The sequence below is a fragment of the Bufo bufo genome, chromosome 1, assembly GCF_905171765.1.
Source record: "Bufo bufo chromosome 1, aBufBuf1.1, whole genome shotgun sequence".
NCBI classification, from domain to species: Eukaryota; Metazoa; Chordata; class Amphibia; order Anura; family Bufonidae; genus Bufo; species Bufo bufo.
The window spans coordinates 197,654,867-197,799,045 of record NC_053389.1 but is presented as its reverse complement, the minus strand read 5'-3'; positions in this window follow the sequence as shown (position 1 = coordinate 197,799,045).

Below are 144,179 nucleotides of genomic sequence, written 5' to 3'. Positions count from 1 at the left end.
CTGCCAATCTTCAGCCCTCCTGCCTGGGCGATGGGAGCTTTAAAAGTTACTCGTGGTGTTAGTTTCCTCGTTTACTCAATAGAGGAATATGAAGGGAAATAGTGGGCAATGGAGGGCAATGATCCCATAGAACCCCACAGAGATAGGGGCACCACTAATCCTCCATCAAGTGGTCAATAAGTACGCCATTGCCATACATCACTACAAGGGGTATCGGTAGAGATGATAAGGGAGGGGGGGCATAACACCCAGTTCACTCATACCACCTGGCTAGGTAGACAAACCCTCACTTTACAACGGGAAAATCCACCAGGAGTGTCAGATGTCAATCCCACAGGGCAATCTCCGCGGGACAAACCCAGGGCGCAACCCCAGCTTGTATAGCACCCTGTGCCCACGGCCGGTCAGCCGGTCAGCAACCCTCCTTCAGGCCAGGTTAAATAAGATAAGCGGAATCCATTAATAGGAGGGAGTGGAAACGGAAAAAACCCAAAAGGGAACGATCTCACCAGCTTTCAGCCAGCCGGCCAGGAGGGGGGGGGTATACAGCCACTAGTATGTGGTCTCAGCGTTCGGCATTCAACGGTCACTGCGGTCCCATATCACATGCTGCGCGGTCTCCACACTCCATGGTCTCGTGTATCCCCTAGTGCTGCCAGGACATCGACCCCCTTCAGAGGACCCGATTTGGTGCGCTGTGCAGCCTACAGGTACGGACGTTTATTATCCGGGCCGATGCAGAGTAGGTTAGTACAGGGGTCGGTTGTCAATCCATACCAGGACCAGGACCTCCATCCGACGGCACAGGGACTCGACTCGGTGGCCTCGCTCTATATACTGCCCGATATCATGGCAGATGCCGTCCGCTCCAGCCAAGCTCCAAAGTATGCCACGCTAGAGCAGGCGGGGAGGAGAGGACGCCGAGACGCCAGGCTGAGGCAGGTGGATGAGGGGGGCGGTCTCCATGCGGACGCGCGGTACGCCCACGTAGCTACACCGCTACGTCATACCGCTACAGTTAAAAAGTCTGCTAAGAGGTTGAATCCCCGTCAAGCCAGATGGGCTCTGTTTTTTACTCGTTTTGATTTTTCCATCACGTTCAGGCCTGGAAGTAAAAATGTGAAGGCGGACGCATTATCTCGGAGCTTCCAGGCTTTTCAACCTACTGAGGTACCACCTGAATCCATCCTACCAGCAAAAATCTTCTTAGCAGCTCTTACCCAGGATATCTCGGCTCGCATTAGGTCTGAACAACATCTAGCACCGGTATCCACCCCAACAGATAAGTTGTTTGTTCCCGTACAATTTCGTCTCCAGCTGTTGGGTGAGTGTCACGATTCTGCCTTTTGTGGACATCCGGGTGTTGAGGGCACTAAGGATCTGGTTTCTAGATCTTATTGGTGGCCCACTCTAACTAGGGATGTCAAGTCCTACGTGTCAGCCTGTGAGGTTTGTGCCAGGTCCAAGACACCTAGGACTCGCCCTGCTGGTAACCTACCCATTCCCAGTAGACCCTGGTCCCATATCTCGATGGACTTTATAACTGACCTACCGCTGGCGGAGGGTAAGACTGTGGTTTGGGTAGTGGTCGATAGGTTTAGCAAGATGGTTCATTTCATTCCCCTGTCTAAACTTCCGAATGCTAAAACCCTGGCGTCTATTTTTGTGAGAGAGATTGTTCGTTAACATGGCATCCCGGAAAATATTGTTTCTGACAGGGGTGTGCAGTTTGTGTCCAAATTCTGGAGGGCCTTCTGTCAAAGATGTAAAATTTCATTGTCTTTTTCTTCCGCCTACCATCCTGAGAGTAATGGGCAGACTGAACGCCTTAATCAGTCTGTGGAACAATTCTTGAGGTTGTATGTTGCCGATGACCAGCAATTATGGGTCAAATTCCTTCCGTTGGCTGAATTTGCTTTGCATAACCGTGTCAATTCTTATGCTGGGGTCTCCCCTTTCTTTTGTAACCATGGTTTTCATCCCCGTTTTCATTCTGGGTCGTCCGTCTCCTCCTCTAACCCTGAAGCGGATAAACTCTCCTCCGAACTGTGCACAGTTTGGGCCCGGGTTCAATCGAACCTAGAAAAGGCTCAATGTTCTCAAAAACTCAAGGCCGATAGGAGACGTTCAAGGGGGGTAAACTTTCAGGTTGGGGATAAAGTATGGTTGTCCTCCAAGAATCTATCTCTCAAGGTAACTTCTAAAAAGTTTGCTCCTCGTTTTATTGGACCATATAAGATCACGGAAGTTATTAACCCGGTATCTTTTAGGTTGGAGCTGCCTGAGTCATTCCACATTCATAATGTGTTCCATAAATCTGTGCTTAAAAAATATTTTGAACCGGTAGTACCATCAAAAGCCTCGCCTCCGCCGGTTCTTGTTAATGATGCTGTCGAGTATGTGGTGTCTAAAATAGTGGATGTCAGGAAGGTGCGTAATTCCTTACAGTACCTGATTTACTGGAAGGGGTATGGACCTGAAGAGAGATCTTGGGTACCTGCCAGGGAAGTTCATGCTCCTAGACTTGTTCGTAAATTTCATTTAGAACACCCTGAAAAGCCATCGCCTGAAGTCTTGGGTCCGGTGGCCCCTCGTAAAAGGGGGGGTACTGTCACGGGGTTCCGAAGGTGCACTCGGTCCCCCATTGCCCGCAGACCTGTTGCTTAGCTTTTGGAATGAGGTTCTGTGTTTGGCCTCATTCCCAGGGCGGCTTTACTAGCTGGGTGGCTCCCTGCTCCTAGTCTGCCTTGAGCGCCAAGCTGATCACTCAGTGCTCGACTGGTTGGTCTGTCGGTCATGTGACGCTGGCCACGTCACATGACCCTCACTCCCCACTATAAATACAGGCAGCCTGCTGGCTACAGGTTGCCTGTTAATTTCTAGGTTCCTGGCTATTTGTTGGACTGCTGAATGCTTACCTGATCCTGTTCCCTGACCATCCTTTTGCCTGCTCCTCCTGTACTGCGCATCCGTCCTGGTATTGTGACCTCGGATCCCACCTGACTACTCTCTTAGGACTCCTCTTGTACTTCTCTGCTCTCCTGGTATTTATGACCCCGGCTTCTCCTGACAATTCTCTGCTTGCTCCATTTGTACTTTGCAGCTTTCCTGGTATTGACTCAGTCCGTTCACGTCCTGTTGTTTGTCTGTCTGTCATCCCTGCACTTATTCCAAGTTAGGGATTGCCGTCCAGTTGTCCCCTGTCATTAGGACTCGCGAGGCAAGTAGGCAGTGCCAGGGGTAAGGGTAGAGCGCAGTGGTCACTTCCCTCCCCCCTGTGTGTGTGTGTACGCGACCATTACAAGCGTTACCATTTCCCTGCTGCTGTCTGTTATGTTACTGCTCTGTTAGACCCATTTATGTGTATGCCTTACACTACAGCTTTACCATTTACCTGCTGTTGTCTGTTCTTTTCATGCTCAGTTATGCCCATCTATTTGTATGCCTTACACTACAGCTTTACCGTTTACCTGCTGTTGTCTGTTCTTTTCATGCTCAGTTAGGCCCATCTATGTGTATGCCTTACACTACAGCGTTACCATTTACCTGCTGTTTTCTGTCCTGCTCCTACTGAGTTGGGTTGAGATAGGGGTAGGCCTTATAATATACCCATAACAATTATCTGCTGATGCAGTGTGTCCTAATACTGCAGATGACAACCAGCACGGACCACTTATTCGCCCTTGGACTTTATCAACCATCGAGTACTAGAATTCTTTTAAACTGGTTTGCATGCTTCATTTTTGCGCATGTGCTCTGTTCATTATATATTGTCAAGATTTAAATACATATATATATACAAACCGGATTCCAAAAAAGTTGGGACACTAAACAAATTGTGAATAAAAACTGAATGCAATGATGTGGAGATGGAAAATGTCAATATTTTATTTGTAATAGAACGTAGATGACAGATCAAACATTTAATCCGAGTAAATGTATCATTTTAAAGGAAAAATACGTTGATTCCAATTTTCACTGTGTCAACAAATCCCAAAAAAGTTGGGACAAGTAGCAATAAGAGGCTGGAAAAAGTAAATTTGAGCATAACGAAGAGCTGGAAGACCAATTACCACTAATTAGGTCAATTGGCAACATGATTGGGTATAAAAAGAGCTTCTCAGAGTGGCAGTGTCTCTCAGAAGCCAAGATGGGTAGAGGATCACCAATTCCCACAATGTTGCGCAGAAAGATAGTGGAGCAATATCAGAAAGGTGTTACACAGCGAAAAATTGCAAAGACTTTGCATCTATCATCATCAACTGTGCATAACATCATCCGAAGATTCAGAGAATCTGTAACAATCTCTGTGCGTAAGGGTCAAGGCCGTAAAACCATACTGGATGCCCGTGATCTCCGGGCCCTTAAACGACACTGCACCACAAACAGGAATGCTACTGTAAAGGAAATCACAGAATGGGCTCAGGAATACTTCCAGAAACCCTTGTCAGTAAACACAATCCACCGTGCCATCCGCCGTTGCCAGCTGAAACTCTACAGTGCAAAGAAGAAGCCATTTCTAAGCAAGATCCACAAGCTCAGAAATTTTCACTGGGCCAGGGATCATTTAAAATGGAGTGTGGCAAAATGGAAGACTGTTCTGTGGTCAGACGAGTCACGATTCGAAGTTCTTTTTGGAAATCTGGGACGCCATGTCATCCGGACCAAAGGGGACAAGGACAACCCAAGTTGTTATCAACGCTCAGTTCAGAAGCCTGCATCTCTGATGGTATGGGGTTGCATGAGTGCATGTGGCATGGGCAGCTTGCATGTCTGGAAAGGCACCATCAATGCAGAAAAATATATTCAGGTTCTAGAACAACATATGCTCCCATCCAGACGTCATCTCTTTCAGGGAAGACCCTGCATTTTTCAACAAGATAATGCCAGACCACATTCTGCATCAATCACAACATCATGGCTGCGTAGGAGAAGGATCCGGGTACTGAAATGGCCAGTCTGCAGTCCAGATCTTTCACCTATAGAGAACATTTGGCGCATCATAAAGAGGAAGGTGCAACAAAGAAGGCCCAAGACGATTGAACAGTTAGAGGCCTGTATTAGACAAGAATGGGAAAGCATTCCTATTTCTAAACTTGAGAAACTGGTCTCCTCGGTCCCCAGACGTCTGTTGAGTGTTGTAAGAAGAAGGGGAGATGCCACACAGTGGTGAAAATGGCCTTGTCCCAACTTTTTGGGGATTTGTTGACACCATGAAATTCTGATTCAACATATTTTTCCCTTAAAATGGTACATTTTCTCAGTTTAAACTTTTGTTCCGTGATTTATGTTCTATTCTGAATAAAATATTTGAAGTTGGCACCTCCACATCATTGCATTCAGTTTTTATTCACAATGTATAGTGTCCCAACTTTTTTGGAATCCGGTTTGTGTATATATATATATATATATATATATATATATATAAAGATTTTTTGAATAAAATACAATCATGCGGTGTTACACTTCATTCACCCAAAACCTTTTTTTTTTCCATTTATTTCATTTTATATGTTATAATTTTGCTTTACTTGGGTTTTGGGGTGGTCCTGGTGTGGTTCTTACTACAACTATGTGGGCTTCCCTTGTCTAAAGGTCTTGTGTAGTTAACATTGTACAGGACTGATTGAGAAACCTAATAACATTGTATTATTTAATTATTTTCTGTTTTGTTTTAATCAGGATATAGATTCGAACATGGTGTTGTCTGTCGTCCTAAACAGGATGCCTGACTTCCATGTTGACCTCTCCACATGGTTGGGTGTGACTGGCGTTATACTCATCTGTGTGGTAATCCTGTTTTGGGAATGGAGCGTTATTGCCACATGTATACAGGGAGTGCAGAATTATTAGGCAAATGAGTATTTTGACCACATCATCCTCTTTATGCATGTTGTCTTACTCTAAGCTGTATAGGCTCGAAAGCCTACTACCAATTAAGCATATTAGGTGATGTGCATCTCTGTAATGAGAAGGGGTGTGGTCTAATGACATCAACACCCTATATTAGGTGTGCATAATTATTAGGCAACTTCCTTTCCTTTGGCAAAATGGGTCAAAAGAAGGACTTGACAGGCTCAGAAAAGTCAAAAATAGTGAGATATCTTGCAGAGGGATGCAGCACTCTTAAAATTGCAAAGCCTCTGAAGCGTGATCATCGAACAATCAAGCATTTCATTTAAAATAGTCAACAGGGTCGCAAGAAGCGTGTGGAAAAACCAAGGCGCAAAATAACTGCCCATGAACTGAGAAAAGTCAAGCGTGCAGCTGCCAAGATGCCACTTGCCACCAGTTTGGCCATATTTCAGAGCTGCAACATCACTGGAGTGCCCAAAAGCACAAGGTGTGCAATACTCAGAGACATGGCCAAGGTAAGAAAGGCTGAAAGACGACCACCACTGAACAAGACACACAAGCTGAAACGTCAAGACTGGGCCAAGAAATATCTCAAGACTGATTTTTCTAAGGTTTTATGGACTGACGAAATGAGAGTGAGTCTTGATGGGCCAGATGGATGGGCCCGTGGCTGGATTGGTAAAGGGCAGAGAGCTCCAGTCCAGCAAGGTGGAGGTGGAGTACTGGTTTGGGCTGGTATCATCAAAGATGAGCTTGTGGGGCCTTTTCGGGTTGAGGATGGAGTCAAGCTCAACTCCCAGTCCTACTGCCAGTTTCTGGAAGACACCTTCTTCAAGCAGTGGTACAGGAAGAAGTCTGCATCCTTCAAGAAAAACATGATTTTCATGCAGGACAATGCTCCATCACACGCGTCCAAGTACTCCACAGCGTGGCTGGCAAGAAAGGGTATAAAAGAAGAAAATCTAATGACATGGCCTCCTTGTTCACCTGATCTGAACCCCATTGAGAACCTGTGGTCCATCATCAAATGTGAGATTTACAAGGAGGGAAAACAGTACACCTCTCTGAACAGTGTCTGGGAGGCTGTGGTTGCTGCTGCATGCAATGTTGATGGTGAACAGATCAAAACACTGACAGAATCCATGGATGGCAGGCTTTTGAGTGTCCTTGCAAAGAAAGGTGGCTATTTTGGTCACTGATTTGTTTTTGTTTTGTTTTTGAATGTCAGAAATGTATATTTGTGAATGTTGAGATGTTATATTGGTTTCACTGGTAAAAATAAATAATTGAAATGGGTATATATTTGTTTTTTGTTAAGTTGCCTAACAATTATGCACAGTAATAGTCGCCTGCACACACAGATATCCCCCTAAAATAGCTAAAACTAAAAACAAACTAAAAACTACTTCCAAAAATATTCAGCTTTGATATTAATGAGTTTTTTGGGTTCATTGAGAACATGGTTGTTGTTCAATAATAAAATTAATCCTCAAAAATACAACTTGCCTAATAATTCTGCACTCCCTGTATATCTAAATATATATTTTTATTTCACGTTACTTCTTGACAATAATGTAATGATAATTTGCACATGGGATTTTTATAGAATCAATGCTTTTCAATTTACAATAGAAACTGTGGTATATATAATATTATTGTAGCCGTTTTGGGAGTTAGTGTACTCATTTCCTTGTTTGCTATTATTTGACCGCATAGACATGATGCGCTTGTGGCTCAGCTTGCATTCAATTTCAGGTGCAAATACGTGATCTGTTATCATGTGAATGCCCTGTCTATTGACACTGTGTTCCTCTGTTGATGCGATCACATGATTGCATCACATTTTTCTTTATGTGCATTACATAAAGATGCACAGTTAACCAAACGGGACGCTATATTGGATCCATGCTGGTTAGTTTTCTCTTCAGAGTATGGATATTATAGCTTTTTTTTTATTATTATTTTTTATGTTTAGACACAATACGAATCAAACACATTAAATCTAATTCAATTATCTATAGTTTACATTAAATAATCACCTGAGTTTGTATTTGTGCTTGGCACCATTCACTTTTGTCACTGCTTGAGAAATGTCCCATTATGTGGACTGAAACGTCGCTTTTGGTTTAATAAACGCACATTTTCTTGAGGCTGTGGTGTGTCATGTGTTTATATAAATATATACCATATATATATATGCTTGAGAAAGACCGCATTGAGACGGTTGAAACGTTGCACAGAGGGGAATAAAGGATCCACTTTTTTCACTTTATTTGGAGTGCTGCCTCATCCTTTAGATACTATATATATATGTATATATATATATATATATATATAATTATTTTTATTTTATTTTTTATTTTCTTGTGGGCTTTACAATTTAAAAAATTCTTAAAAAAAAAAAATTGTCAAAGGAATATATTGCAATATGTATGCATGGGAACATATTCCTTCTGACAACAAAGAACATGCTGATGTCAGAGGTGTATAAGTTTATTTTTGGTGTTTACCCGGTCTGGTGTGAACACATTCCTGCTGCAAACAAAGAACCTGCTGCTGTCTGTTCCTGCTGCGTTAGGCCGATCTATGTGTAGTCCTTACACTCCACTACCTGCGTTACCATTTTCCCACATATATATATATATATATATATATATATATATACAGTACAGACCAAAAGTTTGGACACACCTTCTCATTCAAAGAGTTTTCTTTATTTTCATGACTATGAAAATTGTAGATTCACACTGAAGGCATCAAAACTATGAATTAACACATGTGGAATTATATTCATAACAAACAAGTGTGAAACAACTGAAAATATGTCATATTCTAGGTTCTTCAAAGTAGCCACCTTTTGCTTTGATTTCTGCTTTTCACACTCTTGGCATTCTCTTGATGAGCTTCAAGAGGTAGTCCCCTGAAATGGTTTTCACTTCACAGGTGTGCCCTGTCAGGTTTAATAAGTGGGATTTCTTGCCTTATAAATGGGGTTGGGACCATCAGTTGCATTGAGGAGAAGTCAGGTGGATACACAGCTGATAGTCCTACTGAATAGACTGTTAGAATTTGTATTATGGCAATAAAAAAGCAGCTAAGTAAAGAAAAATGAGTGGCCATCATTACTTTAAGAAATAAAGGTCAGTCAGTCAGCCGAAAAATTGGGAAAACTTTGAAAGTAAGGGTTATTTGACCATGAAGGAGAGTGATGGGGTGCTGCGCCAGATGACCTGGCCTCCACAGTCACCGGACCTGAACCCAATCGAGATGGTTTGGGGTGAGCTGGACCGCAGAGTGAAGGCAAAAGGGCCAACAAGTGCTAAGCATCTCTGGGAACTCCTTCAAGACTGTTGGAAGACCATTTCAGGTGACTACCTCTTGAAGCTCATCAAGAGAATGCCAAGAGTGTGCAAAGCAGTAATCAAAGCAAAAGGTGGCTACTTTGAAGAACCTAGAATATGACATATTTTCAGTTGTTGCACACTTGTTTGTTATGTATATAATTCCACATGTGTTAATTCATAGTTTTGATGCCTTCATAGTCATGAAAATAAAGAAAACTCTTTGAATGAGAAGGTGTGTCCAAACTTTTGGTCTGTACTGTATATATATATATATATATATATATTTATTTATTTTTATTTTTTCATTTCTTGTGGGCTGTATTTACAAATTAGACAAACTTAACAAACTTTACGGCATTTATTTGAGTTGGTGACCAAGGTCCACCAACTCCTGCATCCCATTTTTGTGATGCTCCTCCAGCTGCTTCATCTTGTGCGTGAAGGTTAGCTGCAGCTCTGCATCTTGCGCTGCTGATGCTCCCGGAAATCAATAATTGATTTCTGGTGTTCCTTCTGCAGCTGTGCAATTGTTTTGTTTAATTTAATTACTGTTTGCATAAAAATAAAAAGGAAATTACTTTTAATTCAGATTAAGAGGACTATAGTTTTATCTGGCTGCAAAATATATTAGCGCAACGTGCGCTAAATTGCGTGCAATTGTTTGGCTGCTGGTGACAGCAGCTACATTACCTGTGCTACATATCCTGTATAACGTTAGCCGCTAGTGAAATCACCGACATTACCTGCGCTACATCTTCTGTATAATGTTAGCCGCTGGTGACAGCAGCGACATTACCTGCGCTACATCTCCTGTATAACGTTAGACGCTGGTGACAGCAGCGACATTACCTGCGCTACATCTCCTGTATAACGTTAGCCACTGGTGACAGCAGCAACATTTCCTGTGCTACATTCCTGGCGCTAGAGTTCTACACATCGCGGATCGGGTTGACAGATTACTGGGAGGGGTTGGAGAAGATCCAGCAGTCATGTTCCATATCGGAACCAAAGACAAAGTTAGTGTCACGGATGGTGTACAGGAAACAAGATGATACAAATACAAACGATGACTCACTGGATCCACAACTAAGGAACAAAAAGGGAGACCCCTGCAATCGACCTGCCGCTCTCCCTTATTGCTCAGCCTATGCGACCACTCCAAAGGTGAATGGGCGCATATCCACGTACCTCGGCTATCTTAACCTGAAGGCCCTACAATAGTGAGGGGACACGACCACCGGCTCCCTACACAGACACGGAGGGAGTCAGGGTCACCTGGATCCAGACAACAGAAAATAATAAATACATAAACAGAACTTATCTGCAGACGACTGTGGAAAGGGAACAGGGAGCTGGGAGCTGGGAACAGCATGCACACACATTCCAGGAAGTTGTATTAGCCGCACCCTACTACCTTATGGGGAGGAATTTAAAGGAAGGTAATGTGTCTGACTGCATGACAGCTGAGATAGCCTAACGAGGTGAGGAACAGAAACCAAAACAAAGAAACTCAAGGAGGAGGAGGATCTGGACGGCTCCTGTCAGAGCTTCTCAGCTGTCTGGTTGTGACAGTACCCCTCCCTCTAGGAGTGGACTCCGGACACTCAGGGCCCACCTTCTCAGGATGGGACCTATGGAAAGCCCTGATGAGACGAGAGGCCTTAATGTCCGTCACTGGGACCCACATCCTCTCCTCAGGACCATAACCCTCCCAATGAACGAGGTACTGGATGAGGGGACATCCTCTGCGTCTGGAGGGAAGAAGGTTGAGTACACAACCTAGAAATGATTCTTTACGGTAAGAGCAGTGAGACCATGGAACTCTCTGCCTGAGGAGCTGGTGATGGTGAGTAAAATAAAGATATTCAAGAGGGTCCTGGATGTATTTCTGGAGCGTAATAATATTACAGGCTATAGCTACTAGAGAGGGGTCGTTGATCCAGGGAGTTATTCTCATTGCCTGATTGGAGTCGGGAAGGAATTTTTTATTCCCCTAAAGTGGGGAAAATTGGCTTCTACCTCACAGGTTTTTTTTTTTGCCTTCCTCTGGATCAACTTGCAGGATAGCAGGCCGAACTGGATGGACAAATGTCTTTTTTCGGCCTTATGTACTATGGTACTATGTTACATCTTCTGTATAACGTTAGCCGCTGGTGACAGCAGCCACATTACCTGCGCTACATCTCCTGTATAACGTTAGCTGCTGGTGACAGCAGCGACATTACCTGTGCTACATCTTCTGCATAACGTTAGCCACTGGTGACAGCAGCGACATTACCTGTGCTACATCTCCTGTATAACGTATGAGCATCATAAATATCAGTGACATTCAGTTAAATTTTTTCACCGCTGGTGACAGCGACATTTCCTGCGCTACATCTCCTGTATAACGTTTGCGCATCATAAATATCAGTGACATTCAGTTAAAATTTTTTGCCGCTGTTGACAGCGACATTTCCTGAGCTACATCTCATGTAGCTGACCATCTAAAACATTAGCTGAGCTGACCATCTAAAACATTAGTGGCGAGGGCCTGCTACTGATCTGACCATCTAAAAAAATTGGGGTGAGGGTCTTCTGCTGAGCTGACCATCTAAAAAATTAGGGGTAAGGGTCTGCTGCTGATCTGGTGATCTAAAACATTAGGGGTGATGGTCTGATGCTGATCTGACCATCTAAAACATTAGGGGTGAGGGCCTGATGCTGATCCGACCATCTAAAAATTAGGGGTGAGGGTCTGCTGCTGAGCTGACCCTCTAAAACATTTGGGGTGAGGACCTGCTTCTGATCTGACCATCAAAAACATTATGGGCAAGGGCCTGCTGGTGACCCTCTAAAACATTAGGGGTGAGGGTCTGATGCTGAGCTGACCCTCTAAAACAATAGGAGCAACGGCAGCCTAATAAGCATGTTGAAATGATGGAGGAGGCGGACGAGAAAAGGAAGATTGAACCATATACACTTTTTAGTAGTGGAAGGGGTGCATGGGAATACAGTGTATTCAATACACTATAAAAGCCACAGTGCCTTTATGTTCAGCTGCTTTCCTCTGGTGGAGTAGAGAAGTCAGGGGCAATACAGGCCTTGTTCATTTTGATAAGAGTCAACCGGTCAGCATTTTCAGTTGACAGGCAGATGCGCTTATCAGTTATTATGCCCCCAGCAGCACTAAATACCCGCTCTGACATAACACTGGCAGCAGGGCAGGCCAGCACCTCCAAGGCGTAGAACGCCAGTTCGTGCCACGTGTCCAGCTTGGACACCCAATAGTTGTAAGGCACAGAGGGATCACTGAGGACACTGACACAGTCTGCTATGTACTCCTTCACCATCTTCCAAAACTTTTCGCTCCTTGTGACACTAGGCCACGCATCAGGGTGAGGGTGCTGGCGGGGTGTCATGAAACTGTCCCAGGCCTTGAAGAGTGTTGCCCTGACTCTGTTGGAACTGCTGTGTGTTCCCCTCGTCTCCCCTCCTCGGTTGCCCAAGGAATTACGTACTCTGCTGCCAGTGTTGTCAGCTAGAAATATTTGGAGCAATTTTTCCAAAAGGACCTTCTGGTATTGCACTATTTTGCTAGTCCTCTCCACCACAGGAATGAGAGATGAGAAGTTCTCTTTGTAGCAGTGGTCGAGAAGGGTGAACAACCAGTAATCGGTGCTGGCCAAAATGCGTATACCATGAGGGTCATGGGAAAGGCAACATAACATAAGGTCAGCCATGTGTGCCAGACTCCCAACAGACAAGACTTTGCTGCCCTCATCAGGAGGATGACTCTAAATCTACTCATCCTCTTCCTCCTCTTTGGCCCATCCACGCTGAACAGAGGGAAAAAACCTGCTATGGGCACTACCCTCTGTAGAGGAGGCAACTGTCTTCAGCTCCTCCTCCTCATCATCATCATCCAATTTGCGCTGAGAAGACGAACTGAGGGTGGTCTAGCTATCACCCTGTGTACTGTCTTCCCCCATTTCCACCTATTCCACATGAAAAGCATCCGCCTTCATTGTGAGCAGCGAGCGTTTCAGTAGACACGGAAGTGGGATGGTAACACTGATAATAGCGGCATCGGAGCTCACCATCTGTGTTGATTACTCAAAGTTGAGTAAAACCTCACAGAGGTCAGACATCCATGCCCACTCATCGCTTGTGAAGAGCGGAAGCTGAATGGAAAGGCGACGACCATGTTGCAGCTGGTATTCCACTACTGCCCTCTGCTGCTCACAAAGCCTGGCCAACATGTGGAACGTGGAGTTCCAGCGCATGCTCACGTCGCACAACAGTCGGTGAGCTGACAATTGCAAGTGCTGCTGCAGCGTTGCCAGACCAGTGGCAGCTGTAGATGACTTTCGGAAATGGGCACACACGCGGCGCACCTTCACCAGTAGCTTAGGCAAATTGGGGTAGGTTTTGAGAAACCGCTGAACCACTAAGTTGAACACGTGGGCTAGGCATGGTATGTGTGTGAGCTTTCTGAGCTCCAAAGCCACCACCAAGTTACGGCCATTGTCAGACACAACCATGCCTGGTTGTAGGTTGAGTGGCGAGAGCCACAGCTCAGTCTGGTCCCTTATACCCTGCCACAGCTCTGCGGTGGTGTGTTGTTTGTCAACTAAGCAAATTAGTTTCAGCACGGCCTGTTGCTGCTTCCCCACTGCAGTGCTACACTGCTTCCAGCTACTGACTGATGGCTGACTGGTGCTGCAAGATGAGAATTCAGAGGTGGAGGTGGAGGAGGAGAAGGGGGTGTTGCAGCCATTAATGTAGGTGGTGGCGGAAATCCTGATGGAAGTAGGGCCCGCAATCCTTGGCGTCGGTAGCACCTGTGCCATCCAAGGGTAAGACTCGCTCCCGGCCTCCACAACATTCACCCAGTGTGCCGTCAGTGAAATGTAGCATCCCTGACCAAAAGCACTTGTCCATGTGTCAGTCGTTTAGTGGACCTTCCCAATAACTGGTTGGTCAGGGCATGGGTGATGTTATGGGACACATGCTAGTGTAATGCGGGGACGGCACACCGGGAAAAATAGTGGCGGCTGGGGACTGAGTAATTAGTGACTTCTGCTGCCATCAGGCTGCGAAAAGCCTAGGTGTCCACAAGCCTAAATGGTAACATTTCCAGGACCAGCAATTTAGAAAGGTGCACATTTAGTGTTATGGCCTTCGGGTGGGTGGCTGAGTATTTTCGCTTTCGTTCAAAGGCCTGGGGTATGGACATCTATACGCTGCGCAGGGACACAGAAGTGGATGTGCTAGCTGATGGTGCTTGCGAAGGTCCAGGTGCAGAGCGGGAGGCATCCGGGCCTCCGTCTTGGACAGGAGATTGGCCAGCACGCAACACATGGGAAGAGGAGGCAGTGGTGTGACCCGCAGACACTGATTGTGGACACAGGCGTTCGGCCCAACTATTAGGGTGCTTTGATGCCATGTGACGGATCATGCTGGTGGTGGTGAGGTTGCTAGTGTTCACGCCCCTGCTCATTTTGGTACAGTATAGGTTGCAATGACAATTCTTTTATTGTCCGCACTTTCCTCAAAAAAGCGCCAGACTGCGAAACACCTACCCCTTGGCAAGGGAGATTGCCGCAAGGGGGTGCTCCGGGGAACAGTTGTGGGCTTGTTTGGTGTGGCACACCTTCTCCCTTTTGCCACCCTACTGCGTCTTCCAGCCTCAGCCCTAATTTTTTATATGGTCAGATCACCAGCAGATCCTCACCCCTAATTTTTTAAATGGTCACATCAGCAGCAGGCCCTCGCCTCTAATGTTTTAGACGGTCAGCTCAGCAGCAGACCCTCATCCCTAATTTTTTAGATTGTCAGATCACTTGCTCCTAATATTTTTGAGGGTCACCAGCAGGCCATCAATCATAATTTTTCAAGGGTGTGTATGATGCCCTCCTTTATGTGTAATAAAGGGTATATTGGAGTGTTGGTTCCTTGTAATTTCTGGCAGCCCTTTCACTTTTAACCAGTGGCGTAGGGATCGCTATAGCAGCCATAGCAATGGCTATGGGGCCCTACGCCACTGGGGGCCCGGGCCGCCGGCTGAGGATTAAAAAAATAAAAATAAATCATCTGTGTATGATAGGGGGCGGCCTGCCCCCCCTCCCCGATCCCCCCCATCATTGATCGCAGCGGCAGTTCCAATCGGAGTCCCAGCAGTGTAACGCTGGAGCTCCGATCAGTTACCATGGCAGACAGGATGCTACTGAAGTCCTGGCTGCCATGGTCAGTTAGTCAGCACAGCATACTTACATGCGCTGTGGCCACCGGATGCTCCTCCTTCTTGTAACTAGTCACAGGTCTGTGCGGCGCATTGCTATAAGCATAAGCAATGCGCCGCACAGACCTGTGAGTTACAAGAAGAAGGAGCGTCGGGCGGCCACAGCGCATGTAAGTATGCTGTGCTGACTAACTAACCATGGCAGCCAGGACTTCAGTAGCATCCTGGCTACCATGGTAACCGATCAGAGCCCCAGCATTACACTGCTGGGACTCCGTTTGGAACTGCCACCAATGTTGGTTGGGCTTGCACTGCCCACCAATGATTATAATACTGGGGGGGGGGCTTGCACTGCCCATCAATGATTATAATACTGGGGGGGGCTTGCACTGCCCACCAATGATTATAATACTGGGGGGGGGGCTTGCACTGCCCACCAATGATTATAATACTGGGGGGGGGGGGCTTGCACTGCCCACCAATGATTATAATACTGGGGGGGGGGCTTGCACTGCCCACCAATGATTATAATACTGGGGGGGCTTGCACTGCCCACCAATGATTAATACTGGGGGAGGGGGCTTGCACTGCCCACCAATGATTTTAATACAGGGGAGGGGGGGTGCACTGAACACCAATGATTTTAATACCGGGGAGGGCGCACTGGGGGCTGATGGAGAGGCTACTGGGGGCTGATGGAGAGGCTACTGGGGGCTGATGGAGAGGATACTGGGGGCTGATGGAGAGGCTACTGGGGGCTGATGGAGAGGCATGGGGCTCTTATCTGAGGTCTGATTGGGGGTCATTCATATTGTGGTCTGAGCTGAGGTGTTATCTGAGGTCTTATTGGGGTCTTATTAACATTGGTGATCTTATTGGGGCTGTTAGCTGAGGTCTGATTAACATTGGGGATCTGATTGGGGGTCTGACCTGAGGTATAATGAATTTTTTTTTTTTCCAGAGCAGCTTGGAGAAAAAAGGCCTCACAGTCTCCCACACTCCTTCTGCCCGGCCAAGCCTGCCAGCACCCCTGAGGCCAAGCCTGCCAGCACCCCTGAGTGTTCAAAACTGTAAGTAAATTATATATAAGGGGAGCTTATAATATGAAAGACGAATTATGTCTGAACAGACATATAGCGCAAATTCCAGTTTTTGTTTATGTTTTATGTTGCACAGAATTTTCTGTGAAATATATATTTATATACTGTATTTTTATTTAATTTTTTTTTTTGGGGGGGGGGTCGGGGTGGCAGTGGATCTTGGGTGAGTTCCCACACTTTTTGTCCCAGGACTTGACCCCTGGAGTGGTCCCGCAGTCTGGGTGGCAGTTCTGACTAGTCCTACTTTAATACACAGACATTTAGATTCATACATTTCCTACACTGGCACAAATGCGTTGCCAGTGACCAACTGTCTGTGCTCAGTCCTACGCGTAACCGTCGCAAGTGCATGAGGAGCTGCGGATGTGGCGGCGAGGGCCGAGAGGTTTGTGGGGGTGGGAGATCCGATCCCAGTCATTTCTAGCTACGCCCCTGCTTTTAACATAGAATTTATGAGTGTAGGAGTCCCACTACCTGAACAATTGTAACACAATGTGAATGAGGCCCTCCTTTATGTTATATACAGGTTGTATATCTTGGTTATATACAGGTTGTGCCTCTTCCTTGTAATTTTTGGCAGCACTTGTACTTTATATACAAGTAAATATAGAGGAAGGAATGTTTCCTAACAATTTTTCCTCTAAAATCGATTTTATCTTCAGTTTGGTGCGTATTATTGTCAGTCTTTAAAAGTGGCGTACTACTCGGACAAGATCGTTCCTAGCAGCGACCTGGGAGTCCAAGATGCATCCAGACATCCTCCCCATGCTGTTCCCGAACCATTTCAATGGTGTTTCCATCAATTTCTGACCATTTACTATGAAACAGACACCCTCCCCTCTTCAGAGCAGGAGGTGCCTGGTGTAATGCTCGGGTTCTCCCATTGATTTCCATTGTTCTCGGTTGCTCGATAGAGCACCCAAGCATCCCAAAGTGTTCTACTCGCACCCAAGCACTTCGGTGCTCGATCAACAATAGAGTCCAGCCTGTTGAAAAACTAAAATTTTCAACATTCCATGGCAGATGTGGGATGCAAGGGAATGATAGGAGTTATAGTAGTGCAATAGCTGGAGAGCCATAAGTTGAGAAACACTGGACTCGATTAATTTGTATGCTATTTTTGTTATTTTCTATATTTCTAAATATCAAAAATGAAACATAAAAACTGCCTTTTTCCCAAAAAGTGACTCTGTAGTTCAATTTAACTAGAATAAAACAACGAGTCAGTTTTATATAAAACCGTACAAGAGTAAACGCAGTGTCTAAGTGCCAGAGGGTCTGAAATAATTCTAACTGCTCAACTGAGTCTAAGTGGGTCCACAGCTACAATTAACAGATTTGTTCTACTGTACAACTAGTTCTTTGTCCCCAGGCCAATCTTTACAGTATTTATTTCATTTAACATGTATTTTATTTCCTGTGGATTTAAAAAAAAAAAATCTGAAGATATACATCCACAGAATTCCATAATGACACTGATTTGCTGTGTCTAACTATCAATTGTAGCTGTGGGTGAAAACACTAAAGAAGCTGGTGTCACATCCTTTTACCAAACCCCATCTGTTAGACATTTGCCTCTAACCTAATCAATGCCAACATCTATCAGGGTTTTCTTCCTTCAGAATAATTCCGTAGCTCACACAGCAGACAAGGGTTCTTATTCTGTCTAAACGAGAATCTCTATTCCTTCAGCTACAGATATCAAACTAGAGGCAACTAGAAGGGAATATGGTGGCTCAATAATCTCAAATTCTGTAGTTGGCTGTGCAGGTTTTTATAGACAATGGCATGCTTGTCTCCTCTGCTCTAGACAGACTTAAGATGGAGTGTGTATTAGCGATGAGCGGCAGGGGCAATATTCAAATTTGCAATATTTCACGAATATTTTGTAGAATATTCATCATATATTCGCGAATTAGAGCATTAGCTATTATTTTTTATGTAATATTCGCATAAAGCGTGCACAATACAGGCGTGGGTCACTTTTGCTACATTTTCCAAGTTGCTAGAAGTTTCCTGAGACTGGAGAAAATGGTTGGCACGGCAGAACATTAAAAATAGCTTTATATGCTGATAGAGTGCTCCAATATATTTGCGATTGCGCTAATCAGCAATTAATGATGCACATATTTTGGCGCAATATGTGAAACTTCACATTTTAGCAGGTCTGACTACATATTACTGATTGGTGCACTAAGTATTGTTGTGACATCACAGCACTATGTCTGTAGCATGTATGTATGGACAGCAGAACCTATCACACTACCTAACACCCTGCACTGGAACCTATCAGCTACACTATATCAGGATACAACCTACACTGACTATCTCCCACTAACTATCTGTATTATATATATAAGCTATCTAACTATCTATCTAATGTAGTGTAGAAAGCACAGAGCACAGCAATGACACTGCTGTCTCTCTCAGAACTTTAAAAAACTGCAGAAAATGGCTGCTGGGGAGGTTCTTATATAGTAAGGGGTAGGCAACTTTCCTATTGGTTGCTGGGGATGTTGCTAAGCTCAGACAAAGACATTGCAGCCTTCTCATTGGTCCACAAGCAAGAAGCAGGGAGGGATCATGGGTTCAGATGAAAAAAAATCTAGAATATTAAAAAATACAAATATATAGCACTATATTCTAAATCTTCGCAAATTCTTGAAGTGACGATAGTCGCGATTAATATTCGCTATTCAAATATTCGCGCCCAACCCTAGTGTGTATAAGAAGAGTACCATTGAACTAGAGCAGATGGAAAGGAGGATGAATCTGATAGAGATGTACCACTATTTAAATGAAATTGCATGCATGCTATGGTATTAACACAGCTGTATACTATTTACAGGTATGTGTCTAAGTGAATGAGTGGTTTACTATGTAAATAGTGTAGGTGCACTATGTTAATGGCAATGGCTGTTACTGAGACATGATTCAATGGGAGTAATGACTCGGATATAACAGTACTAGGGTTCTCTCTATATAGGAAAGACATAGAAGGCAAGAAAGGGGGAGGGGTGGCCCTGTATGTGAAAGATAGCATAAAATCTAATTTAATACAAGTTAGCGAGACCAGTTTAGAGTCAGTTTGCGTTACCTTGCAGCTTGATAATCGTAAGGTAACTCGTGTAGGTGGGATATATAGACCACCTAGCCAAGTCAAAGAATTAGATGATCTACTATTTGAGGAAATAGCTAAAATAACATTGAAAGGGGAAGTTATCATTATGGGAGACTTTAATCTTCCTGATGTAAACTGGAAAACCAAAATAGCTAGTTCTGCCAGGAGTACAGATATTCTAAATTCCCTACTGGGATTATCTCTACAGCAAGTTGTTGAGGAGCCAACCCGGAAGGAGGCCATTTTAGATTTAGTATTCACAAATGGGAATTTGGTATCTGATATTACTGTAGGGGAAAGCTTGGGATCTAGTTATCACCAGTCAGTGTGGTTTACTATAAGTACAGTGACTGAGTCACACCACACAAAAGCAAAAGTTTTAGATTTTAGAAAAACTGACTTTTCTAAAATTAGATTAGTGGTATACGAGTCCCTATCAGATTGGAACATTTTCAATGGAGTCCAGGAGAAATGGGACTACTTAAAAGTGGCACTATTGAAGGCAACATACACTCACCTAAAGAATTATTAGGAACACCATACTAATACGGTGTTGGACCCCCTTTTGCCTTCAGAACTGCCTTAATTCTACGTGGCATTGATTCAACAAGGTGCTGATAGCATTCTTTAGAAATGTTGGCCCATATTGATAGGATAGCATCTTGCAGTTGATGAAAATTTGAGGGATGCACATCCAGGGCACGAAGCTCCCGTTCCACCACATCCCAAAGATGCTCTATTGGGTTGATATCTGGTGACTGTGGGGGCCATTTTAGTACAGTGAACTCATTGTCATGTTCAAGAAACCAATTTGAAATGATTTGAGCTTTGTGACATGGTGCATTATCCTGCTGGAAGTAGCCATCAGAGGATGGATACATGTTCTCATTCTGTTTACGCCAAATTCGGACTCTACCATTTGAATGTCTCAACAGGAATCGAGACTCATCAGACCAGGCAACATTTTTCCAGTCTTCAACAGTCCAATTTTGGTGAGCTCGTGCAAATTGTAGCCTCTTTTTCCTATTTGTAGTGGAGATGAGTGGTACCCGGTGGGGTCTTCTGCTGTTGTAGCCCATCCACCTCAAGGTTGTGCTAGTTGTGGCTTCACAAATGCTTTGCTGCATACCTCGGTTGTAACGAGTGGTTATTTCAGTCAACGTTGCTCTTCTATCAGCTTCAATCAGTCGGCCCATTCTCCTCTGACCTCTAGCATCCACAAGGCATTTTTGCCCACAGGACTGCCGCATACTGGATGTTTTTCCCTTTTCACACCATTCTTTGTAAACCCTAGAAATGGTTGTGCGTGAAAATCCCAGTAACTGAGCAGATTGTGAAATACTCAGACCGGCCCGTCTGGCACCAACAACCATGCCACGCTCAAAATTGCTTAAATCACCTTTCTTTCCCATTCTGACATTCAGTTTGGAGTTCAGGAGATTGTCTTGACCAGGACCACACCCCTAACTGCATTGAAGCAACTGCCATGTGATTGGTTGACTAGATAATTGCATTAATGAGAAATAGAACAGGTGTTCCTAATATTTCTTTAGGTGAGTGTATAATTGCTATAGGCTTGTCAGTAAAAGCAAAAAAAGGAAGAGACCACTGTGGTACTCAGCAGAAGTTGCCAAAATCATTAAAAACAAAAAGATAGCATTTAGTAATTATAAAAAAAAAAGAGGATGACAGGCAAATTTATAAGATTAGGCAGAGAGAGGCCAAACAAGTTATAAGAGCTTCTAAAGCACAGGCAGAAGAGAACTGTCACAACCAGACAGTTGAGAAGCTCTGACAGGAGCTTTCCAGATCCTCCTCCTTGAGTTTCTTTGTTTTGGTTAAGTTCCTCATCTCGTTAGTCTATCTCAGCTGTCATGCAGTTGGACTGACTGCTTCCCTTTAAGTTCCTCTCCATGATGCATTAGGTTGCGGCTTATACAACTTCCTGGAGTGTGTGTGCTTGCTGTTTCTATTTCCCAGTCCTCTGCAAGATAAGTGCTGTTCCTTTATTTGTGATTTTCTGTCTGCTGGATTTTCAGGTGACCCTGATCCGCTTCCTCTGATCCCGGACCTGTTTAACCAGGTTGTTGGGGCTAAAGTCTTTTCCAAATTAGACCTAAGAGGGGCATACAACCTGGTCAGGGTCAGAGAAGGAGACGAATGGAAGACGGCTTTCAATACCCCTGAGGGCCATTTTGAGAATTTGGTTATGCCTTTTGGTTTGATGAATGCCCCAGCCGTTTTTCAGCATTTCGTGAACAGCATTTTTTATCATTTAATGGGAAAATTTGTATTAGTGTATTTGGATGACATTTTGATTTTTTCTCCTGATTTCAAGACTCATAAGGAACATTTACGTCAGGTCTTGCTCATCCTGCGGGAGAATAAATTATACGCGAAACTGGAAAAATGTGTGTTTGCGGTTCCAGAAATTCAATTTCTGGGGTTTCTTCTCTCCGCTTCTGGTTTTCGCATGGACCCCGAGAAGGTCCGCGCTGTGCTTGAGTGGGAGCTTCCTGAGAATCAGAAGGCGCTGATGCGTTTTTTGGGCTTTGCCAATTATTACAGTAAATTTATTTTGAATTATTCCTCTGTTGTTAAAGCACTCACTGATATGACCAGAAAGGGGGTAGATTTTTCTTCCTGGTCGGTAGAGGCGCATAAGGCCTTTTCTAATATCAAGGAGAGTTTTGCTTCCGCTCCCATCCTGGTACAACCTGATATTTCGTTACCCTTCATAGTTGAGGTTGATGCTTCTGAGGTAGGGGTGGGTGCGGTCTTGTCTCAGGGTTCCTCTCCTGCCAAATGGCAACCATCTGCCTTTTTCTCGAAGAAACTCTCCTCCGCAGAGAGAAATTATGATGTGGGAGATAGGGAATTGTTGGCCATCAAGTTGGCTTTTGAGGAATGGCGCCATTGGCTAGAGGGAGCCAGACACCCTATTACCGTGTTTACTGACCATAAAAATCTGGCCTACTTGGAGTCAGCCAAGCGTCTGAACCCGAGACAGGCCAGATGGTCTTTGTTCTTTTCAAGGTTTAATTTTGTTGTCACGTTCCGCCCTGGGGTTAAGAATGTGAAGGCAGATGCCCTGTCACGTTGTTTTCCGGGAAGGTGGGAATTTTGAAGACCCGGGTCCCATTTTGGCTGAAGGTGTGGTGGTCTCTGCTCTTTTTCTTGAATTGGAGGCAGAGGTGCAGGCAGCCCAGTCAGAGGCTCCTGATCTTTGTCCTCCTGGGAGGTTGTTTGTGCCTCTCGCTTTGAGACACAAGATTTTTAAGGAACACCACGATACGGTCCTTGCTGGGCACCCGGGGGCAAGAGCCACACTGGATCTCATCGCTCTGAGATTCTGGTGGCCTGCGCTTCGTAAGTCGGTTGAGAGTTTTGTGGCAGCTTGCGAGACTTGCGCTCGTGCCAAAGTCCCTCATTCACGGCCATCAGGTCCTCTCCTTCCCTTACCCATTCCTTCCCGTCCTTGGACACATCTGTCCATGGACTTCATAACAGACTTGCCTCGTTCCTCGGGGAAGACTGTGATTCTGGTGGTGGTGGACCGTTTTAGCAAAATGGTGCATTTCATCCCTTTTCCTGGTTTGCCCAATGCTAAGACGCTGGCGCAGGCATTTATTGACCACATTGTCAAATAAAATGGTATTCCTTCAGACATAGTCTCTGATAGGGGCACGTAGTTTGTTTCCAGATTCTGGAAGGCTTTCTGTTCTCGCTTGGGGGTTCGGTTGTCATTCTCTTCTGCTTTCCACCCGCAGTCGAATGGCCAGACAGAGCGCGTCAATCAGAATCTGGAGACATATCTGCGCTGTTTTGTGGCGGAGAATCAGGAGGATTGGTGTTCTTTTTTGTCCCTTGCTGAGTTTGCTTTAAATAACCGTCGTCAGGAGTCCTCTGATAAGTCACCATTTTTTGGTGCATATGGGTTTCATCCGCAGTTTGGGACTTTCTCGGGAGAGGGGTCTTCTGGTTTACCTGATGAGGACATATTCTCCTCGTCTTTGTCATCTATTTGGCAAAAGATTCAGGATAATCTAAAGAGCATGAGTGAGAGATATAAGCGTGTGGCAGATAAGAGACGTGTGCCTGGTCCGGACCTGAATGTTGGTGATCTGGTGTGGTTGTCTACCAAGAATATCAAATTGAAGGTTCCCTCCTGGAAGTTGGGTCCTAGGTTTATTGGGCCTTACAAGATCCTGTCTGTCATCAATCCTGTTGCCTACCGTCTTGATCTTCCTCAGACTTGGAAGATCCATAATGTTTTTCATAAGTCCTTATTGAAACCTTATGTTCAACCTATTGTACCCTCGCATTTGCCTCCTCCTCCGATTATGGTTGATGGAAATCTTGAATTTCAGGTCTCTAGGATTGTGGATTCTCGTCTTGTCCGCGGTTCCCTCCAGTACCTCGTTCATTGGGAGGGTTATGGTCCTGAGGAGAGGATGTGGGTCCCAGTGACGGACATTAAGGCCACTCGTCTCATCAGGGCTTTCCATAGGTCCCATCCTGAGAACGTGGGCCCCGAGTGTCCGGAGTCCACTCGTAGAGGGAGGGGTACTGTCACAACCAGACAGTTGAGAAGCTCTGACAGGAGCTTTCCAGATCCTCCTCCTTGAGTTTCTTTGTTTTGGTTAAGTTCCTCATCTCGTTAGTCTATCTCAGCTGTCATGCAGTTGGACTGATTGCTTCCCTTTAAGTTCCTCCCCATGATGCATTAGGTTGCGGCTTATACAACTTCCTGGAGTGTGTGTGCTTGCTGTTTCTATTTCCCAGTCCTCTGCAAGATAAGTGCTGTTCCTTTATTTGTGATTTTCTGTCTGCTGGATTTTCAGGTGACCCTGACTCCCTCTGTGTCTAGTGTAGGGAGCCGGTGGTCGTGTCCCCTCACTATTGTAGGGTCTTCAGGTATTAGATAGCCGAGGTACGTGGATTTGCGCCCATCCACCTTTGAGGTGTTTGCATAGGCTGAGCAATTAGGGAGAGTGGCAGGTCTCATGTAGGGGTCTCCCTTTTGTTCCTTAGTTGTGGATCCAGTGAGTCATTATTGTATTGCATTGTCTTGTTTCCTGTACACCATCCGTGACAAGAACTTAGCTCAGTCAGTGAAAAAAGGCGATAAGACATTCTTCAGATACATAAATGAAAAAAGGAAACTAAAACAAGGAATTACCAAATTAAAAACAAAAGAAGGAAGGTATATGGAAGAAGATAAAGAACTTGCTGACTGCCTCAATGATTACTTCTGTTCAGTTTTTACAAAGGAAAATGAAGGAAAAGGACCTCAGTTAGGAAGGAAGACTAATGAATCTTTTCATGCATGTGTCTTTACAGAGGAAGAGGTTCTAAGTCAGCTGTCTAAAATTAATACAAATGTGTCACAGGGTCCTGATGGGATACACTCAAAGCTATTAAAAGAGCTTAGCGGTGAACTAGCAAAACCATTAACAGATTTTATTTAACCAATCACTGGTAACAGGAGTCGTCCCAGAAGATTGGAAATTAGCAAATTTTGTGCCCATTCACAAGAAAGGTAGTAGGGAGGGATCGGGCAACTATAGGCCAGTAAGCCTGACATCAATAGTGGGGAAATTAATAGAAACCATACTTAAGGAGAGGATTGTGGAACATCTAAAATCCCATGGATTGAAAGATGAAAAACAGCATGGATTTACTTCAGGGAGATGATGTCAAACTAATCTTATTGATTTTTTTGATTGGGTGACTAAAATAGTTGGCGGAGGTGCAGTAGACATAGCTTATCTAGACTTTAGTAAGGCTTTTGATACTGTCCCACATAGAAGGCTTATCAATAAAGTGCAGTCTTTGTGCTTGGACTGCCATATTGTTGAATGGATTAGGCAGTGGCTGAGGGACAGACAACAGAGGGTTGTAGTCAATGGAGTATATTCAGACCATGGTCTTGTTACCAGTGGGGTACCTCAGGAATCTGTTCTGGGACCCATATTGTTTAATATCTTTATCAGCGAAATTGCAGAAGGCCTCGATGGTAAGGTTTGTCTTTTTGCTGATGACACAAAGATTTGTAACAGGGTTGATGTTCCTGGAGGGATACACCAAATGGAAAAGGATTTAGGATAACTAGAGGAATGGTCAAAAATCTGGCAACTAAAATTTAATGTTGATAAGTTAAAGATAATGCACCTGAGGCGTAAAAACCCAAGAGCAGAATATAAAATCAGTGATATAGTCCTAACCTCAGTATCAATGGATGGCAGTATCAGGAAAGGGATTTAGGGGTCATTATTTCAGAAGACTTAAAGGTAGGCAGACAATGTCATAGAGCAGCAGAAAATACTAGAAGAATGCTTGGGTGTATAGGGAGAGACATTATCAGTAGAAAGAGAGAGGTGCTCATGCCGCTCTACAGAGTACTAGTAAGACTTAATTTGGAGTATTGTGCTCAGTACTGGAGACCATATCTCCAGAAGGATATTGATACTTTGGAGAGAGTTCAGAGAAGAGCTACTAAACTAGTACATAGATTGCAGGATAAAACTTACCAGGAAAGATTAAAGGACCTTAACATGTATAGCTGGGAAGAAAGACGAGACAGAGGGCATATGATAGAAACTTTTAAATACATAAAGGGAATCAACAAGGTAAAAGAGGAGAGAATATTTAAAAGAAGAAAAACTGCTACAAGAGGACATAGTTTTAAATTAGAGGGGCAAAGGTTTTAAAGTAATATCAGGAAGTATTACTTTACTGAGAGAGTAGTGGATGCATGGAATAGCCTTCATGCAGAAGTGGTAGCTGCAAATACAGTGAAGGAGTCATAAGATAGGGCCAGGGGCTATTCATAGTATTCAGTATATTGGGCAGACTAGATGGGCCAAATGGTTCTTATTTGCCGAAACATTCTATGTTTCTATGTGTCAGACTAGAGTTCCTGGGCTCTTCGGAGGAAATTATGGTAAAGGTTCAAACCCTATGTCATCATAGTAACATAACATATTAACATAGTTTGTAAGGCTGAAAAAAAACTCTGTCCATCCAGTTCGGCCTATTATACTGCAAGTTGGTCCAAAGGAAGGCAAAAAAACCCTGTGAGGTACAGTAGAAGCCAATTTTCCTCATTTTGGGGAGAATTTTTTTTTCTTCCAAACTCCAAATGGGCAATCAGAATAACTCCCTCAAGGACCTCTCCATAAATCTAATAACTATAGCCTGTAATATTATTACACTCCAGAAATACATCCAGGCCCCTCTTGAACTCTTTTAGTGAACTCTTTATCACCACCTCCTCAGGCAGAGAGTTCCATAGTCTCACTGCTCTTACCATAAAGAATCCTCTTCTATGTTTGTGTACGAACCTTCTTTCCTCCCGATGCAGAAGATGTCCCCTCATCAGTCACAGTCCTGGGGATAAATAGCTGATGGGAGAGATCTCTAGACTGACCCATGATCAGGGGCGTAGCTAGAACTGACTGGGCCCCACAGAAAATTTTTGTACAGGGCCCCTCCCCAACTTAATGAACGCACTCATACACGCACTCACCACATACATGGACTCACTCATACACGCACTCACCACATACATGGACGCACTCACCACATACATGGACGCACTCATACACACACTCACAACATACAAGGACGCAGTCATACACGCACTCACCACATATATGGACGGACTCATACACGCACTCACCACATACATGGACACACTCATACACACACACACCACATACATGGACGCACTCATACACGCACTCACCACATACATGGACGCACTCACCACATACATGGAAGCATTCATACACGCACTCACCACATACATGGACGTACTCATACATGCACTCTTTACATACATGGACGCACTCGTACACGCACTCACCACATACAGGGAGTGCAGAATTATTAGGCAAGTTGTATTTTTGAGGATTAATTTTATTATTGAACAACAACCATGTTCTCAATGAACCCAAAAAACTCATTAATATCAAAGCTCAATATTTTTGGAAGTAGTTTTTAGTTTGTTTTTAGTTTTAGCTATTTTAGGGGGATATCTGTGTGTGCAGGTGACTATTACTGTGCATAATTATTAGGCAACTTAAAAAACTAATATATACCCATTTCAATTATTTATTTTTACCAGTGAAACCAATATAACATCTCAACATTCACAAATATACATTTCTGACATTCAAAAACAAAACAAAACAAATCAGTGACCAATATAGCCACCTTTCTTTGCAAGGACACTCAAAAGCCTGCCATCCATGGATTCTGTCAGTGTTTTGATCTGTTCACCATCAACATTGCGTGCAGCAGCAACCACAGCCTCCCAGACACTGTTCAGAGAGGTGTACTGTTTTCCCTCCTTGTAAATCTCACATTTGATGATGGACCACAGGTTCTCAATGGGGTTCAGATCAGGTGAACAAGGAGGCCATGTCATTAGATTTTCTTCTTCTATACCCTTTCTTGCCAGCCACGCTGTGGAGTACTTGGACGTGTGTGATGGAGCATTGTCCTGCATGAAAATCATGTTTTTCTTGAAGGATGCAGACTTCTTCCTGTACCACTGCTTGAAGAAGGTGTCTTCCAGAATCTGGCAGTAGGACTGGGAGTTGAGCTTGACTCCATCCTCAACCCGAAAAGGCCCCACAAACTCATCTTTGATGATACCAGCCCAAACCAGTACTCCACCTCCACCTTGCTGGCGTCTGAGTCGGACTGGAGCTCTCTGCCCTTTACCAATCCAGCTACGGGCCCATCCATCTGGCCCATCAAGACTCACTCTCATTTCGTCAGTCCATAAAACCTTAGAAAAATCAGTCTTGAGATATTTCTTGGCCCAGTCTTGACGTTTCAGCTTGTGTGTCTTGTTCAGTGGTGGTCGTCTTTCAGCCTTTCTTACCTTGGCCATGTCTCTGAGTATTGCACACCTTGTGCTTTTGGGCACTCCAGTGATGTTGCAGCTCTGAAATGTGGCCAAACTGGTGGCAAGTGGCATCTTGGCAGCTGCACGCTTGACTTTTCTCAGTTCATGGGCAGTTATTTTGCGCCTTGGTTTTTCCACACGCTTCTTGCGACCATGTTGACTATTTTGAATGAAACGCTTGATTGTTCGATGATCACGCTTCAGAAGCTTTGCAATTTTAAGAGTGCTGCATCACTCTGCAAGATATCTCACTATTTTTGACTTTTCTGAGCCTGTCAAGTCCTTCTTTTGACCCATTTTGCCAAAGGAAAGGAAGTTGCCTAATAATTATGCACACCTAATATAGGGTGTTGATGTCATTAGACCACACCCCTTCTCATTACAGAGATGCACATCACCTAATATGCTTAATTGGTAGTAGGCTTTCAAGCCTATACAGCTTGGAGTAAGACAACATGCATAAAGAGGATGATGTGGTCAAAATACTCATTTGCCTAATAATTCTGCACGCAGTGTATATATACACACACACATTACACACACATGAACATACAAGTAGTTATACACCTATTTATACACACAGACACTTACCTGTCCTGTAGACAGCTGATGTCTGGTCCTCACAGGCAGCCTGGAGAAGTAGGTGCCATCACCCCTCTGTGCCATCACCCCTCTGACAGCAGTGAAGGGGTTAATCAGTAACCTACTATGGGAGGGCAGAGAACAGGACACATGGGGGGGCAAGCATTGTAGAGCTCTGTGTGCTGGAGCAGCCATCCTGCTCTACAGTAACTTCACACTGGTGGGTGGGGCTTGATCCCATAAAGTTCTGCTATTGGCTGGCAGCTGATGACATAGTAAGCTGCCAGCCAATAGAAAACAGAAAGAAGTACTGGCAAGTGGTGTGCCAGTACTGCGGATCTCAGCCGGAGAACGGACATAGGAGGAGGAGTAAGGACCTTCAGTGGGAGGAGCTCCAGCACTGCTGCTGTAAGTGGCATCTGCTTCTATAAAGTGCAGCAGTTTTGAGTAGGGTCAGCCCTAGATCTGATGAAAACATTCAGTACTGCTCTGGGGCCCCTTCTGAGCTCAGGCCCCAAAGCAGTCGTTTCCCCTGCTTCCCTGATAACTATGCCACTGCCCCTGATATTTTTATACATAGTTATTAGATCTCCTCTCAGTCATCTTTTTTCAAAACTGAATAACCCTAATTTTGATAATCTTTCTGGGTAACGTAGTCCACCCATTCCAGTTATCACTTTAGTCGCCCTCCTCTATGTCTCTGCTATGTCTGTCTTGTTCACAGGAGTCCAAAAACTATACACAGTACTCAATGTTTGGTCTGACTAGTGACTTGTAAAGTGGCAGAACTATGTTCTCATCATTGGCATCTATGCCCCTTTTGATGCACCCTATGATTTTATTGGCCTTGGCAACAGCTGCCTGACACTGGTTGCTACAGTTAAGTTTGCTGTTCACTAAAATTCCTAAGTCTTTTTCCATGTCAGTGTTGCCCAGTGTTTTACCATTTAGTATGTACTAGTGACTTGCATTATTCCTTCCCATGTGCATAACCTTACATTGTTAAACCTCATCTGCCAGTTATCTGCCCAAGCCTCCAATCTATCCAGATCCATCTGTAGCAGTATATGGTCCTCTTCTGTGTTAATTACTTTATACAGTTTAGCGTCATCTGCAAACATTGATATTTTACAAGATCATTAATAAATATATTGAAGAGAATAGGGCCCAATACTGACCCCCGTGGTACCCCACTAGTGACAGTGACCCAATCTGAGTGTACCGTTAATAACCCCCTATGTTTTCTATTACTAAGCAAGTCACTTGCCCACATACAGATATTTTCTCCTGGTCCAAGCCTTCTAATTTTCTATACTAACCTTTTATGTGTTACCGTATCAAATGCTTTGGAGAAGTCAAGATATCTAACATCCATTGACTCATTAAGGTCAAGTCTAGAACTTACCCCTAGGGATGAGCGGACCCGTGGATGTTTGGGTTCGCGAGGTTTGGCCGAACTTCAGGTCAAAGTTCGAGTTCGGGACCCGAACTTGACCCGAACCCCATTGAAGTCAATGGGGACCCGAACTTTGGTGCACTAAAATGGCTGTAAAATAGTTATAGTAAGGGCTAGAGGGCTGCAAAAGGAAGCAAAATGGGGGTAAGAGCAGGACAATTGCCCTGCAAACAAAGGAGGATCGGGAAATTACTTAAAATAACAGAATATAAAAAAAGTTAAAAATAATAATCTTGAACTAGGAGGCAGAGGTCAAAGTGGAGTAGGGAGTTCAGGAGGCGGTACCGTGGAGGTTTAGGTGGAAGCGGCAGTGAAGGAGGAGGAGATAGCCAAGACTGTTTTTGTTTTTTCCTTTATTTATTTATTTTATAAATTTGGGAAGGCCCCAAAACATTAGGAAATGGAAAAAAGAACGCAAAGAGAAAGTGCGCTGGAGTATAACAATGGCTGGGTGTGGCCGGTATACTTGTCTATTCAGCACAAGGTACGGACAAGTCCTGTGGGATCCCTGCCTGGTTCATTTTAATGAACGTGAGCTTGTCCACATTGGCTGTAGACAGGCGGCTGCGCTTGTCTGTGATCACCCCCCGCCGTGCTAAACACACGTCAATTTGGAGACCCAAAAGTTGAATGGAGCAGACCCATCAGTCAGTAAGTGTAGGCGTGTGCATACGTACTGTTCCACCATGTTGCTGAAATGCTGCCTCTCGCTAAGACGTTCTGTATCAGCTAGTGGTGCTGGTTTTTGTGGCGTGCTGACAAAGCTTTTCCACATTTCGGCCATGCTAACGCTCCCTTCTGAGGTGCTGGCGGTGCCCCAGCTGCGTTGGCGGCTTCTTCCTCCTCCACTACCTTCGCCTTGTGCTTCCTCTGAGCCCCCGCTGTCAGGTGATAATGCCATCAGCAGCGTGTCGACCAGCGTGCGCTTGTACTCGCACATCTTCCTTTCACACTCCAGTGACAGAATTAAGGACCTTGTCCTTGTAGGGGGGATCTAGCAGGGTGGCCACCCAGTAATCAGCACTGGTTAGAATGTGGGCAACTCGACATTCTTTGTGCAGGCACTATAGCATGTAGTTGCTCATGTGTGCCAGGATGCCCAGAGGCAACGACAAGCTGTCCTCTGTGGGAGGTGTATCGTCTGTGTCCTCTGTATCCCCCCAGCCACGCTCCAGTGATGACCATGAGCTGCTTTGGGTGCCACCCTGCTGTGAACACGGTTCCTCCTTATCATCATCCTCCTCATCCTCCAAACTGTGTCCTGGCTGGACAGTTGTGTATCTGGCCTCTGTTGGTGCAGGAACCCACCCTCCGAGCCACTTGTGAATGACTGGCCTGATAACCATGGAAATGATCCCTCTTCCTCCTCCTCTTCCTCCGGCACTGGGCATGTTGGTGGAGTACTCGAAACAGCGCAACACGGCACACACGTCCCACATGGAGGCTCACTCATTGGTGGTGAAGTGGTGTTGCTCAGCAGAACGACTCACCCGTGCGCGCTGCAGCTGAAACTCCACTATCGTCTGCTGCTGCTTGCACAGTCTCTCCAGCATGTACAAGGTGGAGTTCCACCTTGTGGGTAAGTTACATATGAGGAGGTGAGCAGGAAGGCCGAAGTTACACTGCAGCGCAGATAGGCAAGCAGCAGGGTGAGAACGCCGAAAGCGCGCACAGCTGACCCGCACTTTCTGCAGCAGCTCTGACATATCGGGGTCGTTTTTCAGAAACCTCTGCACCACCAAATGCGCCAGGCAAGGGATGTGCGTCAAACCGGCTGGGCCCAGAGCTGCTACGAGATTTCGCCCGTTATCGCACACCACCAGGTCAGGCTTGAGGCTCAATTGCACCAACCACTCATTGGTCTGTTGTTCCATGCCCGTCCACAGCTCCTGTGCGGTGTGAGTTTATTCCCCAAACAGATGAGTTTCAAAACAGCCTACTGTCGTTTCCCCCCTGGCTGTGCTGAAGTTGTTGGTGCAGGTGTTGTGCTGACCGGATAAGGAGGTGGTAGAGGAGGAAGCGGAGTAGGAGGAGGAGGCAACAGGAGGCAACGAGAACCGTCCTGCAATCCTCGGTAGCACAAGGACATGTGCCAAACTGCTATCCGCCCCAGTGTGCAGTTAGGGAGATATAACGTCCCTGCCCGTGCTTACTGGTCCACGTATTGGTGGTTATGTGGACCTTGCCATAGATGGCGTTGCGCAGTGCACACCTGATTTTGTCCGCCACTTGATTGTGCAGGGCAAGGATGGCTCACCTTGAAAAGTAGTGGCGGCTGGGAACCACATACTGTGGGACAGCCACTGCCATAAGGTTTTTGAAAGTTTCTGTTTCCACCAGACAGAATGAAAGCATTTCAAAGGCCTGGAATTTTGAAATGCTGGCATTCTGGGCCAGGGATCGCTGGTGGGTAGGGGGGTACTTCCTCTTTCTCTCTGGTGTTTGGGGGATGGACAGCTGAACGATTTCATGGGACAGTGTGGAGATGCTTCGTGACGATGATGGTGGTGGTGGTGGTGGTGTTGCTGCCGCATCCTCTGTTTGCGGGGTGGCAGGTGCCACTGTCACTCCAGAGGGGGAGGAAGAGGCCGAGACTGCAGCAGAAGAGGGAGCAGGAGGAGCCTGAGATCTTTTGTGGTTTTTGAGGTGTGTACTCCACTGCAGCTTGTGCTTTGCATTTAGATGCCTAGTCATGCAGGTGGTGCTCAGGTTTAGAACTTTTATGCCTCGCTTCAGGCTCTGATCGCACAGCATACAAACCACTCTTATCGTCAGCACATTATCTGAAGAACTGCCATGCCAGTGAAATCCTTGGAGCTGGCTTTGGTGTGCTCAGTCCCTGGGTGCGGTGGGCAGTAGCAGGAGTACTGGCTAGGGGACGGCCACTCTGCTTTTGCACCCTGCTCACTCTTTTTCTGTGCGGCTGGCGCTGTGTGACCACCACCTCTTCCTCCGAACTGCACACGTCACTCGCATGACCTTGATTCCATGTGGGATCTATGACCTCATCATCCTCCACATCATCTTCCACCCACTCCTCACCCCTTCCCTCCTTGCCGTTATGCGCCTTGCAGAAAGTCGCAGCAGTTGGCACATGTGTTTCATCATCATCATCAGAGACATGCTGCGGTGGTCCTCCCATGTAAATATCCTGAAACATAAGTGGTTGGGCATCAGTGCACTCAATCTCTTTCACTTCTGGGACAGGGCTAGGTAGATGGCCCATGGAAACCCTGCCAGCAGGGTCATCAAAAAGCATAAGAGACTGCTTGGGGCCCAGACTGCTTGCCTGATTTGCAAGGGGGTGAGGTGAAAGACAGATGCCCATGGGCTGCAGGTGCCAACTCTGCGCTTTCAGCAGGGGACCGGGTGGGAGACAATGTGAAGGAACTGGAGGCACTGTCAGTCACCCAATCTACCCAATAGCCTCTACTTGTTATGACCTCACCATTCGTACACCGGTATTCAGGCCTACAAAATAACGCTGAATGTTCTGTCACCTACGTGCACCTGAGGAAGGTGTTTCATTTTGGCGTATAGCTGTCACAGATCAACCACCTCCTCTCGCTGTAACAGGGAGCTTCAACAACACCAGCAGCACCACGACCAGGGCCATGTTCCTTATTTGATGCTCTCCTCATTCTTTCAGGTCACCCACTGAACTAACAGACAGATTAACTATATTAATTTTCCTGTCATTTATGCAGTGCAGGTGTACCTCACACCAAAAATGGGTATGTCACCCACCGATCTAACAGACGCATTAGCTATATTAATTTCCCTGTCACGTATGCACTGCAGGTGTACCTCACACATAAAATGGGTATATGTCACCCACTGAACTAACAGATGGATTAACTATATTAATTTCCCTGTCACGGATGCAGTGCAGGTGTACCTCACACCAAAAATGGGTATATGTCACCAATCGATCTAACAGACGGATTAACTATATTAATTTCCCTGTCACGGATGCAGTGCAGGTGTAAATCACACCAAAAATGGGTATATGTCACCCACCGAACTAACAGACGGATTAACTATATTAATTTTCCTGTCACGGATGCAGTGCAGGTGCACCTCACACCAAAAATGGGTATATGTCACCCACTGGACTAACAGACGGATTAACTATTATATTTTTTTATCAGGGGTACAAAGATGGTGCATTGCACCCACAAATAAATCACTATAGGTCACCCACAGAATTAACAGCCAGATTAATTATTATATTTCTGTGTCAGGGGTGCAAAGCTGGTGTATTGCACCCACAAAAAAATCACTATAGGTCACTCACAGAATAAATAGCCAGATGAGATTCCTAACACTCTCCCTCACTTCAGCTGCCTGCTTCCTGTCCCTGCACTACTCAGAGCTGATGGGCGGTGCTACACGTGATACAGCTTGTATAGAGGCTGGGTCACATGATGCACCGGCCAATCACAGCCTTGCCATTACTAGGCATGGCTGTGATGGCTTTTAAGTGCCCACAGCTTAAAAGCTTGTTGATTGGCTGCCCTGCAGCCTTTTAACAAGCTTTATTAAATGCCCGAACACCGAACTCGAACCCGAACTTTTGCTGCAAAGGTCGGATTCGGGTCGGGGTACCCGAACTGGCCAAGTTTGGTAAGGACCCAAACTTTGCAGTTCGGTTTCGCTCAACACTACTTACCTCCTCATAGAAACTGATTAAAATAGTTTGACTTGACTAGAGATGAGTGAAGTTTTAAAAAATTTGATTCAAAGTTTAACAAGAAGTTTGATTTGCTGCTAATTAATTTGTCACAAATTGCAATGTTAAAACCATATTCAGGTTATCAATAAATGGGACCTTTTGAATGGCCATTTAGACAGAAGTGCACCTATTAGCTAGTTCAATCTGGCTTTTTGAGTAAAAAAAAAAATCACTCACTTCATCCATTTGCTGACACAGAGGCAGTCTGCTCCTCTCCCTTGAGATCATTGTCATCACGTGATCACACTGGGAGTGCATGGTGACATCATCACGCTCAGCGCAGGTCCTTTGGCAGGTCTTTTCCACTCAAGAGAGGAGCAGGCTGCCTCTACGCAAGCAAGTGGATGAGGTAGTTTTTTTTCCATTTTTTTTCTAAAACAATTCTAGCCGCCATTTTAGGAAAAATTATTAGTTACCATGAAGCGCAAGGAAATTCAGCTTTGTGGCTAATTTAATTTTTCCTAAACTTCAGTTAGAATTCCACTTTGGATGCTTTGATAAGCTCAACACTAAACATGACCGATCCCTCATGAAGCCATGCTGATATGGCGTTATTTGCTTATTTTCATTGAGGTACTCAAAGATAGCATCTCTTAGAAAACGTTCAGTTTACCCACGGCAAACTATCAGAAATATATCAGAAATAAGGGTCTGTCTATAGGATACGGGGTGTATGCCATGTGGTCCCGGCGATTTGTCTATTTTAGTCTTTTTAAGGCTACTTTCACACTCGCCTTTGGTGCGGATCCGTCTTGTATCTGCACAGACGGATCCGCACCAATAATGCAAATGCTTGTATCCGTTCATAACGGATCCTTCTGCATTATTCATTAAAAAAAAAGTCTAAGTCAAAACGGATCCGTCTTGACTTACATTGACAGTCAATAGGGGACGGATCCGTTTTCAATTGCACCATATTGTGACAGTGAAAAACGGATCCGTCCCCATTGACTTACATTGTAAGTCAGGACGGATCCGTTTGGCTCCGCATAGTCAGACGGTCACCAAAACGCTGCAAGCTGCGTTTTGGTGACCGTCTAAAAAACGCAATGGAGACCAAACGCAGCCAAATTGATGCATTCTGAACAGATCCTTATCCATTCAGAATGCATTGGGGCTGAACTTATCCATTTTGGGCCGCTTGTATGAGCCCTGAAACGGATCTCACAAGCGGACCCAGAAACGCCAGTGTGAAAGTAGCCTAAGATGCCGCTTCACTTCTTTCAGGGTCAGACGGGGCACTTTTAATGGGGAATTTACTTTTACATTCTGCATTTCATCTGGCAGTTTATTTTCCCCAGTGGATACTGTAGAGAAAAAATAATTAATAGCTTTGCTTTCTCCTCATCCCTCTGTGCAAACCCCCCTCGCTACTCTGTAAACGGGCCGACATCTTCAGATAAATAATTTTTACCATTTATATAATGAAGAACATTTTAGCGTTAGTGTTATTCTCTTTGGCAATGAATCTCTATGTCTCCAGTTTGACTGCTTTTATTTGTCTCTTACATATCAATTTTTTTTTCCTTATAGTTTTTCAATGCTTCCTTGCTACCCTCCTATTTTAGTGATTTAAATGCTTCCTTTACATTTCTATTTATCCACATAGTTTTTTTCTTGTTCCTTACCCTTTTATTTCCATAAGCTATGTACCTCTCACAATTAGAGTTTAGGATATTTTTAAAAATATCCTATTTTATGGCTGCATTTTAATTTTTGAGGACATTGTCCCAGTTACTGAAGCCAATGGCCTCTCTTAGGGCTCTTTCACACTTGCGTTGTCCGGATCCGGCGTGTACTCCATTTGCCGGAATTACACGCCGGATCCGGAAAAAAGTGAACTGAAAGCATTTGAAGACGGATCCGTCTTCAAAATGTGTTCAGTGTTACTATGGCAGCCAGGACGCTATTAAAGTCCTGGTTGCCGTAGTAGTAGTGGGGAGCGGGGGAGCAGTATACTTACAGTCCGTGCGGCTCCCGGGGCGCTCCAGAATGACGTCAGAGCGCCCCATGCGCATGGATGACGTGATCCATGTGATCAGGTCATCCATGCGCGTGGGGCGCCCTGACGTCACTCTGAAGCGCCCCGGGAGCCGCACGGACGGTAAGTATACTGCTCCCCCGCTCCCCACTACACTTTACCATGGCTGTCAGGACTTTAGCGTCCTGGCAGCCATGGTAACCATTCAGAAAAAGCTAAACGTCGGATCCGGCAATGCGCCGAAACGACGTTTAGCTTAAGGCCGGATCCGGATTAATGCCTTTCAATGGGCATTAATTCCGGATCCGGCCTTGCGGCAAGTGTTCAGGATTTTTGGCCGGAGCAAAAAGCGCAGCATGCTGCGGTATTTTCTCCGGCCAAAAAACGTTCCGGTCCGGAACTGAAGACATCCTGATGCATCCTGAACGGATTTCTCTCCATTCAGAATGCATTAGGATAAAACTGATCAGGATTCTTCCGGCATAGAGCCCCGACGACGGAACTCTATGCCGGAAGAAAAGAACGCAAGTGTGAAAGGGCCCTTAGCTGGTCAAATTTAGCTTTTTTGAAGTTTGGTATTTTTGTTCCTCCTCCCTGAAGAAACACTATTTTGAATGTCAATTGTAAGGTTATTACTTTATGATCACTATTTCCCAGGTGTCCCCCAACCTGCACATTTGTTGTTCTGTCAGGTCTATTGGTTGATACTAAGTCCAGAATGGCTGTACCTCTAGTCGGGTCCTGAACCAGTTGGTAAAGGTAATTGTCTTTGGTTATTGACAAGAACCTGTTTCCTTTATGAGATCTACAGCTTTCAGTTTCTCAATCTATATCTGGTAAGTTGAAGTCCCCCATAATAATGGCCTCCTTATGATTGTCCGCCTCATCTATTTCAATTATTAGTAGATTTTCTGTAAACTCTGGTAAATTAGGTGGCTTTCAAAACTACTATCAATATTTTATTATTTCTTTTGCCTCCATGTATTTCTACCCAGAGGGACTCCATATGTTCATTTTCCTCACTTGTATCTTCTTGGAGTGTGGGCTTTAGACAGGACTTTACATAAGGGCAAACCCCTACCACTGTCTGGTTTTCAGAATCCTTTCTAACAAACTGTAACCCTGTAGGTTAGTAGAGATGTCCCGAATATTTCGTCGGCGAATAGTTCCCGGCGAACATAGCTTGTTCGCGTTCGCCGCGGCGGGCGAACATATGCAATGTTCGGTCCGCCACCTATACATCATCATTGAGTAAACTTTGACCCTGTACCTCACAGTCAGCAGACACTTTCCAGCCAATCAGCAGCAGACCCTCCCTCCCAGACCCTCCCACCTCCTGGACAGCATCCATTTTAGATTCATTCGGAAGCTGCATTCTCAGTGAGAGGACTCCCCTGGCCACGCCCCTACCCACCCCTAGGACCGCCCCCTAAAACCGCCCCTTTAGAGAACAGGGATGCACTGTGCCACACAATACTGTATATTGTGTGGCACAGTGTAGAGGTATACTGTACATTGTGGGGCACAGTGTAGAGGTATACTGTACATTGTGGGGCACAGTGTAGAGGTATACTGTACATTGTGGGGCACAGTGTAGCGGTATACTGTATATTGTGTGGCACAGTGTATGCTATATGTCTATAACATAAACATATTTCACATGAAAACTTACTGTTACTTGGCTTGGCCCTTGGGGATCTCGGACACCACTTCAACACTTTGGCCGGGGGCTCGACAGAGCTGATGTTGTGTTTTATCCTAATGAGAGAGATTTCATAATAAGGATTTGGAGAAGGGGCTGAGGGGTCACAGAGCAGGGAGAGGCTGGTGCTGCAACTAGGGGGGGTCATACCATGGGGGAGTAATAAAGCCCACCATAATGCCCCCCAGTAGAAATAATTCTCCTTATAATGTGACAATGCAAAAAATACCCCCTTATGCCCCCAGTTGAGCTAATGTCCCCCATAATGTGCCAGTATAAAATACCCCTATATAGTGCCCCCAGTAAATGCCCCCATAGTGCTCCTCTCCTCCTTCCTCCTAGTGCCCCCCATAATGTACCAGTATAAAATGCCCCATATATCGTGCCCCAGTAGATGCCCTCAGTGTCCCCCATAATTTGCAAGTATAAAATACCCCTTCTTAGTGCCCCCTGTAGATGACCCCATACTACTCCTCTCCCCCTTCCCCATAGTACCCACCATGTGTCCCAGTATAAAATGCTACTATACAGAGTCCCCCATATAAAATACCCCTTCTTTGTGACCTCAGTAGATGCCCCTATAGTGCCCACCAATAATGTGCCAGTAATAAGTGCCCTCAATCACGTGCCACTGCCAGTAATAAGTGCCCCCATCACGTGCCAGTAACAAGAGCCCCCCATCACGTGCCAGTAATAAGCCCCCATCACGTGCCAGTAATAAGCCCCCATTACGCGCCAGTAATAACCCCCCATTACGTGCCAGTAATAAGCCCCCCATTATGTGCCAGTAATAAGCCCCCCCATCATGTGCCAGTAATAAGCCCCCCCATCATGTGCCAGTATTAAGCCCCCCCATCATGTGCCAGTATTAAGCCCCACCCATCATGTGCCATTAAGCCCCCCACCCCCCCATCATGTGCCCTTAAGCCCCCCCGCCCTCCCCCCCATCATGTGCTAGTATTGTAGTAAGCCCCCCAATGTGCCAGTAACACTATTGTAAAAAAAAACAAAAAAAAAAACGTATACTCACCTCAGTGTCAGCGATGCTATGCAGGCCTCTTCCAGCCTGTGTCCCGCGCTGTATGGCTCAGGCGGCGCGATGACTTCATCGTGCTGCCTACGCCAGCCTAGTGCCTGCAGCCTATAAGAGGAAGGGGAAGGGACACGCCTCTCCCTCCCCTGCACCGCCACAGCACAGGCAGATTACTATGGAGATGAGCGCAATGGAAGCGCTCATCTCCCTGTGCCTGGCGGCGGCTGCTCACTTGGGGGGGGGCATTTTTAGTTGGGGGGGCACACGCCCCCCCCCCCCTGGTGACGCCACTGCTAAGCAGCAGGCCGGCTGGGCCCAGTAACTAAAGGGGGGGGGCGGGGGAAAATAGGTGGCGGAACGCCGTTCCGGTGCGTTCCGCCAGAAAAAAAGCCCTGCATATAAGGGAAAAAGTAAATTTTAATGCAAGAAAGTTTGAACATAAAATGGTTTGAATATTTCTACATGTTGGATATAGTGCATTTACCTCTAAAATACTGGGAAAAATGGGTCGTTCCAGACATTGTTCTAATCAAGAACATACTTTGATCAAAAAGTTGATTAGAGAGAAAGAACATATAGAGAAGAACAGCAAATTATAAGCTGCTCAGCTAAAATGGTCTCAAATGCCTTAAGTGGCAACCAAAACCTGAAAGATTTATTTCTGGAATCAGAATTTTTCCTCTAATGTGGGTTAATTGACAACCACCTCATCAGTGGCGTCGCCAAGGGGGGGCCAGAGGGGGCCACGGCCCCCCTACATAATGCTATGTGCCCCCCCCAACTGAGCAGCTTTGGGGGGGGGGGGGCGCGGCCGCAGGGCACAGGGAGATGAGTGCTTCCATTGCGCTCATCTCCATATTCATCTGTATCGAGTGTCCCTTCCCTGGCAGACTTGAGCCGTACAGCACGGGACACAGGCCGGAAGAGGCCTGCTTTGCATCGCTGACATTGAGGTTGATATGTACAATAGTTTTACAGGCACATTAGGGGGACTTTTGTTACTGGCACATTGGGGGGGCTATAAGCTCTTGTTACTGGGCTGGCACATGATGGGGGGCTCTTATTACTGGCACGTGAGGGGGGTTCTTACTGGCACATGGGGGGCTCTTGTTACTGGCATTTGAGGGGGCTCTTGTTACTGGCACTTTGCGGGGCCTCTTGTTACTGGCACATGATGGGGGGGCTCTTGTTACTGGCACATGATGGGGGGGCTCTTGTTACTGGCACATGATGGGGGGGCTCTTGTTGCTGGCACACGATGGGGGGCTCTTATTTCTGTCATGTGATGGGGGCTGGGCTCTTATTACTGGCACGTGATGGGGGGGCTCCTATTACTGGCACGTGATGGGGGGCTCTTGTTACTGGCACATTGGGGGGGCTCTTATTACTGGCACATGATGGGGGGCTCTAATTACTGGCACAAGATGGGGGGCTCTCATTACTGGCACATGATGGGGGCTCTTGTTACTGGCACCTGATGGGGGGCTGTTATTACTGGCACGTGATGGGTGGCTCTTATTACTGGCACGTGATGAGGGCTCTTGTTACTGGCACATTGGGGGGGGCTCTTATTACTGGCATATGATGGGGGGCTCTTGTTACTGGCACATGATGATGGGGCTCTTGTTACTGGCACGTGATGGGGGCTCTTATTACTGGCACATGATGGGGGGCTCTTGTTACTGGCACTTGATGGGGGGGCTCTTGTTACTGGCACATTATTGGGGGCACTTATTACTGGTACATTATTGGGGGCACTTATTACTGGCACATTATTGGGGGCCCTTATTACTGGCACATTATTGGTGGGCACTATAGGGGCATCTACTTAGGTCACAAAGAAGGGGTATTTTATATGGGGGCTCTGTACAGTAGCATTTTATACTGGGACACATTATGGTGGGTACTATGGGCAGGGCCGTCTTTTATATTGATTGGACCCTGGGCAAGAATTTACTTGGGCCCCCTGGATCCCTCCTTTCCCCACCCTAGCATGCAATCACGCCATTCACCACAGCCTCATAGCAGCCCCCATTAGCCTCATAGCAGCCCCCAGTAGCCTTATAGCAGCCGCCAGTAGCCTTATAGCAGCCCCCAGTAGCTTCTCATCAGCCCCCAGTAGCTTCTAATCAGCCCCCAGTAGCTTCTATTCAGCCCCCAGTAGCTTCTCATCAGCTTCCAGCAGCCTCTCCATTAGCCCCCAGTGCCTCTCACCAGCCCCTAGAAATGTCCATCAGCCTCATAAATACAAAAAAAAAAACACTTACCTCTCCTGCTCCTGGACGCCGCCGCTCCTCTCCTCCAGTGCGATCTGCATCCTCCTGCTGTCGGCTGTGCTGTGAAGGCTGCGCAGCCCTGCACAGCCGACAGCTGAGGACTAGGAAGCGTTGAGTACAGAGCCTTCACCGCTTCCCTGGCCTCCAGTACTAATGAGCGCTTCCATAATGGAAGAGGCTCATTAGTATTCACCCCATAAGGCACAGGGAAAAATGTGTCTTATGGGGCAAAAAATACAGTAAGTCCTTCACTATGCGAGCCATGCCGCTCGCATAGTGAAGGAAAGGATCGGGACACGGAGTCGGCGGAGCGGAGGCAAGATATTTTACGACGATGTCATTGAATTTGGGGCAGTGGCCAGTGGGGCACAAGAGGCAGCTGCCTTGGGCCCCCCAGGAGCAACTGGGCCCAGGGCAGCTGCCCATTTTGCCCCAAGTTAAAAAAGGCCCTGACTATGGGGAAGGGGAGAGAGGAGTACTATGGGCTCATCTACGGGGGGCACTAAGAAGGGGTATTATATAATTGCAAATTATGGGGGACACTGAGGGCATCTACTGGGGCACTATATATGGGGCATTTTATACTGGTACATTATGGGGGGCACTAGGAGGAAGGGGGGAGAGGAGCACTATGGGGGCATTTACTGGGGGCACTATATAGGAGTATTTTATACTGGCATATTATGGGGGCACGATGGGGACATTAGCTCAACTGGGGGCATTACAAGGGGGTATTTTTTGCACTGTCACATTATAAGGAGAATTATTTCATCTGAGGGGGCATTATGGTGGGCTTTATTACTCCCCCATGGTATGAGCCCCCTAGTAGCAGCACCAGCCTCTCCCTGCTCTGCTATCCCTCTGCCCCTTCTCCAAATCCTTATTATGAAATCTTTCTCATTAGAATAAAACACAACATCAGCTCCACCGAGTTCCCCAGCCAATATGTTGAAGTGGTGTCCGAGATCCCCAAGGGCCAAGCCAAGTAATTGTAAGTTTTCATGTGAAATATGTTTATGTTATACACATATAGCATACACTGTGCCACACAATATACAGTATACCTCTACACTGTGTAGTCTGTTCTATAAGCACCATTGTTTTGTGGCGGCAGACAGAAAATAATCTGGAAGTGCCCCTCCTGAGACTAGGCTCTGTATCCGCCACTGTCACCGCTCACAGGAGTGTACATTTCTTCTAAACTGTAATCCGTATCCTCTGACCTGCATAAATCAGCACTCGCTTGGTAACAACTAACAGGCAGTGCCTGTAGGCTGTAGCCTGGCCCTGTTACCGAAGCTAGCTGATGGGTGTAAGATTAAGGTACTAGTAGAGATTAGCGGCCGCTGAATCTTGATTTAAAGTTAAAGTTACTGCAGGATATGGATTACAGTTTAGAAATGTCAAATGTACACTCCTGTGAGCGGCTGGGAGGGGGATCTGTGGATGACACTGTTATAGGGAGGGGAATCTATGGATGACGCATTTATAGGGAGGGGGATCTGTGGATGACACTGTTCAAGTGAGGGGGATCTCTGGATGACACTGTCATGGGGTGGATCTGTGGAGGACACATATAGCATAAGATGCTATATACGGTATGTGTCATCCACAGATCCCCCTCCATAACAGTGTCATCCACAGATCCCCCTCCATAACAGTGTCATCCACAGATCCCCCCCCCCATAGCAGTGTCATCCACAGATCCCTCTCCCTATAACAGTGTCATCCACAGGCAACTAGGACATGTTGAAATCTGAGTGATTGCTTTTTTTTATAAAACCACAGACAGCAGGACTTTTCTTCCCTGTTGCTGTTTTAGGTATTGGGTAAAGTATTGCAGCATTTCTAAGCATACTTGTGCAAATGTATTGTTGTTATAGCTGCCCCCTACTTTTGTCCTGGTCCCCAGTGTGACCCCCCAAATTTTGAAAGCTAGAGATGCCACTGTACCTCATTGTGGATTTTGTCTTTCTCTGGATCAATTATAGATTGGAATTGATGGGCCTGTGTCTTTTTTCAACCTTACCAACTACTCTATGTAACATGATTTTGGGCACATTTAAAAATTACACCTCAGGACAAGATATCAAATGAAAAATGTAACATGAAGACAAAAAAGTTAAACTTCCTGACCTTTGAGAGTGGTGCATCATCCATAAGGAGAAATGAGCACTTGCAGTTGAGTATTGTGGCAAATGTATCATCCATTCCATGTGGAGTCAAACTGGCTCACCAGAGTACTGAAGGATCTTCTTGTAGGCCTAGGGTCTGACAGAATTATAGGCTCTAAGTGTCCACCAGAAAACAAACCCATTTAAATATGACTTTGGAGTCAATGACGTACTATTAAGCTCTTTTGCAGGTAGCTCAACCTGCTGTCCTCCAGCTATGCCAAAACTACAATTCCCAGCATGCCCTAATAGGTGTAGGCTGTCTAGGCATGCTGGGAGTTGTAGTTTTGCAACAGCTGGAGTTCCGCAGGTTGAGCACCCCTGCTCTAATGTATTTGGCTTATTCACAAGTAACCAATTAAATCTTACATGCACATGTTTTGCATGGATGGCAGTCAGTCCTTTAGAATTATGTCCTCTGGTAAATTCAAGGAACTCCAGTCCGCCACTGACTGAGACCTGTGCTGATCCAATATCAGTGATAATGCATAGAGCTTTCCTATAGAATCTTTTGTACAGGACGCTATATGCAACAGACACAAACTTATTAGCTTCTGATAGTAGAGGATAGAACAGCCTAGGAAAGAAAAACGTACCCACTGAGCTACTATGGTGAAAGTTATCAGATCAGACAGCATGTAAGATTTGTAAAGATTTATTGAGTAGGTCCTTAGGGCTAGGTTCTCAGGGTGTTCACTCTGACTTCAGACTTTAGGGTGTACTAGGGCCAGTATTTGCTAGGCATTGGTATGAGACTGCACTTTCTCTTTTTTTATTGTTAGCAATAGATGGCAAGATGAGAATGTCAAAGATTTGAGTAGGCATCTTAAGCAGAGATGAGTAAATTAGCCAAAAATTCACCCAATATCACCCACTATGATGTAGCCTTTGTAGTCATGTCATGTTCACTACCATCAGATGATGTTGTTCAAGACATCTTTTCCACTGCTTATTAACATTCCAAATCACAAGCTTGCTGATTTCAGAATAACCCATAAGACAGCTCCTTGGTGAGATTCATCCCGATGTTCGTAATCACTATATACAGGCTTGTCAAGTTCATGCATGACATTGATGTGTGATGAATGCACAAGGCAAAAGACCTGGGGTTAGGGCCATCAAGTGAGCCATTCACATACACAACATGAGTGAGTTGACAGCTTGTATGCATACATTAGACAAGCATGTAAATGCTTAGTGAAGTAGATTAGACTAATGGCAAGCCAGTATAGAGGCCTTGTGAGTGCTTTGGAAATGCTACATGCACTTTTGGGTAGTAACAATATGGAATTTTCTAAATTTATGAAGTTTACTACTTGTTGATGTACCCTTACACCATTTTTCTGCAATAGGTTTAATGCATGATGCCTACATAGTTTATTAGTTTAACCCTGCTTGACATTTCTCACATACATTATTTGGGGGAAATTACTGGAAATTCTTTGTTAATAGGCAGTGTGTCAGATTTAGGTGCAGCGGATTTAGCAGACATTTTATTATCATTTAATGGCCATTTTGGTTTCACTGACAAGTAATTAATAGACCAGTAGAGAATGAATCTTTCTAGTGTTATGGACATCATAAATCAATACAGTCAAACATCACTTCTAATTCTCAGGAATTACATTTGTATAACTTAAATAAATGATGAAATTAGAAAATATTAAAAAAAGGTCTCTTGTGTGGTAAATAGTTACTAAATTATGTATATAATATAAAAATTGTTCAAACCATGGTCACAGCTCAGCCATGAAGCAGAGCAGATGCATAGGACAACAGCTCCAAAGCCTTTCCTTTGATATCCATCTATTTGTCAGAACTCACCAATGTGTTGGCCTAGAAATGATCATCTTAGGCGAACTACTCAATTCAAATCTTCTTCTATCTCACAATGACTTTTTGTAAAGTAATATCAGCCTTGTGGTGTTAAAAACAATGCAAAAAAAATCCACAAAGCATATATTTTACCTTTGCGAATCAATTATATTACCTATAAAAACTAAAGCTATAGTTAAGAAATAAAACACAAAATAAGACCTGACATAACATGGATGAAGGACCTAGAAAAAAAATCGTGAAATGTAATGATTAGATATGAACACATTTCCTGAAATTCATTTCCTGTCTGAGTCAGAAAATTCAAATTCAGTTCAGGTCTGAATCGATTCTACTCAGATCAAAATCACTCCAATTAGCCTGAAAATTGGTTCATGACACCCTGAGGTCTCCCATTTATTTATTTTTGTCTTTCCCTCTTTTTTTTTCCTGCTCTCTGTCTCTTCCTTTTCAAACTCTTTAACACAAAGAACAAGTGTCCAAAAATTCTCCCTTTTATAGGAGCAGCAGCAGTACAGTGTGAATGTGGAACCTCATGGACAAGGCTGGAGATGTATAGCTGTATAGGGGCAAAGTAATGGCAGGCATAGCAGCATAGTATGGAACACGACAGACAAAGCAGTAGAAGTGTGATATGTCATCATGGGCTCCTTGGACCCCTCAGGATTCCCTCCTCTGTTTTGCCCCGAGTACCACTGTCACAATGGCTACAAGTGGCAATATTACCACCATTAGAGATGAGCGAATCGAAAATTTGATTCACAACTAATGCGAATTTCCTCGCTCTTCGTGGTAACGAATCACAAGTTTTCTAAAATGGCAGCTACACATGTGAGGACTAAGGGCATGGGGCAAGGAACTCTGGGTAGGCGGGATCACTCAGATTGACATGCCTGCATGCAGCCAATCAGCAGCCAGCCCTGTGATGTCACAGCCCTATAAATACGTGGGCCATCTTACAGTTAGACATTTTCCAGCATTCAGAGTGCATGGACAGACGTGTGAAGGCGCTAGGGACAGCAATTGGAAAAACCTCAATGTTTAAAAAAAAAAACGATTTATAAGTGCAGTGAAAGGATAGGGAGGAAGAATAATTTCACAGCATCTTAGGACAGGGAGAGACGTCAGAAGGAGCTAGGGACATTGATAGGAAAGTGATTTACAAGTGCGGGGAACGATTATTTGGGGATCCAAATAGTCATTAGATAGCTCTGTTATTCCGGCTTTTTGTTATTGGGCTGCAATTGTCATGTTAAAAAGCCTTTAGTGGCTTATATCTTAGTATCTTATTCAGCACTGCAAGACAAATATATTCTCAGTTCACTTCTGCAGTTATTTCTGTTGAAAGCGTACAGGGGCGTATTACAATAATAAATATATATATATATATACAGTACAGACCAAAAGTTTGGACACACCTTCTCATTCAAAGAGTTTTCTTTATTTTTATGACTATGAAAATTGTAGATTCACACTGAAGGCATCAAAACTATGAATTACCACATGTGGAATTATATACATAATAAACAAGTGTGAAACAACTGAAAATATGTCATATTCTAGGTTCTTCAAAGTAGCCACCTTTTGCTTTGATTACTGCTTTGCACATTCTTGGCATTCTCTTGATGAGCTTCAAGAGGTAGTCCCCTGAAATGGTTTTCACTTCACAGGTGTGCCCTGTCAGGTTTAATAAGTGGGATTTCTTGCCTTATAAATGGGGTTAAGACCATTAGTGGCGTTGAGGAGAAGTCAGGTGGATACACAGCTGATAGTCCTACTGAATAGACTGTTAGAATTTGTATTATGGCAAGAAAAAAGCAGCTAAGTAAAGAAAAACAAGTGGCCATCATTACTTTAAGAAATGAAGGTCAGTCAGTCAGCTGAAAAATTGGGGAAACTTTGAAAGTAAGGGCTATTTGACCATGAAGGAGAGTGATGGGGTGCTGCGCCAGATGACCTGACCTCCACAGTCACCGGACCTGAACCCAATCGAGATGGTTTGGGGTGAGCTGGACCGCAGAGTAAAGGCAAAAGGGCCAACAAGTGCTAAGCATCTCTGGGAACTCCTTCAAGACTGTTGGAAGACCATTTCAGGGGACTACCTCTTGAAGCTCATCAAGAGAATGCCAAGAGTGTGCAAAGCAGTAATCAAAGCAAAAAGTGGCTACTTTGAAGAACCTAGAATATGACATATTTTCAGTTGTTTCACACTTGTTTGTTATGTATATAATTCCACTTGTGTTAATTCATAGTTTTGATGCCTTCATAGTCATGAAAATAAAGAAAACTCTTTGAATGAGAAGGTGTGTCCAAACTTTTGGTCTGTACTGTGTATATATATATATATATATTGTAAGGGATCGCCTCTTTTTCGGGGGTCATTCTCACAAGGATCTTCATCGACCACAGGGTTAGGGGCCAAACATTGCTTTTATTTGGCACCTCAGCAAAACCAAAACATTACAATACAAATAAAACACCTGCCCGGCTGGGCTCTAACTAAACATGAGGACTCCCTACCTCAATGAAAGCCCCGTTCACACACGGGAAGAACATGCGGCTTTTCCCAGCCTAACAATCCAGCACTTCCAGGCTTTAACAAAGTCCAGTACCTTTTGGGGGATTGTGGCCCAGAAGTCCTCCTGACTCTCGCCTAGCGACCGTCGATTCCAAGACCTCGCGGAGTCCCCCAAAGTTCAGGCTAACATCTAGCCCTGTGGCCCCTCAGCCAGCTCGGCTGAGCCCACTTGTATAGGGCCTTCCCAGGCCTCTGCTGCACACAGACTCTTCCTCCTCCTAACAGTCTGGACTGGGCTCTTATCCCAGACTGATTGTTCCACCTGGTGCGGCCTCTGACCTGCTGATTGACAGCGAAGAAATGGAAACTCCTGCCATATCTCTCCCCTAGCAAACGTGAGGCCTGTCACTGCCTCACAATATATACGCACTGCACTGTTGCAGTTATTTCTGTTGAAAGCGTATACGGACGTATTTCAGTACAATAAGAAAAATATTTTCTCAGTTCACTTCTGCAGTTAATTCTGGTGAAAGCGTACAGGGGCGTATTTCAGTAAAAAAAGAAAATTATATACCCATTGCACTGTTTCAGTTATTTCTGTTGAAAGTGTATAGGGGCGTATTTCAGTACAAGAAAATTATATTCTCAGTTTACTTCTGCAGTTATTTCTGTTGAAAGCGTATAGGGGCGCAATACAGTAAAAAAAGAAACAGTATATGCACTGCACTGTTGCAGTTAATTCTGTTGAAAGCGTATAGGGGAGAATTTCAGTACAACAATAAAAATATATTCTCAGTTCACTTCTGCAGTTCTTTCTGTTGAAAGTGTATAAGGGGGTATTACAGTAAAAAAATTAAAATATATACGCACTACACTGTTGCAGTTATTTCTGTTGAAAGCATATAGGGGCGTATTTCAGTAACAAAAGAAAAATATATACGCACTTCACTCTTTAATTTTGTTCTGGTCAAAGCATATAGTGGCCAAATTTCAGTCCACCTAGAAAAATATATTCTCAGGTCACTTCTGTAGTTATTTCCGGTGAAAGTGTAGAGGGGCGTATTTCAGTACTTCAAAAAATATATATATGCACTTCACTCTCTAATTTTTTTCTGGTCAAAGCGCATATTGGCCTATTTCAGTCCAACAAGACATATATATTCTCAGTTCACTGCTGCAGTTTTTTCTGGTCAAAGCATATAGGGGCGTATTTCAGTACTACTAGAAAAATATATACACACTTTACTCTTTGAGTTTTTTCTGGTCAAAGTGTATAGGGTCATATTTCAGTATTAAAATAAAAATATATTCGTCGCTTTTAGGGGTGTTTTAATTTCAGTTTAATTTGTTTAGTTCAGTTCCAAGTATGTCAGGCAGAGAAGTGCCAAGCCATGCACAGAGGAGTGGCAGAGGCCTGAATGTTTCTGGCGCAAGCAGAGGTCGCAGCAGAGTATGGGGGCATGGCAGCAGGGGTCACTTCGAGAGGCCTGAGCTCCCAGTGTCAGCTAGCAGTTGTTTCTTGACCAGCAACCCAGCGGTTCTTGCATGGTTGACTCGATCTTCGACTTCATCGCAAGTGACAGCAGCGCCAGCTGATGAGCAGCTTTCTTCACTCACTTGTAGTGCACCCTGCCTGCCGTCATTGAAGATCCGCTGGACTACTGGGCAGCCAAACTGGATTTTTGGCCGCAACTAGCAGAATTTGCCCTGGAAAAGCTGTTCTGCCAGGCCAGTAGTGTGGCATCAGAGCGGGTGTTAAGTGCGGCGGGGGCCATAGATACCCCAAGGAGAACTCGCCTGTCCACCCAAAATGTGGAGAGACTGACCTTTGTCAAGATGAATCAGGTGTGGATCAGCCAGGATTCCGACCACCAATTCCTGATGCATCAGACTAGATCATCCATGTTGCCACGCCAACACTTTGATAAAAGAGACCGGTTTCTTCTGACTACCTGACTCAGCTACTACAATGTTGCTGCCACCCACCTGATGCCACACATCTGATGCCAAGTGCTCCTTCTTTCAGCCACATTTATCAGCGGGTACTGGTATTGCCACCCACCGCCCCACTCTGTCACCGGGTCACTTTGTGGTCTTCTGATGCAGCTGCTGCTGCCATCTCCAAACAATGTCACCTTGCCACTCTGTGGAATCCTCCTGCTGCTGCCATCTCCACTTTATGTCACCCTGCCACTCTATAGCCTCCTGATGCTGCTGCTGCCATCTCCACGCTATGTCACCTTGCCCCTCTGTGGTATCCTCCTGCTGCTGCCATATCCACATTATTTCACCTTGCCACTCTGTGGTATCCTCCTGTTGCTGCTGCCATCTCCACATTATATCACCTTGCCTCTCTGTGGTATCCTCCTGCTGCTGCCATCTCCACACTATGTCACCTTGCCACTCTGTGGTATTCTCCTGCTGCTGCCATATTTACATTATGTCACCTTGCCACTCTGTGGTATCCTTCTGCTGCTGGTGCCATCTCCACATTATGTCAACTTGCCACTCTGTGGTCTCCTGATGCTGCTGCCATCTCCACACTGTCACCTTGCCACTCTGTGGTATCCTCTTGCTGCGACTGCTGCTACCATATCCACATTATGTCACCTTGCCACTCTGTGGTCTGATGATGCTGCTGCTTCCATCTCCACACTATGTCACCTTGCCACTTTGTGGTATGCTCCTGCTGCTCCCATCCCCACACTATGTCACCTTGCCACTCTGCAGTATCCTCCTGCTGCTGCCATATCCACATTATGTCACCTTGCCACTCTGTGGTATTCTCCTGCTGCTGCCATCTCCAGATTATGTCACCTTGCCACTCTTTGTGTCTCCTGATGCTGCTGCTGCCATCTCCACACTATGTCACCTTGCCACTCTATGGTATCCTCCTGCTGCTGCCATATCCACACCATGTCACCTTGCCACTCTGTGATATCCTCCTGCTGCTGCCATCTCCACATTTTGTCACCTTGCCACTCTGTGGTATTCTCCTGCTGCTACTGCTGCTGCCATATCCACATTATGTCACCTTGCCACTCTATGGTCTGATGATGCTGCTGCTGCCATCACCACACTATGTCACCTTGCCACTCTGTGATCTCCTGATGCTGCTGCTGCCATCTCCACACTATGTCATCTTGATACTATGTGGTATCCTGCTGCTGCCATCTCCACACTGTCACCTTTCCACTCTGTGGTATCCTCCTGATGCTGCTGTTGCCGCCACCTCCACACTCTGACATTGGGCCACTCTGTGGTCTCCTCATGCTGCTTCCACCTCATTAATATGTCATAATTCCACCCTGTGGACTTCTCATGCTGTTCCCACCCTCCCCACTACATAACTGGGCCACTATTTTGCCTTTCTGCCTGGTTGACATCATCATTATTTGACCCTTCTTCTGATCTGTCATAAGGAAGGAAAAATGAGACGCACAATGGATCCTGTCTGTGCAGCAGCTATAAGGCCTGTCTGGTCCCATCAGAATTGACTTATGATTTAGCAGCCAAAAGCAGGAGTGGGTACAAAACACAGAAGACATGCAAATATTCCATTCACATGTCATCTCTGTTTTAGATCTAGTCCTGTTTTTTTTTTTGGCATTAGCAATATTGATGGATTATTGAGGTAATGCTGACCGAGTGAAGGCGTATGCTCCACAGACAGGATCCGTTTTTGTGGGTCAGAGGAAAGGCAAATTAATCAGAGACGTCAACACAAACTTACTGCTGACACCCTATTCACTCTGTAAGGGGGGCTCTACTTGTATAAGTGTTTAATAGAACAGGTTCTGTAGACATCTATGTGGAATCAGCTGGAATTATACATGGTATAGGCATAAGGCCATCCTTCATATAAGATAGTGCCAGGGGCTATGCATAGTATTCAGTATATTTGGCAGACTAGATGGGCCAAATGGTTATTATCTGCCGACACATTCTATGTTTCTATAAGGGTGCAAAAGAACTGCGCTTCTTCTTGACGCTAACATCAACCAGTAAGTAACTTCAGTTATTTGGTCCGTTTTGGCCCTGTGACTGCCCAAATAAGTGAAGTATGCAGTGATTCTAAGAGCCCTGTCATCTGCATGTCATACTGACTCACAGTATTATTTCACTACCAAAGCAGACTCCCTACACCACTATAATGGCTCTCTGCAGCCCGGAAATAGCTGTTTTTTTATGTAATTCACGGCAAATCAATTCAGATCAAAGCAAATGTTTCCGAAAAAATTCAGCGAACCGGCAAATATTTTTTTTTTTAAATGTGCTCATCTAAACACCAACATCACCACCACAGCTATGCATTTGAGTCATTTGTTCCCCTGCCTCCACCTAAACCTCTACCTCATGGCAGTCAAAACAATTACTGTTCTCACACATCTTTCATTTTCTACTCATCTGTCATTTATCAGACATTTTATTATGAAGCCTATAGTAACACAGAGAAGTAAGAGGTTTGGTACAATTATTATTAAATGGAAAAAAAATTGCAGTAAGTTTTTGGGAAAAAGGTGCAATTGACAACCTCTAAGATCACTGCCATTGACCCACTAAAATATGCTTATTTGCACACTTATAAATGGTAGAAAAATTGCAACATGTTTTTGGGAAACAGCAAAAGACCCTACACTGTCCCTGCAAGACCTTAAAATGGCTGGCCTGTGTGTCTAATTGATGTCTATCAGAGCCATGGCAGAAGCCTCCTGCCACTTTAGTAGCTGAGGTCACAATGATGTCTGTGCTTCAGACCTAAGATACAGCTTGATAGACCAGCTAATATCCTCCCTCCTGATTGTGTGTTAGGCTGACTGCAAAGCATTGTAGGCAAGCCTGCTGGCTGGAGCCCAACCAGGGTCATGTGGTTCTCTGTCTTTATCCTCGCTGCTCTGCTTCCCTCACTAGTGTACTGACTTTTACTGGCATCATTCATTATGTGCAATTCATCAGAAGTGAATCACCAAAACTTGTTAGAATTGATTGATTATTAATCTCCATAATGATATTTCCATAAAATCAAATATCAAAACTGTTCAAGCTATATTATTGTCTAATAACATGAAAGCAGTCCAGTAAAAAATAATTAAGGCATTGATGTCTTTGAACATTGTGGATAATGAACCATTGGGAGCCAGAAAAGTACCCAAGTGGATCATGGACCAAATCAAGCCCAACATTCCAGCAAAGATCTCCATGTTATAGTGTTCATTTATTTTCAGCATACTAGGAGAAGACAATTAAGCTCATATAAATTAAAGGCAAAAGACTGCAAGTAATACGATGGATACAATGGCAAAAAAATATTATTATATTGTAGAGCTTCTTGATCTTGTTCTACAGGGGACTCACCTGCTAGAACATAGTAATGCCAAAATCAGACTATTGGTCATAGTTAGGGAGGAGCGAACCCGAACTGTATAGTTCGGGTTCGTACCGAATTTTGGGGTGTCCGTGACACGGACCCGAACCCGAACATTTTCGTAAAAGTCCGGGTTCGGGTTCGGTGTTCGGCGCTTTCTTGGCGCTTTTTGAAAGGCTGCAAAGCAGCCAATCAACAAGCTTCATACTACTTGCCCCAAGAGGCCATCACAGCCTTGCCTACTATTGGCATGGCTGTGATTGGCCAGTGCACCATGTGACCCAGCCTCTATTTAAGCTGGAGTCACGTAGCGCCGCACGTCACTCTGCTATGATCAGTATAGGGAGAGGTTGCAGCTGCGACGTTAGGGCGAGATTAGGCAGATTAACTCCTCCAAAAGACTTCATTCTGTGATCGATATGCAGCTGTGGATCATTGAAGTGCTATTATTGACTTGCTCACTTTTTTGAGGCTGATCGGCGGCCATTTTGTGACTTGTGGTGCGCCAGCACGAGCTATCACCAAGTGTATTTAACCATCGATAGTGTGGTTATTTTGTGCTATATCCTACATCAGCTGCAGGCTGAGCCAGTGTCACCGAAGTGCATTTAAACATCAACAGTCTGGTTATTTTTTGGCCATATACTACATCAGCTGCAGGCTGAGCCTGTGTCACCGAAGTGCATTTAACCATCAACAGTCTGGTTATTTTTTGGCCATATATTACATCAGGGGCAAGTTGAGCCTGTCACCCAGCGCCTAAAAAATAGACCTGACATTTCTATTCAACCAAATCTGCACAGTTTTAGCTGGTCAAGTTATTTGTAGTGACCGTCAAAGCAGACTTTTTGTTCTGGGTTGAAAAAGCATTCCCAAATTTGCCATTCTGAAAATAACTAGTTTGTGGTATTTCAGGCCTACTTGAAATCTATCCCAAAAAGAAAATCTTACATTGAAGTTATTGATAGTATCATTCAGAAAAACCTAAGACACACGCTAGCGTGCTGATAGAAGTGTCATTCTGTGATTAAAGCTATAACTGTCAAACAGCGCAAAAAAAAACAGGTCTCACATCTCTATTCAACCAAATCTGCACAGTTTTAGCTGGTCAAGTTATTTGTAGTGACCGTCAAAGCAGACTTTTTGTTCTGGGTTGAAAAAGCATTCCCAAATTTGCCATTCTGAAAATAACTAGTTTGTGGTATTTCAGGCCTACTTGAAATCTATCCCAAAAAGAAAATCTTCCATTAAAGTTATTGATAGTATCATTCAGAAAAACCTAAGACACACGCTAGCGTGCTGATAGAAGTGTCATTCTGTGATTAAAGCTATAACTGTCACACAGCGCAAAAAAAAAACAGGTCTCACATCTCTATTCAACCAAATCTGCACAGTTTTAGCTGGTCAAGTTATTTGTAGTGACCGTCAAAGCAGACTTTTTGTTCTGGGTTGAAAAAGCATTCCCAAATTTGCCATTCTGAAAATAACTAGTTTGTGGTATTTCAGGCCTACTTGAAATCTATCCCAAAAAGAAAATCTTCCATTAAAGTTATTGATAGTATCATTCAGAAAAACCTAAGACACACGCTAGCGTGCTGATAGAAGTGTCATTCTGTGATTAAAGCTATAACTGTCACACAGCGCAAAAAAAAACAGGTCTCACATCTCTATTCAACCAAATCTTTTCAGTTTTAGCTGGTCAAGTTATTTGTAGTGACCGTCAAAGCAGACTTTTTGTTCTGGGTTGAAAAAGCATTCCCAAATTTGCCATTCTGAAAATAACTAGTTTGTGGTATTTCAGGCCTACTTGAAATCTATCCCAAAAAGAAAATCTTCCATTAAAGTTATTGATAGTATCATTCAGAAAAACCTAAGACACACGCTAGCGTGTTGATAGAAGTGTCATTCTGTGATTAAAGCTATAAATGTCACACAGCGCAAAAAAAAACAGGTCTCACATCTCTATTCAACCAAATCTGCACAGTTTTAGCTGGTCATTTGTAGTGACCGTCAAAGCAGACTTTTTGTTCTGGGTTGAAAAAGCATTCCCAAATTTGCCATTCTGAAAATAACTAGTTTGTGGTATTTCAGGCCTACTTGAAATCTATCCCATAAAGAAAATCTTCCATTAAAGTTATTGATAGTATCATTCAGAAAAACCTAAGACACACGCTAGCGTGCTGATAGAAGTGTCATTCTGTGATTAAAGCTATAACTGTCACACAGCGCAAAAAAAAACAGGTCTCACATCTCTATTCAACCAAATCTGCACAGTTTTAGCTGGTCAAGTTATTTGTAGTGACCGTCAAAGCAGACATTTTGTTCTGGGTTAAAAAAGCATTCCCAAATTTGCCATTCTGAAAATAACTAGTTTGGGGTATTTCAGGCCTACTTGAAATCTATCCCAAAAAGAAAATCTTCCATTAAAGTTATTGATAGTATCATTCAGAAAAACCTAAGACACACGCTAGCGTGCTGATAGAAGTGTCATTCTGTGATTAAAGCTATAACTGTCACACAGCGCAAAAAAAAAACAGGTCTCACATCTCTATTCAACCAAATCTGCACAGTTTTAGCTGGTCAAGTTATTTGTAGTGACCGTCAAAGCAGACTTTTTGTTCTGGGTTGAAAAAGCATTCCCAAATTTGCCATTCTGAAAATAACTAGTTTGTGGTATTTCAGGCCTACTTGAAATCTATCCCAAAAAGAAAATCTTCCATTAAAGTTATTGATAGTATCATTCAGAAAAACCTAAGACACACGCTAGCGTGCTGATAGAAGTGTCATTCTGTGATTAAACCTATAACTGTCACACAGCGCAAAAAAAAACAGGTCTCACATCTCTATTCAACCAAATCTGCACAGTTTTAGCTGGTCAAGTTATTTGTAGTGACCGTCAAAGCAGACTTTTTGTTCTGGGTTGAAAAAGCATTCCCAAATTTGCCATTCTGAAAATAACTAGTTTGTGGTATTTCAGGCCTACTTGAAATCTATCCCAAAAAGAAAATCTTCCATTAAAGTTATTGATAGTATCATTCAGAAAAACCTAAGACACACGCTAGCGTGCTGATAGAAGTGTCATTCTGTGATTAAAGCTATAACTGTCACACAGCGCAAAAAAAAAACAGGTCTCACATCTCTATTCAACCAAATCTGCACAGTTTTAGCTGGTCAAGTTATTTGTAGTGACCGTCAAAGCAGACTTTTTGTTCTGGGTTGAAAAAGCATTCCCAAATTTGCCATTCTGAAAATAACTAGTTTGTGGTATTTCAGGCCTACTTGAAATCTATCCCAAAAAGAAAATCTTCCATTAAAGTTATTGATAGTATCATTCAGAAAAACCTAAGACACACGCTAGCGTGCTGATAGAAGTGTCATTCTATGATTAAACCTATAACTGTCACACAGCGCAAAAAAAAACAGGTCTCACATCTCTATTCAACCAAATCTGCACAGTTTTAGCTGGTCAAGTTATTTGTAGTGACCGTTAAAGCAGACTTTTTGTTCTGGGTTGAAAAAGCATTCCCAAATTTGCCATTCTGAAAATAACTAGTTTGTGGTATTTCAGGCCTACTTGAAATCTATCCCAAAAAGAAAATCTTCCATTAAAGTTATTGATAGTATCATTCAGAAAAACCTAAGACACACGCTAGCGTGCTGATAGAAGTGTCATTCTGTGATTAAAGCTATAACTGTCACACAGCGCAAAAAAAAACAGGTCTCACATCTCTATTCAACCAAATCTTTTCAGTTTTAGCTGGTCAAGTTATTTGTAGTGACCGTCAAAGCAGACTTTTTGTTCTGGGTTGAAAAAGCATTCCCAAATTTGCCATTCTGAAAATAACTAGTTTGTGGTATTTCAGGCCTACTTGAAATCTATCCCAAAAAGAAAATCTTCCATTAAAGTTATTGATAGTATCATTCAGAAAAACCTAAGACACACGCTAGCGTGTTGATAGAAGTGTCATTCTGTGATTAAAGCTATAAATGTCACACAGCGCAAAAAAAAACAGGTCTCACATCTCTATTCAACCAAATCTGCACAGTTTTAGCTGGTCATTTGTAGTGACCGTCAAAGCAGACTTTTTGTTCTGGGTTGAAAAAGCATTCCCAAATTTGCCATTCTGAAAATAACTAGTTTGTGGTATTTCAGGCCTACTTGAAATCTATCCCATAAAGAAAATCTTCCATTAAAGTTATTGATAGTATCATTCAGAAAAACCTAAGACACACGCTAGCGTGCTGATAGAAGTGTCATTCTGTGATTAAAGCTATAACTGTCACACAGCGCAAAAAAAAACAGGTCTCACATCTCTATTCAACCAAATCTGCACAGTTTTAGCTGGTCAAGTTATTTGTAGTGACCGTCAAAGCAGACATTTTGTTCTGGGTTAAAAAAGCATTCCCAAATTTGCCATTCTGAAAATAACTAGTTTGGGGTATTTCAGGCCTACTTGAAATCTATCCCAAAAAGAAAATCTTCCATTAAAGTTATTGATAGTATCATTCAGAAAAACCTAAGACACACGCTAGCGTGCTGATAGAAGTGTCATTCTGTGATTAAAGCTATAACTGTCACACAGCGCAAAAAAAAACAGGTCTCACATCTCTATTCAACCAAATCTGCACAGTTTTAGCTGGTCAAGTTATTTGTAGTGACCGTCAAAGCAGACTTTTTGTTCTGGGTTGAAAAAGCATTCCCAAATTTGCCATTCTGAAAATAACTAGTTTGTGGTATTTCAGGCCTACTTGAAATCTATCCCAAAAAGAAAATCTTCCATTAAAGTTATTGATAGTATCATTCAGAAAAACCTAAGACACACGCTAGCGTGCTGATAGAAGTGTCATTCTGTGATTAAACCTATAACTGTCACACAGCGCAAAAAAAAACAGGTCTCACATCTCTATTCAACCAAATCTGCACAGTTTTAGCTGGTCAAGTTATTTGTAGTGACCGTCAAAGCAGACTTTTTCTTCTGGGTTGAAAAAGCATTCCCAAATTTGCCATTCTGAAAATAACTAGTTTGTGGTATTTCAGGCCTACTTGAAATCTATCCCAAAAAGAAAATCTTCCATTAAAGTTATTGATAGTATCATTCAGAAAAACCTAAGACACACGCTAGCGTGCTGATAGAAGTGTCATTCTGTGATTAAAGCTATAACTGTCACACAGCGCAAAAAAAAACAGGTCTCACATCTCTATTCAACCAAATCTGCACAGTTTTAGCTGGTCAAGTTATTTGTAGTGACCGTCAAAGCAGACTTTTTGTTCTGGGTTGAAAAAGCATTCCCAAATTTGCCATTCTGAAAATAACTAGTTTGTGGTATTTCAGGCCTACTTGAAATCTATCCCAAAAAGAAAATCTTCCATTAAAGTTATTGATAGTATCATTCAGAAAAACCTAAGACACACGCTAGCGTGCTGATAGAAGTGTCATTCTATGATTAAACCTATAACTGTCACACAGCGCAAAAAAAAACAGGTCTCACATCTCTATTCAACCAAATCTGCACAGTTTTAGCTGGTCAAGTTATTTGTAGTGACCGTTAAAGCAGACTTTTTGTTCTGGGTTGAAAAAGCATTCCCAAATTTGCCATTCTGAAAATAACTAGTTTGTGGTATTTCAGGCCTACTTGAAATCTATCCCAAAAAGAAAATCTTCCATTAAAGTTATTGATAGTATCATTCAGAAAAACCTAAGACACACGCTAGCGTGCTGATAGAAGTGTCATTCTGTGATTAAAGCTATAACTGTCACACAGCGCAAAAAAAAACAGGTCTCACATCTCTATTCAACCAAATCTGCACAGTTTTAGCTGGTCAAGTTATTTGTAGTGACCGTCAAAGCAGACTTTTTGTTCTGGGTTGAAAAAGCATTCCCAAATTTGCCATTCTGAAAATAACTAGTTTGTGGTATTTCAGGCCTACTTGAAATCTATCCCAAAAAGAAAATCTTTCATTAAAGTTATTGATAGTATCATTCAGAAAAACCTAAGACACACGCTAGCGTGCTGATAGTAGTGTCATTCTGTGATTAAACCTATAACTGTCACACAGCGCAAAAAAAAACAGGTCTCACATCTCTATTCAACCAAATCTGCACAGTTTTAGCTGGTCAAGTTATTTGTAGTGACCGTCAAAGCAGACTTTTTGTTCTGGGTTGAAAAAGCATTCCCAAATTTGCCATTCTCAAAATTGTGGTGATCGGGAACAATGAGGAAAACATCTAATAAGGGACGCGGACGCGGACATGGTCGTGGTGGTGTTAGTGGACCCTCTGGTGCTGGGAGAGGACGTGGCCGTTCTGCCACAGCCACACGTCCTAGTGAACCAACTACCTCAGGTCCCAGTAGCCGCCAGAATTTACAGGGATATTTGGTGGGGCCCAATGCCGTTCTAAGGATGGTAAGGCCTGAGCAGGTACAGGCATTAGTCAATTGGGTGGCCGACAGTGCATCCAGCACGTTCACATTATCTCCCACCCAGTCTTCTGCAGAAAGCGCACAGATGGCGCATGAAAACCAAGCCCATCAGTCTGTCACATCACCCCCATGCATATCAGGGAAACTGTCTGAGCCTCAAGTTATGCAGCAGTCTCTTATGCTGTTTGAAGACTCTGCTGTCAGGGTTTTCCAAGGGCATCCACCTAGCCCTTCACCAGGGGTGGAAGAGATAGAATGCACTAACGCACAACCACTTATGTTTCCTGATGATGAGGACATGGGAATACCACCTCAGCACGTCTCTGATGATGACGAAACAGATGTGCCAACTGCTGCGTCTTTCTGCAGTGTGCAGACTGAACAGGAGGTCAGGGGTCAAGACTGGGTGGAAGACGATGCAGGGGACGATGAGGTCCTAGACCCCACATGGAATGAAGGTCGTGCCACTGACTTTCAGAGTTCGGAGGAAGAGGCAGTGGTGAGACCGAGCCAACAGCGTAGCAAAAGAGGGAGCAGTGGGCAAAATCAGAACACCCGCCACCAAGAGACTCCGCCTGCTACTGACCGCCGCCATCTGGGACCGAGCACCCCAAAGGCAGCTTCAAGGAGTTCCCTGGCATGGCACTTCTTCAAACAATGTGCTGACGACAAGACCCGAGTGGTTTGCACGCTGTGCCATCAGAGCCTGAAGCGAGGCATTAACGTTCTGAACCTTAGCACAACCTGCATGACCAGGCACCTGCATGCAAAGCATGAACTGCAGTGGAGTAAACACCTTAAAAACAAGGAAGTCACTCAGGCTCCCCCTGCTACCTCTTCTGCTGCTGCCGCCTCGGCCTCTTCTGCTGCTGCCGCCGCCTCGGCCTCTTCTGCTGCTGCTGCCGCCGCCTCGGCCTCTTCCTCTGCCTCTGGAGGAACGTTGGCACCTGCCGCCCAGCAAACATGGGATGTACCACCAACACCACCACCTGCGTCACCAAGCATCTCAACCATGTCACTCGGCAGCGTTCAGCTCTCCATCTCCCAAACATTTGAGAGAAAGCGTAAATTCCCACCTAGCCACCCTCGATCCCTGGCCCTGAATGCCAGCATTTCTAAACTACTGGACTATGAAATGCTGTCATTTAGGCTGGTGGACACACACAGCTTCAAACAGCTCATGTCACTTGCTGTCACACAGTATGTTTTTCCCAGCCGCCACTACTTCTCTAAGAGAGCCGTGCCTTCCCAGCACAAACAAGTGTCCGATAAAATCAAGTGTGCACTGCGCAACGCCATCTGTGGCAAGGTCCACCTAACCACAGATACGTGGACCAGTAAGCACGGCCAGGGACGCTATATATCCCTAACTGCACACTGGGTAAATGTAGTGGCGGCTGGGCCCCAGGCGGAGAGCTATTTGGCGCACGTCCTTCCGCCGCCAAGGATCGCAGGGCAACATTCTTTGCCTCCTGTCTCCTCCTCCTCCTACTCAGCTTCCTCCTCCTCTTCTTCCACCTGCTCATCCAGTCAGCCACACACCTTCACCACCAACTTCAGCACAGCACGGGGTAAACGTCAGCAGGCCATTCTGAAACTCATATGTTTGGGGGACAGGCCCCACACCGCACAGGAGTTGTGGCGGGGTATAGAACAACAGACCGACGAGTGGTTGCTGCCGGTGAGCCTCAAGCCCGGCCTGGTGGTGTGCGATAATGGGCGAAATCTCGTTGCAGCTCTGGGACTAGCCGGTTTGACGCACACCCCTTGCCTGGCGCATGTGCTGAATTTGGTGGTGCAGAAGTTCATTCGCAACTACCCCGACATGCAGGCTCGGACTGGCTCACCGGGAAGCCGGTGAAATGCCCGGTGGGCCCCTTGCCTGTCTGCTTATACTGCAGCCAGAGCCACCAGCAGGGGCAGGGGAGTTACTATACTTTCAGTTTCAGGCGCCTGGCTGTTATCAGGGGCTGGACTGCAGCACTGGCACACATATCATTTTACTTTGGTGAAAGGGACAGCACAATACTTTGCAGCGCTTGTCCCTTTCTCCAAAGTAAACTTCACCGACCCGACATGAGCAGACAGCTCCCCCCCTCCTCTCTGCAGTGTGAGATTCCATCCTGTGTGAGGAGGGGGCGGAGCCAGAGGAGCCGAGGAGGCAGCAGCAGGAGATGGAGACGCTGCTCTCTCTGAGTCACTCTGCCTACCTCCAGTATAAAGTTCTCTTCTCTCACTGGTCCCACTACTCCACACAGCAGCACTGGGGTAAGTTACTGTGGGAGGGAAGTGGGAAGAGAGTCCTGAAGCTGCTGCCCCTGCACATCTTGTGTCCCTGTTGTTCCAGCCTCTCACAGACCTTTCCCACCAACTATCTCACCTATACTTTATACAGGGCAAGAAGTCATGTCTCCCAGTGTCCCCCTCTTCCCTCTCATCAGTGGCATTTCACACTTTCCCAGCCCCTCACCCCCACATAATATGTAATGTCACATAATATGTAATGTCTCTGGAGCACACAATCCATGGGGCCCCGGTGTAAAACTGAACCATGGGGCCCCCCTCCCCGCGCCCCCCCCCCCCCCCCCAACCTCCCTCCACCAGCAGCAGAGTTAGGCTCCATTTACACGTCCGCAAAATGGGTCCGCATCCTTTCCGCAATTTTGCGGAATAGGTGCGGACCCATTCATTCTCTATGGGGACGGAATGGATGCGGACAGCACACAGTGTGCTGTCTGCAGCCGCAATTGCGGAGTGCGGCCCTGATTTTGGGTCCGCAGCTCCACAAGAAGATAGAGCATGTCCTATTCTTGTCCGCAGCTTGCGGACAAGAATAGGCATTTCTATGGGGGCGCCGGGCTGGTGTGTTGCGGATTCGGGTCCGCAACACACCACAGACGTGTGAATGCAGCCTTAGGCTACTTTCACACCTGCGTTAGGTGCGGATCCGTCTGGTATCTGCACAGACGGATCCGCACCGATAATGCAAATGCTTGTATCCGTTCAGAACGGATCCGTTTGCATTACCATGAACAAAAAAAAAAAGATAATGCAAACGGATCCATTTTGACTTACACTGAAAGTCAATGGGAGGCGGATCCGTTTTCAATTGCACCATATTGTGTCAGTGAAAACGGATCCGTCCTCATTGACTTACATTGTAAGTCAGGACGGATCCGTTTGGCTCCGCATCGCCAGGCGGACACCAAAACAAATCTGCACAGACGGATCTGCACCTATAATGCAAATGCATGTATCCGTTCAGAACAGATCCGTTTGGCTGCAAGCAGCGTTTTGGTGTCCGCCTCCAGAGCGGAATAGAGGCTGAACGGAGGCAAACTGATGCATTCTGAGCGGATCCGCATCCATTCAGAATGCATTGGGGCTGAACTGATCCGTTTTGGGTCGCTTGTGAGAGCCCTGAAACGGATCTCACAGGCGGACCCAGAAACACCAGTGTGAAAGTAGCCTAACTCTGCTATATTTCTGTAGCCTGCAACCTCTGACTGCCCAGTTGGGCTGAAACTACTACACCCAGCATATTCTGGCAGTAATAGTAAATGGATATTGGTGCAATTCTGAGCTACTATATAATATTATATAGACTAGTAGCTCAGAATTGCACCAATATCCATTTACTATTACTGCCAGAACATGCTGGGTGTAGTAGTTTCAGCCCAACTGGGCAGTCAGAGGTTGCAGGCTACAGAAATATAGCAGAGCTAGTTATAAAGCCAGCCCCTCTCAGCCCCCATCAGACCCTACTCTGAGTGTACTCTGAACTCACTCACCATAAATGAGGTGAGCAATTATGAAGACCTTTTTTTTTTTTTTTTTTACAAATCTTATCTTCACTTCCGAACCGGCACCGGCTTCTTCACGCTCTCCGGTGCCTTCTTCCTGCTGCGTCTCGGCGTTGTTGTGCGCCTGCGCAGCCTAGGGAAACGTTGTGTCCGGTGCGGCCGCCCAACAGGAAATGACTAGGCACGCCGCACCTGCACGGGGAGGAGAATCAGGGGGAGGAGACTCTCACTCAAGGAGGGTAGGGCTGGCCTGGCCTGGCACTGCAGCGCAGAAACGCAACACTGGGCGGCGGGCCCCGGGTCGGCCGCCCGGGTTAAGGCTGTTTCACACGAGCGAGTCCATTGCGGATATCACGCTCCGTGTGTGAGTGTGATCCTCCGCTCTGGACTTGCAGGAGCGCACGGCATTATCATGGTTTATAATACTATGTGTCTCTGCATGGCCTTTTTTCCACAGAATCATACTGACCGCTTTATGTCACTATGAGCAGAGCGGAGGTTCACACTCACACACGGAGCGTGATTCCCGCAATCGACTCGCTCGTGTGAAACAGCCTTTATACAGGCAGGCACAGCACTACTGCAGGGCGGGGCCAGGGGTCCACAGGCGGCCGGGCCCCCTGGAGTGCCGGGCCCAGCCGCGACCCCTGTATGTACGCCCCTGCTCTGGAGGTTATCTCAGTACTGGAGCGATATAAGAGGAGCAGCTGATATCAGTCACATAGGATGTAATGTCTCTGAAGGTTATATCAGCGTTGGAGCGTTATAAGAGGAGCGGCTGATATCAGTCACATATGATGTAATGTCTCTGGAGGTTACCGTATTTTTCGCCCTATAAAACGCACTTTTTTCCCCCAAAAAATGGGAAAATGCCCCTGCGTCTTATGGGGTGAATGCTGACATTTTTACAGGCTGCGATGTATACGAGAGCGGGGAGGGACTGGGTGCAGTCACTGTACTCCGGCCCCGCCGCTCCGGTGCTGCAATATTCAAATATAAAATGTCTCATTCAATTAAAAGTGATTAAACATGCCCCCCCCCCCACTTTTAATATTACCATACACCCTAACAGCAGCATAACTCCCCGATGTCACGTGCCTGCGCCGCCTACTTTATGAATCAAGCAGGCGGCGCAGGCACGTGACGTCAGTGAGTGACGCGCTGACCGCCCGGCCTGCCTGCGTTGTACAGAAGCTGTTAGGGTGTACAGTAATATTAGGAGTGAGGGGGCATGTGTAATAACTTTTAATTCAATCAGACATTTTATATTTGTATACTGGAGCGGTGGGGGGGGGATCTGTGGATGACAGTTTTATGAGGGACATCTGTGGGTGGCACTGTTAAGGGGTGGGGGGGTCTGTGGATGGCACTGTTATGGGGTGGGGGGTCTGTGATGGCACATATATAACAGTGCCACCCACAGGTCCCCCTCCATAACTGTGCCACCCGCAGATCCCCCTCCATAACTGTGCCACCCGCAGATCCCCCTCCATAACAGTGCCACCCGCAGATCCCCCTCCATAACAGTGCCACCCGCAGATCCCCCTCCATAACAGTGCCACCCACAGATCCCCCTCCATAACAGTGCCACCCGCAGATCCCCCTCCATAACAGTGCCATCCACAGATCCCCCTCTCCATAACAGTGTCCGTCATAGATCCCCCTCCATAACAGTGCGTCATCCACAGATCCCCCCATAACAGTGCCTCCCGCAGATCCCCCTCCATAACAGTGCCACCCGCAGATCCCCCTCCATAACAGTGCCATCCACAGATCCCCCTCAATAACAGTGCCATCCACAGATCCCCCTCCATAACAGTGCCACCCACAGATCCCCCTCCATAACAGTGCCACCCACAGATCCCGCTCCATAACAGTGCCACCCGCAGATCCCCCTCCATAACAGTGCCACCCGCAGATCCCCCTCCATAACAGTGCCACCCACAGATCCCCCTCCATAACAGTGCCACCCACAGATCCCCCTCCATAACAGTGCCATCCACAGATCCCCCTCCATAACAGTGCCATCCACAGATCCCCCTCCATAACAGTGCCATCCACAGATCCCCCTCCACAACAGTGCCATCCCACAGATCCCCCTCCATAACAGTGCCATCCACAGATCCCCCTCCACAACAGTGCCATCCCACAGATCCCCCTCCACAACAGTGCCATCCACAGATCCCCCTCCATAACAGTGCCATCCACAGATCCCCCTCCATAACAGTGCCATCCACAGATCCCCCTCCATAACAGTGCCATCCACAGATCCCCCTCCATAACAGTGCCATCCACAGATCCCCCTCCATAACAGTGCCATCCACAGATCCCCCTCCATAACAGTGCCATCCACAGATCCACCTCCATAACAGTGCCATCCACAGATACCCCCCAATAACAGTGTCCGTCACAGATACCCCCATAACAGTGCGTCATCCACAGATCCCCCCCATAACAGTGCGTCATCCACAGATCCCCCCCATAACAGTGCGTCATCCACAGATCCCCCCCATAACAGTGCGTCATCCACAGATCCCCCATAAGGCCTCATGCACACGACCGTTGTTGTGTTCCGTTCCGCAAAATGGGGTTCCATTGTTCCGTGATCCGTTTCCGTTTTTGTTTCCGTGTGTCTTCATTTATTTTTGGAGGATCACCAGACATGAAGGAAAGTTAAAAAAAAATCTAAGTCAAGTTTGCCATGCAAATGATAGGGAAAAAACTGACGCGGACACGGATGACAATCTTGTGTGCCTCCGCGTTTTTTCACGGTCCCATTGACTTGAATGGATCCGCAAACCGTTTTCCGTGGAAAAAATAGGACAGGTTATATTTTTTTGACGGACTGGAACCAGGGATCACGGACGCGGATGACAAACGGTGCATTAGCCGAGTTTTCAACAAACCCATTGAAAGTCAATGGGTCCGCAGAAAATCACGAAAACGGAACAACGGACATGGAATAAAACAGTCGTGTGCATGAGGCCTAACAGTGCGTCATCCACAGATCCCCCATAACAGTGCGCCATCCCCAGATCCCCCCCCCATAACAGTGCCATCCCCAGATCCCCCCCCATAACAGTGTCCTTCACAGATCCCCCCCATAACAGTGTCCTTCACAGATCCCCAGTAATAGTGCCATCCACAGACCACCATTAGTTCCAAACCCACCAAAAGCACACCTTTTGGTTAAAAATATTTTTTTTTCTTATTTTCCTCCCCAAAAACCCCGGTGCATCTTATAGGGCGAAAAATACGGTATATCAGTACTAGAGTGTTATAAGAGGAGCGGCTGATATCAGTCACATGTGATGTAATGTCTCTGGAGGTTATATCAGTGCTGGAGCGTTATAAGAGGAGCGGCTGATATCAGTCACATAGGATGTATTGTCTCTGGAGGTTATATCAGTACTAGAGCGTTATAAGAGGAGCGGCTGATATCAGTCACATGTGATGTAATGTCTCTGGAGGTTATATCAGTGCTGGAACGTTATAAGAGGAGCGGCTGATATCAGTCACATGTGATGTAATGTCTCTGGAGGTTATAGCAGTACTAGAGCGTTATAAGAGGAGCGGCTGATATCAGTCACATGTGATGTAATGTCTCTGGAGGTTATATCAGTGCTGGAGCGTTATAAGAGGAGCGGCTGATATCAGTCACATGTGATGTAATGTCTCTGGAGGTTATAGCAGTACTAGAGCGTTATAAGAGGAGCGGCTGATATCAGTCACATGTGATGTAATGTCTCTGGAGGTTATATCAGTGCTGGAGCGTTATAAGAGGAGCGGCTGATATCAGTCACATGTGATGTAATGTCTCTGGAGGTTATATCAGCGCTGGAGCGTTATAAGAGGAGCGGCTGATATCAGTCACATGTGATGTAATTTCTCTGGAGGTTATATCAGTACTAGAGCGTTATAAGAGGAGCGGCTGATATCAGTCACATGTGATGTAATGTCTCTGGAGGTTATATCAGTGCTGGAGCGTTATAAGAGGAGCGGCTGATATCAGTCACATGTGATGTAATGTCTCTGGAGGTTATATCAGTGCTGGAACGTTATAAGAGGAGCGGCTGATATCAGTCACATATGACTGTGGATAGGTCATCAGTATCTGATTGGTGGGGGTCTGATATCCATCGGCCGGCGCATTCCATTCCTGGTATGGCATCACAGTAATTAATGCGCATGCGCCGGCTAACGGACTCAGTGCGCAGGATCTCGTCGAAAGAAGAAGTAAGAAGATGGGCGGGCAGAGGGAAAGACTGGGCGGAGGGAAGCGATGATAAGGCAGAGCTGCCTGGGCACCTACGAGGTTGACGCGGCCCCTGGGCACTTGCGAGCCCTCATTTGCACATCCTACTAAGATGATTTTTGCCAGTTTTATAAGTCCACGATTGCTTATAAAGGTAACGTTTTTATCAACTGTAATGCTGCTAGAAAGCTATGGGAAGGGTTAAAAAGGTGAAACTGTGATGACAGACTCCCTTTAAAGAGAAACTATTTGATATAGTGCAGTGCACAATACTGTTCTGTTTAGCATACTGTTACTGTATTGTGTGCTAAAATGCATACATTCATGTGTGCGAGACTGAAAAATGAACAAGTTATATCTCCAGCTCTAGGGTGGGCCCCCAAAATCAATTCCACTGGTGGGCCCTAGGCACCCCAGTCCGACACTGCCGACATGTCAGAGCTGCTGCATAAAGTGCGGGCCGTCTGTTCGCGCTTCCGGCGTTCACACCCTGCCGCTGCTCGCCTGTCTGCGCTACAGCGTAACTTCGGCCTTCCCGCTCACCGCCTCATATGCGACGTGCCCACCAGGTGGAACTCCACCTTGCATATGCTGGACAGACTGTGCGAGCAGCAGCAGGCCATAGTGGAGTTTCAGCTGCAGCACGCACGGGTCAGTCGCACTGCGGATCAGACCCACTTCACCACCAATGACTGGGCCTCCATGCGAGACCTGTGTGCCCTGTTGCGCTGTTTCGAGTACTCCACCAACATGGCCAGTGGCGATGACGCCGTTATCAGCGTTACAATACAACTTCTATGTCTCCTTGAGAAAACACTTAGGGCGATGATGGAAGAGGAGGTGGCCCAGGTGGAAGAGGAGGAAGAGGGGTCATTTTTAGCACTTTCAGGCCAGTCTCTTCAAAGTGACTCAGAGGGAGGTTTTTTGCAACACCAGAGGCCAGGTACAAATGTGGCCAGACAGGGCCCACTACTGGAGGACGAGGAGGACGAGGATGAGGAGGAGGTGGAGGAGGATGAGGATGAAGCATGTTCACAGCGGGGTGGCACCCAAAGCAGCTCGGGCCCATCACTGGTGCGTGGCTGGGGGGAAACACAGGACGATGACGATACGCCTCCCACAGAGGACAGCTTGTCCTTACCTCTGGGCAGCCTGGCACACATGAGCGACTACATGCTGCAGTGCCTGCGCAACGACAGCAGAGTTTCCCACATTTTAACGTGTGCAGACTACTGGGTTGCCACCCTGCTGGATCCCCGGTACAAAGACAATGTGCCCACCTTACTTCCTACACTGGAGCGTGATAGGAAGATGCGCGAGTACAAGCGCACGTTGGTAGACGCGCTACTAAGAGCATTCCCAAATGTCACAGGGGAACCAGTGGAAGCCCAAGGCGAAGGCAGAGGAGGAGCAAGAGGTCGCCAACGCAGCTGTGTCACGGCCAGCTCCTCTGAGGGCAGGGTTAGCATGGCAGAGATGTGGAAAAGTTTTGTCACCACGCCACAGCTAACTGCACCACCTCCTGATACGGAACGTGTTAGCAGGAGGCAACATTTCACTAACATGGTGGAACAGTACCTGTGCACACCCCTCCACGTACTGACTGATGGTTCGGCCCCATTCAACTTCTGGGTCTCCAAATTGTCCACGTGGCCAGAGCTAGCCTTTTATGCCTTGGAGGTGCTGGCCTGCCCGGTGGCCAGCGTTTTGTCTGAACGTGTATTCAGCACGGCAGGGGGCGTCATTACAGACAAACGCAGCCGCCTGTCTACAGCCAATGTGGACAAGCTGACGTTCATAAAAATGAACCAGGCATGGATCCCACAGGACCTGTCCATCCCTTGTGCAGATTAGATATTAACTACCTCCCCTTAGCAATATATTATTCTACTCCAGGGCACTTCCTCATTCAATACTATTTTTAATTTCATTTTACCATTATATTGTGGAGCAACCCAAAGTTGAATGAACCTCTTCTCTGTCTGGGTGCCGGGGCCTAAATGTGTGACAGTGGCCTGTTCCAGTGGTGGGTGACGTGAAGCCTGATTCTCTGCTATGACATGAATACAGATTCTGCGCTGACATAAGGCCAGATTCTCTGTTACGGGACCTCTCTCCTCTGCCTGGGTGCCTGGGCCTAAATATGTGACAGTGGCCTGTTCCAGTGGTGGGTGACGTGAAGCCTGATTCTCTGCTATGACATGAATACAGATTCTGCGCTGACATAAGGCCAGATTCTCTGTTACGGGACCTCTCTCCTCTGCCTGGGTGCCTGGGCCTAAATGTGTGACAGTGGCCTGTTCCAGTGGTGGGTGACGTGAAGCCTGATTCTCTGCTATGACATGAAAACAGATTCTGCGCTGACATAAGGCCAGATTCTCTGTTACGGGACCTCTCTCCACTGCCTGGGTCCCTGGGCCTAAATGTGTGACAGTGGCCTGTTCCAGTGGTGGCTGACGTGAAGCCTGATTCTCTGCTATGACATGAAGACAGATTCTGCGCTGACATAAGGCCAGATTCTCTGTTACGGGACCGCTCTCCTCTGTCTGGGTGCCGGGGCCTAAATGTGTGACAGTGGCCTGTTCCAGTTGTGGGTGACGTAAAGCCTGATTCTCTGCTATGACATTAAGACAGATTCTGTGCTGACATAAGGCCAGATTCTCTGTTACGGGACCTCTCTCCTCTGCCTGGGTGCCTGGGCCTAAATGTGTGACAGTGGCCTGTTCCAGTGGTGGGTGACGTGAAGCCTGATTCTCTGCTATGACATGAAGACAGATTCTGCGCTGACATATGGCCAGATTCTCTGTTACGGGACCGCTCTCCTCTGTCTGGGTGCCGGGGCCTAAATGTGTGACAGTGGCCTGTTCCAGTGGTGGGTGACGTGAAGCCTAATTCTCTGCTATGACATGAAAACAGATTCTGCGCTGACATAAGGCCAGATTCTCTGTTACGGGACCTCTCTCCTCTGCCTGGGTGCCTGGGCCTAAATGTGTGACAGTGGCCTGTTCCAGTGGTGGCTGACGTGAAGCCTGATTCTCTGCTATGACATGAAGACAGATTCTGCGCTGACATAAGGCCAGATTCTCTGTTACGGGACCGCTCTCCTCTGTCTGGGTGCCGGGGCCTAAATGTGTGACAGTGGCCTGTTCCAGTGGTGGGTGACGTGAAGCCTGATTCTCTGCTATGACATTAAGACAGATTCTGTGCTGACATAAGGCCAGATTCTCTGTTACGGGACCTCTCTCCTCTGCCTGGGTGCCTGGGCCTAAATGTGTGACAGTGGCCTGTTCCAGTGGTGGGTGACGTGATGCCTGATTCTCTGCTATGACATGAAGACAGATTCTGTGCTGACATAAGGCCAGATTCTCTGTTACAGGACCTCTCTCCTCTGTCTGGGTGCCGGGGCCTAAATGTGTGACAGTGGCCTGTTCCAGTGGTGGGTGACGTGAAGCCTGATTCTATGCTATGACATGAAGACAGATTCTGCGCTGACATAAGGCCAGACTCTCTGTTACGGGACCTCTCTCCTCTGTCTGGGTGCCGGGGCCTAAATGTGTGACAGTGGCCTGTTCCAGTGGTGGGTGACGTGAAGCCTGATTCTCTGCTATGACATGAAGACTGATTCTGCGCTGACATGAAGCCAGATTCTCTGCTATGGCATGAAGAGACTGATTCTCTGCTGACATGAAGCCAGATTCTTTGCTATGGCATGAAGAGACTGATTCTCTGCTGACGTGAAGCCAGATTCTCTGCTATGGGACCTCTGTCCAATTGATATTGGTTCATTTTTATTTTTTTAATTTTTATTTTAATTCATTTCCCTATCCACATTTGTTTGCAGGGGATTTACCTACATGTTGCTGCCTTTTGCAGCCCTCTAGCTCTTTCCTGGGCTGTTTTACAGCCTTTTTAGTGCCCAAAAGTTCGGGTCCCCATTGACTTCAATGGGGTTCGGGTTCGGGACGAAGTTCGGTTCGGGTTCGGATCCCGAACCCGAACATTTCCGGGAAGTTCGGCCGAACTTCTCGAACCCGAACATCCAGGTGTTCGCTCAACTCTAGTCATAGTCCATGCCATAATATTTAATATTTTCACAGTTAATTTTAAACAAGTTTTTGAATCCAGTAGAATATTAAAAAGAGTACAAGTATAAAGGCCGATTTATTGGCCTGAATTTGTGGGAGGGGCGCCCTGCCGCCTTTATCAGCTGCTCACCTACCACACGGGGCAGATCTCATCAGCGCTGGAAGAAACCGGCCGGGATTCCAGCATCACAGGAAGATCTCCGCCTAACTTCCGGTCACCTGGTCCTCCTCGCCTCCACAGTCGGCGTCCGTGCTGCTCGTGCGGCAGGTAAGTTGTAGCTGCCTCTTAGCGCAGCATTGGCGCATCAGTCCAGACGGTGGGGTCGGTCCCTTTCAAGTATGGAAGGGACATCCCCACACGGGAACGGCAGTCCGGCAGCCCGCTCAGTTCCCACGCGACTGGCGCTTAGGTAGCAAGAGTCAGCGTGACTCCGTCTGCATTCTCATGTTGGTTACTATTGCGGCGAGGTTAGGGGACGCAGAGTGAGGGGGGGAGAGGGGGAGGGGGGGTTTGATGATAACTTTCACTTGGTTACCTTCTGTCTCACAAAAGTCTGGCACGGGCCGCCGTGCTCTTAGTCAGGTAGGGTTGTAAGGTAATGATTTATTAAACATTCTGGTTAGTAAAAGGGGAAAAGAAGGAGAGCGGCTTACATGTTATAACATTGCTATTGATAGTACTCAGTGCATGTTTGTGTCAGATATGAGACACATAGATCAATTTTACCCTGCATATGATGTTCCACTTACTTGTGCAGCCATTGCCTTGTGTAAACATATTATACCTATACAGACTGCCATTGGCTCACTCATAATTATGGCCAGTAGGTAGATCAGATCGCTTAGGTATCCTGTACACATTTTTGCTCAGGGTTCCGTAAAAGGTAAATGACCACAGTATGGTACTGCCCGTTTCAGCAAGCTTGAGTAGAGCAGGTGCAAAATAGGGGGGGTGCAGGTTCATGTCATCATGCCGCCCTCACAGTTGGACATTCCAAGTCAGAGGCTTCTGTGGTTCTCTAGCTCTTTCAGGTTAATAAAAAAAAATATATATAAAAAATCTGCTAGTGGAAACTTTTATCGTTGTGGTTTCTCATGTCTGATTAACTTGTATGGGCAGGTTGTTTTTTCCTCGGTCTCTAAAGAGTCCATGCTACAGAGGCATTTCGTTCCGTTGTTGTGGTAAGATCCTCTCTCCACTGGCTTGCACGTTTTTCTGGTTCTACAGCACCCTAGTTCCGTTCATTAACCCTCAGCTGTCCTTTTGTCACCGGGGGTCGCCTGTTCTTTTCTTGCATGTCGGTTTCAGCGGACACGTTATCGATATAGGCTCACGGGTGTTAGGTGGCAGTTCATCAGACTGTACAGGTTACATTCGTCAAATTTTGTTTATCCCTACAGTCTTATCATGTCTCACGTGTCGAATATCGAGGACGCTTCTGTTGAAGACTTTGGTTCCAGGATTTCAGAATCCGGCAGTATTCCCTCACTTCGGAATTGGACTGTACCAAAATTAATGTCTAAGTTAACAAAAAGAGGCATTCCTTTTCCGGCCACCGCCCGGAAAGCAGAGCTATATCGATTGTTGGTATCCACCTCAGCAGAAGCTGGTCAGCAAGAAGTCTCGATGGCTACCGTCCAAACTTCTTTGACCCAACTTCATGTTATGCTAAATAGTTTAACATCCTCAATCTCTGATGTACAATCAAGATTGGAGTCAGTGGAGTCAAGGGTCACAGTCTTGTCCTTACCACCTACACAGTTGTCGGTCGCAGCTGCACCAGTAGCTAGCACTTCAGGTAACTTCGTTACCGTGCCCAATGTTACTCCAGCTCATTTTATTCCTGCCAATATTAAAAAGGACATCCTGGATGGTAGGGACGTAAACCTCGCATCCCTGTTAATCGCCACTCATGATCTGTCGGATAATCGGGTCATTGCTTGTGGTGATGTCTCTGTCATCCTGAAAGGTCGAGATCTCAGACTCAGTAGGAAATTGACCACCCCAGAATTTGTGCTGGCATTTAGTCTGTATAGAGATATCATTTGTTCCGTTCGACCTGATAGGAGAGAAGAATTGGACCTCTACATGTTTAGGATCACGGAGTTGGGTTATAAATACGGAGGCTTTGCTTTTTATGACTACCATTGCTCCTTTTTCGCTAAAGCGTCAGCGGCTCTTAGCCAATTCCAATTTACCACCAATTGGGCAAATATCGACACCGAAATATTCTGTAGGCATTTTGCGGGTCTTAAAGCCCCGGCATGTTCCTCATGCCAGTCGATATATATCACACAGGGGAGTGGTGTCACAACGCTGCCAATGCTCCAGGGTCCAATGCTTCAGCTCCTACCTATCGTCGGAAATTAGCAAAAATAATTTGTCAGTGGATAAACTCGGTCGTACTTAGGCAGATCACAGATCTGCAACAATTATAATTTTTCTGCATGCAATTATAGCCAGTGCCGTCTGTTACACATTTGCGTTAATTGTTCCAGAGCTCATCCCAAGGTAGCATGTTCATTAAAAACAGATAAATCTTGCATGAGCGTCGTAAATGTGGGTCTCTTGCAGTTTTACTTACAGGGGCATGAAGATTCCTGTTTTTGCAAGTTTCTCGTGTCCGGTTTCACAACCGGTTTCCACACAGGCCTTGTGGCCTTACCTGAAGATACTTTCGAATGCAGGAATTTACAGTCCACTTTACACAATCCTGGTTCCATAGACAGGCTGTTACAGGATGAAATAGAGAAAGGTTACATCATTGGCACTTTTGCAGCATCCCCATTTGAGCGCTGGAGAGTTAGTCCGATAGGGGTGGTCACGGGTAAATTTAGTAAGAAAGAAAGACTAATCTTTAATCTGTCAGCTCCTCACGGGGCACATGTCCCAAGCCTGAATTCCCTCATACCAGCCGAGGAAGTCAGCATGGTATATGCTTCCATCGATCAAGCGATTGCTCTCATTTTAGCAGCAGGTCCTGGCGCAGTTCTGTCCAAAGCAGACATATCGGACGCTTTCGAATTAGTTCCGATCAGGCCAGAGCTTTGGCAATGGCACGGAATTAAGTGGAAAGCCTCATATTATTTTGCCACTAAGCTAACCTTTGGGTCCAGAAGCAGTCCCTGGATTTTCGATCAGTTGGCAAAAGCGTTACACTGGATTCTCGAGAACAAGTTCGGCTGTGAGCAATTCATACATTACCTAGACGATTTCCTACTGATCAAATCTCCACAGGGTATACAGGAAGATTTACAGAACCTCTTAGCCTGTTTTGCACAGTTAGGGATTCCGGTTTCCCCTAAGAAGGTGGATGGTCCTTCTACCACCATTACCTTCCTAGGCATCGTGTTAGATACCCGGAGCATGTCTGCCAGGTTGGCGGTAGAGAAATTAGTAAGGGTCAAGGAAGTTATTCACAAATTTACAGTTGGTAGGGTCACTACAAAGGTCGAGTTACAGTCACTATTAGGAATGCTTAATTTTGCAATGCGCATCATTCCTCAGGGTAGGTCTTTTGTGGCACGTTTATTACCACTCCTTTCAGAAGCCCCCTGTCAAGATAGTCCGGTGTTCCTGGATAATCAAGCACAAGCAGATCTAGTCCTATGGGATCAATTTTTAAGTCACTGTAACGGCGTATCCATGTTCATTCCAGCAGTTTCGAAGAACTCCCCCATTATTTTTTCTAAAAGTTTGGTCAATACTGGTTTTGCTGCCATTTTTGGCCCCCATTGGCTGAACGGGACATGGCCAGTAGAAATGTTCAAGGTCACGGGGGTTTTTCACTCAGCAGAAGCAGGGAAGTTATATCCCATGGTGGCTGCAGCTTATGTTTGGGGTAGCTCTTGGGCAGACCGTACCGTTGTTTTCGCTTCCTATAGTCCCACCACCATTAGTATCCTCAGCAGTGGTAAATCCAAATCACAACTGGCAATGTCATTCATGAGGCGTCTGGTGCAATTATCGTTAGTATAGAATTTCCGTTTTTGTGGCACCCTTGTACATGACTCTCAGATAGTAGCAGTGGACGCTTTAGCTAAGGATGATTCCTCTCTGTTTTCCCCGAAGCCGATGCCTCAAGAACACCGTCTTCTCATCTTGCCTCACTAGTAATGGGTTAAATAAATATTTAGCTGCTGCCCATGTTCTATTTGCCAGGTCACTCTCAGCCAACACAACTAGAGCATACAACACCTGTTGGCGGTTGTACCGTAGGTTCCAACAGGAGCATTCACGAGGCGATTTAAGTCATATAGACTACATATTGTCCTTCATCGGGTATTGCCATGCACAAATGAACCTCTCGTATAGTACTGTCAGAACTTATCTTGCTGGTGTCCAACATCATTTGTCACTCGCACATCCGGAGAGAAGGTCATTGTTCTCAGTTCATGTTGTCAAGGCCACTTTGAAAGGTTTGCAGAATAGTAGTCCAGGTTCCAGCTCCCGTAGACAACCCATTTCCGGCATGGTATTTAGAGGCATGTCCGACTTATTGGATAGGAGCCCCTTCGGTGTTCTACAAAGCCTGGTAATCAAAGCTGCCATTTACTTGGCTTTTTACGGGTTCATGAGACCGGGGAGGTTCACTTGTTCATCACCTAAAAGCAATTTTCTTGCCCTCAGGCAATTAATCCCTAGCTCAGAGGGTTTTATCCTGTCATTACCGGTAACCAAAACTTCTCAGTCAGGTCCTCCTACTGAGATCAAATTTCCACACCACGCACCAATGGTGTCCAGTTCAGGTGTTGCAGAAGTTGTCATGCTCGTTGGCTGACCGCAGTGCAGATACTCCTTTGTTACCCTTCGGTTCGGCGCCTCTATCCACCTCCCAATTTGTATCTCATGTGCGTGTTTTGGCCGTAAATTTAGGTATCAACCCAGTCATCATTTCAGGGCATTCTTTTAGGATAGGTGCAGCGTCAGCTGCTTCCAAGAATCGAGTGCCTGCACATATTATTCGCAAATTGGGCCGCTGGCGCTCGTCATGTTTTAATAGGTATATTCCTAACCCTGTGCAGGAAATTTCATGTGCCTTCCAGAGGTTGGCGTTGTAATATCATAATAAATGTGTTTGAACTTCATGCTGTTTTTTTGGCCTCTTTCAGGTGTACCTTCGACGAGAACGGTTATGGCACAACTCCAACCAATAAGTATCTTTTATGAGTAAAGGGGGAGGGTGGGTTCTTTTACTGGTAGCCTCGATCACAAGTATAAAGGCCGATTTATTGGCCTGAATTTGTGGGAGGGGTGCCTTGCCGCCTTTATCAGCTGCTCACCTACTACACGGGGCACGGACGTCATCAGCGCTCCCTCCCTGCCCACCCTTTTCTTAATATTCTCCCACAGGGTATGCCCTCTGTCAGGTGTACCTTCGACAAGAACAGTTATGGCACAACTCAAACCGTTAAGTATCTTTTATGAGTAAAGGGGGAGGGTGGGTTCTTTTACTGGTAGCCTCGACCACAAATAAAGTCAGTTATACTGCAAAATAAAATATTGGTGCAACCATAGAATGGCAAGAACAGCATATAATCAGCACTGTCTCCCTTCTGTGCCTCCGCTGTGAGGACTGTCTCAAAGATTGGGAAGCACTGCTCTGTTGAGATGCCTGAGTGAGGGCCCAAACCAAAAAATTGATGAAAGAGAAGAAAGGGAAAGGGAAGGAAAATTAGAAGATAGAGAAGATAAATATGGAGGTAAGAAGTAATTGAATATGGATGATGACAAAAATAAGAAAGAAGAAGAGGAAGAAAAAAGGGGAAAAGAAAGGCAACAGGGGAATATGGACAATCATAATGTTGTTCATGAGAAGAGCAGGGAAAGGAGAAGATAGAGAATATGCATGAGAAGAAAAAGCATGAAAAGACAAAGGATAAGAAGAAAGGGGGAATGAATGATGAGACAAAAAAATCAAGCAAAATGAGAAGACGAAAAAGGAAATGAAGAGGGCATATAGTAGGCTGAGTATTAACATTCTATATCAATTCATTTTTGGCCCAGGTTCTGTATTACCTGCTGTAGAAACATTAATTCTGCTCTAACTTCCCAACATTCTTGATGGTTCTTTTTGTTATTACATTCTACATCTCTCTAAGAGCTTTTGGCTATGTTTGCTTGGTTTGATGCCTAACTGACCTTGTTCTACTCTCCCTCCAGCTACCAGTATCCCTGAACTGAATTTTTAGTGATTCTTGAGGAGTTTTAGTGCTTTAAGTAATAAGACCTGACAGCAGGTAAGTACCATATCTTTCTTCTTGAAGTACAGAAGCATCTAGCTGTGACGGTGTATGTGGCCAGAATTATTAGAGGGATGAGAAACCAAAAAATAATGACAGTAGTGTATAGTTCTAGCCCATAACAGTGGAGTGAAAAACAAGCAATTTTTCTAAAGTATAATTAATACTTAAGCATGTCTTGTAGACACAGAAGTGTAGTACAGAAAGAAAAATATATACACATTTCACTGATGCAGTTATTTGTGGTGAAATCATTTAGTTGCCTATTTCAGTACAAAAATAAAAATATATTCTCAGTTCACTTCTGCAGTTATGTGTTAAAAGCGTTTTGTGGCCAATTTCAGTACAGAAAGAAATATATATATATATATATATATATATATATATATGCACTTCTCTGTTGCAGTTATTTGTGGCGAAAGCATTTAGCGGCCTAGTTCAGTACAAAAAGAAAAAAATCTACGCACTTTACTGCTGCAGTTATTTGTGGTGAAAGTGTTTAGTGGCCTACAGTCAGGTCCATAAATATTGGGACATCGACACAATTCTAACATTTTTGGCTCTATACACCACCAAAATGGATTTGAAATGAAACAAACAATATGTGCTTTAACTGCAGACTGTCAGCTTTAATTTGAGGGTATTTGCATCAAAATCAGGTGAACGGTGTAGGAATTACAACAGTTTGCATATGTGCCTCCCACTTGTTAAGGGACAGAATAATAATCATAAATCAAATTTTCACTTTTTAATACTTGGTTGCAAATCCTTTGCAGTCAATTAAAGCCTGAAGTCTGCCAGGCCTCTACTGCAACTGTCTTCAGTTCCTGCTTGTTCTTGGGGCATTTTCCCTTCAGTTTTGTCTTCAGCAAGTGAAATGCATGCTCAATCGGATTCAGGTCAGGTGATTGACTTGGCCATTGCATAACATTCCACTTCTTTCCCTTAAAAAAAAACTTTGGTTGATTTTGCAGTATGCTTTGGGTCATTGTCCATCTGCACTGTGAAGCGCCGTCCAATGAGTTCTGAAGCATTTGGCTGAATATGAGCAGATAATATTGCCCGAAACACTTCAGAATTCATCCTGCTGCTTTTGTCAGCAGTCACATCAATAAATACAAGAGAACCAGTTCCATTGGCAGCCATACATGCCCACGCCATGACACTACCACCACCATGCTTCACTGATGAGGTGGTATGCTTAACCTCTTAAGGACATAGGGCGTACAGGTACGCCCTTGTGCCCTGGTACTTAAGGACACAGGGCGTACATGTACGCCCTGTGTATTTTCGATCACGGCCGCGCGGCGGGCGGTGATCGGAACCCCGTGCCTGCTCAAATTATTGAGCAGACACTTGGGGCAAATGCGCCGGGGGGTCCGGTGACCCCCCCATGTATGCGATCGCAGAAAACCGCAGGTCAATTCAGACCTGCGGTTTTCTGCGTTTCCGGGTTGTTCGGGTCTCTGAAGACCCGATAACCCGGAACAGGATGGTGATGGTGGTGTGATTTCACCCCACCAATCACCATCCAGCGATCCTGAGTGGTGATGGTGACATCACCACTCAGGATCGCTTCCTGATTGGTCTGTGGGCGGTCCGGCGGCAAATTCAAAAGAGGCAGGCGCTCCTCTCTTCCTCCTTTTGTGTTCCGGAGCCGGAGGAGAGAGGAGCTGCCTGCACGTGTGTCTGCCAGCACCCCCAGGACCCGATCTGTGCCCCCAGGACCCGATCTGTGCCCCAGCACCCCCCATCAGGTACATAGGGACAGCATAGGGAAAGTTTGGTTTAGGCAGGGAAAAAAAAGGGAAAGTTTTTGAACTTTTCTAACTTTTATTGCATCACCCTAAGTTAGGGTGTCTGGGGTCCACAGCACAGCTGTGTGACCCTAGACCCCCCAGGGGTGCTGCCACTTGCCCCCCCTTCCCCCTGCCCCCCCCCCCACCTTTTTTGGGGTGAATTTTTTCTTTTGTGTACGCTGACTGTGGCCGGCACTTAGTGTCCGGCCACTGTTAGCGCATCGCACACCCCACCGCTGATCAACTTCGGACGGTTGATCAGCGGTTTTGATTTTTTTTCCCCACATTTTTTTCATTTTTTTTAGTTAGTTTATGTTATTTTTTTTCTGTTAGTTTTAGGGTGAGTTCGTGAACACCCGTGCCCCCACACACACGCACACAAAATAAAGAGTTACACACACGCACATATACACGCAGACACACACTCCCCTATGGCCCGCCGGACGTTCTCGGCCGAGGAGGCATACGCCCAGCTTGCCTCCGACTCCGAGAGTCCCAGTGAGGATGAGGATGACCCCACATTCCTGTTGTCATCCGCATCCTCCTCATCATCTAGCGATGATGATGAGCCCCCAAGGCGGCGGAGACGCCGCCAGGCGGAGCAAGGGGACCGCCATGTTAGGGACCCTGTGGCCCACACTAGTACGAGCAGCTCTGGGGCTCGTACTGGTTTCCCGGCCCACCAGTTAAATCCACCGGAGCCCCCTGCCGGTGAACTTGTCTGGTGTAGCCCAGAGCGATACGAGCCTGTGATTCCTGATTTTGTAGGCCAATCAGGAATCCAGATTTCCACAGTGGGCTACACTGAATATCACTTTTTTTGTCATTTTTTCAGTGACCCACTGGTAAATCTGATGGTGGAGCAGACGAATCTGTACGCCCAACAGTTCGTCGCTCAACACCCGGGCTCCTTTTTGGCCAGGCCCGGTGGCTGGACGCCGGTCAGTGCAGCCGAAATGAGGACATTTTGGGGCCTCGTGCTGCATATGGGCCTGGTCAAAAAACCCAGTCTCAGGCTGTACTGGAGTGGGGACGTCCTATACCAGGCCCCACTTTACAGTACAGCCATGACACGCTCCCGGTTTGAGGCCATCCGGAAATGTCTGCATTATTCCGATAATGCAGCATGTCCCCCCCGAGGTGATCCTGCCCATGAACGTCTGTATAAGATACGGCCGGTCATCGATCACTTTGGGGCCAAATTCATGGAGGCCTATGTACCTGGAAGGGAGGTCGCGGTTGATGAGTCTCTCATTGCGTTCAAGGGGAGACTCATTTTCCGCCAGTATGTGCCCTCCAAGCGGGCGAGGCATGGCGTAAAGCTATACAAAATTTGTGAGAGTACCTCAGGGTACACTTACAAATTTCGTGTGTACGAGGGGCGAGATTCCCGGATTCAACCCCCAGAATGTCCCCCCACTCTGGGTGTTACCGGGAAACTTGTGTGGGACCTTATGTACCCACTGCTGGATAAGGGTTACCACCTTTACGTGGATAACTTTTATACCAGTATCCCCTTGTTCCAGTCCCTTGCCGCCAGATCCACGTCTGCTTGTGGGACCGTGCGGAAAAATCAACGCGGCCTCCCTGCCCACCCCCTCCAGGTACCTATCCCCAGGGGTGAGACCCGTGCCCTTACCACTGGAAACCTGTTGCTGGTCAGGTATAAGGACAAGAGGGATGTCCTTATGCTGTCCACAATTCATGGTAACGGCATCACCCCTGTCCCTGTGCGAGGTACCGCGGCAACGGTCCTCAAGCCCGATTGTATCGTCGCCTACAATCGGTATATGGGAGGAGTTGATCTCTCTGATCAAGTCCTCAAGCCATATAATGCCATGCGCAAAACCCGGGCATGGTACAAAAAAGTTGCGGTCTACTTGGTGCTGGTTGCCATGTACAACTCTTTTGTACTATCCCGAAGCGCTGGCAGCACAGGGACATTCCTCCAGTTCTATGAGGCAGTCCTCAAGGCCCTGATCTTTTCGGACCGGGAAAGAGCAGGCCGGAGTACCTCGGGAACTGTAGGTGCCCGGATCGTCCCTGGCCAACACTTTCCAGGTGTGGTCCCCCATACTGGAAAGAAGGGACGAACCCAAAAAAAGTGCAGAGTGTGTCGCAGGAGGGGGATACGGAAGGACACGACTACTCAGTGCGACACGTGCCCCGATCATCTGGGCCTCTGCATTGACGGTTGCTTCAGGGAGTATCACACTTCCATGGAGTACTAAATTTATATCCCAATTTAGCACTGACATCGGATAAAAAAAAATGGTTCTCAGACCTGAGACACCCAAAAAAACTAAAATAATTTATTAAAAGTAGACATATTAGGTATCGCCGCGTCGGTAATAATCTCCTCTATAAAACTACCCCATGACCAACCCCCCCAGATTAACACGGTCAAGAAAAAAAAAAAAGAAAGGTGCAAAAAAAGTTTTTTTTTGTCACCTTACATAATAAAAAGTTTAATAGCAAGCGATCAAAAAGTCATATAGCCCCCAAAATAGTGCCAATAAAACCGTCCGCTCATCCCGCAAAAAATGAGCCCCCACATGAGATAATTGGATAAAATTTTTTTTTTTTAAATGACCCTTAGACTTTAGAGATACCCAAAAAATAATTTGTATCAAAAAAGATAATATAGTCTAAAACCTAAATAATTGTAAAAAAAGTAGACTTATTAGGTATTGCCGCGTCCGTAAGAATCTCCTCTATAAAAATACCCCATTACCCAACCCCCCAGATTAACATGGTCAAAAAATAAAAATTAAATAGGTGCAAAAAAAGAATTTTTTTGTCACCTTACATAACAAAAAGTTTAATAGCAAGCGAAAAAAAAGTCATATAGCCCCCAAAATAGTGCTAATAAAACCGTCCGCTCATCCCGCAAAAAATGAGCCCCCACATGAGATAATTGGATAAAAAAAAAATTAAAAAAATGACCCTTAGACTTTAGAGATACCCAAAAAAAAGATTTGTATCAAAAAAGATAATATAGTCAAAAACCTAAATAATTGTAAAAAAAAAAGTAGACTTATTAGGTATTGCCGCGTCCGTAAGAAAACCGCTATTTTTGGCACTTTCCATTTCAATCCGTTTTTTCCGGTAACAAAACAAGGGTTAACAACCAAACAAAACTTAATATTTATTACCCTGATACTGCAGTTTACAGAAAAACCACATTTGTGGTCGTAAACTGCTGTATCAGTAAAATGGAGGCCGCAAAAGGAAAGGACTGACATGGTTTCTGGAAGGCCGATTTTGATGGCCTTTTTTATTGACACCATGTCCCTTTTGAAGCCCCCCTGATGCACTCTAGAGTAAAAACTCCCCAAAACTGACCCCATCTAAGAAACTACACCCCTCAAGGTATTCAAAACTGATTATACAAACTTTATTAACCCTTTAGGTGTTCCTCAACAGTTAATGGCAAATGGAGATGAAATTTCAGAATTTAAATTTTTGGTAACCTTGCCTCACAAAAATGTAATATAGAGCAACCAAAAATCATATTTACCCTAAAAATAGTCCCCAAAAAAATGCCACCTTATCCCGTAGTTTCCAAAATGGGGTCACTTTTAGGGAGTTTCTACTCCAGGGGTGCATCAGAGGGGTTGAAAAAGGACACGGTGTAAATAAACCGGTCCATAAAAATCAGCCCTCCAAAAACCAAACGGCGCACCTTTCACTCTACGCCCCGCTGTGTGGCCGTACATTAGTTTACGGCCACATATTGGGTGTTTCTGTAAACGGCAGAGTCAGGGCAATAAAGATACAGTCTTGTTTGGCTGTTAACCCTTGCTTTGTTAGTGGAAAAAATGGGTTAAAATGGAAAATAAGGCAAAAAAATTAAATTTTCAAATTTCATCCCCATTTGCCAATAACTCTTGTGCAACACCTAAAGGGTTAACGACGTATGTAAAATCAGTTTTAAATACCTTGAGGGGTGTAGTTTCTTAGATGGGGTCACTTTTAGGGAGTTTCTACTCTAGGGGTGCATCAGGGGGCTTCAAATGGGACATGGTGTAAATAAACCAGTCCAAAAAATTAGCCCTCCAAAAACCAAACGGCGCACCTTTCCCTCTACGCCCCGCTGTGTGGCCGTACAGTAGTTTACGGCCACATATTGGGTGTTTCTGTAAACGGCAGAGTCAGGGCAATAAAGATACAGTCTTGTTTGGCTGTTAACCCTTGCTTTGTTAGTGGAAAAAATGGGTTAAAATGGAAAATTAGACAAAAAAATTAAATTCTCAAATTTCATCCCCATTTGCCAATAACTCTTGTGCAACACCTAAAGGGTTAACAACGTATGTAAAATCAGTTTTGAATACCTTGAGGGGTTTAGTTTCTTAGATGGGGTCACTTTTAGGGAGTTTCTACTCTAGGGGTGCATCAGGGGGCTTCAAATGGGACATGGTGTAAATAAACCAGTCCATAAAAATCAGCCCTCCAAAAACCAAACGGCGCACCTTTCCCTCTACGCCCCGCTGTGTGGCCGTACAGTAGTTTACGGCCACATATTGGGTGTTTCTGTAAACGGCAGAGTCAGGGCAATAAAGATACAGTCTTGTTTGGCTGTTAACCCTTGCTTTGTTAGTGGAAAAAATGGGTTAAAATGGAAAATTAGACAAAAAAATGAAATTCTCAAATTTCATCCCCATTTGCCAATAACTCTTGTGCAACACCTAAAGGGTTAACGACGTATGTAAAATCAGTTTTGAATACCTTGAGGGGTGTAGTTTCTTAGATGGGGTCACTTTTAGGGAGTTTCTACTCTAGGGGTGCATCAGGGGGCTTCAAATGGGACATGGTGTAAATAAACCAGTCCATAAAAATCAGCCCTCCAAAAACCATACGGCGCACCTTTCCCTCTACGCCCCGCTGTGTGGCCGTACAGTAGTTTACGGCCACATATTGGGTGTTTCTGTAAACGGCAGAGTCAGGGCAATAAAGATACAGTCTTGTTTGGCTGTTAACCCTTGCTTTGTTAGTGGAAAAAATGGGTTAAAATGGAAAATTAGACAAAAAAATGAAATTCTCAAATTTCATCCCCATTTGCCAATAACTCTTGTGCAACACCTAAAGGGTTAACGACGTATGTAAAATCAGTTTTGAATACCTTGAGGGGTGTAGTTTCTTAGATGGGGTCACTTTTAGGGAGTTTCTACTCTAGGGGTGCATCAGGGGGCTTCAAATGGGACATGGTGTAAATAAACCAGTCCATAAAAATCAGCCCTCCAAAAACCATACGGCGCACCTTTCACTCTACGCCCCGCTGTGTGGCCGTACAGTAGTTTACGGCCACATATTGGGTGTTTCTGTAAACGGCAGAGTCAGGGCAATAAAGATACAGTCTTGTTTGGCTGTTAACCCTTGCTTTGTTAGTGGAAAAAATGGGTTAAAATGGAAAATTAGACAAAAAAATGAAATTCACAAATTTCATCCCCATTTGCCAATAACTCTTGTGCAACACCTAAAGGGTTAACGACGTATGTAAAATCAGTTTTGAATACCTTGAGGGGTGTAGTTTCTTAGATGGAGTCATTTTTGGGTGGTTTCTATTATGTAAGCCTCGCAAAGTGACTTCAGACCTGAACTGGTCCCTAAAAATTTAGTTTTTGTAAATTTCTGAAAAATTTCAAGATTTGCTTCTAAACTTCTAAGCCTTATAACATCCCCAAAAAATAAAATATCATTCCCAAAACAATTCAAACATGAAGTAGACATATGGGGAATGTAAAGTCATCACAATTTTAGGGGGTATTACTATGTATTACAGAAGTAGAGAAACTGAAACTTTGAAATTTGCTACATTTTTCCAAATTTTTGTTAAATTAGGTATTTTTTGGTGCAAAAAAAAATTTTTTTTTGACTTCATTTTACCAGTGTCATGAAGTACAATATGTGACGAAAAAACAATCTCAGAACGGCCTGGATAAGTCAAAGCGTTTTAAAGTTATCAGCACTTAAAGGGACTCTGGTCAGATTTGCAAAAAATGGCCTGGTCCTAAGGTGTAAAAAGGCTGTGTCCTTAAGGGGTTAAGATAATGAGCAGTTCCTTTCCTTCTCCATACTCTTCTCTTCCCATCACTCTGGTACAAGATGATCTTGGTCTCATCTGTCCATAGGATGTTGTTCCAGAACTGTGAAGGCTTTTTTAGATGTCGTTTAGCAAACTCTAATCTGGCCTTCCTGTTTTTGAGGCTCACTAATGGTTTACATCTTGTGGTGAACCCTCTGTATTCACACTGGTGAAGTCTTCTCTTGATTGTTGACTTTGACACACATACACCTACCTCCTGGAGAGTGTTCTTGATCTGGCCAACTGTTGTGAAGGGTGTTTCCTTCACCAGGGAAAGAATTCTTCGGTCATCCACCACAGTTGTTTTCCGTGGTCTTCCGGGTCTTTTGGTGTTGCTGAGCTCACCGGGGCGTTCCTTCTTGTTAAGAATGTTCCAAACAGTTGTTTTGGCCATGCCTAATGTTTTTGCTATCTCGCTGATGGGTTTGTTTTGTTTTTGTTTCAGCCTAATGATGGCTTGCTTCACTGATAGTGACAGCTCTTTGGATCTCATCTTGAGAATTGACAGCAACAGATTCCAAATGCAAATAGCACACTTGAAATGAACTCTGGACCTTTTATCTGCTCATTGTAATTGGGATAATTGGGATAATGAGGGAATAACACACACCTGGCCATGGAATAGCTGAGAAGCCAATTGTCCCATTACTTTTGGTCCCATAACAAGTGGGAAGCACATATGCAAACTGTTGTAATTCCTACACCGTTCACCTGATTTGGATGTAAATACCCTCAAATTAAAGCTGACAGTCTGCAGTTAAAACACATCTTGTTCGTTTCATTTCAAATCCATTGAGGTGGTGTACAGAGCCAAAAATATTAGAATTGTGTCAATGTCCTAATATTTATGGACCTGACTGTATTTCAGTACAAAAAGAAAAATATATACGCATTTCACTTCTGCAGTTAAATGCGGTGAAAGCGTTTAGTTGCCTATTTTAGTACAGAAAGAAAAATATATATGCATTTCACTGATGCAGTTATTTGTGGTAAAAGCATTTAGTGGCCTATTTCAGTACAAAAATAAAATATATTCTCAGTTCACTTCTGCAGTTATATGGGTTAAAAGCGTTTAGTGGCCAATTTTAGTACAGAAAGAAATATATATATACATGCTCTTCTCTGTTGCAGTTATTTGTGGCGAAAGCGTTTAGTGGCCTATTTTAGTACAGAAAGAAAAATATATACGCATTTCACTTCTGCAGTTAAATGTGGTGAAAGCTTTTAGTGGCCTATTTCAGTAAAGAAAGAAAAATATATACGCATTTCACTTCTGCAGTTAAATGTGGTGAAAACATTTACTGGCCTATTTCAGTACAGAAAGAAAAATATATACGCATTTCACTTCTGCAGTTAAATGTGGTGAAAACATTTTGTGGCCAATTTCAGTACAAAAAGAAAAATATATATGCATTTCACTGTTGCAGTTATTTGTGGTGAAACCATTTTGTGGCCAATTTCAGTACAAAAAGAAAAATATTTTCGTCGCTTTTAGGGGTGTTATAATTTGTTTTTAATTTATTTAGTTCAGCTAAAAGTATATCAGACAGAGAAATGTAAGGCTATGCACAGAGTAGTGGCAGAGGCCTTAGGCCCCTTTCACACGAGCGGGTATTCCGCGCGGATGCCATGCGTGAGTTGAACGCATTGCACCCGCACTGAATACGGACCCATTCATTTCTATGGGGCTGTTCACATGAGCGGTGATTTTCACGCATCACTTGTGCGTTGAGTGAAAATCGCAGCATGCTCTATATTATGCGTTTGTCACGCAACGCAGGCCCCATAGAAGTGAATGGGGTTGCGTGAAAATCGCAAGCATCCACAAGCAAGTGCGGATGCGGTGCGATTTTCACGCACGGTTGCTAGGAGACGATCGGGATGGAGACCCGATCATTATTATTTTCCCTTATAACATGGTTATAAGGGAAAATAATAGCATTCTGAATACAGAATGCATAGTAAAATAGCGCTGGAGGGGTTAAAAAAAAATAAAAAATAATTTAACTCACCTTAATCCACTTGCTCGCGCTGCCGGCATCTCGTCTGTCTCCTTCTTTGCTGAACAGGACCTGTGGGTGAGCATTCATTGCAGGAACAGGACCTGTAGTGACGTTACTCCGGTCATCACATGATCCATCACATGATCTTTTACCATGGTGATGAATCATGTGATGGATCATGCGATGACTGGAGTGACGTCACCACAGGTCCTGTTCCTGCAATGAATGCTCACCACAGGTCCTGTTCAGCAAAGGAGACAGAAGAGATGCCGGGCTGCTCGATCAAGTGGACTAAGGTGAGTTAAAATATATATATATTTTTTTAACCCCTCCAGTGCTATTTTACTATGCATTCTGTATTCAGAATGCTATTTTCCCTTATAACCATGTTATAAGGGAAAATAATACAATCTACACAACCCCGATCCCAAGCCCGAACTTCTGTGAAGAAGTTCGGGTTTGAGTACCAAACATTTTCTCACGCCAGTGCAAAACGCATTACAATGTTTTGCACTCGCGCTGAAAAATCGTGCGTGTTCCCGCAACGCAACCGCACATTTTCCCGCAACGCCCGTGTAAAAGAGGCCTTAATATTTTGGACGCAGGCAAAGGTTGCAGCAGAATAAGGGGGCGTGGTAGCAGGAGTTTTAACGAGAGGCCTGAGCTCCCGGTGTCATCTAGAGGTCGTGTCTTGACCAGCAACCCATCAGTTCTTGATTGGTTAACTTGGTCATCCACTTCATCCCAAGTGACATCAGACACCCCCAGCAAACAGTCAGTGAGTTTTTCAGACACATCCCTTAGTTGGCATGGCCCGGGAGCAGGCCCCCCTGTGCCCTCAACTGTCCTCAGCCTGCCTCTGTCCTTTGCTGTTCCCTCAGAAGTATTGTATGCTGTGGGCTCAGGTCCATTATACAGCGAGTACGAGCTATTAGAGTACAGTCAAAAGCGACTGCCCAGCCAAGACATCCGCTGCTTCCTCAGAGATTGTTCAGATGGACATCAGTGACGAGCAGACACTACTCGATGATGATAAAGCCGATCGCACTTGGGAGCTGGGTGCAGAAGGGGCTTCATCATCAGGGGAAGAGGGTGGCAGCTTGCCTGTGAGGCCCCTTCGAAAAAGCTTGGCGAAACTCACGTCAGGGGTCCGCTCACCAAGGCTCCAAGGTCGGTTCCTCAATACTTTCATATGTGTTTTTTATATGTGTTGGTTTTATGCTTGCTGTGATTTCATACGTGGTGGATGCAGGTGGCATACAATTACATCAGATGTCTGGATGTGGTATTCATACACTGCGTCTATCAACTGCCATTTTGCAAGCATGCCAACACTTGCACTTTCACTAAAGCTCTTGTCTCTTTTTGGCCTGTGGATGAGATAATTTATCTTAAATAATAATTAGACCACTTAGAGACATAGGCTTAGGGGATATAACAATTTTTGTGTAACCTTGGTGGGGCGCTGTTTTGCAGTGCCACCACATTACTGCATCATATTTAATATATTTACTACTGTCTATTTTTGGTCGTCTTTTATGTGACTTATCAATAAAATATTAGCAATTTATGTTCATGTGTGTTCTTGTTTATCGGATCCAGTGGCTAAACCAGCAAGGTGGTAGCATGGCTGGAAGTCAGCAGGGTAGCAGCACTAGGAGGTTGGGAGCCAAACGTGCCCAGAGTAGACCATCTGCTTCACAGCAGCCTACCTGCCCGTGAAGTAGTGTTGCAGGGGTTCACAGAGGCAGCAGCGGTAGCAGTGAGTAAGTGTGGACTGTTGGGGGGAAAATCGCCTACTCAGCGGTGTGGCAGTTTTTTGTTAAGCCGCCGAGGGAGGTTAACATGGCCATATGTAGACTATGTGGGCAGAATGTGAAGCGTGGCCAGGATGCCAATGTTGGCACCACGGCCCTGCGTCAACATATGCAGCGCCACCAATTGGCCTGTGAGTACCATGGCTTTGATGTGGTCATCCAGCCTGCCACAGCAACCGCTGCATCACTCAGTCACACGCACCCGGTTTCAGACAGTCAAGCCTCCACCACCTCAGCCGAAGGCAGCTGTCTGTCATTCCCATCATTTACTGGTCCAGATGCTCCTGCTCCTCCTACTCCTCAATGAAAGCAAGAATCGCTGAACTTTACGTAGAGCGCATGGATCACAAAGGGTGCACAAAAACAACCGGTCATGGGCAATGTTTTTGGTTTCGGCAGTGTTCAATTTATTCATAAGACAACGCGTTTCGGGGTGCCCTACTAGGGTACCTGCCCTACTCATCCAGCTCAGACTTGATAAAGGGGACTTTAGCACCCCGAAACGCGCTGTCTTACGAATAAATTGAACACAGGTCATTTAGTGACCTCTGTTCAGATAGTTAAATGACCATTTACCTACTCATATATTTAGAAATGGCATGAAAATTTGGCTATGGTATCCTAGGGTCCAGTAAGTTCCTACCACCACCATTATTATTAATAAACTATGGCTACAACTGAGGGGTTCATCTTGTTAATGTCACCTCTGAACCCTAGTAACGCCCCCACAACCCCCTAATTGACCCGTGCAGAATGTTGGCTCCTGAAAGAAATACTACTCCAAGGCCCCATGGGAACATGACGCTCAGGCGCCGGCGGTCATGTCACCGGCACCATGGCAACATGACGCTCGAGCGCCATGCCACCCAAGCACTGAAGATCCGAAGAGATGAGCGCTTGGGGCGCATGATGGGATGTGTTACAAAAGAAGCAGCAATTCGTTGTAGTACATAAATGCATAGCCCAGAGATAGATAATTAAATATAGTTGGATAAATAGATAAAAAATATACAAAAAATTTATAGATGGACATGAGTGATTCATTATGATACATATACATAGATAAATGAAAATAAAAAATATATATTAAATATACAAAATCAAAAACATTCTGATTTTATGAGAAGGAGGGCCTCTGTAAAAGGACTTGAGTATTTTGGGGCACATACATTAGAAGATTAAAACATAAAATACCTGGTATTAGAAAAATTATTATGAATAAATTATATAAAACAAATATACATTATATAGAAGGGGGGATGGGGGGAACCCCATCCCTATCAGGTGAATAAGAGGAGCACTGTTCTTGGCATTTTAAAAGCCATTTCAAAGATTTCCATTGGTACCAAGATTAGTGTTTCGTAGTTATCATAAATTTATTTCAAAAGCTTCATTTAAGCAGTTTGGGTTTAAGCAGTTTAGTCTAAAAATCCTGAACATTTTGCGTCTCTTAGGGCTTTGTTAACATTGCCGCAATTGTTCGCTGTTTGCTCAATGGGTGTCACTTTGAAACCGAAAGCGCTCCCATCATGTTGTCCGGCAAGGTGGTGGGAGACGCTGTGTTTTAAGAATTTTTTGCGGATATTTGACCTATGTTTGTTCAGCCTACTTATAAGCGTTTGTGTAGTCCGGCCTATGTATTGTAACCCACACGGACATTCTAATAAATATATGATATTTTGTGACCCACAATCCAGGGAAAGGATTCATCGGTGGAATAGATGGAGAAGGTGAGGGACGAGCTTATCATGGTGCAACACAAACATCTGGATACATTGCATCTAAAACTGCCTGCTGTGGTCAACGTACAGCTGCCTGTAATTAATTGATTTTTATTTTGTGTGTTGGGTTTTAGTTTGCTGGGTGCCAAAACACTTTTTAAGGTTTTTGCCCTCCTAAATATAAGAGGAGTCCGGATCGCTAGAACTTTCTTCAGATAGGGATCTTTTTTCAATATATACCAGTATTTGGATAGTATGCTTCTAATAATACTGTGATTATCACCATATATTGTAATAAAACTCATATTATAACATCTCTTATTAGTTTCTGTATTATAATTTTTTTTTGTAGTTGTTTTAATTTTGGTAAGGCAATCTTTTTGCGATAACTCATCTAATACATTCTAGAATAAAAGATCTTTGTTCATCTGGTATTTTTAAGTCATTTTCGAGGTACCGTTTCACACATTCAATACCTAGCTCATGCAAAATATTGGAATACAAGGCTGTAACGTCTAGAGTGTGTTTCTATGTTTATATTTATCAATTGATGTTATCATAACGAATCACTCATGTCCATCTATTAATTTTTTATCTATTTTTTATCTATTTATCCAACTATATTTAATTATCTATATGGGCTATGCATTTATGTACTACAACGAATTGCTGCTTCTTTTGTGACCCATCCCATCATCCCACCCCAAGCACTCATCTCCCCGGATCTTCAGTGCTCGAGCGGCACGCGATCGCGCCACGGGCTCCTGATTTCACTGGCGTCTCAGCGTAGTATTTCTTTCAGGAGCCGGCATTCTGCACAACACCACCCAGTGGTCATGTGATGTGGGAGGGTCATTTAGTGACCTCTGTTCAGATAGTTAAACGACCATTAACCTCCTCATATATTTAGAAATGTCATGAAAATAGGGCTATGGTACCCTAGGGTCCAGTAAGTCCCTACCACCACCATCATTATAAATAAACTATGGCTACACCTCAGGGGTTCATCTTGTTAATGTCACCTCTAAACCCTAGTACCACCCCCACAACCCCCTAATTGACCCCTGTTTTTTTCTATGTGTGTATGTATTTAAAGCTGCATGTGAACCATTTATTGCTAAACACTGTTTTCACCTGAGGAAGGAGAAGTATTCCCCAAAACGCGTTGAATGAAGTGTCTCTGAAAAAAATAAATAAACAAATGTTTGAAGAAGATTCTTGCAACTTACAACTTCTTATTGGTTAGTTCGTTTTGCGCCGAAGGATGACTGTATCTATTTCTGCATAGTAACACTCCGTGAGGCTTCAGGCATTCTCATCAAGTAGACCTACATTAGTGGCTGCACACTGACCATTTTAGGGAATTGAAATTATTCCCATCACGTCTACAATAGGGGTGTGCCTATTACTTGTACAACCTTCTAAGGTGAGCCTCCACTTGGAGTATTAATTTTTTACTCGTGCATACGTTATTTACCCTATGGTGCGCCTTTCTTTGTTCATTTAGTAAACAACGCCTGTTGAACACTTGAGCCTGTTGGTGTCTGCCAAAGTGTACGGTTCCTGCACAGCCACACCAGCAACTTGGCCAGGTGTCGCCTCTTCCCCCTCCATGTTGTCACGTCATTGGTCCTGCGACAATGTCCGCCTCAGCCTCCTCATCCTCCACCATGTCCTCAGCCTCCACTGCAGGGACCACATGTGCAGGGCACAGCGGTTTCACTCTGTTCTGCACCTGATTTGCCTTGGTGAACAGAGTCACAAAGGGGAGAAACTGCTCCGTGTGATTCATCAAGAAATCGAATCCTGGCTTTCTCCGGGACAACTCAAAATCGGAACCATGGTGACTGATATTGTGTCTGCGCTGCGTCAAGGAAGGCTGAGCCGTGCGCCCTGCATGGCACATGTGTTCAATCTGGTTGTCAAGCGGTTCCTGAAGTCTTCCACCCATCTGCAAGACATCCTAAAAATGGCCAGGAAACTTTGCATGCACTTCAGCCGCTCATACACCGCAAAGCACACCCTCCTTGAACAGCAGCGGCAGAATGGCATCCCCAAACATAGGCTGATATGTGACATTTCCACCTGTTGAAATTCCACCCTCGTTATGTTGGACCGACTATAAGATTAGAAAAAGGCCATCAGCGATTTCTTGATAATGCAAGCGGATACGAGTACTTCCCTGTGTAACTTCGATGTCATCCAGTGACAGCTCATTCGTGACACCTGCCATTTGCTCAGGCCCTTTGAGGACACCACATTATTTGTCAGTCACCAGGACTACAGGATGAATGATGTCTTTCCACTGCTTCATGTCCTGGAACAGTTTGTGTTAACAATGGCTGGTCAGAGGACTGGAGACGTGGCGCCTAGATCTCAAAGCCACATAAGCCCTGTGATGGCTGAACTGGAAAAGAAGGAGGAGGGGGAAACGGACATTGGAGCACAGGCAATGTTTAGCGAAATGGGCAGTTTTTGTACTCAGGTGACAGGATAGGAGGAGCAGGAGCAGCCAGAGGAGCTACAGGTCGATGAGGAAGAGGAGACAGAGGACCCAGACACACAGTGGCAGTATGCAGTAGAGATGGCTTCTGGCTCTCCACCTTGTTGGACCCTCGCTACCGGTTCAGAATGAGGGCCTTTTTTACACCCACTGAGATGGAAGACAAACTGAACTACTGCAGAGACATCCTATGTGGTCAGTTGGCCGCTGCCTATCTGCGCCATTTTCCATCCTCTCGCAGTGCAGCGTCCCACTATGTGTGTGTGGGCACTGCTTAAAAGCACTTTTTTATATTATTACAAGCATTTGGTTGTTATGTGTAACTTTGCATTTGTGTGACTGCAAAATCCCTGTTAACAGGCCTATTAGGTGCAATTTATACATCCCACCACTAGATGGGGATGAAGTGCAGGTCCTATATATATTCAGGTCAGGCCTAGTGAGACAGATTAGTCAAGGCAGATCAGATTAACTAGGATGTAGTCAGCAGAGAGCAGATCTAAGGTAGTCAGATCAACTTAGTGGGAGGAAAGATAGAGTGAAGACTTCGCAACACAGATTAGTGAGTGGAGCGAACTTCGCTAGAAGGTGTTTACTCAGATGTTTAGGCGCAGAAGAGCGTTTTCCTTCTGTAGCTGGACTATAGACTTGCATCCCTGACCAGTAGGAGACGAGTTTGCATCCCTGGAAAAGAAACAAGCATTCCTAGGAATTCATCGGTGATAAGAGCCATTATTTAGGGCCATAGACACTTTTGCATGGTGGAGGTTTATAGCTTCAGGCAGCCACACCAACCTGTCTCAGTTTTCCTGTCTCCACATACTTAGCTTGTAGGGAAAGTCAAGGAATAGGATCCAAGGCATCTAAAGGAATCAGGTACACCTAACCCACTGCTCCAAAACCAACCAAGCACCTGACAAGCCCTAAACAGTGGATTTGCAGTATCGTCTCTGTACCATCCAAAGACTGCATAAGTGTACCACAGCAACTGAAAATCCACTAAAGTAAAAGTTGTGAGTTGCATCTTACCACTGTCTACCTCATTATTACTACCTATGGTTGTACCACCATTAACAGTACTGGCGTCACGACAAATTTCATCAAAGGACTCAGCCGCAACAAGCACCCTAAGCACCCTTAACATCAAGGGCACCTCAACCACCATCTTGGCTGATGCTTCCTACCACAGAGCGTGCCCCAGAGGATTTCGTGCTGTCCACCTCAACACTGTGCTGCCAGCCCAGGGAGGCTATCTGCTAACCGTGAGTAAACTGATGAACTGTGTGTTATACCATTTGACCCCTCATCGGTCTACCGTGAACCTCACTTGTACCCCCTGCGACTGGCTGGCTGCAGCAGGTCTGACCGGGGGGTCCTCTGCGCTCATTTTCCACTGCCATGGCTGCTGGAGGGGTGGGGTGGCAGGAGCAGTACCAGCTCCATCAGCAGCAGCCTGAGTCTACAGTCGCTGATGGGTAGCTTACTTCACCTGCATAGTGAAGAAACTAATCACCAGAAGCATCAGGTAGACCTGGAGCAGGACCTGAACAAGCAGGTGGTGGCATACTTGGACAGCACCCTGTCAACCCACATTGAAGATCCGCTGGACTACTGGGCAGCCAAACTGGATTTTTGGCCGCAACTAGAAGAGTTTGCCCTGGAAAAGCTGTCCTGCCCGGCCAGTAGGTGTTTAGTGCGGCGGGGGCCATAGTTACCACAAGGAGAAATCGCCTGTCCACCCAAAATGTGAAGAGACTAACCTTTTGAATCAGGCGTAGATCAGCTAGGATTTCCACCCACCAATGCCTGATGCATTTGATTAGGTCATCCTAACCCAAACCTTGAAAAAAGAGACTAGTTTATTCTTGCTACCTGCATCAGCTACTACTCTGATGCTGACACCTGCCTGATGCCACACATCTGATGCCAAGTGCTCCTTCTTTCACCCACCTTCGTCAGTGCATGCTGGTATTGCCACCCACCACCCCACTCTGTCATCGGGTCACTTTGTGGTATCCTGATGCTGCTGCTGCTTCCATATCCACACTATGTCACCTTCACACTCTGTGGTCTCCTGATGCTGCTGCTTGCATTTCCACACTATGTCACCTTGCCACTCTGTGGTATCCTGATGCTGCTGCCATCTCCACAATATGTAACCTTGCCACTCTGTGGTATCCTGATGCTGCTGCCGCTATACCCACACTATGTCACCTTGCCACTCTGTTCTATCCTGCTACTGCTGCCATCTCCACACTATGTCACCTTGTCACTCTATGGCATCCTGATGCTGCTGCCGCCATATCCACACTATGTCACCTTGCCACTGTGTGGTATCCTGCTGCTGCTGCAATCTCCACACTATGTCACCTTGTCACTCTGTGGTATCCTGAGGCTGCTGTTGCTGCCATATCCATACTATGTCACCTTACCACTTTGTGGTATCCTCCTGATGCTGCTGCTGCCGCCACCTCCAGACTCTGTCATTGCGCCACTCGGTGGCCTTCTCCTGATGCTGCTGCTGTCGCCACCTCTATATTCTGTCATTGTGCCACTCAGTGTTCTCTTCATACTGCTGCCGCCTCCAGACTCTGTCATTGTGCAACGTGGTGGCCTCCTTATACTGCTGCCAGCCTGTCTGCCTCACAGGCTAATTTTAATTAGCCTGTTCTTCCCCACTCACTGTAAGCCCCTGACACCAGGAGAGGTATGGAGTGGGTAGTGGACTCGGCATGCATGTTGGTACTTACATCCCCTGTATTCACTGAAGACCATGTGGAACCTACACCCCCTGAATTTCATGGTCGCTGTCATGGCACTTAACAGGTAGAACTTAGTGTTAGGTTCCCATCTTACAGAGATCGTCTTGACGTGCGGCAGACGGGCTCAAATAATTTTGTACAAAATGTATTTACCAAGCATCTCAACTTTAATAGCATAGCATTAGCATTACAATATGTTTTTGTACTTTATTTGGTTCACAGAGAGCTGTTGCATTATATGTTGTGCTGCCATATCCAGACTATGTCACCTTCACACTCTGTGGTCTCCTGATGCTGCTGCTTCCATCTCCACACTATGTCACCTTGCCACTCTGTGGTATCCTGATGCTGCTGCTGCCATCTCCACAATATGTCACCTTGCCACTCTGTGGCATCCTGATGCTGCTATGTCCCCTTGCCACTCTGTTGTATCCTGCTGCTGCTGCCATCTTCACACTATGTCACCTTGTCACTCTGTGGTCTCCTGATGCTGCTGCTTCCATCTCCACAATATGTCACCTTGCCACTCTGTGGTATCCTGATGTTTCTGCCATATCCACACTATGTGACCTTGCCATTCTGTGGTATCCTGCTACTGCTGCCATCTCCACTCTATGTCACCTTGTCACTCTGTGGTATCCTGATGCTGCTGTTGCTGCCATATCCATACTATGTCACCTTACCACTTTGTGCTATCCTGCTGCTGCTGACATCTCCACACTATGCTACCTTGTCCATCTGTGGTATCCTGATGCTGCTGTTGCTGCCATATCCACACTATGTCACCTTAGCACTTTGTGGTTTCCTCCTGATGCTGCTGCTGCCACATCCAAGCTCTGTTATTGTGCCACTCGGCCTTTTCCTGATGCTGCCAACTCCAGATTGTGTCATTGTGTCACTCGGTGGCCTCCTCATACTGCTGCCATCTGCAGACTCTGTTATTGTGCCACTCGGTGGCCTCCTGATACTGCTACCACCTCAAGAGTCTGTCATTGTGCCACTCAGTGGCCTTCTCCTGATGCTGCCAACTCCAGACTGTGTCATTGTGCCACTCGGTGGCCTCCTCATATTGCTGCCACCTCCAGACTCTGTCATTTTGCCACTCGGTGGCCTCCTCATACTGCTGCCAACTCCAGACTCTGTCATTGTGCCACTCGGTGGCCTTCTCCTGATGCTGTCAACTCCATACTGTGTCATCGTGCCACTCTTTTGCCTTCTTCTGATGCTGCCAACTTGACTGTTTCATTGTGCCACTTGGTGGCCTTCTCCTGATGCTGCTACTGCTGCCACCACCTCCAGAGTCTGTCATTGTGCCACTCGGTGGCTTTCTAATGATGCTGCTGCCACCACCTCCAGACTCTTTCATTGTGCAACTTGGTGGCCTCCTCATTCTGCTACCACTTCAAGGCTCTGTCATTGTGCCATTTGGTGGCCTCCTCATACTGCTGCCAACTCCAGACTGTCATTATGCCACTCGGTGGCCTCCTCATACTGCTGCCACCTCCAGACTCTGTCATTATGCCACTCTTTGGCCTTCTCCTGATGCTGCCAACTCCAGACTGTGTCATTGTGTCACTCAGTGGCCTCCTAATACTGTTGCCATTTCCTGTATGGCCTCTATGGTCCCATCAGAATTGGCAGCGAAAAGCAGGAGTGGGTACAAAACACAGGAGACATTCAAATATTTCATTAACGTGTCATCTCTGTTTTAGATCCAGTCCAGTTTTTTTTTGGTATTAGCAATACTGATGGATTATTGAGCAGATGCTGATCGAGTGAAGGCGTATGCTCCACAGACAGGATCCATTTTTTGTGGATTATTGTTCTGATGGATCAGAGGAAAGGCAAATTAATAAGTGACGTAAACACAAACTTACTGCTGACACCCTCTCCACTCTGTCAGTGGGGCTCTACTTGCATAAGCATTTATTCGAACAGGTTCTGTTGACATCTACCGAGCACCCGAGCACAATGGAAGTCAATGGGAGAACCCGAGCATTAAACCAGGCACCCCCTGCTTTGAATTAGGGGTGAGGGCCTGCTGCCGAGCTGACCATCTAAAAAAAATTGTGGGTGAGGGCCTGCTGCCGAGCTGACCATCTAAAACATAATGGGCGAGGGCCTGCTGCCGGGTTGACCATCTAAAAAAATTTGTGGGTGAAGGCCTGCTGGCGAGCTGATCATCTAAAAAATGCTGTGGGCGAGGGCCTGTTGCCGAGCTGACCATCTAAAACATTATGGGTGAGGGCCTGCTGCTGAGCTGACCATCTAAAACATTTTGTAAATCATTTGTATTCCATAATACAGGATTAGGTGGATTTCTAGGCAATATGGTGATGGTCTGATGGGGGACCTTTCACTGATTCTCACCCTATGCTATTGATCCCTGCCTATAGAACAGAATGGCCTATAGAACAGGGGCGATCCCGTATTCAGGAACCTCTCACAAGTCCTTGGATGGCCCTGAAGACAAATGTGCAAGGCACCTAGATAAGGTGCCCTAAGGTGGGTCTATTAGATACCCTACTATAAATACAAAAAATAATAAACACTGAGTACATCAAAAGAAAACAAACAAATAAATGCTAAATACATCAAAATAGATAGATGCTGAATACATGCTGATGCCAATCTTGTTTGCATCGGGGTAAAAACGTGCTGAATACATCATTGGTCAATACAGAATGATGAATAAATTCTGATTACAGTTTCTGAAATATCAGATTGTATCCTGATTAACACAAAGCACCTTTAGTTTGCAAAGATCATCGCAATAAATTTATAGGTCCCTTTCCCCAATGCGTTTCGCCCAGTGTGTAAGATGGGCTCATCAGGGGACATAAATGCAGTATTTAGATCATCAGAGTTATTATTTCACAAATGACCCAACCTGGTGTCCAACAATTTTTTGTAACACCAGTTGATCATAGGTAAAAGATAGATGTTGATATTCATTCAGCAAGAAAGCAATAGTCAGAAGGTAGGGCCGATGGGCCTGCTAACACCCTCACATTTGAAAAAAGTGAATAATATACATCCTCCCATAAGATGTAAGGTAGATACTGCTTAATCAAAGCTTATCTTTTACCTATGATCAACTGGTGTTACAAAAAATTGTTGGAAAACTGGGTTGAGTCATTTGTGACATAATACCTCTGATGCCTATCTAAATACTGCATTTATGTCCCCTGATGTGCCGATCTTACACACTGGTCGAAAAGCGTTGGGATAAGGGACCTATAAACTTATTGTGATGACTAGAGTTGAGCGGACACCTGGATGTTCGGGTTCGGCAGGTTCGGCCGAACTTGAAAAAAAAATTCGAGTTCCAGACCCGAACTTGACCCCGAACCCGAACCTCATTGAAGTCAATGGGGACCCGAACTTTTGGCCACTAAAATGGCTCTAAAAAAGCCCTGTAAAGAGCTAGAGGCCTGCAAAATGCAGCAAAAGGTGCATAAGAGCATGGCAAATGCTCTGCAAACAAATGTGGATAGGGAAATGAATTTAAAAAACATATCAGCAGTTGGGGCCGGTTGTTGCGGCGAGGTGACAAAGCTTTTCCACATGTCGGCCATACGAACCATGCCTTTTGAGTAGTGTTGATCACGAATATTCGAATTGCGAATTTTAATCGCGAAAATCGGCACTTCGAGAATTCGCAAATATTTAGAATATCGCTAAATATATTCGTAATCGCGAATATTCGATTTTTTTAAAAATACCAGTTCACGCGAATTTTTATGCGAAAATTTTATGCAAATTTTATGAGAATTTTCGCAGTCAAGAGAATAATGCCTGGAGATCATGAATTCGCGAATTTTAGAATATATGGCGAATATTCGCACAAATATTCGCGAAATATCACAAATTCGAATATTGCCCCTGCCGCTCATCACTACTTCTGAGGTGCTGGCACTGACACAGCTGCATTGGCGACCTCTGCCTCCTCCCCTGCCTTCGCCTTGTGCTTTCACTTGTCCCCCGGCGTCAGACGGGAATGCTCTCAGGAGCGCGTCTACCAGCGTGCGCCTGTAGTCGCGCATCTTCCGCTCACGCTCCAGTGAGGGAATTAAAGACGGCACATTGTCTTTGTAACTGGGATCCAGCAAGGTGGCCACCCAGTAGTCAGCACATGTTAAAATGTGGGCAACTCTGCTGTCGTTGCGCAGGCACTGCAGCATGTAGTCGCTCATGTGTGCCAGGCTGCCCAGAGGTAAGGACAAGCTGTCCTCTGGGAGGCGTATCGTCTGTGTCCTCCATATCCCCCCAGCCACGCACCAGTGATGGGCCCGAGCTGCGTTGGGTGCCACCCCGCTGTGAACATGCTTCATCCCCATCCTCATCCTCCTCCTCCTCCAGTAGTGGGCCCTGGCTGGCCAAATTTGTACCTGGCCTCTGCTGTTACAAAAAACCTCCCTCTAAACCACTTCTAAAAGACTGGCCTAAAAGTGTTAGAGATGACTCCTCTTCCTCCTCGTCGTCCTGGGCCACATCCTCCTCCATCATCGCCCTAAGTGTTTTCTCAAGGAGACATAGAAGTGGTATTGTAACGCTGATAACTGCGTCATCGCCACTGGCCATGTTGGTGGAGTACTCAAAACAGCGCAACAGGGCACACAGGTCTCGCATGGAGGCCAGTCATTGGTGGTGAAGTGGTGCTGTTCAGCAGTGCGACTCACCCGTGCGTGCTGCAGCTGAAACTCCACTATGGCCTGCTGCTTCTCTCACAGCCTCTCCAACATGTGCAAGGTGGAGTTTTACCTGGTGGGCACATCGCATATGAGGCGGTGAGCGGGAAGGCCTAAGTTACGCTGTAGCGCAGACAGCCGAGCGGCGGCAGGATGAGAACACCGGAAAAGCGCACAGACAGCCCACACTTTATGCAGCAGCTATGCCATGTCGGGGTAGTTGTGAATGAATTTCTGCACCACCAAATTCAGCACATACGCCAGGCAAGAGATTTCGCCCATTATCGCACACCATCAGGCCAGGCTTGAGGCTCACTGGCAGCAACCACTCGTCGGTCTGTTGTTCTATATCCCGCCACAACTCCTGCGCGGTGTGGGGCCTGTCCCCCAAACACATCAGTTTCAGAACGGCCTACTGACGTTTACCCCTGGCTGTGCTGAAGTTGGTGGTGAAGGTCTGTCGCTGACCAGATGAGGAGGTGGAAGAAGAGGAGGAGGAAGCCGAGTAGGAAGAGGAGGCAACATGAGGCAAAGAATGATGCCCTGTGATCCTTGGCGGCGGAAGGACGTGCACCAAAAAGCTCTCCGCCTGGGGCCCAGCCGCCACTACATTTACCCAGTGTGCAGTTAGGGAGATATAGCGTCCCTGGCCGTGCTTACTGGTCCACGTATCTGTGGTTTGGTGGACCTTGCCACAGATGGCGTTGCGCAGTGCAAACTTTTGATTCTATCCGATATTTGGTTGTGCAGGGCACGGCTCTCCTGGAGAAGTAGTGGCGGCTAAGAACGATGTACTGTGGGACAGCAAGCGACATGAGCTGTTTGAAGCTGTCTGTCTCCACCAGCCTGAATGACAGCATTTTAAAGGCCAGTAGTTTATAAATGCTGGCATTTAGGGCCAGAAATCGAGGGTGGCTAGGTGGGAATTTACGCTTTCTCTCAAAAGTTTGTGAGATGGAGAGCTGAACGCTTCCGTGTGACATGGTGGAGATGCTTGGTGACGGAGGCGGTGTTGTTGGTTGCACAGCCTCTGTTTGCTGGGCGGCAGGTGCCAACATTCCTCCAGAGGTGGAGGAAGAGGCCGAGGCAGCAGCAGAAGAGGGAACAGGAGGGGCCTGAGCCCTTTCTTGGTTTTGAAGGTGCTTACTCCACTGCAGCCCGTGTCTCGCATGTAGATGCCTGGTCATGCAGGTTGTGCTAAAGTTCAGAACGTTAATGCCTCGCTTCAGGCTCTGATGGCAGAGCGTGCAAACCACTCGGGTCTTTTCGTCAGAAAATTGTGTGAATAAGTGCCATGCCAGGGAACTCCTTGAAGCTGCCTTTGGTGTGCTCGGTCCCTGGTGACGGTGGCCAGTAGCAGGCGAACTGTTTTGGCGACGGCTGCTCTGCTTTTGCACCCTGATCCCTCTTTTGCTACGCTGTTGGCTCGGTCTCAACACTGCCTCTTCCTCCGAACTCTGAAAGTCAGTGGCACGACCTTCATTCCATGTGGGGTCTAGGACCTCATCGTCCCCTGCATCGTCTTCCACCCAGTCTTCCTCCCTGACCTCCTTTTCGGTCTGCACACTGCAGAAAGACGCAGCAGTTGGCACCTGTGTTTCGTCATCCTCAGAGACGTGCTGAGGTGGTATTCCCATGTCCTCATCAGGAAACATAAGTGGTTGTGCGTCAGTTCATTCTATGTCTTCCACCCCTGGGGAAGGGCTAGGTGGATGCCCTTGGAAAACCCTGCCAGCAGAGTCTTCAAACAGTATAAGAGACTGCTGCATGACTTGAGGCTCAGACAGGATCCCTGATATGCACGGGGGTGATGTGACAGACTGATGGGCATGGGTTTCAGGCGCCACCTGTGCGCTTTCTGCAGAAGACTGGGTGGGAGATAATGTGAACGTGCTGAATCCACTGTCAGCCACCCAATTGACTAGCGCCTGTACTTGCTCAGGCCTTACCATCCTTAGAACGGCATTAGGCCCGACCAAATATCGCTGTAGATACTGGCGGCTACTGGGACCTGAGGTAGTAGGTTCAGTAGGATGTGTAGCTGTGGCAGAATGGCCACGTCCTCTCCCTGCACCAGAGGCTCCACCAACACCACCACCACGACCATGACCGCGTCCATTATTAGATGTTTGCCTCATAGTTAGCGTTCACCAAGCAAAGTAAAAAGTGGATAAGTCTGTTAAAAATAATTAACCGCTAATAAAAACCTTGATGTAGGGTATTGCACTAAAAAAAATTTTTTTAAACTCTATATGACAGCGGTATTTGTGGCCTAAATTTTACAGTAACTTATGCACGTCTTATCCCAGATGTGCAGTATATCAGAGGGTTTTTTAACCCCAGTAAGCAAAAAGCCGCATTTGTGGCCAAAATGTGACACTCACTTATGCACGTCTAATCCCAGATGTGCAGTATATCAGAGGGTTTTTTAACCCCAGTAAGCAAAAAGCCGTATTTGTAGCCTAAATGTGACACTCACTTTTGCAAGTCTAATCCCAGATGTGCAGTATATTAGAGGGTTTTTATAACCCCAGTAACCAAAAAGCCATATTTGTGGCCTAAATGTGACAGTCACTTATGCACGTCTAATCCCAGATGTGCAGTATATCAGAGGGTTTTTATAACCCCAGTAACCAAAAAAACTTATTTGTGGCCTAAATGTGACACTTACTTATGCACGTCTAATCCCAGATGTGCAGTATATTACAGGGTTTTTATTTCCCTAGTAACCAAAAAAACGTATTTGTGGCCTAAATGTAACAATCACTTATGCACGTCTAATCCAAGTTGTGCAGTATATATCAGAGGGTTTTTTAACCCCAGTAAGCAAAAAGCCGTATTTGTGGCCTAAATGTGACACTCACTTATGCACGTCTAATCCCAGATGTACAGTATATCAGAGGGTTTTTATTTCCCCAGTAACCAAAAAGCCGTATTTGTGGCATAAATGTGACACTCACTTATGCACGTCTAATCCTAGATGTGCACTATATAAAACAGATGTTTTTTTTACCCCAGTAAGCAAAAAGCTGTATTTTCCGCTCTATCAATGCTTGTCTGTAATCCATATAGGCGAGTTGCGCAGGACATAAAGAACCTGGGAAGCACTACCATTTTTATTAAAGAAATTCTATCCGCTCTTGCTGGAAGAATTTTTTGCCATATCTTAATTTTCGCTCTTAACTTCATTAACAAAGGAATCAAGTTAAGTTGTAAATATTCCTGAGGTTTAGCAGAAACTGTTATCCCCAGGTACTTTATTAAATCAGAGATCGTTAACTGATTATTAGATTCGCCTCGCAACTCATCTATAGGGAGGAGGGAGGTCTTATCCCAGTTGATCTCAAGTCCAGATAAATCGGAAAAATGACCAACCAGGTCCATTATGCGAGGGAGGGTGGTATCTGTTTGATGAATAAAAACCAGAATATCATCTGCGTAATGGGATACACGGTCATGCTTCCCCATTGTGCCAAAACCAGCCACCTCCGGATCCTGTCTTATCATGGCCGCTAAAGGTTCGATATAAATATTAAATAAAAGAGGGGAAAGGGGACAGCCTTGACGGGTGCCTCTTCCCTAAGTGAAACTCTCTGTCATCGAATCATTGATCCTAATCCTGGCAACTGGGGAATTGTAAAGTAACTGGACCATCGCCATATATCTTGGGCCAAAGCCCATTTTTTTCATTACCTCCCAGAGAAAAATCCACTCCACCCTGTCGAAGGCTTTAGTAGCGTCCAATGACAGGATGGAGGGGGCGCCACGCCCCGGGGACTGAATATTCATAAATAGCCTGTGCAGATTGTGATGGGTGCCCCTATTTGGCATGAAGCCGTTTTGATCTGGGTGAATAATCGTGGGCATAACCCGCTAAAGCCTCCTAGCCAGAACTTTTGATAGTAACTTAGCATCAGTGTTTAATAAGGATATTGGTCTATAGGAGCTCAATTCTACCGGGTCTTTATCCTTTTTTGGAATTAAAACAATGAGAGCCTCCATCATAGAGTGTGGTAGTCTCCCTCCCTGTGTTGCTTGGGAAAAAACCTCTAACAGCTGGGGGAGGATCACATCACTATACTTGCGATAGACCTCATATAGAAGGCCATCTACTCCTGGCGATGAGTTCCCCGAGACAGACCCAAGGGCCTCCTGCAGATCCATAAGAGACACCTCCTCCTCCAGATATTCTCTCTGAACTTCATTTAAAGTAGAAAGTGGAATTTTCTCCAGGAACCGCATCGCCAGTTCAGATGACAGACCAGGGGAGGATATATATATATATATATATATATATATCTGGGCAAAGTATTGTAGAAAGGTATTCCCAATTCACTCTAAATCTGTTATGGTTTCGCCCTCTACGTTGCGGATCGAAAAAATGGATTGTTTTTTCTTGTCTTGTTGTGTAATTATTCTAGCTAAAAGCTTACCCGGACGTCCAGACTCTATGAAGTAATTGAGCCCCTTAAAGAATACCCTATGGTTTGCTTTCTCTGTTACATATTTCTCCAAAGAGCAACTAGCCTTCTGCATCTCTTCCCTGTTATGCTCAGTAGGGTGGCTAGCATATCGCTCAGTTGTGAGTGCAGCAATCTTGACCAATTCCTCCTCTTTCTTCCTAAATGTTCTCTTTGCTGCGGCAATCTCACTTATAAAAACCCCCCTCAAATATGCTTTCAAAGCATCCCATACTATATTGATGTTGGCAGAGGGGAGATTCACCTCCCAAAAGGAGGACATCAGTAGTTTCATCGACTGCAGATTGTCCATAATAGTGAGCCAATATGGATTCAACTTAAATCCTAGCCCCCTAGTATCCTTATTCTCCCTGCTGCGAACCTCAATCAGTACGGGTGAGTGATCCGAAACTGTTCTTACTCTGTATCGCATTTTGCGGATATTACTCAAAGTGCTCTCATTGGTGAGTGCTAAATCGATCCTAGACATTGCTCTGCCCCCCCTGCTGACACAGGAATATACTCTCTTTCCTCCGCCAAGATATTCCCATATATCCACCACTCCCACCTCTGAACAGAATTGAGGCAGCGGGGAATTACAGAAATTCCTCCCCCTTTCCGCATCTAGTGAAAATCTATCTTTATTAGGGTCAATGACAGCATTAAAATCCCCCATCAGGATTAAGCGGCATTCTGGTCTCTTTTCAAAAAAAAAAGCATTAGCTGAAGCAGTGGGTACATTGAGAATGGCGGAGGTATGTAGAAAAAAGCAAGGATATAACTGTCGCCATGCAGCTTACCATGCAAGAAGATAAATCTACCCTGAGCATCTATATAGGATTTTATAATGGTAAAATCTATGGAGTTATGAATAAGGACCGAAATACCCCTAGAAGAGCCACTAAAGGTGGAATGATACGATTGGGACTGCCATCCCGTTGTCAGGCAGAACAAGGTTTCTTTGGTTAGATGAGTTTCTACTATACAGATAATTGCTGGAAGATATCTTTTTAGTGCATCCATGATCGCTTGCCTTTTAACTCTTTCCCCGAGTCCTCTGACATTCCAAGCTACAATTCTAGTGGACATCGCTCAAAACAAAAAAAAAGGAAAAAAGGAAAAAAAAAAAACAAAACCAAGAAAGGAAGAGAAAAAAAAAAAAAAAAAAAAGAAAGCAAACCCCGTTCCTGCAAGGTGGGTTCCCTCCCCCCCCCATTGATCCGCCCGAACTAGTCAGCAAACCTCTAACCTCCGGCCGTACTCCCCCAGCCTGCCCCCCCCCCCTCCCATCCATCCCTTCAATCATAGTGATGCACAATTTCAAATGCCTATTTGATCCATCCAGTCTGAGGCTTGTTGTGGTGTCTCAAAAAAAAGGGAAGTCCCGTTATGAATTACTCTTAATTTCGCTGGATACTGTAAGGAGTATTTAATCTCCTTAGCCGCCAAGCGTTTCTTTATCTCTATGAAGCTTCTTCTTCTTTCCTGGGTCTGCCGCGCAAAATCAGGAAAGAAGAGCAGATTAGTGCCCTGGTATTCAATAGGTGTGCATTCTCTTGCTCTTTTCAAGATCATATCTCTATCCGCGGACAGTAATAATTTAATTAAAATTGCACGCGGCGGTCTCCCTGGAGTAGATTTCCCTCCTGGAATTCGGTGGGCCCTTTCTATTTGAAACATAGAAGAAAAATTATCGCTGCCAAGACTATGCATAACCACATCTTTAAGTTGTTCCTCTAGATGTCGGCCTTCAACTCCTTCTGGAAAACCAATTATGCGGACGTTGTTGCGCCTTGACCTATTTTCTAGGTCCTCTAGCCTGTTTTGAAGTGCTTGATTTTCTGAGGCAAGAAGCAGAGTTTTAGATTTTAACATGCCCATGTCAGTTTGCAAAGAGTCGACCGTTTTTTCCACACTGAGGACTCGATCCCGAATCTTTACTAGATCTTCTCTTATTAGTGAAATATCGCTCTGCACTGACCCCAATTGAGTGGACATTCCTTGCACTAAAGTGCCATTGTTTTCCACAGCGCATAGGATTTTGTCCAAAACAGATGGGTCGTATTCAGTTCGCATTTGTGCAGAGAGACATTCCTCGCCTACCTCCTGGTCTGCATCCTCTAGTCCATCCTCAGAGAGTTCGTCATTTTGGGGAATTTTAGAACATTTTTTCAACTTAGCAGGAGGTTTAGTTTTGGCTGGATTCTTTTCATTTAAAAAGGGCGATTTCAGAAACTTATCGATTTTATTCTCTGGGGTTTTAGCCCCAGGCTTAATTGCAGAAGAATCAACTGAACGTCGCCTTGGGGCCATTCTCCCCAATTTTCCCTTTTTTTTTTTTTTTTTTTCCCTTCTACTTAAGTTTCTACTTGAGTTTTCCTTTCCCTTTTCCCCCTGCTAGGTTTTTATTTTTATTTTTTATTTTTTTATTATCCAAAACTTTTTTCCTCTTTTTTTTAATATTTAATATTACCCCTTTTCCATCTACCTCCCCTATATCCTAGCCTTTGTCTTTTCTTTTCTTTTGATTTTATACTCTCCTTTATATCTCTTTTATTTCTTTTCTCCCCTAATGTTCTTCCACCTTTTAAACCTTTTCCTGTCCTTTCTTTTCCTCTTTTTTTTTTTTCCCCTTTTCTGTCCCTTCTTTTCCCTTTTTCCTCTAGACGACACAAAATTTCAGCAAAAATCTATGCCCTCTTTACAGCAATGTACACTACTATCCCCTCTTTACAGCAATATAGCGCAAAGACCAGCAGTACGGCAGGTGTAGAGTAAATGAATAGAGTTTCTATTCTCACATGTCCGGAGGCTTAGTCCCGATGCACGCCGTAACTGAGGCGGTGAATCAAAGCCGGAGGGAATGGGAGCCAATAGTATCGTATGAAGTGGCAGCGAGGTATCCAACAGAGTAACAGTCCGGTAACAGGCAAGAGCAGAAAGGTGGAATCAGGCGAGGCAAGCGGTCCGGTGACGAGAAGAGCAGGATGGCAGCAGGTGGAGCAAGCACCCAGGCAAAGCCAATCAATCGGAGCCAGTGGAGAGATACCGCCGGCAGAGCAGCAGCAAACGAGGACGGTAGATGGAGGAGCGTGGCAGCGAGGAAGCCGAATCGAAGGGGCAGAACCGGAGAGCGGCACCCACAGCCAAGAGAGAAGACGAAGCGGCAGCAACCAGCAACGGCAGCGGCAGCCGGACGTCCTCCAACAACGGGCAGAAGCAATCCAGCGACAAGACCAGGTGAGGTGCAGCGTCGCGGCTCACAACTCAGGGCATCAGCTGTTCGGCATCAGCCTGGAAGGGGGAGGCCAGCAGTGGGGAAGATCGAGACGCGACGTGCACTCACGTCATCCCGCCGTTCCGCCGCCATGCACGTCTAATCCTAGATGTGCACTATATGAAACAGATGGGTTTTTTTCACCCCAGTATGCCCCAGTAAGCAAAAAGCTGTATTTCTGGCCTAAATGTGACACTCATTTATGCACGTCTAATCCTAGATGTGCACTATATGAAAAAAAGTTTTTTTTTAACCCCAGTGTCTCAAAGCAGTATTTCTGGACTTGCAGACATGCAGATATCCTGTGGTGGTGCACTATCGTTGCATAAAATGGCTGCCGATTATGTATTGATATTGACTAACTGAAGGAAAAAAGTTTGTTTTCAGTAGTAGTTGGCTCAGGGCAGGCTTAAAACAATTGTGCACTGCACCCACAAAACACATTTGCTGTAGATTGCTGAGTAAAGAAGCAGTTCTTCATAAGATTTCTCCCTGATTTCTCCCTCACAGCAGCTGCAGCCTATCCCTGTACTAATCCTATCCCTACTAAACTTTTACGTAAATGTTCGGGTTCGGGTCCGGGTGCCGAAAAACCTAAAGTTCGGTACGAACCCGAACTTTACAGTTTGGGTTCGCACAACTCTAGTGATGACCTTTGCAAACTGAAGGTGCTTTGTGTTAATCAGGATACAATCTGATATTGCAGAAACTGTACTGAGCATCTATTTATCATACTTTATTGCCCAATGATGTATTCAGCACGTTTTGCTCCGATGTACTCAGCATGTATTCAGCATCTATCTATTTTGATGTATTTAGCATTTATTTGTTTGTTTTCTTTTGATGTACTCAGTGTTTATTATTTTTTGTATTTATAGTAGGATATCTAATAGACCCACCTTAGGGCACCTTATCTAGGTGCCTTGCACATATGTCGCCAGGACCATCCAAGGGCTTGTAGGAGGTTCCTGAATATGGGATTGCCCTTATCGGGGCGGCCCATTGTGTTCTCTGCGCAGGGATCGATAACATAGGGTGAGAATCAGGGAAAGGTCCCCCATCAGACCATCACCATCCTGCCTAGAAATCCACCCAATCCCGTATTATGGAATAAGAATGACTGCTGTACTAACACAGTCTTTCTTTTGATTTAATATTTATTTTGTGTTTTGCATATTTTGCATTGGGTAATTTTAGCGCTTTGATTAAAGGCTACGTTTTAATTAGGGTGGTACTCTGTGAATACTAACATAAAGTCAGCCATGTGTGCCAGAGTCCTAACAGACAAGACTTTGCTGTCCTCATCAGGAGGATGACTCTCAATCTCCTCATCCTCTCCCTCCTCTCCCTCCTCTTCTACCCATCCACGCTGAACAGATGGAATAAAACTTCCATGAGTACTACCCTCTGTAGCGGAGGCAACCATCTCTTGCTCCTCCTCCTCCTCATCATCCAATTTGCGCTGAGAAGACGAACTGAGGGTGGTTATGCTATCACCCTGTGTACTTTCTTCCCCCATTTCCACTTCTTCCACCTGCAAAGCGTCCGCCTTAATTATGAGTAGCGATTATTTGAGTAGACACAGAAGTGGGATAGTTATGCTGATAATAGCGTTATCGCCGCTCACCATCTGTGTTGATTCCTCAAAGTTGCATAAAACCTCAGACATCAATGCCCACTCGTCGCTTGTGAAGAGCGGAAGCTGACTGGAAAGGCGACGACCATGTTGCAGCTGGTATTCCACTACTGCCCTCTGCTGCTTACAAAGCCTGGCCAACATGTGTAACGTGGAGTTCCAGTGCATGCTCATGTTGCACAACAGTCGATGAGCTGGCAATTGCAAGAGCTGCTGCAGCGTTGCCAGACTGGCGGAAGCTGTCGCTGACTTGCGGAAATGGACACACACGCGGCGCACCATCACCAGTAGCTCATGCAAATTTCATCATGTCCCTCTTCAAGCGGGTTTGGCAAGAAGCCCAATTAAGGAATGGCGATGAAAACAGCTTCTCGGAATATCAGAGTGTGGGATCACTTGTTTGCAGGGTGAGGTTTCGGTTGACCAGACTCTTGACTACTGAGACTGGACTTTGTGGAAGACCGGGTGATGCTTAACCGACTGGAAGCATTATCTGTTGCAATCCAACCGACCACCTGCTCGCACTGTGTGACTTCGAAAGTGATGTCCTGCGCCGCCCTGCAAACTGGGACATAAAGCTAGGTATAGTGGATGAGTATGTTTCTTGTGCTCTGGCAGCAGGTACAGTTTTACCGCGCCTAGGGCCATGGCCTCTGCGTGCACCATCAGCAGCACGGCCACTTCCCCGCCACTTACTGCTCGCCTTGAGCATAATAAATGGTATATATGCCTGCAAGTATGTAACACGTACAGTAGCGCAGGTTTTGTAAGTGTATGCACAAATAAAGTACACAGAATGTCACAGATTTTTTTAGGATGCGCACATGTTAAAGGGTTTGAGGAAGCTGGCAGCCTGCGAGCGTCTTTCCCTCACCGCGCCTGCACCGAATGCTGAACTGCGCGAGATTTCACCAGAGCACAGGGCTGGCAGACAGGTGCGAGCGCTGCCTGGCCCTGTCTATCAAGACTTGGAGGGAGGCGACAAAGGTGGGAGAACGGAGCCTCTATGAGCAGGAACAAAGCACCCCTACTCCAAGAGGCTAATTAGCATATTATAAAAGTTAGATATCTGGCGTAACGGGGGCATGGATAAAAGTAGGAAAATAATAAAAAATTACATTTAATTAATGTCACTGATATTTAGGATGGACAAACCTTATACAGGAGATGTAGCGCAGGTAATGTCGCTGCCACTAGCAGCAAAAAAATTTGACTGAATGTTACTGATATTTCGGATACGCAAACGTTATACAGGAGATGTAGCGCAGGTAATGTAACTGTCCACAGCGGACACTGTCTACAGAAAAAGTACACTGGATGCCACAGATATATTTAGGCTGCGCACACATTATACAGGAGACGTACCGCAAACAATTGCAAGCTATTTAGCGCAGGTTGCGCTAAAAATATATATTGCTGACAGATACATCTATAGTCCTTAGATGGACTTTTGGGTCTCTAACAAATTTTAGCAATTTAGAGCAGGTTGCGCTAAAAATATATATTGCTGCCACACAGAACAATAGTCCTTAAAAGGACTTTTGGGTCTATAACAAGTATAAAAACTAAAATATTCCTATTTCACTCCCTACACTATCTCTCCCTTCTGCTCTCCAGCTCTCCCTGACTAAGATTGAGCTGAACACGTGTCATCGGGTGCTATATAGCACTCGATGACGCGCTCCGGCCAGCCAATCACTGTAATGCCACGGCATTACAGTAAATGGCAGTACTTACCTGCACAAACGTGCGGGGAGGAGACTCGAGCATCGCGCTCGAGCACACGCAGTATTTGGACGAACACCACGATGTGCCGAGCATCGCGAAGCTCGAGTAAAATTTGTGTTTGGCCGAGCATGCTCGCCCAACACTAGTTCAGATGTTTCTGTACCGCTGCATTCTGGCTTTGCTGTGCCGTATTCTAAGTTTGTGAAAAGCAATTTTACAGCATTGTTTTGTTCATGGCCTATGCTGTGATCACTAAGACAGAATGTTTCTTGTACTTTTTAACAAGCTCATTAGTCTGCTCTTGTTATTGGGTGGAGCCTTTCAAGACACTCATATTTAGGATTCCATTGTAATCAGTATGTGTAAGCCATGAATAGGAACTAATTAGATAAAAAATGCGCCAGCAATGAGTTTATGCTTTTTAGGCACTGAAAGGAATTTTATTAAATTTTTATACATTGCTGGAGCTCATCTGCCGATTGTTTCGATAATTACCTTCTCATTCCCATGATTCCAAGCTAACAATACAAGTTACTGTTTGCTTTATTGGAATCTTTGTAGGAGTAGATGACCTGGCAGAATCACTCCAAGGATATTTATCAATGAGAAGCATCTTTTAAAAGGATTCTGTTTTTTAAAACCATTTTTAAACGTGCTAAGCTAATATTTATGAGTCTATAGAGGGTGATTCATATTTTGGGCCCTGATTGTTAGCGGAGAGTGGAGAATGACCGCAAAGGGAAGCTCTGGATAATTCAACGCATCCTTGTAATACTCTGTCCTTTCATTTCAGGGGGGGACATGTAATGTTTTATTTCCCCTGTGATGGCGCTGCAGTAGAGGAAAATGTTATACTAATGAAAGATCATTTCAAATACCCCAGAAAGGGAGATACTACACTCATTCCATAGGTGTAGAATCAATAAGCTGTAATCTTGTCAATAGAAATTCAGAGGTCATATAGATGCCAGAGTAGATGGTGACTCTCTCTCCATGACTTAGGCAAAGAGGTGCTGTCAAAAATCTGCTCTCACTCTGATCTATCCAGTAATTCCCCTAGTTACAATGACTCAGGTTACAGCATGCCTCCCAACCATCCCAGACCCAGCAGGTCTGTCCTGTGGTCCTGGGATGGCCTAGGTATATCCCGATTTCAACTGTATCTGGGTCACTAGGACGGCCTGTACACTCCCCATCATCAAGCAAAAAGTGATAATGTCATTGCGCCTGCTGAGCTGTGCAGGAGAGTGCAAAGGCCAGGGACTATCCGCTTGTCTGCGTGTTCTCCTGCTCAGCTCAGCAAGTGTGATGACGTCACTACATCATGCCTACAGCTGCAAAGGAGAATACAATGTGCTCCATTCATGGAGGGAAACAGGGCTAGGTGAGTATTACGTTTTCTATTTTATTAACACTATTTACAGGGGGAGCACTACTGTAAGGGGGGCATTAAGGGGCAGCATTATGGTAAGGGGGGAGGGAACTCTAACTTCATGGAACACTGTATTATAAGGATGACCTTTTCCTTGAAAGAATGTATAGCTAGCCACAGCTTCTGAAGGCGGACTGGTAGGAATCATTTGATCACGAATCCAACTTTTATATAATAAAATGTACAGTACTGTGCAAATGTTTTTGGCAGGTGTGGAAAAAATGCTCCAAAGTAAGAATGGTCTCAAAAACAGAAGTGTTAAAAGTCTATATTTATCAATTAAAATGAAAAGCAAATAAAGAAAAGTGAACTCTAAATCAAATCAGTACTTGGTCTGACCACCCTTTGTGTTCAAAACAGCATCAGTTCTTTTAGGTACACATGCACACAGTTTTTGAAGGAATTCAGCAGGGAGGTTGTTTCACACATCTTGGAGAACTAACCACAGATATTCTGTGGTTATAGACTCGTTCAAATGTTTCTGTCTTTTCATGTAATCCCAGATTCGATGATGTTAAGATCAGGATTCTGTGGGGCCCATATCCTCACTTCTGGGACTTCTTGTTATTTTTTACATTGAAGATAATTCTTAAAGGGGTTGTCTCATCATAGACAATGGGGGCATATCGCTAGGATATGGCCCCATTGTCTTATAGGTGCGGGTTTCACCTCTGGGACCCGCACCTATATAGAGAACGGAGCCCCACAACCTGGCTCCCCATAGAAGTGATGTCCATGTGCAACCAATTTTCGCCAGCCCCATAGAAAATGAATGGAGGGCGGCTGCTCATGCGCAGTGCGCCCTCCTTCACTTGCGGGCTCTGCTCTCGATCTAGGTGCAGGTCCCAGTGGTGGGACCCACACCTATAAGACAATGGGGGCATATCCTAGCGATATGCCCCCATTGTCCATGAGGAGACAACCCCTTTAATGACATTGGCTGTATGTTTGAGGTTTCTGCCCTGCCGCAGTATTAATTCGGAGCCAATTAGACAATTCCCTGATGATTTTGCATGATGGATAAATATCTGCCTGTATTACTCAGCAGTGAGGACACTATTTCTAACCAAACTCCATCTGCTGAAATGCAGCCCCAAATGTGCAAGAAACCTCAACCATGCACCACTGTTGCCTGCAGACACTCATTATTGTACCTCTTTGCAGCCCTTCAACAAAGTGTCTCTTGTTACAGCCAAATATTTCAAATTTTGACTTATAAGTGCAGAGCACCTGCTATCATTGTGCCAGCACTGCACGCCAGTTCCTATGTTTTCATGCATGGTTTAAGTATCTTGGCCTTGCATCCAAGTCTATGTCTTCTTGGCAGCAATTCTTCCATGAAGGCCATTTCTGGCAAGACTTCTCTGAACAGTAGATGGGTGTACCTGGGTCCCACTGTTTTCTGCTAGTTCTGGGCTGATGGCACTGCTGCACATCTTCGGATTATGAAGGGTAGTAAAAGATGATCTGTCTTTTATCTGCTGTTCTAAGTTTTAAGTATAGGGTGGTCACACCAAATATTGATTTAATTTAGATTTCTCTTTTGTTCATTCACTTTGCATTTTGTTATTTGATAAAAATTAACTATTAGCATTTCTATTTCTGAAAGCATTCTTACTTTGCAGCAGTTTTCCCACACCTGCCTAAAACTTTTGCAGAGTACTCTGCATCTATCATCATCCTCAGTCTCACGCTTATCCTTATCACAGCTTATTGGACATGACCTTGAAAATGCTCTCTGAGCGTTATAAATGTTTGCTGCTTTCTAAACACCATATTTATACTACTTAAAACAATGACTTTTTGCCGATAAAGCAGTGAATAATCTATTTGCAAGAATGGGGGATTTGAAGTTGAAATTGCTTATTTCTTTAAATAATGGGCTCTCCAATCCAGAACGCTAATGTTGATAAAATGTGAGATGACAAGCTACATAGTTACAGTCTATTTCAGTCACTATTATTTCCAGACCTATGAATAGGAGAACAGCCAAATGGAAAATGTTCCTTACACACATTTATGGAGATGGGCAGATGTTGTATTTCAACCCTTTTTTATGCTGTCACAAGCCTGTCTTCCTTCAGGGTGACAGATAAAGATCAAGGACACTGCAAAAATGTGCTGTGCAGTTTTTTTCTTATAAATGGAATATAAAAGTAAATTTAAACAAATAACTAATTTTCTTCTGTGTCCATCTTTGTGCTTTACATAAATTAGATGTCTAGTTTAGAAACCCATTTCAGATGCCCTATTATGGGATCCCACATCTATTAGCCAGAGTAGGGAGTGACAACACAAAAAAAAAACATTTTTGCATCAGAAAGACCCAACGTGATTGGGCATTACATGGACAGCCCATTCTTTACAATCAGAACCTGTGGTGGTGCAGATGGGGAAATGATCACTTGCTACCAGGTTCCGGAGCCTAAGCAGCAGCATTCACGTAGAGAAGGGGTTGTCCAAATGGAATAAACTCTTTCTTGATTCTGTATTCAGGGGCCCTGGAGCATAGGTAAAGTTAAGTATCAATAACGATATGCATACTGTAAACTTACATATTATTATATACTTGTTATTATGACGACTGGGTAGGTGACAAATATGAGTTTTGGATAGTCTGACTGCAGGGAACAATTGAGTCCATAATTTGGAGCTGCGTTTGACTGCTGCACCCTACAGACTCCTTCTTTCCACCAGAAAGGGACAGAGCAAATTTATTCCAAAAGTGGGCATTTTGGTGGGTGTGCCAAGGTATTTCTGGGGGCAGAATTTAAAGGGAATACTTAGTATCAAACCAGACACATAATGTATGATTAGAAGTACGCCACTTTTTGGGATACTTTTGTCACAGATTTGGCCGCAAAAGGGGATTTGCGGCCGAATCTGCGACTTTTCCCCACTCATGCCACTTATTCAAGGGAAGGGGGCAGGCCCAGCCAGTCTCATTTATCATTTTCTATGCCTGTTTTTGGCAAGGGAGCTGGCATAGATTTAAGCAAGTCGCACGACCAGTGCCTAAGTTATGTAGAGAACAGCTCTCTCCAAATAACTTAAGTGCATCATGAACCAGTGCAGGATTATTAAGACCAGCTTCTAAAACGCCGGTCTTAATAAATGACACCAAATGTCTGTAGGGCTGCCTCAGTAAAATTAATGCATATCCCCCTTTCCTCCCATTTCAACAAAAATAGCAAATATGCTAAATGAGATCTAAGGCCCAAGCCACTCGTTGAACTCTAGATCCTCCGCTCTCCTTCACTAGTCATTCCCCCTTCAACTTGACGACAGGAAAGACGATGCCAGGTGCCTGGTCATCAATTAAGTATAAGGGGTAGTTGTTAACTAAAGAGAGCAGAGGAGGGTTCACCAAGTGACTCAGGCCTGCTCTCAATGCACTGTAGACCTGATTAGCATATTTACAAAAAAGCTGTTTTAATGTGAAATTTGAAACAGATCGCAATGAGAAAGGAATGCATCAATTTTACTAAGCCCACCCCTACCAGGCATTGTGGTCGATTTGATACTAATTATCCTAATGACAGATTTCCTTTAAATGCCACAGTTTGGGGAATATACATGTTGTCAATTATGTGGAATTTGGGGGTTTTGATACTAGAGAGCAGAACAGATGATACAGCTCTTGCAGACAGGGTCCTCTCCCCCTCTGTACCAGTCTGTTAATAATTTTGTTTATTATGTATGTGTAACCAACCCCCTCTTTATGTACAATGCCATGGAATTAACCATTTCAAGACAGAGCCATTTTTACCTTAAGGACCAGGCCAACATTTGAAAATGTGACATGTGTCACTTTATGTGGTAATAACTCTGAAATGCTTTTACTTATCCAAGCCATTCTGAGACTGTCTTCTAATGACACATTGTACTTTATGACAGTGGTAAATTTGAGTTGATATATTTCATCTTTATTTATAAAAAACAATCCAAAATTTACCAAAGATTTTGACAAAATCAAAATTTTCAAAGTTTCAATTTCACTCATATAACAGCTATTACTTTACATTTCACATATGTCTACTTTATGTTGACATCATTTTATACATGTCATTTTTTTGGATGCTAGATGAATTAGAATTTTAGAAGCAATTTTTAACATTTTTAAGAAAATTTTCAAAACCCACTCTTTTAAGGACCAAATTCAGTTATAAAATCACTTTGTGGTGCTTACATAATAGAAACCACCCACAAATGACCACCCATAAATGAGTATTTTTATAAATTTTTTACTTTTTATAAATTAAAAATCACTCGATGAAGGGAAAGGGGCCCTTTTTTTTACTATACACTTATATTTTTATAAAACACTTTTTTTTTTTTTTTTTTTACTTTTTTTCACTTTTATATTAGTTCCAGTACAGGGACTTGAACATTTCAGGGTCTGATCCCCATTTCAATGTAGTACAATACATGCAGGCCTCACAGGCTTCTGTACATGGCAGATACCAAGGCCTTTGCGTGCCCTGGAGAGGCTGAGTGAGCCCCCTCCCTCTGCGATCCTCTTATGTGGCGCAGTCAGCAATGTTTGCGGCATATAAGGAGTTAATCCACTGGCATCGGCATTTACAGAAATGTTGGCGGATACAGCAGGGGCCCGGCTGTCAGTCACCGCCAGGCCCCTGCATTAATCCATCATGTGAAGCTCCAGTGCATGCCCGATCCTCATGACATACTAGCATGTCAATTTGCGGGATGTCACTTCCCACTCAGACGTACTAGTACTTCATATGTCACCAAGGGGTTAATGGTGCTCTCAAATAGATTATAATAAAGGTGGCCATACATGGCTTTTTCTGGTGACAACTATTCCTTCTGACCCATATTCAAAGTGTCAGTGCAGCATGTTTGCTGTCACCCCAATTAAATGCTATAGGACTGACATAAAATGCTGTACTAGACTATGGCTGTGTTCTCACTGGTGCTCTTTGTTTCCGTTGTTTTGCTCAGTTATAGGGGCAGAACACTGAAAATAATGAAGTGCTTTTCATATGATGGAAACAAACAGCACCTAATGGCCCCATTGACAATAAATGTGGCCATTGGGTTTCCGTCATGTGATGTTGCATTTTAACAAGAAAAATTGTGCAGCATATTTTGTCCCAGTATTTTTTTTACAGAAATTGTGATGGAGTCTCCTATTGCAGTCACTGAGGCTAGGGTAATTTATCATTTAAAGAGGACCTTTCATCGGTCCAAACATTGTAAGATAACTATCATGCTGTGTAGAGTGGCGTCCCGGGATCTCACTGCACTTATTATTATTTTGGGGGCCGCTCCGTTCTCCCGCTATGTCCCCCGGTATTTGCTTCGCCAAATTTAACAAAGAAAATTACTTCATCACGAAGCGCATTTCTTTGTGAGTAGAAGGTGCAACTGTAGTGGCTCATAGGGACACTACCACTACTACATTCCTATTGCTAGCCTGTTTGCTGCTATTGTATTGGTTGGCACCACCAACTGTACCACCGCCAGCAAAGTGTAATTTTGTTATATGCAAAAACTGTTATGTTCATGTACTGTGCCTGGTTCACCAGCAGGTGGCAGTGTATCTGGCAGAGAGTACCTTTAGATAGCATGTAACTTACCATTCCATTCTCCCCCCTTTTGGGCAGAAGTGGGCTAGTCCTGCTTCCCACCAAGGGAGGGGTTGCAGGAAGCTGCAATTGAGTTGAGAGTTGGAGTAAGAGAGTAAAGTAGCATTGTGCAGTGAGAGAGTGTTTTCCCCTCACTGCTGAAGGAGCTTTGGGAAAGTAGCTCAAAGAGCAGTACATTTGTGATATATAAAAAGACTTAGGGGTACATTTAATAAGGCCTTGTGGTAGCGTAGGATCGCCAAAGTTATGTACAGGCGCCGGTTTACCCATCGCTGCTTCAAAATGTAAGACAGCTTCCTAAATTTCTTACATTTAGACCATTTTCTACACCTTAAACAGGCGTAGAAAATGGTAAATGACACAGGCCTGCTGGCCTGTCCCCTTCCTCACCCCTGCTACAACCACTGTTAAAGACCTAGCGTGAGCGGGGAAAAGTTGCAGATTAATATTGATATAGGCGTATTTCCGTTTGATAAATGACCCTGATGCCATAAACACCCTACCTCACTCTCTTAAGAAACAGTAACTAAAGCTAATAGTAACCAGACTGAAGCCAGAGATAAGCACAGCAGCAGAGAGATAAAGCAAAGTATTCAAGTTTACCTGCCAGATTACCCTTAGCCTGCTGGAGCCAAGAGAAAGATCAAATATTGTTTGGATGACACAGGGTTATTGCAAGTTTGTTCAAGTAAAACTGTTAAACTTCACCAAGTCTGGACTCTATTTATTCCACCAACTACAACTCCTTTGTTGCTACGGAACTTAACTCCGGGAGCGACAGTATCCAGGTAGGAGCAATGTGACACAAACTATCAGGACCACAACATACTTGTCACGGGGCGCCAAAGGCGCACTCGGTCTCCCATTAGCCGCAGACCTGCTGCTTAGCTTCGGGAGCGAGGATCTGTGTTTGGCCTCATTCCCAGGGCGGCTTTGCTAGCTGGGAGGCTCCCTGCTCCTAGGTCTGCCTTGAGCGCCGAGCTGATCACTCGGTGCTCGACTTGTCTGTCTGTCGGTCATGTGAGGCTGGCCACGTCACATGACTCTCAGACCCCACTATAAATACAGGCAGCCTGCTGGCCACAGGTTGCCTATTAATTCTAGGTTCCTGGCTATTTGTTGGACTACTGAATACTCACCTGATCCTGTTCCCTGACGATTTTTTGCCTGCTCCTCCTGTACTGCGCATCTCTCCTGGTATCCTGACCCCGGCTTCCACCTGACGATTCTTTGCGGACTCCTGTTGTACTTCGTTTCTCTCCTGGTATTTGACCTCGGCTTTTCCTTACTATTCTCTGCTCATTCCTTAGTACTGCGTAGCTCTATAGGTATTGACCCGGTCCGTTCACGTTCCGTTATTTGTCTTGTCTGTCTTTCCAGTACGTATCCTAAGTTAGGGACTGCCGTCTAGTTGTCCCCTGTCATTAAGACTTGCGAGGCCAGGGGTGAGGGTGGAGCGCAGTGGTCACTATCAACCCCCTGTGTGTAGTGTACGTGACCGTCACAATACCACTTGGCATTCCTAAACACTGGAACCCAATCGCCCTGGGTGGCCGCCACCTCCCCCCCCCCCCCCACTTCTTGTCATTGAACTCCTCAGATGCCGTAATCATCGCTGATCGCTGCATCTGAGATTAAAAAAAAATAGGGCTTTCAGGGGTTAATTGATAAAATTTTTTTTTTTTATAAAGACCATGATGGGTTGGACCACTTGCATATTTTCAGGTGCCCGAAATAATGGAATAAGCAATGGTTCAAATGTGGGCAAAGAAAATATTTCTTACAGCCGACTAATGCATATTTTGTCATATGCCAGCAATATAGTGTTTGTAGAAATATTTGACTGTTTCTATGCAGCCTTTTACAAATTACAGAGACAGAATTGGATGTCATATAATTCTCACTATCTCTCTGCTGAGATGTGTTAGGCGCTTATGACAGACACGCAGAAACCAAATTATGTTTCCTTGTAGCTCCTGCTGGGAGCCATTTCATTTTTTGCAAAAAACAATGCATGAACATAAACATCTAATGGTCAGAATTGTAATACATTGTAATACAATATGGCAAAGAGTCTAATATCCATTTTATTATTTTTCTTTTTAAAGGGGTTGTCTGCTTTTTACCATTGGGTCATCAATATCAGATTGGCGGGGGTCTGACACCTTGCACCCCCACAGATCAGCTCTTTGGAGAGAAAGCAGCATCTCCTTCTCTGCTGTCTTTACCTAGTCGCTGCAGCTATTGCAGTAGTGAGGAGGTGTAATTGCAAGTATGGCCTCCCCATTCACTTCTATAGGACGGCACCTGCCTGTTCAAGTGAATACTACAGAGTCGTCCCATAGAAGTGAATAGTAAAACCCTTTAAGTTATTAAAGACATTGCTATGAGATCATTACAGAAGCTTCATAGGGCAAGAATTATTAGCTCATAGATGAAGAGCATCTTGAGAAAAAACTTCATAAATCAGTTTTGGCCAGTTTGTTTTAAATACTTTCTGGTCAATACATCACTGAACCCGGGCATAAGCTCCAATTCCCTAATTTATCATGTCTGAGTGGAGCATTAGAGCATTTCTAGCACTGATGCTCCCCCTTGCCCTGCTCTGTATAGTGCAGGGCAAGGGCTTTTTTATTTTTTTACTACCGCTGACATATCAGGCTTCACATGGGTATGCTAGGCAGAGACTTCCACCTGGCAGTGAGCCTGGTGAAGCCACAGGCATAAATGGATGGACTTTAGCTCTGCCGTGGGCTTTTTCACATGCTAGGGCAGAACTAAAGCCCACCCATTAGTGCTGGTGACATCACTGGGATGACTGCTAGGTAGAAGCCTCCATCTAGAATACTGAGGAAGAAGTCGGGCACGTCACCGGCAGTAACGTACACAAAAAACGTATACATTAAACGGAAGGCTCAGACTGATGCCATACAGTTCCATTGTAAAAAAAAATATATATATATAGAAAGAAAAAGTATACTTTTTTTTTTTTTACCAGACTCTGCAGGATACAAGAATGTGGTGTTCTGAGTTTTTACATCCTTTTTTTTCTAACATACAGTATACGTCAAATGGAGGAGTAAAACGTGATGTGAGCCCACCCTTAACTTTACAATGGTAAAAAAAAGTATACATTTTTTTATTTTACAATGGAACTCTATGGTCAACGGATGCCACTGTATGGCATCAGTCTGAGGCATCCATTTAGCGTATACATTTTTTGTATACATAAAATAGAATGGAAAAAACGCAATGTGAACCCAGCCTAAACAAACAGCTCTTATCCATGCAGCACAAGGCCAGGGGAAGCATAGGAGCTAGTAAAGCTCTGATGCTCCACCTAGACATGGTAAATGAGTGAAGGGGAGCTTATGTATGGGGTCTGGGTTGAGCTCTGGACCACCCAGACAACCCTTTTAGCACCTCAATACTACATAGGAGTTGTCTATTGAAAACCCATTTTCAAATACACTTTTAAGGAATTCTAAGTGAACCCCTGATTCCAGACTGTTATCAATTCCAATGTCATCAACTACAGAGTGCACCTCATTCTATAGGACACCATTCAATGCAAGGCAAAACTGAGTAATGAACTGAGAGCTTGCTACCATGTTTCCCAACCTATTTCAGCTGATGGCCATGAGTCCTAGTGAACAGTTTGCTTTGAGAGACCCTTATAAGTAAAAGAGATGTCAGTCATAATGGTGAGTCCCTTTAATCTATTGTTTTCGGTATGCTGTTTTTCTCATTTCTATACTGAAGTATTTACATCAGTGATGCAAGAAACCCCAAGATCAAACTATTGGTAAGCTATGGTCCGTGGTAGCGGACTCCATACCAGAATTCTTAGATAAGCCGAACCCGAACCTTGTACGCCGAACTTAAAAACACAAGTTCGCTCATCCCTAGTAAAGACCATTCACCTTCACATGTGCCCCTGAGAAGGAGCAGTGTGTGCTACATATCCGTAAGTTGCTGCTATCAATGTAGCCCTTCTGACTGACCACTGATGCAATAGAGTTAGTGGATCATTCTATTACTCTCATTATGTCAGCCGTGAGAGATCTAGGGGCCCATGCATAAGGTTAGATGCATTTGGGGTATTTGAGCATTTATTCTGCCATTTAAGACAACGTCATTTAGTCAGTTTGTTTGCATATGTGTACCTGGAGGTGTGTAAGTCCAGGTTGTATTATTTAGGTGCACCTGTGTGCCCTGCACCGCTTGAGGCAGTGATCAGTGGGACTCACAGCCTCCTCCCTCCTCCCATTATATATGTGATTTCACGCTAGAGGTAACCTGGGAGCTGTTTGCTATGTGTCGGATCTCATGCTCCTGTAATTGCCCACTGTAGTTTCCCACTGGCACAGGTAGGTTAGCCTTAGGTCCTGTGCCACTATGAGAGACCTTGACGAAGTGTGCGGGCTCCGGTATGTTCTTAATATAAGAATATATTGGCGAAAGTCTCATTTTTAAAATCAGATTGAAGGTTTAGCCATATATTGTTAATTGCATTTACCATTGTGTTGCACCAATCTTTTTAATGTTTTGCTTTATATAATCCATCACATCCACACATTGGGCTATAAAGCTTTGGATGTCTTTTTCGTACATGTGGTCAACTGCGGGCATCCTCCATTGTATGCAATTTTGCCAGGAATTGCTCTTAGCAACGGATCACATGTGCAGCATTTGCTCCCCCAGTTATCAATGCACAACAGCATCTGGGGTTTTGAGCATTTTCTGCTTTTAAAGACCTGTGTAGGATGTTTTTGTGGTACATGTGGTCCATTGCTGGCATCCTCCATTGTTGGGGATTACTGCTAGCAATGGATCACATGTGCGCAGGGGCGGACTGGGCCGGGGGGCAGGGAGGCAATTGCCCCCCAGGCCGCCCTAAATAAACGGCCGCTGGGCCGCCCGTCTTAAAAAAAATATATATATATATTTTTTTAATATTTTTTTTAATTCTTCAGGGCCGCACCGCCGATCATCACCACAGGTGGCGCGGCCCTGGATGTCATTGTGGCCGTGCTGTGTGCTGTGGGGCAGGGGAGGGAGAGGCGTGTCCCTCCCCTGTTCTTCTGATAGGCCGCAGGCACTAATGCCTGCAGCCTATCAGAGGCCGGCTCAGGCACTGCGATGACGTCATTATCTTTGCGACGCCTGAGCCCGGCAGCACACAGCAGGGACACAGGCCAGAAGAGGCTTGCATCGCTGCTGATGGAGGTAAGTATTAGTGTGTTTTTTTTTCTTCTTCTTTGCGGGGGGCTGGCACTATGGGGGGGGATCTGGCACTATGGGGGATATCTGGCATCATAGGGGGGGCTTGCACTATGAGGGGGGCTTGCACTATGGGGGGGGATCTGGCACTATGGGGGGGATCTGGCATTATAGGGGGGGCTTGCACTATGGGGGGGGGATCTGGCACTATGGGGGGGGGTCTGGCACTATGGGGGGATCTGGCACTATAGGGGGGGCTGGCACTATGGGGGGGGGGATCTGGCACTATGGGGGGGATCTGACACTATGGGGGAGCTGGCACTATAGGGGGAGCTGGCACTATAGGGGGAGTTGGCACTATGGGGGGGAGCTGGCACTATGGGGGGGATCTGGCACTATGGGGGGGGGTCTGGCATTATAGGGGGGATCTGGCACTATAGGGGGGGCTTGCACTATAGGGGGGCTGGCACTATGGGGGGGATCTGGCACTTTGGGGGAGCTAGCACTATAGGGGGAGCTGGCACTATAGGGGGGCACTATACGGGGATCTGGCATTATAGGGGGAGCTGGCACTATGGGGGGGCACTATAGGGGAATCTGGCATTATAGGGGGGCACTATAGGGGGAGCTGGCACTATAGGGGGAGCTGGCACTATGGGGGGGCTGGCACTATGGGGGAGCTGGCACTATGGGGGGCTTACACTATGGGGGGCTGGCACTATGGGGGAGGAGCTGGCACTATGGGGGGGCTTGCACTATAGGGGGAGCTGGCACTATGGGGGAGGAGCTGGCACTATGGGGGGGGCTTGCACTATAGGGGGAGCTGGCACTATGGGGGGGCTTGGCACTATGGGGGAGGAGCTGGCACTATGGGGGGGCTTGCACTATAGGGGGAGCTGGCACTATGGGGGAGGAGCTGGCACTATAGGGGGAGCTGGCACTATGGGGGGGATCTGGCACTATGGGGGGGATCTGGCACTATGGGGGGATTTGGCACTATGGGGGGGGGATCTGGCACTTTGGGGGGGGGCACTATAGGCGGAGCTGGCACTATAGGGGGGCTGGCACTATGGGGGAGCTGGCACTATGGGGGGGCTGGCACTATGGGGGAACTGGCACTATAAGGGGGATGGCACTATGGGGGGGAGCTGGCACTATGGTGGGAGCTGGCACTATGGGGGCATTTCTTGCTGGCACATTATGGGGGGGCACCATGGGGGAGAGGAGCACTATGGGGGTATCTGGGGGCTCTAAAGGGGCTTTTTTTTTAATTATTGGCACATTCTGGGGGCACTATAGGGGAGAGCAGCACTATGGGGCATCTGGTGTTACTATAGGGACATTACTTGGGGGCACTATGGGGAAGTGGGGGCTCTAAAGGGGCCTTTTGTATTGGAACATTATGGGGGGCACTATGGCATTTGGTAGCACTAAGGGGGCATTTTTTACTGGCACATTATGGCAGGCACTATAGGGGAGAGCGGCACTATGGGACATTATTTGGGGGCACTATGGGGGAGTGGAGCACTATTGGGGCATATGGTGGCACTAAGAAGGGGAATTTTTTTTACTGGAACATTGTGGGGGAGAGGAGCACTATAGGGGCATCTGCTGGGGGTTCTAAGGGCCATTTTTTTTACTGGCATATTATGGGGGACACTATGGGGAAGGGGGAGAGGAGCAGTATGAGTGCATTTACTGGGGCACTATATAGGGGTATTTTATACTGGCATACATTATGGGGACATTAGCTCAACTGCGGGCACTAAGCGGGGGTATTTCATGTACTGTCATATTATAGGGAAAATTAGTACTACTAGGGGGTATTATGGGGAGCTTTACTACTACTGGGGGTCTATGAGGAACATGATTACTAGGGCACTATAGGGGCATTATTACTACTAAGTGTGCTCTGGCAGAGAATTATTTCTATTGGTGGGATTTTGGGGGGCACTGTTACTTTGGGGGCACCCTGGCATAGTATCAGCTTTGCACAATTATTTTTGGGGGACATTATCTTTATACTATTAGTGTCTGGGCGCAGTTATTTTTTAGAGCACTGTGTGTCAATAATTGTTTAAGGGGGCACTATCTGTGTGGTAGTAGTATTCCCAGGGGGACTGTTTCTGCAGTATAGTATTGGGGGCACTATCTGTGTGGTAGTAGTATTTCCAGGGGGACTGTTTCTGCAGTACAGTATTGGGGGTGGCAGGAAACTAATGTATCTTTCTCAATCTCTGCAGAGACGGGAGATGGCAGAAAAATCATCATGGCGGTCTGGTCTGAATGGAGAAGATGAGGAAAGAGAACGTCTACAACAAAGGTGACATCACTGGATGTAAGAGGTATGAGGCGCTGTGTAGGAGAGGAGATGCTCCGGCTCCTCCCCCTGCCATTTGCAGAAGGAGGATTCAGAGCTGGGTGAGGACGGCCAAAGGGGGCAGCAGGCCACGGGCGGGTGGCAGATGGTGGGGGGGGAACCACAAGCCTTGAGCAGGATCGGGGGAGGGAGGAGAGCGGAGGAGCTTCCTGGCTGTAGCTTGTTGTATAAGCAGGCAGTGCAGCCAGGACAGACCCTCCCCTCTCTGTATGATGTGTAGACAGGCCTCAACAATAGAATGTCAGCTGTACAGTGTGTGTTGGGAGTGGCCTATTAAATGTAGGAGGGGCTTTTAATAATGGGCGGGGCTAAAAATGGGCCACTTGACTGGATTTGCCCCCCAGGACTAAGGCTGCCAGCCCTCCCCTGCATGTGCGGAATTTGCTCCTACCTCTAGAAGCGCGCAATAGCATTTGGGGTATTTGAGCATTTTTTCTGCCATTTAAGACCACATCATTTAGTCAGTTTGTATGCATCATTACTTCCCTAAATTTTGACAGCATAAAACTAGACCAGACAGGTAGAAACTGTGGCACTTGCTGTGAAATAAATTTGACACATATTGCCTAAGTATGTTAGGCACTTTCTCTTATGCTTTCTTTTGCTTGGCACCAATATTTAGCACCAACATACTGTAATAGTGCAAGCTGTTAATAAATATGATGCTTTATATAGCTCCATTTACGTTAGGGTTAAGAAGAGACTCTGGTTTTTTTGTGTGGAAAAAGGGGTCATTTTGTTAACGTATGTCCTTATGTTCAGCGTCAAGGTGAAAAAGAAAAATATATTTTTAATCCTCATCTCACTCTTGGTAGTGTGGGTGGGGAATCTGAGAATTTACTTTTGTAATTTACCGGTAGTACCCGATTTGTCCTAGATTACAAAACTGTGGGAAATTAAGTGTTTATTGACAGTGGGGCAGGGGTTAACCTAGTTGATGGTCAGTTTGTACATATGCATGGGTTGACTACAAGTAGATTAGACAAAAATATTTAGGTGTTTGCACTTGATTCCGCTCCACTCACACAGAAATATTTGTGACAAATGGTGCAAGACATCTGTTTAAAAGTGGGTGATTTTCATCAAGAATCGTTTTCGTGTTTTGTGCTGGAGGGCCTGCCTGCTCTCTTGGTGCTAGGGTTACCATGGTTAAACAAACATAATCCTACCATAGATTGGCAAGCAAGACAGATGTTTGATTAGTCTTAGCACATCGCTTTATGTTGTAACCACTAAAGTTGTACCTTGGTTTATTTCAGATTTTTCGGATGTATCCTCTGAAAGTGGAAACCAGGAGTTACCTCCACATCGGGGGTATGATTGCCCCGTAACTCTGTTCCCGGAGCTAGGTTGCTCAGATCTTCTAACCTTTGTCACTGGAGGGACCGTGACAGTACCCCCTTCTACCGGTGATGTCCGGACACCCATGACCGACCTTATCTGGATGGGCCTGTGAAAGTCTTTCATAAGGCGACTAGCCTTAACTTCGGCCGTTGGAACCCACATTCTCTCCTCTGGACCGTAACCCTTCCAGTCAGGACCGGCACCACCCATAAGCAGAGTAGGCCACCGCATAGAGCGCACTCTTGCTGGGGGCACCGGCGCTCTGGAGTCTGGCTGCAATAGAAGTCACAGTAGCAGACTGCTACTAGTAGTGGCGTTGCGAGGGGGGTGCGGCGGGTGCAGGCCACACTGGGTGACATGTTTGATGGGGTGATCCTGGTCCGGACCCAACACGCACGCCTGCGCAGCCAGCCCCGTTCCTTTAAACTTACACTGTCCCAGCTCCCTGACTGCGGCGGCCCCGGCGCTGCACTATCCTCCTGAGCGCGTACAGCGTCAGGATGTAGTGCGTGCACTATGACCTGATGCTGCACGCTGTCAGGTGACAGTGCAGCACCGGCGGGAAGACAGGAGAGCGAGGAAGAGGAGCCGCAGGATTCTAGGTAAGTATTGTAGTATGTAGTTAGTTCTGCCTGCCGCAATGATTTAAGTTTTGATGGGAAGCATTGGGGGCTGAGTTGGGGGGTCTTTGGGCTTATCTGAGGTCTGAATGGGGGCTGAGTTGGGGTCTTTGGCTGATCTGAGGTCTGAAAGGGGCTGAGTGGGGGTCTTTGGGCTGATCTGAGGTCTGATGGGGGGTCTGTGGGCTAATCTTTATGTTATGTGTGGAAATCTTGTTGGCACTTGATATATGTGCAATGCTGATATTTTATGTTTTGCATGCGAGAAAATGTTTACAATTAAAATGTTTTAATTAAATGTTCTACAGGGTGGGCCATTTATATGGATACACCTTAATAAAATGGGAATGGTTGGTGATATTAACTTCCTGTTTGTGGCAGATTGGTATATGTGAGGAGGGAAACTTTTCAAGATGGGTGGTGACCATGGCGGCCATTTTGAAGTCAGCCATTTTGAATCCAACTTTAGTTTTTTCAATAGGAAGAGGGTCATTTGACACATCAAACTTATTGGGAATTTCACAAGAAAAACAATGGTGTGCTTGGTTTTAACGTAACTTTATTCTTTCATGAGTTATTTACAAGTTTCTGACCACTTACAAAATGTGTTCAATGTGCTGCCCATTGTGTTGGATTGTCAATGCAACCCTTTTCTCCCACTCTTCACACACTGATAGCAACACTGCAGGAGAAATGCTAGCACAGGCTTCCAGTATCCGTAGTTTCAGGTGCTGCACATCTCGTATCAGCTGAAGGCAATCGTCTATGCTGTGAAGATACGAGATGTGCAGCACCTGAAACTACGGATACTGGAAGCCTGTGCTAGCATTTCTCCTGCGGTGTTGCTATCAGTGTGTGAAGAGTGGGAGAAGAGGGTTGCATTGGCAATCCAACACAATGGGCAGCACATTGAACACATTTTATAAGTGGTCAGAAACTTGTAAATAACTCATGAAAGAATAAAGTTACGTTAAAACCAAGCACACCATTGTTTTTCTTGTGAAATTCCCAATAAGTTTGATGTGTCAAATGACCCTCTTCCTATTGAAAAAACTAAAGTTGGATTCAAAATGGCCGACTTCAAAATGGCCGCCATGGTCACCACCCATCTTGAAAAGTTTCCCCCCTCACATATACCAATGTGCCACAAACAGGAAGTTAATATCACCAACCATTCCCATTTTATTAAGGTGTATCCATATAAATGGCCCACCCTGTATTTTACTATTTTTTTTATTTGGTCGAAAGGCTGATTGGAGGGAGGGGGGATTGTAACGGAACTGCTGTAGAATATCTAAAATTAGCTGGTCAAGTAAAATCTTGCATGCAACAATCATTAAATAGGTGGCCAACAAAAAGGGGCGGGTCAAAGGGCATGGCCAATGGGCGGAGTCAAGGGGCGGCAAAATTAGCTTTTGCTTAGGGTGGCAAAAATCCTTGCACCAGCCCTGCTTCCAGTGAACGAGGTACTAAAGGGATCTATGGAGAATTCGTGAGTCCACTATCCTGGCGATCTGAAATTCAAGATTACCATCCAACATGACAGGAGTGGGAGGCAAGGAGGATGGTTCAGCAGGTTCGACACATCTCTTCAGTAAAGATTTGTGGAAAACATTATGAATTTTAAAGCCTGCGGTAGTTTAAGATGAAAGGCTACCGGGGTAAAAATGGCAGAGATTTTATCTGGACCAATAAACCTTGGACCCAACTTCCAAGAAGGTACCTTCAACTTAATGTTTCTTATGGACAGCCACACAGAATCACCCACTCTCAGGTCCGGACCACTCATACGTCTGTTGTCAGCCATCCGTTTATACTTGTTGCCCATTTTTTTAAATTATTTTGAAGTTTCCACCAAATAGATGACATAGAAGAGGAAAATATTTCCTCTTAAGGTATACCAGAAGTCTTAGTACCAGAAAATGTGCCAAATTGCGGATGGAACCCATATGGCCCAAAAAATGGTGACTTATCAGTGGACTCCTGTCTATGGTTATTTATGGAAAACTTGGACAGAGACAAAAATGAAAACCGCTCCTCCTGGTTCTCTGAGACAAAACATCTCAAATAAGTTTCCAGATTCTAGTTAGTGCGTTCAGTCTGTCCGTTCGACTGAGGATGAAAGGCCGAAGAGAAGAACAATTGTACCCCCAGGCGAGTACAGAATGCCTTCCAGAATATGGAAACAAACTGAGTCCCCCTATCGGACACCATATCAGAGGGAATACCATGTAGCTTCACGATGTTATCGACAAACACTTGTGCATTAGGTAGACCTGATAATGCTATAAAGTGCGACATCTTGCTGAAGTGATCAACAACCACCAGAATCACTGTTTTTCCTGAGGAATTCGGCAAATCTGTAATAAAGTCCATGGACAAAAGAGTCCAAGGACGGGATGGGATGGACAACAGAAGTAGAGATCCTGAAGGCAGAGTATGTGTCACTTTAGCACATGCACAAGTACCACAAGCTGACACATAGCCCTCAACACATTTAGGCAACCCCGGCCACCAGAATCTACGAGAAATGAGATCGACCGTGGATCTGCTCCCAGGGTGTCCTGTAAGAACTGTACAGTGATGTTCCTCGAACACTTTGTGTCGGAATTCGGAAGGAACAAACAACTTCCCCGGAGGACAGGACACTGGTGGATCTCCCTGGGCCTCCCACACCTCTGCCTCAAGGTCGGGAAAAAGGGCGGATATAACTAGCCCTTCGGAAAATATCGGACCAGGATCTTCCGAATGACCCCCCAGGAAATCTACCCGACAAAGCATCCACCTTGACATTCTTAACCCCAGGGCGATAGGTGACAACGAAATTAAATCTGGTAAAAAACAACGACCATCTGGCCTGCCTTGGGTTCAGAAGTTTAGCCGACTCCAGGTAAGCCACATTTTTGTGATCGGTAATTACAGTAATAGGATAAATCGCTCCTTCTAACCAATGACGCCATTCCTCAAAAGCCAACTTAATGGCCAGCAACTCTCTATTACCTACTTCATAATTTTTTTCAGCAGTTGAGAGCTTGTTAGAGAAGAAAGCACATGGGTACCATTTACTAGGTGAAGGGCCCTGCGACAAGACTGCTCCTAGCCCTACCTCGGATACGTCAATTTCCACAATGAATGGCTGTGACACATCCGGTTGCACCAGTATAGGAGCAGAAGCAAAACATTCCTTCACCTCTGAAAAGGCTCGTAATGCCTCATTAGACCAGATTGAGACATCCGAACCTTTCCTAGTCATGTCCGTTAAAGGTTTAACCTTAGTTGAGTAGTTCAAAATGAATTTACGGTAGTAGTTGGTGAACCGCAAAAACAGCTTAAGTGCTTGCAGATTTTTGGGTCGATCCCAGTCTAACACAGCACGGACCTTCTCTGGATTCATACAAAAACCTTAAGATGAGAGTAAGTAACCCAGGAATTGCACTTCCTGAACTGCAAATACACACTTTTCCAACTTAGCATAGAAATTATTCTCTCTTAGGATCTGTAACACTTGTTTCATGTGATCCTGATGCGTCTCCATGTCAGGAGAATAAATTAGAATATCATCCAGATACACCACCACAAACCTGCCCACCAGATGATGAAAGATGTAATTGATAAAATGTTGAAAAACCACATGGGCATTGGTTAACCCAAAAGGCATGACCATATTCTCAAAATGAACTTCAGGGGTATTAAAGGCCGTCTTCCATTCGTGCCCCTCCTTGATCCTTACCAGATTTTATGCCCCCCTCAAATCCAACTTAGAGAACACCTTGCCACCGACAATCTGATTGAACAAATCTGGGATCAAAGGAAGGGGATAAGGATCACGGACAGTAATGCGATTAAGCTTGCAGAAGTTTAAACATGGCCTAAGAGTTCTGTCCTTTTTCTTAACAAAGAAGAATCCTGCATCCACTGGGGATTTGAATGGTCTAATATGACCTTTAGCCAAATTCTCGGTGATATATTCTAGCATGGCTGCTCATTCGGGTTTATAAAGATTATACAACCGAGACCTAGGCAGCCTAGCTCCGGAAACAAGTTTGACGGGGCAATCATACTCCCGATGTGGAGATAACTCCTGGTTTCCACTTTCAGAGGATACATCAGAAAAATCAGAAATAAAAGAAAGGTACAACTTTAGTGGTTACAACAGAAAACGATTTGCTAGGACAGTTGTCTATGCAATAATCACTCCAGTCAAACATCTGTCTCACTTGCCAATCGATGGTAGGATTATGTTTGCTTAACCATGGTAACTCTAGCACCAAGGGTGCAGGCAGACCCTCCAGCACAAAACACGAAAAGGATTCTTGATGAAAATCACCCACTTTTAAACAGATGTCCTGCACCATTTGTCACAAATATTTCTGTGTGAGTGGAGTGGAATCAATTGCAAACCCCAAAATATTTTTGTCTAATCTACTTGTAGTCAACCCATGCATATGTACAAACTGACCATCAACTAGGTTAACCCCTGCCCCACTGTCAATAAACACTTCCCACAGTTTTGTAATCTAGCGCCACCTCGGCAGACAGGATAAATCGGGTACTACCGGCAACTGACATAAGTAAATTGTCAGATTCCCCACCCACACCACCAAAAGTGAGATGAGGATTAAATTTTTTTTTTTTCTTTTTCACCTTGACGCTGAAAAATAAGGACATACGTTAACAAAATGACCTCTTTTTCCACAGAAAAATCTGAGTCTCTTCTTAAGCCTAAAGTTCTTATCACCAGGTCCAGGAGTAGCTCTTCCCAGCTGCATTGGTTCGTCACCAGACATAAACTCAAGTGTCTCTCTACCCAAAGTGTCAGAAGAGGCCGTCACCTTATATGATGTACGTCCTGAGAGTGTGGAACCTTAGATCTCTCCCTCAAGCATCTATCAATACTTACAGCAGGGGACAGGGCCACTTTCAATGACTCAGGATATTCGTGAAATGCCAACGCGTCCTTCAGGCTCTCGGATAACCCTTGACAGAATTGACTACGGAGAACTGGATCATTCCACTCTGTATCCATAGCCCATCTCCTAAATTCAGAGCAATAGGTCTCCGCAGAATGCTCTCCCTGCCGTAAGCCACGCAACTTAGTCTCGGGCCAGGGAGATCCAATCTGAGTCATCGTAGATAAAACCTAGAGCTCTGAAAAATTCATCTACCGACCAGAGGGACTGTGATCCGGTCGCAAATGAAAAAGTCCAAGATTGAGCGTCACCTTTAAGTAATGAAATGATTATACCCAGTTAGGACGTAGTCTAAAATATAACTTGCATGACTCCCTGAACCGAATAAAGTTGTCACTTCCCCCGGAAAATCTGTCTGGGAAAGCGACCTTAGGGTCAAGGAAGGCCTGGTTCCCGCTGCCAGAACCAGCTGCCTGTGGTCCCTGGATCTGTGAGACGGTTTTGTGGAGGTCAGCCACCTCCAAAGACAGCCCCTGCAGCTGTTTGACCAGTGCAGAAATCGTATCCATCGCTGTACTGACACAAAATGGCGCTTTTTCGGCGGTTGATAATGTCACAGTGTAGGGGGAGGAGAGGAATATCAGAATGACAACAAAAGGAAAATAACCAGGAACTAGGCCTCAAGGCTAGGGAAAGGGAAATGGTGACCATTTAAGGAAACCCTAAATCTAGCCCTGACTCCTGTCTGTATGAATAGACCCGGAAGGTGGGAATATTCATACAATGAAAACCTAGGCCTTAGTAACCCTGGAAAGCCCTAGGATTAGTGACAAGGTCTGAGACTACTGGTTCCTTCCCAGATAAACGAACCAGCGTCTCTCTGAGGCCTAGTAAACAACAAGCCAATGGGAGATACAAAATACCAAGAGAAGTACACTCATCTTCAATAGAAAATGGTTGAGCAGGAACTCAGATGAGGACCACACACCAGCTCTTCCAACTCCAGGCAGAGAATATCAAACCGCATGGTATGAAGTGTGAGTCCAGACTAAATAGAGGAGCAGTAATGACCACAAGCTACACCTGAGACAAGAGGTGTGTTCATTACCACACTGCAACAAGTGAAAACAGATAGGCTGTCAGATAACCTAACTAGCAGCCAGTCTCTCAGATCTTCTAACCTCTGTCAATGGAGGGACTGTGACACATTTACTCTTGTTTTTAGGTAATGATGTCCTTAGTTGCAGCCCCATATTCTATAATCTACACCCAGGTAGGTATTACCAGGGTTACCACTTGAACATTGCTTCAGCTCCTGGGGAACCCGTATTCCCTATTCTTACTGTACTTCCTACAAGCTCGGAGCAGGGCCAGGAACCATATACTGGTATTACCAAGCATCTGTGTATAGAATGGAATCAGTTTACATTCCTACTAAAGTATATACAGTAAGTGACATGTCTTGCTCCTGTTACAGAACCCTGGTTGGAAAACATTGATCTACCCTATTTATGATTTTCTGAAGTCAGGAGACTTTGAGGTATTGAACCCTCATTCCACCCTTTCTTTGTTACTATTAATGCTAGTGAATCATTTTCTCACTTTTACTATTAATCCAAGAAACAGAACCTCAGCAGTAAATTTTCCTAAATTATAAAGTCCTTTAAGAGTAGAGCTATTTTCCCACTTCCTACTTTTGATATTTTCAGAGAAGATTATAATATCAATGACTGGTTTATTTATTACTTATAATGGAGAAATCCCATCACAGCTCCTACAACCCCGAGCTACCTGGATCTTCTGGTAGACGATTATAAATGACTGCAATATTTACATAACCTTAAGTAGATAAACAGAAAATGCATAATCTGCTTGACGCCGATCATCCATATCCTACAAATAGAACATTTATCTCTTCCGGGCTGTTAAATAATACATATTCTTCTTGAACGTAGTTCAGTCTCCATCAAGTAAAATCATTATATAATTCAGCAATCCAAAATAACTAAGAAGCAGTGATCACTAATAATATAATGGAAGCATTTACATAAAGTATATTTCACTACATGATCAGGTCTGCTGACTGCTTTTCTTATGGTTCTAACTTCTAAGGATATTTTCATTTGTCTTATTTCTAAATCCTCTTTCCGATAATATGATTAACGGTGTAGGCCCATAATGCCACATAAAGGCGGCAGAATTAACTGCTCTACAGCATAAAATAAGGTAATATCTCAGGTCCTTCACTCCGAGCATAAGTCGACATTCACTTCCAGACATAATGGATAAGCATAATAGTATTATTATCTAACTTTATGTATATTCATAACCCTTTGGGTTCTTTTGCTCTTTAATATTCAAATGACTAATCCTTAGCCCATGCACCACTGTCTCTCACTCTCTCCTTCACCTCATCTTTACCGATCTGGTCTCATTCCTGTCACCATCATCTATGGTCATACCTAACCTATAATGCTGCTTTCTGTTGGAAATGGAGAGCTGACATGAAATCACATGCTTTTTAACCCCCAACAATAAAATGTGAAAAGCCCTCAATTTTATTGTAAACGTTGAATTTATGCTTCAAGTAAATATAGTTGGTGCCTATGTGCATTATAGACTCTTAGTAACTCATTTTAGCCTTAGAGGGGTTGTGCCACGAAATATAGTCTATATTTTTCAAAACATCACCTATATCTACATACTTTTGTAATTGCATATAAAATGTATCTGTATAGTGCCATCTGCTGTTTGTACTTTTGCTTATTTTTCTGTCCACCTCACTGAGGTGGTCGCACAGGCTCAGTTTAAATATTCAACTACCACCAGCCATATCTTCTATTAGAAGCTATGTTAGTTAGCAGAAAGAACATGCTACTTGAGCTGCAGCAGAAAGGACATAGCCCTTCCACTGCTAGTCTAAAGAAAATCTAGCAGAACAATTGGAGCAATGAATGGGGAAATCTCTGGTCCCATGTGAGGTACAGGGCTGGTTCTAGCTTAGTTAGAAATAAATTGACATGTACTATATGATGCATGGTGTTCATTGTTTACATCAATCATGGTATAACCCTTTTAAAGAGATTTTTTTTATCCACACAGAGTATCCCAGGGTATTGATGGACGAGCATCGGCCGGGACGGTTCGCGAACGCAATGGAATGTTTGCGAACCGCAAGTTTGCGACGGGCCCCATTCACTTCAATGGCGAACCTGAAAAACTTTCAGCTCATATTCGCAGCCACCAAATACTTAGACGTAGAAGTGTACAAATAGTCCCACAACATGAACAGTGACATACTAGAGGGAGATCAATGACAAAAATTCCAACAAAAAATATGTATCTTAATCAGGGGACATTTTTATGCGTCTTAAAGTTAAATTCTCTGAAATATGCCCTGTTGAAGCCTAGAAAATTTTTAATTTTATGCCACGGGAGTACGGGCCTTAAAAATTAGGCATTCACCTGACATAAAAGAAATTCTGATTATATGGCTCGAGGTACATTATGCGGTCAATGGATAAAAATTTTACTGTAGGCCACTGGACAACTGGCCCCAAACATTAGGCATTCACCGGACATAAAAGATCAAGTGATTATGTGGCCGGAGGTATGTCACATGGTCAATGGATATCAATTTTACTGCAGGCCAGTACAAATACAGGTCAAATACATAATGTTTAAAAGAACTAAAAATATAAAATTGGATTAAAAACATGGCTAACAAAATCCCCCTTCTTGAAAAACAACCCTAATGATAACAGTTAAAATTAGATAACACGTGGTCGTCACTGGTGTTGAAGTCCTCCGAGGCCGCAACAATTATTCGTTCATCGTACAGAAAAGAACAAGTATGTGGCTGGAGGTAGATTACGCGGTAATTGAATATCAATTTTCCAGCAAGCCGGTGTACTACAGGTCCCAAAAATTATGCATTCAGCGTACATAAAAGAACAAGTAAGTATGTGGCTGGAGGTAGATTACACGGTCATTGGATATCAATTTTCCAGCAAGCCAGTGTACTACAGGCCCCAAAAAGTATGCATTTAGCGTACATAAAAGAACAAATTAGTATGCGGCTGGAGGTAGATTACACGGTCGTTTGATATCAATTTTCCAGCAGGCCAGTGTACTACAGGTCCCAAAAAGTAGGCGCTCAGCGTACATAAAAGAACAAGTAAGCATGTGGCTAGAGGTGGATTACACGGTCATTGGATATCAATTTTCCAGTTGGCCAGTATACTACAGGTCCAAAAAATTGTGCATTCAGACTACATAAAAGAAAAAGTAAGTATGTGGCTGGAGGTAGATTACACTGTCATTGGATATCAATTTTCCAGCAGGCCAGTGTACTACAGGCCCCAAAAATTATGCATTCAGTGTACATAAAAGAACAAGTAAGTATGTGGCTTGAGGTAGATTACACGGTCATTGGATATCAATTTTCCAGCAGGCCAGTGTAATACAGGCCCCGAAATTATGCATTCAGCGTACATAAAAAAACAAGTAAATATGTGGCAGGTAGGTTACACGGTCATTGGATATCAATTTTCCAGCAGGCCAGTGTACTACAGGCCCCGAAATTATGCATTCAGCATGCATAAAAGAACAAGTAAGTATGTGGCTGGAGGACTATTAGACGGTCAATTTTACTGAAGGCCAGTACAAAAAGAGGCCAAATACATATTTTTAAAAGAACTAAAAATATAAAATTGGATTAAAAACATTGCTAACGAAATCTCCCTCTTGAAAAAATCCCTAATGATAATAGTTGAAACACGTGGTCATCACAGGTGTAGAATTTCTCTGAGGCCCAAAACATTAGGCATTCAACGGACAAAAAAGGCCTTTTATGCCTTTTATGTATATACCTAAGACAGGAACCAATATTTGTTCTGGGTGGTGGCGGATATTTATGGGCTGGCATGAGGAAATTCAATTACACTTGGTCGTCACAGGTGTTGAATTCCTCTGAGATCCATGCCTCATTCATTTTAAAAAATGTCAGATAGTTTACACTGACGTGAGCTAGGCAAGTGCGCTTATCGGTCACGATCCCCCCTGCTGCGCTGAACTTCCTTTTGGACAGGACACTGGATGAGGGGCCAACAGTTCCATGGCAAATTGTGCCAGCTCTGACCATAGGTCAAGCCTGCACACCCAGTAGTCAAGGGGTTCCTCGCTTCTCAGAGCGTCCACATTGGCCATTAACCCGATGTAGTCGGACACCTGTTGGTCTAGGCGTTCCCTAAGGCTGGATCAGGAGGGCGGCTGTCAGTGGGTTGGCTGCAAAAATGATCTCATATCCGAAGTGACCAACACATTTTCATAACCGCCTTCTTCTTGCATGCGCTGTTGGATTGGTTCCCGCAACTGTTTCTCTGTGAGTGGAAATTCCTATGCCAGCGCCTACAAAGGAAGAATGCAGCATTTCTCGAAGCAAGGCTTTGAAGTGCTGCATTCTGACAGCCCTCTGTGATGCTGGTAACATGTCCGCCATTTTGTGTTTGTACCGGGGGTCTAAGTACGTTGCCACCCAGTACTGGTCCTTGCCCTTTATTCTTTTTATACGGGGTCCCTCTTCAAACACTGGAGCATGAAGGAAGGCCCCCACTTGCACTAAACTGGAAGCGATGGAGTGGCCTGGCTCCTGCTCAACGTCCAGGATAATGTCCTCCTCGGACTCCTCCCCCCAGCCAAGGGCAACACCAGGGATCCCAGAAAAGTTTAAAACATGCTCTTCTTCCTCTGTCTCCTCCTCCGCCATGGCACCATCCTCCTCTGACTCCTCTTCAGACTCCTGTTGGCTTGTCTCAGATGGAGTAGCCCCCCCTGGGATTTCATACAGCATTGCGACTTCCTCATCTTCCTGCTCCTCGACGGCTTGATCAATGACATGACGCAATGCACGCTCCAGAAAGAAGGCATAAGGTACGGTGTCACTGATGGCGCCCTGACTGCGACTGACCAGTATGGTGATTTCATCAAATGGCCACAGAAGTCTGCATGTGTCGTGCATGAGCAGCCACTGGAGCGAAGAAAAAAAAACAAGCTCCCCGGAACCTGTCCTGCCACAGAGTTCGTACAGGTAGACGTTAACTGCACGTTTCTGCTGGAGCAGCCTATCAAGCATATACAAGGTGGAGTTGCATCACGTCGGGCAGTCACAAATCAGACATCTAACGGGCAGGTGGTGTCACCGCTGAACGTCAGCAAGGCAAGCCATGGCCGTGTAAGATCTTCTAAAATGGCCAGAGATTTTCCTGGCCTGCCACAAGACGTCCTGGACCCCGATGTATTTGGCAACGAATCGCTGCACGACTAAGTTCAGGATGTTTGCCATGCACGGCACGTGGGTCATTTTGCCCTGTTTCAGTGCGCTTAGCAGATTGGCACCGTTGTTGCACACCACTTTACCAACTGTCAAATTGAGTGGGGTTAGCCACTGATCGGCCTGTGACTGCAAAGCTAAAAGGAGTCCAGGACCAGTGTGGCTCTTGGTTTCCAGGCACATCAGACGCAGCACAGCATGGCAAAGTCTTACCTGGCACGTCGAATAGGTTCTGGGGAGCTTGTGGGGGCACAAGTTCGGCCGAACCCGAACCCCATTGAAGTCAATGGGGACCCGAACTTTTCGGCACTAAAAAGGCTGTAAAATAGCCCAGGAAAGGGCTAGAGGGCTGCAAAAGGCAGCAAAATGTAGGCAAATCCCCTGCAAACAAATGTGGATAGGGAAATGAATAAAAAAAAAATAAAAAATTAACCAATATCAATTGGAGAGAGGTCCCATAGCAGAGAATCAGGCTTCATGTCACCCACCACTGGAACAGGCCTCTGTGAGATATTTAGGCCCCGGCACCCAGACAGAGGAGAGAGGTCCCATAGCAGAGAATCAGGCTTCATGTCATAGCAGAGAATCAGGCTTCATGTCACCCACCACTGGAACAGGCCATTGTGAGATATCTTTAGGCCCCGGCACCCAGACAGAGGAGAGAGGTCCCATAGCAGAGAATCAGGCTTCATGTCATAGCAGAGAATCAGGCTTCATGTCACCCACCACTGGAACAGGCCACTGTCAGATATTTTTAGGCCCCGGCACCCAGACAGAGGAGAGAGGTCCCATAGCAGAGAATAAGGCTTCATGTCACCCACCACTGGAACAGGCCATTGTCAGATATTTTTAGGCCCCGGCACCCAGACAAAGGAGAGAGGCCCTATAGCAGAGATTCAGGCTTCATGTCATAGCAGAGAATCAGGCTTCATGTCATCCACCACTGGAACAGGCCACTGTGAGATATTTAGGCCACGGCACCCAGACAGAGGAGAGAGGTCCTATAGCAGAGAATCAGGCTTCATGTCATAGCTGAGAATCAGGCTTCATGTCACCCAGTGGCGCACCTACAGGGGGGGTCCAGCGGGTCTGGACCCCCCTAGAACAACCAGCCAAATTATTATTTTTTAATCCTTCAGGGCCGCACCGCTGATCACCACAGGCGGCGCGGCCCTGGATGTAATTGCGGTGGCCGCGGCGGTGGTGGGGGAAGCCGGGGGGCAGTAGGAGTACTAGGAGATGAGCGCTTCCATTGTGGAAGCGCTCATCTCCATATCTAATCCATCTGTATCGCCGCCCTTAGGACAGCGATACAGATGCCTATGCTGTGCTGCAGCAGGGGAGGGAGAGGTGTGTCCCTCCCCTGTTCTTCTGATAGGCCGCAGGCACTAATGCCTGCAGCCTATCAGAGGCCGGCTCAGGCGGTGCGATGACGTCATCATCACGCGCCTGAGCCGGGCAGCACACAGCAGGGACACAGGCCGGAAGAGCCTGCATCGCATCGCTGCTGATGGAGGTAAGTATCAGTGTATTTTTTATTTTTTTTGGAGGGGGGGAGCTGGCACTATGGGGGCACTAAAGGGGAGAACGGCACTATGGGGCATCTGGTGATACTTTTTTTTAGGTGGCACTTCTTACTGGCACATTATGGGGGGGGGGGGCACCATGGGGGAGAGGAGCACTATGGGGGCTCTAAAGGGGATTTTTTTTACACATTATGGGGGGCACTATAGGGGAGAACGGCACTAGGGGGCATCTGGTGGCACTATAGGGGCATTATTTGGGGGGCACCATGGGGGAGAGGAGCACTATGGGGGCTCTAAAGGGGCTTTTTTTTACACATTATGGGGGGCACTATAGGGGAGAACGGCACTATTGGGCATCTGGTGGCACTATAGGGGCATTATTTGGGGGCACTATGGGGAAGTGGGGGTTCTAAAGGGGCCTTTTTTTCTTATTGGCACATGGGGGCATTATGGCATCTGGTGGCACTAAGGGGGCATTTTTTACTGGCACATTATGGGAGGCACTATAGGGGAGGGCGGCACTATGGAGGAGTGGAGCACTATTGGGGCATATAGTGGCACTTTGAAGGGGAATTTTTTACTGGCACATTATGGGGCGGCACCATGGGGGAGAGGAGCACTATGGGGGCATCTGGGGGGTCTAAAGGGGCTTTTTTTATTGACATATTATGGGGGCACTATAGGGGAGAATGGCACTATGGGGCATCTGGTGGCACTATAGGGGCATTATTTGGGGGCACTAAGGGGAAGTGGGGGCTCTAAAGGGGCCTTTATTCTTATTGGCACATTATCCGCGCGCTGCATTCTTATTTTCCTGCAGGGCTTTTAGAATCGCCAAGTAAAAGAATCAGCGCAACACACTACACCCCTTCCCTGCATTTTTAAATATAAAGGGGGCTTTGAAAAATTGAATTAGCACAGCACACTACACATGCCACATTTTTTTGCCTTTCGGACCCCCCCCTAGACAAAATTCCTGGGTGCTCCCCTGATGTCACCCACCACTGGAACAGGCCACTGTCAGATATTTTTAGGCCCCGGCACCCCTACAGAGGAGAGAGGTCCCATAGCAGAGAATCAGGCTTCATGTCATAGCAGAGAATCAGGCTTCACGTCACCCACCACTGGAACAGGCCATTGTCAGATATTTTTAGGCCCCGGCACCCAGACAGAGGAGAGGTTCATTCAACTTTGGGTTGCCCCGCAATATAATGGTAAAATTAAAAAAAGAGGATTGAATGAGGAAGTGCCCTGGAGTACAAGAATATATGGTTAAGGGGAGGAAGTT